At 39.1% G+C, this 144179-nt stretch overlaps 1 protein-coding gene across 1 annotated transcript; it reads left to right on the top strand.

The window, feature by feature from the left end:
- Nucleotides 1-62215: 62215 nt before the first annotated feature.
- On the top strand, nt 62216-134484 carry Acvr1c (activin A receptor type 1C). Its single transcript, XM_034495390.2, has 9 exons — nt 62216-62492; nt 93883-94113; nt 113107-113346; nt 117936-118166; nt 120850-121017; nt 122317-122473; nt 124122-124246; nt 125607-125737; nt 130519-134484. Exons 1-9 carry the CDS (start codon nt 62420-62422, stop codon nt 130642-130644), a joined length of 1482 nt encoding a protein of 493 aa, XP_034351281.1. The 5' UTR covers nt 62216-62419; the 3' UTR covers nt 130645-134484.
- The last annotated feature ends 9695 nt before the right edge of the window (nt 134485-144179 follow it).

Here is a 144179-nt window from a genome sequence, read left to right as displayed (position 1 = left end):
GGCCTTCTAGATTGTTTTTCAAGGAAGGACTTGTTACCTGACTAGGTGAAAGTACCCACTAGATGTCAATCTCATCTTGTGGCTATCCAACCAAGACTGTGTTTTCTGGGGATCCTATATTTAATGATAAAGGCACTGACAGGAAGACCTGGCCACTGTGCCCCACATAAGACTCCAATGGTCCCCATTCTTTTCAGCATCCAATGGTCCCCATTCTTTTCAGCATCCAATGGTCCCCATTCTTTTCAGCAAGCCCTTCAGCAATGGCAGTGACACAGTTGGACTGCCTTACCATTCATTTCTCCCTTGTCCAGTCTTACCTTTTCAGCTTTTCTCCCTCCAAGCCTGAGCTCTTGCAGACTTTTCCTCTCCAAACTGACCTGCAAAGGATGGTTCTAATATGCAGAAAGAGTTTGGAAGCCACTGGAAAAAAAAATCTTTGATCTCTCAAGGACTCAGTTTTCATAACAATACAGAGGGAGTGATTATCTTGAACTTGCAATAAGGCAGCAGAGGTTAAGGGAAATTATGATATGCCATAGTAGCTAGTGAATCATAGCATGGGGTGAGACTGTCTCCATTTTGACTTCTTGTCTTCAGGTTTCTTGTATTGTTTCCTTGTTTTACCTTGTTCACAAGTTTCCTCATGCCACAGGTCCCTTTTCCTCTTTGTTTTTTGTTTGTTTGTCTGTCTGTCTGTTTGTTTGTTTGTTTTTTGAGCCAGGGTTTCACTTGTAGTCTTGGTTGGATTCCAGCTCGCTATGTAGATCAGGCTGGCCTTGAACCTACAGAGGTACAGCTGCCTCTGTAAGTGCTAGAATTAAAGGTATGCACCCCCACACCTGACCTTTTTCATCTTTGTTTTTAATTGCTTAAAAACTGCATACATTGTGCTTGACTGAGCAGTGATCTTTGAAATATAACTGCACATGTAGATCTATCACTATTAAGAAACAGATCAGTAATTCCAGCATCCAAGCAAAAGGGCTACAGTAGCTCTCTCTGCCTAGTCCATCCCCGCCCTGCCACCCTAGCAGAGGTAGCCACTGATTTACTTTCTATCACAATGGGTTGGATTTGCTTCAGTAGAATTTTATATGAACACAATCCTGAAGGGTGTGCTTGCTTTCTGCCTGGCTTCTTTCTGTCTCCAGAATGTTGCTGTGATTATCCAGGTTGTTGCTTTCCTCCCATTGCTCTGCAATATTCCATTGTATGAATGTATTGTAATTTGTTTCTCCGTTTACCAGGTGTTAGACATTTGCTTGCTTCCAATTTGGGGCTATCATGAATAAACCCAGTATGAACATTTATGTGTAAGCCCTGTGTGGATACATAGCTTGTTTGTGGTGTGGGGAGGGGGCGGTGGCTAAATGTGTAGGTGTGTCATTACCAAGTCAGATGTTAAGCATATGTTTAACTTTGTAAGAAAATGCTAGTGTGTGCTACATTACACTACAAAGTACCTGTGTTTCTGTCTTTCCAAACCCTTCCCAACATTCCACAGTGTTGGTCTTTCTTGTCTTAACCACTCTACTAGGTATGAAAGTGGAAGTAACTCATTGTGACTTTAATTTACATTTACCTCAAGCATAGTAATGTTGCCATCACTGTACTCTTTTCATTTTTCCCAACATAGCCCAGGCTGACCCCAAACTTGCAAACCTGCTGCCCCAATCTGCCAAGTACGGGGAGTATGGGCATTTGTCATTACATCTGGCCCATTGTTTCAGTTCCCCAATGGGCTTTAGTACATCGTTTGTGAAAGTTTTAAAATAACTTGCCCATTTTAAATGGTGTGACTTTCCTCTTATTGTGTGGTATAAGCTTGATACATATTTCAGGGACTATTCTCAAGCATACATATTGTGAATATTTTCTCCTGATTTGCATCTTGCCTTATTTTTCTTTCTCCAAAAGAAGTTGAATTTTGGTAAGGATGAGTTTGTTACATTTGCTATCCGCCCCATTCTTCGCAACCTATTTCAGAAACCATTGTTTAAAACTGCAAAGAAGAATGTCTTTTAGTTTGACGTTCTACTTTAATGTATATAATCCACTTAAGTTAAACTTCCTCAGGCTGTGACAGAAGTCTCACGTCTCCATAATCATTTTGACTTCCTGTGTTATTGCTGTAAAGTCTTCCCCTCTCTCAAATTACTTTGGCACCTTTCTCAAAGTCAAATCTGACCTTAATTATATATTTGTATTTTTTATATAAAATGTCTATCCTTATGTCCTCAAAAATATTTTATTGCTGTATACAACTTTATAGTCAAATACTCTTTTTTTCAGAATTGTGTTTTCCTTACTATGGATCCATTGCATTTCCATGTGAATTTTCAATTCTTCTTGCTAATTCCTATAAAAATAAAAAATGTGATTTTGATCCAGACTGTGATGAATCTATTTGAGACCTTAAAAATAATTGGGTCTTCTATCCAGGACTATTATATAAATGATGGCTAATCTTGATTGTCTACTTGATTTGATTGGTAAGCGTCTAGAATATTAATAAAACACACTCCTGGGCCCAGACAAAACTATAAGGAAGAAATGATAGAACTAATAATATAAGCATTTTCTCTCTGCTTCCTGGATGTTGTGGTGTGAGAATCTCTAGTCCTGCATGAGCTGCCCATCATGGCGAGCGAAATCACATGGTAAAACAACTCTTTCGAGCTTCACATTGGTTTGTTTTTGAATTCTGTCACAGCAATGCAAAGACCAACAAATACAATTTATCTCTTCTTTAATTAATAATTAAATCAAATTATTAATTTTAAGGTATAATTTAATCTTTAGCATAAGTACATTATGCATTCCTTGATAACATTATTTTTATTGGATATTTTACTTATTTACATTTCAGATGTTATCCCTTTTCCCCTTTTACCTCCCTCATCCCCAGAAACCCCTTTTCCTGTCCCCCCCCCTTTGTTAATTCTATGAGGGTGCATCCCCACCCATTGACCCACTCCCCTTCCCCACTCTCAAATTCTCCCACACTGGGGCATCTAGCCTTCACAGAACTAAGGACCTCCTCTTCCACCAATGCCTGACAAGGCCATCCTCCACTACATATAGAGATGGAGCCATGGATCCCTCCAGGTGTGTTTTCAGGCTGGTGGTTTAGACCCTGAGAGCTCTGGTTGGTTGGTATTGTTACTCTTCCAATGGGGCCACAAATTCCTTCAGCTCCTTCAGTCTTCTCTCTACTTCCTCCATTGGGAACCCAATGACCAGTTTAGTGGTTAGCTGTGAGCATCTGCCTCTGGCAGAGCCTCTCAAGGAGACAGGTATATCAGGCTCAGGTCAGCATACACTTCCTGGCATCCACAACAGTGCCTATGTTAGTGACTGCACATGGGATGGATTCCTCAGGTAGGGCAGTCTCCAGATGGCTCATCCTCCAGTCTTTGCTCCACACTTTGTCTTTGTACTTGCTCCATGAGTATTTTGTTACTCCTTCTAAGAAGGACTGAAGCACCCACACTTTGGTCTTCCTTCTTCTTGAGTTTCATGTGGTCTGTGAGTAGTATCTTAGGTATTGTGAGCTTTTGGGCTAATATCCACTTATCAGTGAGTGCATACCATATGTATTCTTTTGTGACTAGGTTACCTCAGGATGATATTTTCTAGTTCCATCCATTTGCCTAAGAATTTCATAAATTCATTGTTTTTAATAGCTGAGTAGTACTCCATTGTGTAAATGTACTACATTTTCTGTATCCATTTCCCTGTTGAAAAACATCTGAGTTCTTTCCGGAATCTGGCTATTATAAATAAAGCTACTATGAACATAGCGAACCATGTGTCCTTGTTATATGTTGGAACATCTTTTGGATATATGCCCAGGAGTGGTATAGCTGGGTCCTCATGTATTCTATGTCCAATTTTCTGAGGAATCGCCAGAATAAATTCCAGAGTGGTTGTATCAGCTTTCACTCCCACCACGAATGAAGGAGTGTTCCTCTTTCTCTACATCCTCACCAGCATCTGGTGTCAACTGAGTTTTTGGTCTTAGCCATTCCGACTGGTGTGAGGTGGAATCTCAGGGTTGTTTTGATTTGTATTTCCCTGATGACTAAGGATGTTGAACATTTCTTAAGGTGCTTCTCGGCCATTTGAGTTTCCTCAGTTGAGAATTCTTTGTTTAACTCTGTACCCCAATTTTAATAGGGTTATTTGGTTGTCTAGAGATTAATTTCTTGAATTCTTTGTATATATTGGATATTAGCCCTTTATCGGATATGGGATTGGTAAAGATCTTTTCCCAATTTGTTGGTTGCCGTTTTGTCATATTGACAGTGTCCTTTGCCTTACAGAAGCTTTGCAATTTTATGAGGTCCCATTTTTTAATTCTTGATCTTAGAGCATAAGCCATTGGTGTTCTGTTCAGGAACTTTTCCCCTGTGCCCATGTGTTTAAGGCTCATCTCCACTTTCTCTTCTATTAGTTTCAGTGCATCTGGTTTTATTGGATTGGCAAGATTAATATAGTAAAAATGGTCATCTTGGTGAAAGCAATCTACAGATTCAATGCAATCCCCATCAACTCAATTCCCAACTCAATTCTTTGCAGAGTTAGAAAGAGCAATTCTCAAATTCATTTGGAATAACAAAAAAAAACCCAGGATAGCGAAAACTATTCTCAACAATAAAAGATATTCTGTGGGAATCACCATCCCTGACCTCAAGCTGTACTACAGAGCAATAGTGATAAAAACTGCATGGTATTGGTACAGAGACAGGCAGGCAGATCAATGGAATAGAATTGAAGACCCAGAAATGAACCCACATACCTATGGTCACTTGATCTTTGACAAAGGTGCTAAAACCATCCAATGGAAAAAAGACAGCATTTTCAACAAATGGTGCTGGTTCAACTGGAGGTCAGCGTGTAGAAGAATGCAAAATTATCCATTCTTACGTCCTTGGATAACATTATTTTTAAATATTTTATTTCCTATTTTAAAATACTTTTTCTAAATTTTGTGGCCCAATGAATTGTTATAAATATATACAAATGCAGTTGATTTAAAGAAATATTTTCTAAGATCTTGCTAAATTCACTTATAAGATACTTTGAATGTAATATTTTAGTATATATATGTATGCATATACATATATATGACAGTTATATCATGTGAAAAGAAGACATGCTTGTGTCTTTTCTAATATATATTTTAAATTTCTTTTCTTTTTTTTTCTAGTGCAGTGTTTAGAACCTTTAGTATAATTAAAGAGAACTGATAAAAGTGGATATCATTTCTTATTTATCATAATAGGAAAGCATTCATTCTCTTGTTCTTAAATTATCTGTTGTTGTTATTTCTAAATGCCTTTTTATAAGACTAAGGGAATTCTTTTTTATTTCTAATTTGCTGAAGTTATATTTAAAAATCAGCTAAAAAGATTTGTAAATATTTTTCCATATATTGATATGATCATATAAATTACTCTTTATTGATTACTTACATCAATTGATTTTAAGACATTTTTATAATTGATTTGTGTGCGCATGCGCACGTTTTCACTTTGTTTATTTGTGCATCATATGCATGCAATATCCACAGAGGCCAGAAGAGGGCATCTGGATGCCCTGAGACTGGCTTCACAGAAGGTTGGGAGCCTCTGTGAGGGTACAGAAAATGGAACCGGGGTCCTCTGTAGGGCAGTGGGCTGTGAGAAGCAGCTGGGTGCTTGGTCAAGAACGAGAGCTTGGAACCCAGGACCATTATTGGACAGCAGGAGTTCCCTCTGCTCCCAAGCCCTGGTTCTTTTCATTTAGCTTCAGCCCTCCACAAGCACTCCCACAAAGAGGCCAACAGTCATGAGGAACAGGCCTCAGGCCCTAGAGAGATTTACATACTAATGAGGTACCTGAAGGCCAGAGGGTGGAGTCAATTAAGCATTCCTTCCCAGCCCCTCCCCCCTCTTTCCCTCCCTATTTAACTCAGGTCTTCCCTGGGTTTTTTGGGGGGGTGCATCCGGATCCATCCACTATCTGCCATGATAATAAATCCTGTAAAAACTCATGGATTTTCTCCTGTCGTTGGATGAGGAACCGTGGAGCCACAGCAGCTGGGCCTAACTCCTCCCTGGAGGAACCCAGAGCCAACTACACACAGCCTGGCGTGAGAAACCCTGCGTTCCCCAGCCATTTTACCTACAGTCCTCTGAAATAGCAGCCAGTACTGTTAACCATTGAGGCATCTCTTTAGCCCTCCTCAGTTCATATTTTAGTTATTGAAACAATTTCACCATTCTGCAGGAATGCCTTGTCCCCATTCATTGTGTATTATTCCATTTATGTGGTATTGGTTTTGTATTTTATAATATTTTGGTAAGAATTACTTATTTATTTAATTTTGCTAAGACTAAAGCCCATATGTTTGACAACTTTTCTACCACTGAGTTATATGCCCAGCCCACCTCTGTAATTTCTAGGTTTGTTATTATACACTAACCTCTCTTTTTTCAAAAAAACATTTAATTATTTTATGCATATGAGTAGATTGTAGCTGTCTTCAGACACACCAGAAGATGTCATCATATACCATTACAAATGGTTGTGAGTCACCATATGGTTGCTGGGAAATGAACTTAGGGCCTCTGGAAGAGCAGTCAGTGCTCATAACCACTGAGCCATTGCTCTAGCTCCTCCCTCTTGTTTTAAATATTTTATTTTTCCTGTATATGTGTGGTAATCTATTATTGATTCTGAGCATTGTAAAATTGATTTTATTTAAATACTAGATTTTTGTATATTTCTTTAACAAATATCAGTTGAGCTCTGGTCTGGCAGTCATTTAGGTTATTGGTAGAACAATTTGAATTATCTTTTAAGATTATTTAAAAAAATGTTATTTCGGTTGTACCAGGACACAGCTAGGTAAAAGAATAGAGCTAGAAAATTTTATACTGAGTGAGGTAATCCTGAGTTGGAAAAATCCAGAGGGCCTGAACTGGACCTTGTTTGAAAGCCCCAGGAGGACTAACTATAATAGTGGTTATAATGCCTATTAACCACAATGATAACCAGCATGGCACACTATACTTAAGGATGTGATAGTGGGACTTATATATTGGCAGCAATCAAGAGATCTCTAATTTAACTTATGGCTTGCTCAAGAGATGAAAGTTATGCCTGGTGCTGGAAACCTAGCCTACTATCCAGAGCTAACGAGATCATGGATCTTAGAAGTGAACCTACAACCACCACTTTATCAAACTGGTGTAATTCTAACTGCAATCGAATTACTTATTTTATACCTATTGATAAGTGTAGTTCTCATCTCTCACCAAAGAAACTTCTCTTTGCACCTGAAGGAGTCCATTATAGAAGACCATAACCAGTCAAACTGCAGAGAGCAACAAACTCTGGGGATCCCAGTACCAAATCGTATGACTACAACACAGCTCCTGCATCTAAGGCTCAGGGGATGTCACAGAAGAAGAGGCAGAAAGAGTGTAAGAAACCGAGGAAATCTTCTGATAGATTGTGTCTCCTGGAAACAACATAAAAGCTATACTTATGAAACCTCAATAATACGACTTCTTAAATAAGACTTGCAAGACCACAACAGCCTACATATGTTAACAATGGAAGGGGAAGTCTCACATGGTCCTAATCATAGACAAAGAAATACTGGCAACTAAGGAATGCTGAAAGAGGAGAAATAGTCTTCCTAGGGGATGTAGCCCACTGTATCTAGTACCAAGTGGTTAGCTCTGAAGTCATATATATACAAGTAACATTAAACAGACTCAGCTGGTTGTGTTTATTTGTTAATTCATGAATATGAACAATAGCATTTAAAAAAAGAGAGGCCATGAATTCAAGAGGGAGCAAGGGACAGGATACACAGAGCACTCAAAGAGAGGAAATGGTGGGGGGGGGGGTGGAGGAAAAACTTGGTACACATGGTTGTAATACAGACAAAATGTGTACATTCTGTATTCTGTGTCTTTAAAAAATTAGATGCTGATGAAATACAAAGATGAAATTAAATATCAAATACATGGAAGAGCAGACAATATTTATGGATTTATTGTATCGATAATTAAATATTTCAACTTAAAAAAGATCTGTTATTTTTTCAAATTCTGTCTCAGTTTATGGGTAAATACATGTGAATATCTACAGAAGCCAGAGGTATAAGATCTCCTCTGGAACTAGAGTCACAGACAGTTGTGAGTTGCCAGGTATGGGTACTGGGAACTGAACCAAGATCTCCTGTAAGATCTGTATGCTTTCTTAACCATTGAAACAGTCTCTCCAACCTGAAATTACTTCTTCGTTCTAGTCTAATGTGAGATTCCTGCTTGAAGCCTACTTCCTTGTCCTTGGCCAATGTCATATTCTTTTTTTTTTAATTTATTTTTTATTGGATATTTTATTTACATTTCAGATGTCATCCCCTTTCCCCAATTCCCCTCCCTAGAAAACCCCTATCCCATGCCCCCTTTTCCTCTTTGCTTTTATACAATTTTTTTAAAAAATGTTAATCAAAGGCTTTATAAGTTTAGTAATGCTCAATCATAAGTGTAACCCAATACCCAACCTAGATATATCAACTATCTTTGACTGGTGGAGACACTGTCATATTCTTTCCAGGCAGCCCATTTCCTTGTTGTTGGCCCATGTCAGCTTCTTGCCAAGCAGCCCCAAAGGCTCTCCACCTCGCCTCCTTATTTATTTTGTTAACAAGACTGAGCCTGTCTTAGGTCATTCTAACAAGAATGCCTTCCATACCCATCATGGAATATGCATTATCAAAAGCAATGAACTTCTGTCTTAGGTTGATAGGGCTCTGTGCAGAATCTTACCCATCCTTGGCTTGCCAGCCTGTTAATTTAATACCTCTGTCTGAGGGTCCATTTTCAGATTCAAGCCATGTACATTGGATGCCAAGATAATGATGTTGTTAAAGATAAGGTTTAACACAATGGGCAGGAATAAAACTATTCCCAGGACAAAAAGGGCTAGCCTGATCAAGCTATATATGACATTCCTGAGGTTTGACCAAAATGGAAATACTGAGCTCAGGCCATGGATAATTTTATCAGCCTTATCTGCAACATCAAAGGTCAACAGAGTAGCATTCTTTAAATTCATAATCTCACTATTCGAAGTTAACACACCCAGAGAGGTGTTAGGATTATGCCAAATATCCCACAGGTGTCTTTAAACTTTTTTATAATTATAATGACAATCATTGTGAATTTCAAAAGTAACACTACTCCAATGATATTTGTCATGACATTTGGGATGGCTCCTAACTCTTGAATCCTGAACCTCCTTCAGATAATTTGAATGGGTTATAGAGCATCATTTGTTGTTCCAGATACCTATATAAATCCTTTTGTATATAACAAAGAAGTAATCTCAAGCAGGAATCTAAATATTAGGCTAGAACAAAGAAGTAATTTCAGACAGGAATCTAAATTTTAGGCTAGAACAAGGAAGTAGGCTTCAGACATGAAAATGACATTGGGCTAGGTTAGAGAAATAGGCTCAGATACTTTGGTCATCTGGATAAGCCTTTAGAAACAGTGATCACGAGAGGGAGTGTTCATGTAATTGGGTTTAATGCCTTGTTTTTTCTTTGACTATTTGTGTTTATTGTATTGCTTGTTCCTCGACTATTTGCATCTATTGTATTGCTAGACCCTCAACCTAGAACTGACCTTAATACATGCATGTAATTAAAATGCTATAAAAACATAAAGGAAGAGGGAGTATAGGATTGGGGGTTCTAGGGAGGGGAAACGGGATGACATCTGTATTGTAAATAAATAAAATATCCAATAAAAAAAGAACTCTTTTGTCTAGCTAGGCAAAATAGCTTGAGTCAGAGCAGACCACTGGGCAGCACTTCCTGCACCTGTACATGAGTTCATTGTGGTTTTTGCCATATAAACTGGCCCCAAGAAACATTCAGGTTCACAGTCAGCTCCTGAGTCTGGTCTGTGGCCATGATCTTGGGGTGTGCATTCAATAAACCAGCCCTGTTTAACTGAACAACAGCAAAAAAAGAAAGTCTCTTCAGTCCTATTCTAAAAACTATGTCCAGCACAGGCTTCATTTTATGCCTAGGTAGCAATTCTGATGTCAACCCTCATGCTCTCTCTACTAAATTCCTTCACTGACCAGCAAGGAATTTTCACCCTGGTAAGTGTGAACAATGGCGACTCTCAGAAATGGGCATGCTGTATTGGCCATTTTTTTCTTATAGTTCTGGAACAGTTTTAGCCTCAGAAGTTGGTGGTTGAGCAGACTACGTGGAACTTTACCAAGTAAATGTGCAGAGGGATACTTGTCTAAATGCTAAAGAGAAGCCCCTTATTGTAGAAGTTCTTTGTCTTTTGGACACTGTTCTTTGTATAGTCTATGTCTTTCAGCCCCTTGAACTCTGCACCTGAACTGTGTCATGTCAACTCAGGGAGACTGCTGCGATCTCGAATGTTTTTCTTTGGCATGGAGCTTGGAAAGAACCTCTGTGCAGAATTTTCACACTCTTCTAGTGCATGCTGAGTCTGCATTCCACATCTCAGGCCTGGCAGCTCTTTGTTACTTGTTTGGTTTGGAAACTGTAGCTTTGTGATTTATTCACTATTGGAGTTGACTGTGGTCTGCTAGTGAGTTCAAACTTTCTTTCTTCTCAGTGGCCAGAAGCAGAAGTCCTATTTTAATTTCAAGAATTATATATGCATATAATTTAGGGATAGTACCATTAAATTGACACAAAGCCCAAACCAGATGGTACAACCCAATGCCTATCCTTTCTTATTAACCATATTGCTCACATCTAAAGGCAACCACTTTTATTTTGAGAGTTTTATAAGTGAGTACTGTATTTATACCATTTCTATCGTTTCTATTTTTATTTTCTTATTGAAGATGTTTCTAGAGCTTGAAAATCTCGACTTGTTCTAACCTGGTCTTAGTCTCTGTGGTTATCTCTCTTTTCTAGTATGACTGTTACTTTTGCTCATTTTGGGGGAATAGACTTCCCGTACACTGTATTTCATTCTTGTCTTACCATTTCCTTTTCACTGTTTAAAATTCTCTTGTAACTGTCTGAAAAAGAACATGAGAAGCTATTTTGCTCTGTTCTGTTACTTACTTTTTTGTGAAGCTGAATGCTTTTATTTTTGCTTTGGTTCGTAGTTTGTTACCCATCTGACGGAAGATGTTGGGGGTGAGTGGCGATGGCGTTAAATCTCTTTAAGGGTTCTATCTAAACTTCAGAAGGGTTTATGTGTGAGAATTAGGGGCATCCCGTTTCTCAATACTAGTCTTTGGGTATACCGTGCTGGCATGAGGTTGGATTTGTATGAAGCACAAGAAAGCCAAAGCTAGTTACCATTGCTGGGGCTAAAATAACAGATGGACTGATGGAGGAGCTGGGAGGCAGATCTGAGGTGATGTAAGAGACATCTGATATTTGCTTCCATCCAGCTAAGCTTCTGATAAATCCCTTTATTCCAGGAAATGATGCTGGCCCATTTCATAAGACTTATCAACTTCTTTCTGTCTTCTCTTTCAGGAACACCTGTTAGTCAGACTTTAAGATCATTTAGACTCTGAAGTAGTCTTAAGTTTTTCTTCCATATTTTCATATGATGTTATTTTGTTCAACATTAGGGAAGATATTTTTCTTAATTCTATCTTCTGATTCTTCTTATTGTTTAATTTTGACTACCATATAATTTTCCAAAAGGTTTGTTTGTGTGTGAGTGTATGTATTCGTATATGCATATTACTGTTCTTGTCTAGTCATTGTAATAGTCTTTAAATTCTCTTAATATTAATATAGCTTCTATGTTGTTTTATTGGATTTTTTCCATGAAAATACAGTTTTTAGTTTCTTCTATATTTTATCCTTGTCTTGTTATCTTTGAACTTTGTCTTCATCTTAGATTTGTCCTCCAGATGTTTGCTGGTTATTTGTTAGACTGGTATTGAAAGCTCTCTGTGCTTGGGTGAGCCATTTAATTAAAGAGCTTCCAAAGTCATTAGATTGAAAAACTTCTTCTTGGCTTGTTAAATTCCCTGGAGAAAACTCTTCCAGTCTTTGATTTAAAGGGTGCAGACAAGGCTGCCAATGTTAAGGAGTCCATGTAGAGCAAAGGGGAGGTGCATAGCGAATGCATAAATTTTACAGTCTTCTTTAAGGGAGGTTATAAGACATTCCTGTGTCAATTATCTCTGGCGTCTCCCAGCCAGAGACCACTTATTCTGTCATCTCCTGAGAATGAATTCTTATTTCACAAGAGATGCAAGGAATTGTGGAGGTGAAATATTTCTTAAGCTGACTTAAAACCATGCATTCTGATTTTACCCCACCTCCATGCTTCTTGCCAGCAACTCCTAAGGTTCAGGGGTTTCCACCACATAAAGTGAGTCATTGCTTAGCTCTTACCACTGCCAGCTTAGACTCTAGCTTCATGGGTTTGCTAAGTTACCCATCTGTTTTCCAGCTTCCAAAAACTTGTGCCTGAGATTGCTTCTGTTCTTTCTGTGGTATCTTTCTCCAAATCTCTTTTGCATGGAATATAAACAGATACTTGAGGATCTGCCTTTTCTTCCAGCCTACCAAATATAGATATTGACCAAATTAAGGCTCCTGGCATGCCACTATTTTCTGTGCTTTGAAAAACTCAGATCCCCTCAGTGTGTACACAGCATAATAACATTTGTTTCTCTTAATGTGTCAACTTTGGCTTACTGTGGGGTTATGAAATACTCCACAGTTAGTACAGTTTATAAGAGACAATCTCATTCATAATTTTTACTTTATCCCAGTACAGTATAATATGACTGTGAACTCTGTAGCTGATTTGACTTATTATCAACAATGATATCAACATATAATCAAGAGAAACAAGCTCAAAACATTATCAGAAATTTATTTTAAATTTCCAATTTATAGCTTGGCCCTAACTATAGTTAGGTATAACTTTGTGTACTTTCTAAATATAAGTGGCAAGGAGAATTTATGTTCCAAGTGATTAGCTTAAGATATCATGGTAGTTTGAATGAGAATGTTCCCCTACCTGGTATAGACTCATATATGTACATGCTTGTTCCCCAGTAGGTGGAAGTGTTTGGGGAGGATTAGGAGATGTGGTCTTGTTGGAGGAGATACGGCACTAGGTGTGGGCTTTGACTTTCTAAAAGCGCATGCCTTTCCCAGTTAGTTCTTTTTGCCTTATGTTTGTGGATCATGATAGGAGCTCTCAGCTATTGCTCCAGTGCTATCCCTGCTTCCAGGTTTCTTGCCGTGATGGTCAAGGACTCTAATCCTCTGAAATTCTAAGCACCAAATAATTTTTTTCTTCTATAATTTCCTCAGTAATGGTATCATATCATATCATAGCAATAAAAAAGTAACTAAGACAGATACTAGAATAGATTGTCTCGCTCACACATTTCATTAGGGTCTATCTTTACTAAGGCTGAACCAGAGACATTTCTGGGATGTTTAATGAGGTGAGCTTTCAGTTCAGGCATATGTCATATACCAGAATATTCTATATCTGAAGTTATTTCAGCTTTGTGTCACAAACGTAAATTTATGAGAAATCACCTAGATTTGTTAAGGAGGATGTGTGCTGAGTGAAAAGAGCCAAGCCTATAGAGTTCTAGGCTTGAGCCCAATGCTCCAACAGCAACCAATTATTTTCCACCCAAAATCTGTTTTATATTCACTCTGCAGTTGTTGTTTCTGATGAAACTCCAGTATCACAACGAATCCCTGAAGCAATCAACTATAGAAGGATTAATCCTTCACACAACTAAAAAATCGTTGAGAAAAGACTAGTGAGATAGGCAAGTATTCTGTTCTGAGCTCTGGGATGCTCAAACAAGTATGATCCCTTTTCTATAGAACTTAGCCAGAGAGAAAAGGCATTGTCTGCCACTTTTGAGTTTGGAGGAGGATGATACACATTGTGTCACTGGTAGGGATATTAATGGCTTTGAAAGTAATACAGAGGAGGTGAAGGGAGTTTATTTGAGGGGAAAATAGAGTCACCAAAGAGGAGGAGGAACCAAAAAAAGTTGTTCTTGTGCTTGTTCAGCTTGGGCCATAGGAACTTGGAGAACAATTCAGAGAGAGTGAGTTGGAAAACAGGGACAGCTATAGAGTCACAAATAGCTGTAGGCAGTTTAGGTATATGTTATCTAATAACATTTTATTTATAATAATAGTTGTGTGTAAATACATATTATGCAGGTTTCTTTTTGACAGAAATCTATCTTAAGCTACTTTATGCCAACAAACATGTGTTGACTTCTGTGACTGACAACACCATTGATGAGTCAGATATGGATGTATCTAGAAGCTGAGATGATTAGTAGGAACTTTTATGTGTCCCCTGGCTCTGTTTTCTCTTATGTTGGCATTGCTTTGGCAGGCTTTCTTCATGTGGTGGGAATGAGGGTCAGTTTAAGTCTTGTGTGGTCCATACAGCTCTCTATCACAAATTAAGTAACTTCTGTTTTAGTGCTCGTGTGTGAGAACTACCTAAGAGATTTTTATTACCTGCTTTGTGGGGAAGGCATGATGGACAAAGTGTCACTGCTTTTAATGACACTGGTGAATAGATTAACAGTTTTTCATAGCAGAGTGTACTGGTATGGGCACGACAAAAAAAAATGTGCCTACAGTCCCAAAAGAATTCATTTTAGCCCCAAACAAATATATCTGTCCTTTAAGTTTCAGATAGATGCTAAGGACACTGATATCGGTGAAAAGATAGAGGGATGAATTTGGAGGTATTGCTTGTGTTATGAAAATTACTCTATAAGCATTTCCCAACAGCAACCACCCTATTCATGAGATACATTATCATTTGTAGATTCAGTTCCACTTAAGAGAGTGAAGACCACAGAGGTTCAATAGGATGTCAAAGTTCTTCATGTTTGGTTCTTCACTGTTCATCTTTTTTTTTTTTTTCTGAGAAAAGAAAGTTTTGTTAGGATATCTAAAATTTACATATTAATTTGAGGAGATTCAAAAATTTATTTATTTTTATGTATGTGTATGAGTTAAAGAAGACTGATATATTTCAATGCTTTCAGTAATCAGGAGTGGCACTACTTGAGAGGGACTAGGAGGTGTGGCCTTGTTAGAGTAGGTGTGGCTTCATTGGAAGAAATGTGTCAGGAGGGGTAGGCTTTAGGGTTTAAGAAGCCTAAAGTAGCCCAGAGTCTCTCCCTGCTGCCTGGGGATTCATATGTAGACCTCTCAGATACTTCTCCAGCACTATATCTGCCTGTGTGCCCTGATGCTTCCTGCTATGGTGACAATGGAATAAACGTCTGAGACTGTAAGCAATACATGCTTTCCTTTGTCAGAACTGCCATGGTCATGGTATCTCTTCACAGCAATACTACATTGACTAAGACAATGAATTAAAGGGCATTCTGGCACAATCAAGAAAAGGGCATCAGATTCCTTTGAGCTGAAGTTACACACATTTATGAATCACATAACTGGGTGCTGGAAATAGAGCTCAGATCCCCTGCAACAGGAGTAGGTTATCTTAACTTCTGAGTCATCTCTCTAGCTCCTTGAGGAGATTTTTATTTATTAATTTGTTTTATATGTAATGGACATAATGGCTATTTATTTAACTTTTTAAATATAGCCTTCCAAAAAATTTAAATTTCTCTATAAAACTCTAATTTTTATTGATTATCTTTGTTATTTACAACTTCATACAAGTATATAATGTACTGTGATGACTCTCTTCCACTGGCTTCTTATATTCTTCTTTAGCCCTGTCAACCTTACCTTATCATTGCCTGTCTTCAAGGTTCATGACTTAGTGTTGAGCACATATGACCATTGGATAGAGATAGAACCGCCATATGATCTAGCTGTCATACTCCTGGGCATATTATACACAAAGGAGTCTGTACTGCTATAGGGACATGTGTTCATCAATTTTCATTACTGCTTTATTCATAATACCAAAGAGTATACATGAACTTGTCTGTGGCCCCCAGGATTAGTGCAGTTCAGAAAGGGAGATGGAACAGATAAAACAGATGAAGGGGAGAGGGAAGGGTTGACTAAATGAAGTGGTATAATAAAAGCTATATGGAGACTGTTATTACCAAAGTAGAAAATACAATTCATAACAATTAAAAAGGAATTTGATGGGATATACCATACATACATGATTAGAAAAAAGCTGTATCCAAAGCTGCAAAAGAGGAATGAAGATGCTCAGTGTCTAGGCAGAAGGCCAAGGTTAGAGAAAACTTCACGGTTCTTGGACAAAGAACAACCCTGGTCATGAATCAATTGTCCAGACTCAGTTTCTTAAGGTTTAGGTGATGAGACAGAAGGTGGGGGTAGTAGAGAATGATTGTGATCATAAAAGCATGAATTAATTGGGTTGGTTGGGGGTACTGTCAGAGAAACTTAACATCGAAAACACTGCTTGGGAATCTGGTTACTTAGCTGTAATCATCTTGTTCAATGCATTGAAAAGGATTTTGAAGCCACAGAGGTGCCGAAAGCAATTGTTCAGTGGGCAAATTGCTTGACACCTAAGTAAGGACTGGAGTTCAGATCCTCATCAAGGACATCAAAACTCCAGGAAGACATGGTGGCTCTTTGGTAATCCCAGTACTCTCAGTAGATAGAGAGAGGAATTACTGGATCAAGCCAGCTAGGAAGACTAGTTGATTCAGTAAGCTCCTTCAGCAAGAGACAGCAATAAATAAAGTGGGAAGTAGCAGAAGAAGATACTCAAATCAACCTCAGGCCTACAAATGCACATGCATACATGTATATACACACCTATCCATATGTGCACAACAAACAGTTTTGTACCACACACACACACACACACACACACACACACACACACACACACACGAGCATCTGGGAAGTGGTCTGAGGAAGCACCCCATCTCATAGTTGAACATAAATGTTTAGATTGCTGTGTGAGGCAGGAAGTAGGAATTATGAAATGTTTTACCCTGTTAAGTATCACAGGAATTGAAATATGATGCATTATAAAATTGCTTAGAATAACCATTGGGGGGGGGTGAGAGTAGAGTTTAGGGAGATAGAGAAAACAATCCCAGGATTCTGTTAGTGACCTTAGAAATTACCTGGGAGGTTTTTGTTTAGGGAATGTGTTTAGTAACCAAACACGTTCAAGAATCACGAGAGCAGCCTGGAAATTAGCAATCAGCATCCCTAATCTCCATGTGCATTTTGTGTGTTTCAACTGCCACTTTATCATTTTAAGGGTGCTTCTTCATATAGGAGATAACCCAAAGTTTCCAAGCACCTCCAATACTGTTTTCCCCTCTCAGTAATCAACTCTTTATTGAGAATTTACTATGTACCAGGTGCGCTAGGCTGAAGGATACCAGGCTGCTCCTTTCGTTTTTCATTGGAGCGTGGGATCAGGTGGAACAGCCATTCTTACAAAAAAGATGATGTAATAAACTGTACTATAAGCTCAAGCATCGAGAGGAAGGATACCGTCACTTTGCCTCAGGATCTGATGATCTCATAATTCCCTCTGACTCACTTGCGATGTTTACTTGCCATAAATGTACAGCATTTACAAACGGCCAGGCATATAGTCTTTATGTAAAGAAAACCAAAAGGTTTGATCTTTCTTGGTTTTATGAAGATGAAAGCGGGCTTATTGGGAAAGATACAAATGAGTGGAGGAGCATGGGACAAAGTGTAGTGTAAGGCTTGTCAGGACCTTCATTAGCAGCCTGGGGATGCTTGCCACATGACAGCACACCCATGTCTGTCTTGCAAACTTGAATTCTAAAAACACCTCTTTTTGTTGAGATGCTGATGCATCAATGGTAGAAATAGAGTTGTAGAGATAACCATGTCTATTGTGCTGGCTAGTCTTATGTCAACTTGACACACAAACCAAAGGTATCTGAAAGGAGGAAACTTTAATGGAGAAAATGTCTCCATAGCATCTGGGAGTAGGGCATTTCACTAATTAGTTATTGATTGGGGAGGATCCAGCCCATTGTGAGTGGTTCCAACTCTGGGCTGGTGGTTCTGAATTCTATAAGAAAGCAGACTGAACAAGTCATGTGGAGCAAGCCAGTAAGCAGCACTCTTCCATGGCCTCTGCATCAGCTACTCTTCCAGGTTTCTGTCTTGTTTGAGTTCCTGCCCTGACTTCCTTTGATGATCAACAGGAATATGAAAGTATAAGCCAAATATGCCTTTTACTCCCCAACTTGCCTTATAGTTATTGTGTTACATTTGCAGCAATAGAATCATAACTAAGATATCTTTAATATGTTATACCAAGAGTATGTACTACCCAGGGCGACTGTAGGTTGGACTGTGTTTATCTGTGTTGAATTCTACTTTCCCCAATATACAGCAAGCACTTCTCTTTCTCTCCTGACCTCCCCTTGTTCATCTTTCTTTGCTGGGGATGGAACTCAGTACCTCACACATGCTCAGTGGGTCCTCTCCCACTATACTCCCAGTTCAATGTTATTTTTGGAAGAATAAGAAATAAACCCTATTACTATTCTTATGTAGGCTCTGGAGATCTTTGTAACTTTAGGTATCCTGGTACTTACTGTGAACAAAGCAGAGATGGCTTTAAGGCTGCTCAGTGTTTCAATATAGACAGACAATCTATTCAAATACCTTTAAATGCCCGTTGTTCTCTAAAGGTTTTGCTTCCAGTTGTTGGTACTGGGAGATAATGGGATCTTGGTAAGTGGAACCCAGTGAAAGGTTATTAGGAGTATGCCATTGAAAGGGATATGGGCAACCCTGTCTATTTCCCCTCTGCCCTTCTCTCTTGTCATAAGGTAAACAGCTTCCTCCATCCTTACTATCAGTCCAAAGCCATGAGACCAGGTGACTATGAATGGAAACCTTTGAAATCATGAGTAAATTCTTTCTCACTATAAGTTGATTATCTCAGACTTAAAACATTTTCATTTTTATATGCATGCATATTTTTATTGAATTGATATACAGTCATAGCATTCTCACCTCCTTTTCCTCTCTCCAATCCCTCCTTTGTCCTCTTGTATGAGTGCTTTGTCTGCAAGTATGTCTGTATAGCAAATAAGTGCCTAGTGCCTGGGAAGGAAAGAAGAGAGCCTCAGACCTCCTGGAACTAGACCATTGGTTGTGAGATATCATGTGGATCTTGAGAACCAACCTAAGGTCCTCTGTACGAGCAGCCAGTGCTCTTACTGAGTCATCTCTCTACCCTTTATCTTAGATATTTTGTCACAGCAATGGGAAACTTAGTGACAAAATTAGTACTGAGAAGTGGGTTCATTGCTGACTATCCCTGATGATGTGTTTCAAAAGCCTTTGGAGTTTACTGGAAGAGTTTGAAAATGTAGGTAGAAACGAAAATACCCTCCAAGAGCTAGTCTTACCAACCCACTCTTCCTCTTTTTAAAAATAATATTGAGATGATTAAAAAAAGATACATTGCTCTTACATATACAGATTGGTTTTTTTTTTAAATATATGGAAGAAATACTCAGATCAGAACATTTATTCCACCTTAGAAAGTTTCAAGACACTATTTATTTAATTATTACATTATCGACTGCTGGGTCCCAATAAATCTAGAATTGTTTTTTCTTGTCTTTAGCTGAGTGTTCTCCATTATATCTGCCCTTTGAGGCATGCATTTTACAAATTTTACAAAGGGAGGACAAATTCTTCAGCCTTAGCATATTTTTCTGATACATGATGCATACATCAACCCTACTCACTCGAAACCCTGACCTCACTCACTGATGTGACATTGGCACACATCTTAAATTCGAGCTGTAGGGTATAGTGAGAGAACACAAGACTGGGTTCTCCAAGGTGATGGCCCTGGGTCACATAAATTTACATAATGCTGCGTCTTCCATGCTGAGTTTCTCTTGTGCATTAGTATACCCAAAGTACCAGGGAGTCCTGTAGGAAAGAAACCTATCAACCAGATGTTACTCAGAAAAATGCAATCATAGAACAATGTCTTCCTCTGTAAAAACTTCCATTTCCAGTTTAACATTTGAAAAATTGTGCTCATTATTTTGTCCCCAAAATGTTCCTCTCACTATCTTCCCAGCTTAGAAACAGTGCTTTCCTAATTGTCTAAGTTCAACATCTAGAAAGTTTTCTTTCTTCTTTCCTTTCTTTCTTTTTGCCTTTCTTCCTTTCTCTCTTTTTCCCTTCTTTCTCTCTCCTTCCTTCCTTCCTTCCTTCCTTCCTTCCTTCCTTCCTTCCTTCCTTCCCTTTCTCCCTCCCCCCCTCTCTCTTTCCAATGAAAATGCTGCCCCCGCCCAGTCTCTCCTCTCAGAGTTCCTCCCCCATCCATCCTCCCCTTCCCCTCTGAGAGGGCAGCAATCACCCATATCTCCCACCCTGGTGCAACAAGCCTCTGCAGGATTAGGTGCATTCTCTCCCACTGAGGCCAGACATGACAGCCCTTTGCTACATATGTACAGGATGGGTTAGTGTGGAGGTTCGGACCAGCCCATGTATGTTTTTTGGTTGGTGTGTGGCTCAGACTTTGGGAGTTCCCAGGACTCCTGGTTAGTTCACACTGTTGGTCTTCCTGTTGGGTTGCTATCTCCTTGAGGGCCTTCAGTCCATAACTAGGCACTAAGGTTGAGAATTAATAAATAGGACCTCATGAAACTGAACAGCTTCTGTAAGGCAAAGGACATTGTCAATAGGACAAAATGGAAGCCTAGAAATTGGGTAAAGATCTTCATTAAACCTTCATCTGGCAAAGGGCTAATATCTAAAATACAAAAAGAACTAAGAAGTTCTAATTTTGGAGTTTACTCCAAAAAGCCAAATAACCCAATCAAAAAATGGGGTTCAGAACTAAACAGAGAATTCTCAACAGAGGAATCTCGAATGGCCCAAGAAGCACTTAAAGAAATGTTCAACATCCTTAAATCAGTGAAATGCAAATTAAAACGACTCTGAAATTCTACCTTACACCAATCAGAATGACTAAGATAAAAAACTCAAGTGACTGCACAGGCTATAGAGGATGTGACAAAGGGGACACTGTTCCACTCTCAGTGGGATTGCAAGCTTGTAAAACCACTCTCAAAATCAATCTGGTTCTTTCTCAGGAAATTGGAAATAGTTCTACCTAAAGACACAGCATCTAGAAACTTCTATTTCACTCTTCCTGTGGTTCAGAGCTTGACTGTTCCCTAAGGCCTGTGTATTAAAGGTTTGGTCTGTAGATTGGCATCATTAGGAAGTGAGGATGTGGGAAGTCTTTCTATCGGTGGAAATGTGGGACCACAATGTCTTTCTCTCATTCACCTCCTGTTCAAAATGGTGAGTTGTTTTCTTCTGCTAGGCATACCCACCATGATCTGCCACTTTGGTACAAGTTTAAAGCAAGGGGGCTAACTGATCCTGTGCTGGAAGCACTAAAACTATGAAAAAAATAAACTGTCTCTCTTTATAAATTAGTTATCTCAGGCATTCTGTCACAGTGGTGGCAGCTGACTTGAACATTTTTCTACATAAAATTTCTCACAGAAATTCTATTGATTCATCAAAATTCCCCAAAATGTTTTTACATCATCAAGTATTCTATTTTGCACTGAAGCATCTAAAATAACCCCATTTTTGGATCTCTCTTCAACCTTAGAGGGGGTCAAGATAGATATAGAAGCTTGCTTCCATGTGTCTGTTGACATTTTTGCTTATTGTATCAGCTATAAATTCTCAAGTGGGGGGAGGGGTCAAAGAGATTCCTAGGATGCAGTGGATTAAATAAAATTGTTATTTTATTCCTCTTTCCTGTAATCTAATAACTTGATTGATTTTCTCTATGGAATCATTCAGGGATCCATGCTTCTGTCCATTTTATCTCTGCCAGCCTCTGGGACATGGTCCTCATTGGTATGGCTGCAGCAGTTATTGTCACATCAGATTTCCAACCTTGGGAAAAGAAAACAACAACAACAACAACAACAACAACAACAACAACAACAACAACAACAACAGCAACAACAGCAACAACAGCAACAACAGCAGCAGCAGCAGCAGCAGCAAGAACAAACTCATAAAACAAAACAAGAATGCAGTATCATAGAAAATGTTCAGTGTTCAATGACTCAGACTGGGTCAGCACATGCTCCCACCCCGCTATGATCAAGGCCATTAGGCGGTATCTTGGCTAGCTTCTTGGTCAACTGTATAGGAGGAGGAATCAGTGGATCTCAAGATGGTTTGCCATCTTACTTCCATTCAGGCCATGACACACTTTCTCATTTACACACTCAGTCCTACATTTATTACAGTTGGTAAATCAGTACATGTTTTAGCACCTATTCTGCGTTATTCATAATGAACACATCATTACAAAATTGAAAAAATGGTGACCATTTTAAGACCCTAGCAAATCTGAGAGAAATATTTGTGGAATGGAGATGATTTAATATTTCTATCAGTGATTTTTTAAAAAATTGTTTTTGTTTGTTTGGTTTGTTTTTTTGTAAAGAAACTCACCCTTTAGCACATCAAAAGAGAGAGCCCTTTTGTTTTTCTAAAGCTGTTTAGGTGGGCTTGCTGGCTGGGTATATGTAAGTAGAGTCATTTCCTCATATCCATGAGAGACTGGTTCCAGGACCTTTAGGAGTACCAAATCCTTGCTGAGCAAGTCTCTTCTAAAAAAGGGAGCAGTATTCACGTAGTGCCTATGGCATGTATAATTATCTCTAGATCACTTCTAATAACTAATATAAGTAGACAATTCTTATGCTGAATTGTTTAGGGTATTGAGATGAGAAATCATTTTCAGTACAGACATTTTCTTTTCAGATATGTTCTAGCCATATTGGTTAACTCTAGACACTTGGATGCAGGGGATGTTGAGGATGAATCTCTCAGCTATGAAATATGAGTAACTAGCAAAGGAAATTCAGGACCACATTTTAAGCATCAGTGCAGGTGTTGTTCATGTGTTCCTACCTAGCAAATTGCTAATTTAGCTGCCTATAGAGCCGGTCACCTGTTGCCTGTCACCTGTCACCTGTTGCCCATCACCTGTTTCCCAGTCAGTCAAAAATTTCTCAATGGTTGGATGGATTTGTATGAACTATTTGTCAAGACAAACAACAAGAAACTTCCTAGTCATAGCCTTAATACTCTGTCTATCTTTTTTTCCCTCCCTCCCTGCCTCCTTCCCTCCCTCTCCTCTCTCTCTCTCTCTCTCTCTCTCTCTCTCTCTCTCTCTCTCTCTCTGTTTGCATGCTTGTGCAGAGGTTGGCACCAAGTGTCTTCCTCAACTACTTTTCCATTTCATTTTTTGGAAATGGGCTATCATGGGCTCTTGGAGTCAGTTGGGCTGTCTTGCCATTGAGGATCCTCCTGTATTCATCTCCCCAGTGCTCTGAGTCACAGGCATGTGCTGTCATGCCCAGTTTTGTGTTTGTTTTTCTTTAAATAGGCGCTTCATTGACTGAGTTGTCTCCCAGGCCCAATTTTGTTCATTCTTAATGAGAATTTCTTCATGGGCAATGCATACACATCTCAAATTCTCTTGTCTTGTCTAATTCCTCATCCCTAAAGTGGATACTTTTGGTCTTTAACAAATCTATTAACCCCTTAGGACCTACATTTAACATAAGGAACTGCTTATAGTGAGCTTTCTGACATTAGTAATCTATTATAAGCTTGTTTCTCTTTCTCTGCCATTCCTCCTAGTTTCTTTCTTTGTCACAGTTTGGCATTCAGGTCGCATTTCCACAGCACCTAACAACTTCTGGCCATTGCCCCAAGTCAATGAACTTGAGCACTCTTATAATATCTTATATTTTTAAACATTGTCCATACTAATACCTATTTTTAATTAGGTTTCTGGTTTATATTGCAGCCTGGTGTGGTTCAGAGTTGACCAACATCATTATGTCATGAGCTCTGTGTGCAACTCCTCTGGGCCATTCCTGCCATTGCAAATGAGTTTCTCTATTTCAGAATTTTAAAAGCTAATAATTTTAACATTTATCTTAATTATTAATTAAATAACAAGTATAAATTAATATAAGAAACACTAGTAAGTATTTAGTAAATGTTTTATAATAAAATACTGGTGGCACTGAAAGTTAATTCAACCTGCAAAGCTGAAAACAGCGCAGGCACGCCTGCATGTCCTTCCTTCTGAGATCTGATGCAGTGATGTAGCCTTTGGGTTATAAATGTTTCTTTCCCAGTGGCACTTGCTCTTCAGCAGTAGTAAGCGTATCTCTTCTTGCTAGTTCATTTTCTTCTATCCAAACAAAAGATTTCAGAGCAGATCTCCATAGCAGGTACTATGGTCAAAGCAGGTGACTGTTACAGTGGTGGTATTCCAGAGGCCTCTCAGACCTAGACTCGCTTTCAAAATAAATGATGCAATCAATAAAAAACATACTAAGTAGAGCAGCAGAGTGGACAATATCATAAAACACATCCTCTTTTTCCATGGTCTTTATTTATTCAACAAATATTTAAAGAACCTATTACACAAGCAGCCTGTAAGAGCCTCCTGGCCCTGGGTCATAGCAGGGAACACAGTACTGCACTCACCATCAAAGGCCCCCAGTGGGAATGATGGCCAGGAACTAATGACAAAAGTGGAGAGTGCTAAGATGTACGTTTCTGTTGCTTTGGGGACACACAAAGGGCATAGCTAGTCCATACTGTGGAGAGGGAGTAAAGACCCCAGTGTTGGCATAACACCAAAGATCAGCACTTTACCATGATTCTGTCGTAGTAATCATTCTTGATCACTGCATCATGATGGAACGTAATATTAGGCTGTAGCTCAGTTCACTCCTGGGAATCATATACAGCGAGAACACCTGTGGGAGCTATAGATCAGTGGTTCTCACCTTTCCTAATGTTGCCACCCTTTCATAGAGTTCCCCATGTTGCAGTGACCCCAGCCATAAAATTATCTTGTTGGTACTTCATAACTATAATTTTGCTACTGTTACTATCTGATATGCAGGATATCTGATATGCAACTTCTGTGAAAGGTCTATTTAACCTCCAAAGAGGTTGCAACCTAAAGGTTGAAAACCATGGCCAGAGATATAATAAAAAGCCCATCAGGGGCCAGATATCTGGTGTCAAAAATAGAGTTACTAAATAGCAACTATTCGATTGAAGAGTTACCTAAGAATGACTACCTGAGATACAGTAACACACCACAGTTTCCCCACATAAAGGAAGTGAACACCTTCACATGCTGGATGCTGAGCCTACAAGGTACCCATCTGCTCTTGGAGGCTGCGTTCTCTCTACAGTGTACATTCTACACGGGCAATAGTAGTTCAATCACTGTTCAGAAGCTAGTTCCCACTTATCCACATCTTCAGCTTGAGCTTTCCTTGGGTGCTTCAGATCTACATAGACTGCCAATTGCCTATAGGTATTTCCTTTCCACCTGGCTATTCCATAGTCTGGCCAAATTAGCATCTAAAAACCATGTTTTCTATACTTATAGTCTCTACTTTATAATTTATAATTATAAAATATATATAATCTGCCATGTTTACATAAAACCCTGTACTTCTCATCTAATGATGTCACCATTGATCCATTTACTCTGGAAATTGATACTTCACTCTCAGGTGCTGTCTCTTATTGTTCCATTCTTCCACCATCCACCTTAACAACAAAGTAAGCCCAAGTCCCAAGCATCTCTTGGTTCCTTTCACTTCCTTAATTTTTGCTATTAGGACCTTAACTGAGAACCACATTGTCTCCCACTAAGATATGGTTGCCCAATAATCTCCCTGCCTCTGATGTTGTTATAATGCAGCCAGAACAATCATTTTTGAGGCACAATCTGGCCATACTACCCCTCATTCTAAATATTAAACAGATTCTCATGGCCTTTGTGAAAGCCTGTCTCCTACATGCAGTTTGTAAGTAGGCTGACCATATGTCCCAGTTTCTCAGAATACTCTTTGTTGATGCCTGCTGCTTTAATGTAATAGTCCAAGTCCATCCTTTCACTCTACAATGTGTGCTGGTCTTGTCACATTATAAAGATACCCTAATTGCAAAGCCTTCCATTCACACAGTTCTCTTTCTTTAGCATTTGGCATCACCTATTGACACTGTTCCATCTCACTAAATGCCATTATGTTCTCTGACACATACATCTTTTTCTTGCACACGGCTTCTCATGCTTTCTTCTCCTCCCGGGTCACTTTTTATGTTCCTTCAACCCTTGTCAATGGCCAAGTCACAGCCTGGTTCCATTGTATCTCTGTTCTATCATCATCACTTGGTACTTAAATGTGTGTGTATCATTACTGATATTAAATGTCACCCCAATACTACAAACTCTGAGGGAGATATATTTTTATATTTATGACCACATACCATGTGTATACTGGGAGCCCAAGGAGGCCAGAAGGTATCATTGGATCCTCTGAAACTGGTTACAGATGATTGTGAATCATTATGTAGGTGCTGACAACTGAACAATATTGTCTTTTGCAATAACAACAAGTCTCTTAAACACTGAACCATCTTTCTAGCCTCTGGAAACTGTACTTTTTGTTCATATTTTCCCTAGAAACTCCTGTTGGTCCATCAAACAAACATAAAACCAATAGCCCAATTCATGTGCCCCTTATGGTCCCACAGAAAACCTAAGATGGGCATAGCAAAAGTTCTGTATGCAGCTGTGAAGTGGGGTATGTAGCTGGTTCCCTAGCACCTCTGTGATGGGTGCCCTTGCAACCTCTGCCTTTTATGTTTTGTCAGCCTAGGGCATAAGCCTGAACTTCTGTATGCGATTTCAAATTTTTCGCGAAGATAGTCAAATCAAGGTTGCTCCCTAGGTTGGATTCTGAATATTCTATAGTATCCTGAACCAATAGCCCGGGGAATACCCCACCAACCGATAGGGAGGGAACATTTTTTTCCAGTTGAGGTTCCTTCTTTCCAAAAGACTGTAGCTTGTGTCAGGTTGATATAAAATTAGCCAGCACTCACAGATAGTGCTGAGGTTTACATACTAAGACCTGTTCATTGTTGACTTTGTAAATAAAACTTTATGGGAGCACAGTTAGTGTCCATTCATTGACATGCCGTCTATGGATATGTTTTTTTTTTTTTTTCTGAGTGGTTGTAACAAAAAACATGTGACTCACAAAACCTAAACTGTTTATAATTTTACCCTTCACAGTAAAATTTATTTACCATCTGGTCGTCATTACCAATGCAGAAGACATTGGGTAAAACCTAGAAGCTTTGCAGCTCCAAATGTGTTCAGTGGACCACCAGCAGCAGAAGAAGTAGCAGCAGTATTGTCAAGGCATTTAGTATGAATACAGGAATCTTGAGCCTAGCCTAGAGATTCTGATTTAGAATATGCATTTTGATAAGGTCCCTGGGTGACCCGTGTGTATTAACCCAGTGTATTGTTGGCAAAACACTGATCTAGATGTCTGTAGAGGTTGAGAAGTCCCAGTCAAACTCATTGAGGACATGGGGCATTTGGATGTGTGAGTTTCGGGAGCATTAGTTGTGCTAACAAGCCATGTGTTATATGCCAATGAATAAAGTCTTAAATGGTGCATGCAGAGGACACAGCCTAATGAAGATTCATAGGGTTATGGGAATTGATGGGGGTGAGTATTTGGGGGCACAGACTCTAAGTACTGCTAAATCACAATGTTTGGCAGCCATACACTTTGTGAATGCAGCTGACCTTGAGCTTTGTATTTTTTTTTTCTAGTTTTCTGAGCTGGAAAATGGATACAGGAGATTAAGCATCACAACGCAGAAGCAGCGGCTGTTTTCTTACATGCTACTGTGGTCCATTTTATTTCAAGGGCAAAAGTATCTTCTCTTTCTTTCTCTACCTCCTTATTTCCGAGTTCTTATTCCCCAAAGCGGCGGTTGATTGGTGCTATGACTTGGAGAAGCAGGAGATGAGTTCAGTGTTTCAGAAACAGTCATTTGCCATCTCTTGTTTTCTTGGGGGGGGGGGGGCGGCCTCTAAAGTTAAAAAAAGCACCCCAAACAAGGCTGATATTTGCTTTGGAAACATCATACTGAGGATGGCTCCTGGAACCCTGTAAGAATTATACCACACAGGGCATATTATGAGAGTGTTATGCACAGGAAATAAATTGATTGGTGTCAGAGCTTACACACAAATACCACTATGGTCTGTGGAATGCTCTGTAAATAATTTAGGCTGAAAAGTGGAGAAAGTCCCCGATATCACAGGATGTGTTGCCTCAGAACAGCAAATGTATTTATCCTTCCAAAACAATCTACAATAAAGCCTGGAGTCAAGGCCATAAACTGCTTCCTTGTTGTGGCAAATACGCAAACACAGTGTGTCAACCCAGAAAATTTAATAAATCTTACTGGTGGCCTCTTCAACATAACCCGTCACAGCAGAACAGACACAGGAAGCTGATTTACCTCTCTCTTGTGATGCTGTTGCTTTGCTAAGGATATTTATCCACTAACCTTGGTCTCAGAACTATTTCCATAGCTAGCAAATAATAACTTTGATTGGTATAATTTATCTCTTTTTTCCATTTCTCTTGATACTAGCTCAAATGAATCAGCTAAAATAAAAATTAAGAGAAGAGAAGGAGAGAGGGAAGGAAGGCAGGAGGAATGGAAGGAGAGAGATGCAGATAGGTAGATAAATGATAGAGATATTACAGATAGATGATAGATGTTGAAATAGATACATAGATAGATAATAGATAGTTGTTAGATAGAGATATACATTGATACATAGATACATGATAGATATATAGAGAGATAGATATGAATAGGTGATAGATGACTATAGAGATATTTATAGATGATAGATATAAGATAATTAAATATAGACATAGATAGCTACATAGATAGATAATAGAGATAGACACATTGATACATGATAGATGATACATGACAGAGGGATAATAGATGATAGATATATAATTTGATAGATATAGAGAGACATAGATAAATACATATAGATTGATAGATGATAGCAAGATTTAGATGGATAGATAGATAGATAGATCAGTAGATAGATAGATAGATAGATAGATAGATAGATAGGAGGAAGGATATGGAGAAGGATATGGAGAAGTAATACCTCAGCTGGGCAGGATTAGAGATGCATGCCCAGTGCAGTTGTAGTCCCGTGTTCCTATCACATTCTAATAATCTCCAAATGATTCTGTATTTCATAACACAGGAACACAGAGTGAAAGGAGCAATCAAACAGACATTGGATTCTAGGTGCGGGAAGATGTCCTCATCCAATTCTTTGGTACCAGTGATGCATTTGACATGTGTAGAGAATGAAGACTACACATGAAGAAATGCTTCCAGATGGAGGACGAGTTCCCCTTTCCCTTCTGGAGTGGGCTGGTCTGATCTAAATATGCTCCATGAATGGAGAAATGCATGCTCTTTGCTCAGTCTAAAGAATGAGGGATTCTTAGCCAGGAAGAGCTCCAGCACATCTTCTGAAGTCCGTGTGCCACATAGCCACTTGCTTCTATTTCTGCTTGTCATCTACAGGACTGGCATAACTCTACTTCACATACAGATGAGGAAACTTGGTGAGTGACAGGCACATGTTTCATCTCTTCACTGCACCCTGATGCATTGTTTTTATGAGTGAGCTATGAAGATCTCACTTACATATCCATTGTCATCAGGCAACCATTGAGATAATGAATATGGTTATGAAGCACACACTGCATTCCGTGTTGAGGGTACAAAGGTAAGTGAGTCACTGTTTCTGCTCTTGTGGGACTCTGCCAAAGAGGAAGTGACAGATTTTGCTTTTGTTATGAATTTGAATCCCCCCCGACCCCCATTGCCTTCACTTGGCCTTAAGAGTGTACTTGTTATACGGCCTGTGCCAAGTAGGCCCTACACGAAGTTAGCTGAGACAGAGCCTTTGCTCTTTGCGTGTTTACACGTCTTGACAGACATAATAGACCTACGGAGATGACTAATTAACCATATGGGTGATGACAAATGTTCTCATTAACTCCAACAACCCACTAATTCAGGAATCTCAAAATCTGAAGAATATCATCAATCCAATAAGTTTTAAAAAAAAATGAGCCTCTGAAGACTCCAAACAGTGATTGAATAGAAGGAGCAAGGCTCATGTGCTTTCCTGCAGGAAAACCATCTTGGCTCTGTGTCTGAAGCAATGTACTCCTAGCTCACACAGGGTTCTAATGCTGTTGGATATCTGCTTGAAACTTACAGCACATTTGAAAAAAATGGGACCTGTTTGTTCCTTGAGCGTTACCCAAAGAAAGAGACTTAGGTTCCCATAAAACCATATTAATAGAAAAGTATCTGACCTGGGAAGTAAGATAGGGAACATTTGGAAGCACAAAGAATTTTTAAAAAATATTTGATTTGATTTGATCTTGAAGAACATGATTAAGCTTAATAGTCTTTTCTCAAAACTACTATTTGTTTGAACAGAACTTAACTGTGTCCTTTATTCTTTGTTCCCCTCCCTTTTACTCCCATTAGTCTGAGTACTGACCATCTGTAGTGTATTGATAATAGGTCCCATTGACTACCAGCTATAAAATTCTATAACCCAGAGAACAGTTTTTAATCTTCTTGTGGTTCCTCAGTTTTGTGAAGATGTAGACCAGAGGTGGTAATGCCCTAGCTGGAGTCTTCATTTTTCAGCCAGCCCATTCTTCATGGAGGCCTATCTACACTGCTCTCTCCTTAGTCACTGCACTGGGTGTGTTTGAAAGCAGCTAGGCTCACAGGGAAGCAGGCCATGTGAACTGGAAGGGAAACCTGAACATACTCCAAACCCAGGGGTGAAACTGCTGGCCATTGGGGTTGATGTTGGCTTGGAGAACTTCCAGATGACAGACAGTAAGCAGTTCACTGTCCAGAGAATCACCTTTTATTACAGGAAGATGTGGCCAAGTGTTGTTGTTGTTGTTGTTGTTTTTTTTTTTTTAGAGGACCAGTGAAACAGTATCTGATAGCAGCCCTATTCTTGAGCAGTCAGAGGGTGGAGGGTAGGGTAGGTACCAGAAGGATTTCATTTTGACACTTGGACATTGAAAATAATTATGATACATTCATTATTTTAAAAAGTGGATTTTTAAATCTAGAGGTGAGATGTCAACTATATATCTTTCTTTTCTTTGAGTCACATAGGAAAGGGGCAGATGGAAGTCTAGTCACCTTTCAGAGCTTCTTGTTTACAGAGTGAGACTGGACCTCAGTGATAAAATACTTGACTAGCTGTACAAGGAACTTGATTTAATACCAGCACCAAGAAATGAAAGGAGCAGAAGAAAAGTGGAGGAAGAGGAAGAGGAGGAGAAGGGTGAAGGAGGAGGAAGGGAAGAGAAGGAGAATGAAGGGAGGGAGGGAGGGGGAGAGAGAGTGTGTGTTCAGACAAAGAAAGTCAGGAATCTTTGAAGGATAACAGAATCAGACACAATACAGAAGTACAATGTTAATCTCTTCCTCTGCGATGCTGGAATTGGATCTAGACCTTGCTACAAGCTAGCAAGCATCCTAACTACTCAGCTACACGCCAAGCCTAATACAGATCTCTTGAATTGCTTTTCCAGGTTGTACATGCTAGTCCTGTGTTTTTGTAATTCATTTGAATGAGTGGGCAGCTATTCAAAAATTAGCATTTTATGAGCAAATGACCGAGAAACATCCATCTGTAGGTCAAAATGTCACTGAGGATAGTCTTGTGTATATTGCCTTAGGTCTGGTGAGGTCTCAGGGCAGATTTAATTTTGCAAAATGACAGAAGTGAAGTTCATAGAAAAAATAAAAAAGGGGGAACACGCCCCCCCCCCCCGTCTTCCTTTTGGCACTCAGCCAGGTTCTGAAAGCATTCATTCAACTTCCCATTTTGTAACTTCCAGGCCAGTGATCTTCTTAATAGATTATTCCTTGCTTTCTCAGCCACACACTCTTCTCCAGAATGTCTGATGGAGACAGATTTCTTGATTAAAATTCAAATGTAAAATCGTAATATTTTATATTTATTGCAACTCATGAAACTCTGTCAATTGGAGTATTTTATACATGGCATGAGATGGTGGCCCAACATCTTTTAAGTCCTTAGGTTAGCCAATGCTCTCTTGTAGTGGTCTTACATGTATTATCCTGATTTCATTTTGAAATGAGACTTGTTGAACTCCATTGCAAACATAGTGTAGACTCACACTATTTCACAGCAGAGTTGGGCAGTACTCTATTAACTTTGCATAAGATTTGATTTGCCTTCATCCACCCATCCTGAAAGGAACCCATTGACACCCTTGACCTTAGACATATGTGTGATAAATAAATGGCTTTTTTTAATATTTAAAAATGCTTTGTTAGTGAGCACCTGCTAAACACAGATTTTATTTACATACACTTAAGAACACACGGGGCTGGGCAGGGGTGGTGCATGCCTTTAGTCCCAGCACTTGGGAGGCAGAGGCAGGCGGATTTCTGAATTTGAGGCCAGCCTGGTCTACAGAGTGAGTTCCAGGACAGCCAGGGCTACACAGAGAAAACCTGTCTCGAAAAACAAAAACAAAAAGAAGAAAGAAAAAGAAAAAAAAAAAAAAGAACGCATCAATATATGTGTTTAATGAGCTCTTTGCCCATTAAATAAATAGTATTCCAGTAAAGACAGAAGTGAAAAATTCTAGCACTTTAGAGTTCCCAATGATATTCAGTTGTGAAACTGCAGACCACGGTCCTTCCTATAAGCTCTGTTAATTACCAAACAGAATTTAGTTAGAATGAATTAATTTTAATCTCTCTCTGTGGTGAGGAATTTAGATTATGAAGTACCCAAAGGAATTCATTATGAGGCAGTTTCGCTTGTAAGCAAGGCATCAATCTACCTATTTTGCTTTTGAGCAAGATTCAAACTTATGGGTAAAAGATTCCCTTGGGTTAAGGCAGATGTCTTGAGAAGTTTCATTAATAACTATTTACAGTAACTGCTTATGATTCACGAGCTACGCACTCTTATTTTCCTGTGGCTCACTAGACCATCTGTAAACTGGCCTGACACAGGGCTTCAAAAGAATAAATGCATAGAAAAAAAATCCTAAGTTAGAATTCTGTTCTTTTTTAAAGTTGAAATCTGTGCTGCTTTCAGAGTCAATCAAGTGTCTTTTATTTTAAGGGTTTCTTTTCCTGGAGATATAAACATCGATTGTACATTAATTTCAGCATATTGATTTTTAACATATGGCAGACAAATATTTCTGTTATCTCGTATGTACTTTTAGAATATTTGGCTATATTATTTTAAGTCGAAAGCATGCATCTCTGGGAAACAGAGACCAAAAAAAAAAAAAAAAAAAAAAAAAAAAAAAAAAAAAAAAAAAAAAGTAAAATAATGTTATGTAACTCAAAGTTCCTGACTTCTCAGCCTCATGATTTAAAGTGTGGATAGCATGTCTTGAATCCAGAGTGTGGTATGTAATCTTGTAAAATTTAAACAACACAAATGTGAATTTTAAAAGTGATTACACACCCCACCCATTACCCATCATCTATAGTCTAGTCTAGTAGCTCTTGCACAAATCTACCCACCTATGTACATATGTACACAGACATGTACCTTTTATATTGGAAACACTGAGATCAAGTTATGTGTACTGTGTAGGAGCCAGTTTTCTTGATCTTGCCTGTGTATGATCATATAGAAATACTAAATAATATTTGGTAGCCATTCATTATGTCAGGTGTCCACCGAAGAATAATTTCTTTGCTGATTGATGTTGAAGCTGTTCTCAGTATCTTTTCATACAAAATTGTGCTTCCTGGCTCAGTGGTTAGGAATATTTGCTGTGACTTGCGTTCTCAGCAGAGCTGTCAGGCACTCGTAACCACCTGGAACGCCAGAGCCAGAGAATTGTCTATAAAAAAACAATCTCAGAGATTTTTACTATGTATAGTGTATGTTTCCTGTATATAAGTATGCATATGTTTCTTTAATATAATGATCTGTTAGTCAAATTAAGCCTTGTGTTTCTTTTTTCTTGACTATGGGACATTTTCTTTTTCTCTTTTCTTTACTTTTTATTGGATATTTTATTTACATTTCAGATGTAATCCCCCTTCCCCATTCCTCCCCCACCCAGGAACCTCCTATCCCATACCCCTCCTCCTGCTTCTATGAGAATATGCCTCCACCGACCCTTCCACTCCCACTTCCCCACCCATGATTTCCCCCACACTGGGGAGTCCAGCCTTCACTGGACCAAGGACTTCCTCACCCATCTATGCCTGCCAAGGCCATGCTCCCCTCTATATACAGCTGGGGCCATGGGTCCCTCCCTATGTGCTCTCAGGCTAGTGGTTTAGACCCTGGGAATTCTGGTGGTTGGTATTGTTGCTCTCCTCGTGGGGCTGCAAACCCTTTCAGCTCCTTCAGTCTTCTCTCTCACTCTTCCATTAGGAACCTTATGATCAGTTCAATGGTTAGCTGTGAGCATCTGCCTCTGTATATTTTAGGCTCTGGCAGACCTCTAAGGAGACAGCTATATCAGGCTCCTGTCTGCATGCACTTCCTGACATCCACATCAACATCTGCTTTTGGTGATTGCACAAGGGATGGATACCAAGGTGAAGAAGTCTCTGGACGGCCCCTCCTTCAGTTTCTGTCCCACGCTTTGTCTCCATATTTGCTCCCATGAGTATTTTGTTACTCCTTCTAAGAAGGACCAAAGCACCCACACTTTGGTCTTCCTCGTTCATGAGTTTCATGTGGTCTGTGAGTTGTATGTTGGATATTTCGAACTTTTGGGCTAATATCTAATTATCAGTGAGTGCATATCATGTGTGTACTTTTGTGATTGGGTTACCTCCCTCAGGATGATATTTTCTAGTTCCATCCATTTACCTAAGAATTTCTCAAATTCATTGTTTTTAATAGCTGAGTAATATTCCAGTCAACTGAAGAACTCAAATGGCCGAGAAGCACCAAAAGAAATGTTCAACATCCTTAGTCATCAGGGAAATGCAAATCAAAACAACCCTGAGATTCCACCTCACACCAGTCATAATGGCTAAGACCAAAAACTCAGGTGATAGCAGATGCTGGTGAGGATGTAGAGAAAGAGGAACACTCCTCCATTGCTGGTGGGATTGCAAGCTGGTACAACCCCTCTAAAAAATCAGTCTGGCGGTTCCTCAGAAAATTGGACATAGCATTACCTGAGGACCCAGCTATACCACTCCTAGGCATATACCTAGAAGATGCTCCAACATATAACAAGGACACATGGTCTACTATGTCCATAGCAGCCTTATTTATAATAGCCAGAAGCTGGAAAGAACCCAGATGTCCCTCAACAGAGGAATGTATACAGAAAATATGGTACATTTACACAATGGGATATTACTAAGCTACTAAAAACAATAAATTTGAGAAATTCATAGGGACATTTTCTTATATGGGAATAGTTTAGATTTTCTGATGGGGTGTGTTTGGTAGTAAGAGTCAAATCTAGGTGATGTTGGATGAATACTCTACCAGTGAGCTGTATGCTCCCCGCTGCCCCAGCCCATAGTGAGATTTGTTTTATCTATTAACCCTTATAAAGCTCTTGGCTATATATGTATTCATATATCATTTTGTAAGTCATCTAGTTTGTATAGGATCTTTTTTATATCTTTTATTCTTTGGATATTTTATATATGTATACACATATAAAACATATATAGGGGGCCTATCTATCACCTAACACTCCCCCTGGACAACCCCAACATACTGCCCCTTCTTACCTTCATGCCTTTTTGGTTGCTTATATCTCACTGAGTCTAGCTAGTGTTGACCACCAAAGGGGCTGTGAGTTCCTAAGGACAATGTCCTTTAGATATCAAGAAGATAGCATTTTATAGCACTCTCTCTGTCCTCTAGATCTTACATTCTTTCCATCCTTATTTCTGCCATGTTCCCTAGGCCTTGAGGTTGGGGTCCTATAGATGTCCCATTTAGGGATAAGAACTCAACCATTGTTTGTTCTTAGCACTTTGCCCAGCTATGTGTCACTGCATTAGGTGATGACAATGACAGAGAGAAGCTTCTTTGGCTAAAATTGAAAGTGGCAATAATGTATGGGTCTAAATACTGTTTGAGAACATGCCCATTTAGTGAGCCAATAGTAGCGGGTTTCCCCTTAGGGCCTATAACCTCTCAAGTGGTAGATTGGCTATGGACTAGGTTTACAGTGTCAGACATTATTTTGCTTCTGTGTAGCAGGCCTCAGGTCCAACCTGAAAGTGGTTGGTTACTCATATGCCTTAGATGGGCACTATTGTGCCAGTGAGCATATCTTGTCTGGTGGCTGAGTACTGTAACATTTAGTGTAAACTGCTGGGTAATTGATGACTTTTCTCTCCCTGTGGCTTGAATGACCCCTTTGAACATTGTGAGAGCTAGGGAGAAGTTTTCAAGTCACTTCCAGCTTGACTTCTCTAGCTCTTGCAACTGACATAGAGACATGTTATGTCTTTAGCAACAGGGTCTTCCCTACTAGTTATGATGGGCCATCAGGAACAATGGCAATAACCAGGTTTGTTGGGGTAAGGGCTCTGGGGCCTCTGTGACTAATGACTTGTTAGGAGGTAGTCCATGCATGATACTGAGATTTTTATTTTATGAACCTTGTCTTCTGAGGAAACATTATCCGTCATGCAGGATATCTGTGTCTAAACACTTTCTCTTTTTTTTTAAATTTATTTTTTAGTAGTACTGGTGGTATATGCCAGAATTTTATTGATAGACAAGCAATAACATATTTTTAAAACATTAAAAATAAGTCAATGGTGTGTGTGTGTGTGTGTGTGGTTTTGCTTTGAGACAGGATCTCGTGTGGTTCAGGCTGGCTGTGGTGAACTCAATAAATAGCCGAGGCTGACCCTGACCTCCTGGCCCACTTTTCTCTCTTTCTCCTTATATAAATGTAATTAAAGGTTTTATGTGTTTATTTTTTTGCTTTTATTGAAAATGGATTCCTTTCTTATTCAATATATCATGATTACAGTTTGCCCTTCCTCAACTTCTCTCCAGTTTTTTTCTGTTCTTTAGAATATTATTTTTTATATTTATTTAGCTTATTTATTTTATATTTATTAAATGTTAAATTAATATATAATTATAAAAAATAATATATAAATTAAACATATATAATTATATATAAATTAAATGTATAGTTAATTATCTTACAAAGTAGTGAGTTTCCATAGGGTCATTTATACATCCTTAATTTTTGTTAGCGCCCCTCCTACTCTCCTCTTTCTTCTCCTGTTCTTTTCCAACACCCACTTAGACAAATTCCAGTATTCACCTCCTACTCTCATGTCACATGTGTTCCACTCCCATCTTATTCCTTAAGGCCCTTCTCCGCTTTAATGTGGCAGGTCAGGTGTCTTGATCTCTATAGACAATTCAAATTAACCATATATAAAACTTCAACTCAAGGGTCCACATATGAAGGGGAACATGCTGGGTTCATCTTCCTGAACCTGGTGACCTCGCTTAATATAAATCCTCCTAGCACCACCCTGTTCTTGCAAATTTCATTTTTCATTATAGCAGGATTTAATTCCGTTGTGGCCATGTACCACATCTTCATTATCCACTTCTGGGTTGATGGACAGCTGGGCCGATGACATTTCTTGGCTGTTGTGAGTCATCATTCTTAACTGTGGAATTTCTAGATGAAAGACTGTGTTTGGTTTTTTTTTCTTTTTGAAAATGTCAAATTTTAGAGCTTTTGTATATGGTGCCTGGGAACACTATACTCTACTAGAAATTTGTGGAAGATAACTTTCCTTTCAACTGAGTGATATACTCTCAGTGTTTCTCTCTCTCCTTATGGTTGAGCAGGTAGGTGAAAATAGAACTTCATTATGATTTTATTTTCTGTATTTTAAAATTATCAGTGAGGCTGAACAATAATTCATGTGTTTAATAACTGTTTATATTATCCCTCTTATTAATATGCATCTTCCGTTTCTTCCCAATCTGACTCTTGGATTTTGCTTACTGAGTTAAGTGAACTCTTCACATTTAAAGCTATTAATTGTTCATTAGTAATATCAATGACAAACCTACTCCCTAACAATGCTTGTCGCTTGTCACTTGGATTCTGGGTCATTTTGCAGTGAGCTAACTTTATGTAGTACAGTTAATCATGAAATATGGGTGGTTGTCATTTTCTCTTCTGTTTTGTTTTCAAAAATCACTTTATCTTATTAATATTCCCATGCTTTATTTTTCACATTTGAATTGCATATATCTGACAATTGTTTAATTTTTCCATATCACGTTTCAAATCTACGTGTGTGTTTTAACACTCACTTGACAGATTTGAAGATATCAATCACCTCACGAGTCCTTAGTTTCTGTTTGCATGTTTCCAACATTATTTCATGACCCATTTGAGCGTGAGGTAAGTAATTCCCTGATATAATCGTGGCTTCCAGGGTCAGACAGACATGGTGTTTAAGTTGTGGTTCAGCTATTTACCAAATGAGACACCTTCAGAAAGTATTGATGGGTTCTGATGGTCATAATTATGGCAATACTTTCGTATAAGCTGGCGGTGCTGGATATTGCCATTGTTTTCAATGTTATTATTGTTGTCATTTAATCTGGTAGAGTTGTGTTGAGGTGGCTCCTTCTGCTTGAGAGGATCCCGGTGAACTTTGTGGAGTGTTGGCATCTAAGGTGCTGCCTCTATAGAGGCTGCCTCCACATGGGCTGTTTCCAAAGCCTGGGGCTTTAATGCTGCATAAGATAAAATATAGGGCTTCTTATTTCCCCAATGACATCCCTTGATGATGTTTATGCTCTACACACATATTTTTGGGAACCATGACAATTCCACTCATTTAATTATGAAGTTTAAACATGGACCATCAGGCCTGGTGGATAACTGGTATATAAAACAAAGAACGGGGATGAAAACCTTCTTGGTAATTCATAACATTTATAAACTATAAAGGAAAGCATCACCAGATAGTTCATAATTTAGAATTCCTGTAAATATATGTCACAAAGTAAAGCAAAAAAAAAAAAAAAAAAAAAAAAAAAAAAAAAAAAAAAAAACCCACTAGCCACCTGCTCACATACAAAAAAGTTAATAACTGCAACAGCTAAGTAGTTTATAAACATCAAGATGAAAAAGCTAATTCACAGCCAGCAAAAGTATGAGAAAGATTCAAATGCAAATTAAAACATTAAAAATATTTATAATAGCCAAGATCTGGGGAAATAACAAAGTGTTATTCACACTTTGTAGGTAGAATTCAGTGTGAGCGTACCTAAAAATTTAGACTCTCCATACACTTTGGATCAGGAAATGTCGCATAAAGACATTTCTTCTACACAGTAATGCATGTGCAGTAAGCTATCTGATAAGGAAAATAACTACTACATTATGAAGGAGTGGAAACAGTTTGGGCTTTCTCAGGGACAAAAAGCTTGCTACCCAGTGTTATGTAATGATTAAAAATCCCATGGCCAAGTTTGAGATGGAGATTTTCTTAAGACATTATTATAAGAGGAAGCAAGGTCCATACGTGAAGAGGGAGCTTCCAGACAAAAGCACAGATGTATATACAACCATGTTGGAAGAGGTCTGAGAAAATGCATATCAAAATGTAGGCTTGGTGTTTCTGATAAGGAGTGTGGCATCCACAGGGAAGGGAAGTGGAAGCAGGTCGGGAAGAAACCATGGGGGTTTGTTTCCTTTTCATCTCCTGTACTTCTTTGTGGTTCAAAATGTTTATGAATGTATTCATGTGTACTTCTGTAACTGAACTTAAAAAAAAAAACCCACAATAACATAGTTAACATTGCACAGTAATACTTGCTGTGAAGTGTAGTGGAATGGTTACTTCTGAAATCTTGCTCAGGATAATTTACTTCTACAGAATACAACTGGAGAGCCAATTATAAGATCACAGCTTCTGAGATTCATGGTATAGTGTAGGATTCTTCAGAACCACAGCACACAGGACTCACCCTGCATCAGCACATGTTTTAAGATGATGCCTAAATTCTCATTAGATTGGGAGCTGGGGTATAATGAGGTGATTTTGCTGACAAACTGCACCTTGTTCCATCACACTAAATTTTGCACTGCAATGAGCACTGTCATGTTGTGGGATAGATCATCTCTCTCTGCTGGTACCCTACTGAACCTTTACTCTTTAACATATAAGAAAAGCCATGAAAGGATGAAGCCTTCTGCTCTCATTAGTTGTGAAATTGACTTAGAGTTGTTTGGCAAGGCTGTTGAACAAGGACATCGTTAATCTCGCTTGAATTTCCTGAGAAATAGATTGATGCCCTAATACCATTGACTTTTCTGCCTCCAAGACTGGCCTTTTGGGTCTGTCATTTGTTTTCTGCTTCTGACAGAGATCTGAATAAGCAGAACAACACTGAGAATGCAAAGGTTGGCATCAGTGAGCTGCAGCAGAGGCAGCTGGGAGTGCGGAAGACTTGGGACACATACCAGACTGCACACCATCCAAAGAAGGCAGCTGCAGTCGGGTTTTCTTCCACGTTGGAGTGGAGGCCAAGGGTTGTAAATTTTTTAATTTTTAAAGAGAAGCAAGAGGCCCCAATGTTGTATGCTTTTACTGTTAGCTTCCAAATGTTTGGAAACACAAATAGAAAATTAACATATGAAATTCTACCATCACTTATTCAACCCTATATAACTTACCACAACCAAGTTTGGCATTTGCATATTCACCATTTTGCAACATTACATTTATTATTACATTTATGACTTTTTCAGGTGATCTTAAATACTCCATGTCACAGACTCCCAAACTTTGCAGTGTGTTCTTACACGCTCTTTGCTCAAGTTTTCAATAATGCAGGCTATTGGGTTCCACTCACATGCGTTGGAAACTATATATTTTTTATAAACTCTCCCATTGAATACATATAGTTAGTTCAACAAGAGCCCCTGGCTAGCTGCCAATCAGCTATAATTGGAATGGCAGATGGGATCTATCTTAAATGCAAATTCTAATCCATTAATGGTGGTTGTCTGGAACACTGACTTGAGGACTGTCAGACTGTGTGTGGCCAGGTCTGTGGGGAAAGACTTGTGATCTTTTAATGATGTATACTTTGGGTACAGGCTAGTGGAGAGAGATGGTACCGGTATAATTCTTTTTTCTGACCATGGCTCATAGGGCAAGATTTTTGCCTTAAAAATACTTTAAATCTCTTTGCAATGTTGCCCTATTTTCTTCTGTAAGTTTATGTGATGGGAAAGGGAAGGAGAGACAGAGAAAGAAATGGATAAAGCATAAGGGGAGAAAGAAAGAGAGAGGGAGGGGAAGTGTAGAAGAAAGAAGGGGAAGGAAAGAGGAAGAGGGAGAGGGAAGAGGAGACCAAGTTACTGTTTTTTTAGTCAAAACACAGACCCCCTAGGTTTCTAAACTCAGATTTCTATAAAGATTACGGAAATTGATGAATTTCAATCTTCATTTACTAGACATTAGTCTAATTAGGCCTGATAAGCATAGCATATTTCCTTTGGGTTGCAATTCTATTCCTAAGATGTCCCATTTCTTCTGACCAGTTATCACAACATCTTCTTTTGGCTCTTTTGTTGGTCATAATTTTGAGGAGAATTGAGATGTCTGTGTTTATAGTTGAAGTCTATTATTATTTGAAAAAGTTTAGCAGTTTTAATTAAAAGGAAGCAATTAACACTATATAACCATGTGTTAGTGGTATCAGTAAACTTCAAGTGAGTGTTCTCATGTTGGGCCAATAGCAGAACATTGTCACCAGGAACCAAAGTTTTCTCTTCCTTTTGTTCTACCTCATAAATCAGAGGCTGATTTGTTTTCGAACAAACATGGATTGTCCTTATAGCTTTCGACTAGCTTCTGGGTTCAAACATTCCTTCCATAAGAGGGAAAAGAGCAAAACAAAGGGGAACTTTCTCTTTGCAAACAGCTCTCATGTTGGGAAGAAAAGACTCTGAAGTCCCAGGTACTCGCTCTCCTTTTATATCACCAGTCAGAACAGTGTTTTAAATCCTTTACTAGACCAATCATTGGCAAAGGTAAATTAGTCAAACCAATGGCAATTCACTCCATGGGCTGGACATGCTACAAGCAGAAACAAGCAGACAGAGAAGGTAAGGAGCGGCAGGGAGTAATGAACACTGTGCTGAGTTGAGATGAGTTTAGACAACAGTCCAGAAAGCTTGTTCTAGTGCTGGGATGATGAGAACCATCTCCTAGTATGAAACAGGTTTCTGAGGATCTGAGATTCCGGTTCAGTAGCTACTTGTAGGATAGAAAGCGTGTCAAAATGATGACTTCAATTTAGGTGTAAAGATAAAATATATTTGCTACAAACACTAATGAATCCTATTTCCAGTATTTTAGACCAATAATGGACAACTGCTGACACAGGTATTTTCATTAATAGAGCAGATTAAGCATTATGCCAACATATCCAACAAATTCCAGCTTTTCTCTGACTAACTGTGAATCTGAATCATGGAGCTTTAGAAATTCTAAAGAGGCTTTGGGATAGATGAATAGCACTAACGTGAACAAGGGGATGACCCATGGTATTTGTAGAAAGCTCAGAGACATTTTACAACCTATAGAGCTTAGATTTACAACATGCAAAACCAATATGCCTGCTCTGAGCACAAAGATGCTCTTAGGCTGTGAGCGAGAGGTAGTCAGATGTGAGGAGGAAACTCAAGTTTGAAAGAAAATAGAGCAAGCTAACTTTTGTTTGCCTCTATCCAGTGATTTTTAACCTTCTGGGTTTAAGGGCCTCATTGAGAATCTGAACAAAGTTGTGGAATGCTTCCCAGAGAGGTGCATTTGCATAGCTGCACAATGATTTGAATATTAATAACCTCTACTCTAGTGTTCTTGGCCCTATTAGAAGAACTAAAGCAGCGTAACTAATAACTAACGATAGACATCATTAATTGAGTCCTTTCCAGTCTCCTAGGCGCCACCAAAATCTACTCACTGTGAGCATCAGGGGCTCAAAAACACATAGTTTTATAAAGTCCTTTTATTGTTTTTGATGAAATTAATTAGATCCTTCCTGACTTATGAGTGAAGCAAGGGGTTTATGTTTTAAAAAAAAAAAAAAAAACCAAAATTTTGTGCTCACTGAGCATCTGCAAACTGCTTCAGCCTTCTGAGTCTTACTTTATGTCACCTGTAATCTGAGGAGAGTAACTGTCCCCAAGACAAAGTAAAAAACAAAGGAAACTGTACACAACAACCACGGCAGAGCACGTCCCTGCATACAGCTTGCACTATAAATATTTAACTTCACTGTAGGCATGTATAAGAGGCTGATTTATTTGCAGGAAGAATCTTGTTCAAATAGGGAATGATTACTTGGACTAAGAAATTCATGGCCATAATATTTACGTTGCATGTTAAAAACAGAAAACAGCAAGGGCACCAGCAAGCTGGAGACTATTTGAGCCACACAGGACTCAAACGCATTAGCCAAACAAAGCTCTTTAATCCTCTGGTCTCATCCTCTCCAGTGACCCTGATTTTGGGAGGCCTTTGGAGGTTGCCAATTCCTAAAGCTTTAACACTTCCCTGCCAATAAAATAGGTTCTTGGGAGTGTGGAAAGAGATTTTTTTCTAGTGACTGATTGTTCTGAAGAGGGAAGAGAGTAGAAAGCAACAAGGACACTTGCTTTTCTAGTGACGTCAAAACAACGACAGTAACAACAATAACAACAACAGCAGCAACAACAACAACAACATTAAAACCCCATCATTTGAAGATAATATAATGTATAATCCAGACTAGACAACTGGAGATTTACTCTGTTGGGCCTACAAAAAGATACCCTATCATACATTGCAGCTTCTTCTTCCAGTATTAGTGTTTATTGGTGCCCACTCTCAACCTATACCCAAGCCCATGCTGGTTGCTCTCCCAGCATGCCCTCAGGAACCTCTCAGCTGCTCTGTGAGGTAGGCTCTTCCTCTTGTACCATCTAGCTTGAGGCCTCTATGACTTGTCCCTAGCTCAACCTGTGAGTGAAAGGCAAGATGTAGTTGGATGCAACCCAACACTTGCCTCCAACTATAACTCAATACTTTTGCCCAACTCCAGCTTTTGAGGACAAATTCGGGATGTAACAGTTGAACCAAAGAAAGATAGCAAAAGACTGGATAAAAATCACGCTGGAATTAGAGAAGAAATGTAGTCAGAGCAGGAGAAGCAGTCACACTGGTGAGATTTTCTGCCATTTCTAATATCAACATGTCTCTGATTCAGCCAATGATCCAACAACCCAAAGACCTCCAGTGTGTGTGAGGATACTTCATCTGAAATGTGGGTCCAGATGAAGTATCAGGCCAAGAAAATCTCAGTGAGATGTAACCATCTTTAAGCCATGATTGTTTCTTACAGAAGCAACACACAAAATAAACATGAGTGCTGAGCCCAAGAATGTTCTATGAAAATTGAACACAGTGTTTTGTGGATTCGCTTTTAAGTGGCAGTATGAGGAAACACATGCACTGTAGCACAGATGATGAGAACAGGAGATTTAAAAACTGCTCAGGCCGTTGAGGACAGGAACCTTGAGAGCACCAATTCCCTTTTGTCCTATGCCAGTAGACAGATATCCTAGACACAGGCCAGAAATACAAGAGATGTTTTGGGATCCTAGTGTCTGGTCTTGTTTCTTGTTATTTTTTTTTTTAACACAACATGGAAACTATACAACCATCCATTGGGGCAATAGCTTTAGAACAGGAGGTCTAAATGGTAAAAACGTGTTGTTTTTCACCGTAATTTTGGTAATGATGCCGTTGATGTTTGGATCTTGTGCACTGACCTATGTTTTAAACTATTCTCATCTTTATAGTTGATCTACATTCAAAATGGTCCTCCTATGATCCATCTATTTCGGTGCCGTTGATCATTTTCCAAAGCCTGAACATCAGCAAGAGTAGAGACCCTAACCATAATTATGCCTCAATTACAGCCCATCTCCTAAATTATTTTATGGTCTCAGCTCTTGAGGGAGGAGTGTCGTAAGAACCAGCAGGCTGTGCATCCACTGAGGATGGATACCTCCCTCATGACTCACTTTGGACCCTCCCTCCCCTTATTTGGTGATGCTGGAAGAGAACCATCACATTTTCCCTTTTTTGGGATTTAAAATACACATGAGCAAGTAGTGATCTTTAGGTTTGGTTGAGGCTGGTTAAGGGAAAGCTGCTTCCCCCTCATCCAAAATCATGAAATCTCAGTCTATCTCTAGAACTGGTGGTGACATTGTAACACCCTATACTCTTGCTTCTTTCTTTAAGAGTAATCCAGCTGGGCCTGTCAAGAAGGCCACTCCTTAGTAAAGCAGATTCACCTGAGTATGTGCTAAGAAGATGGGAGGAATAATTATCCCCTTAAGGAGATAAGGTACTTTTGTTCCCAGAAGCCCCTTCCCAAAGATAGCTGCTTACAGACTGCCAGCCACATAGTACTGCAGAGTGTGTCCACTTTTCTGAATTCTAACTCAAAAAAGTATAACTTTTCCTTTTCTTTTTCTGTCTTTTTTCTTTTTTTCCCCAGAGACTGGCCAAAAGCCTAAATATGCTTTCCCTGATAACTCTGGACTCTCGCTTTCCCCTTCTGCTTTGCAGCTATTTGCCAACTTGCACTAATGAGCATGCCAGCTTTCTTAGACCCTGAGTGAAGAAGGCATGCCTTTCTCTCTTCCTTTCTTCATCAACCTCCGTCTTGGAGCTGCCAACATTTACAGCTTGCCTGTTCCGTTGTTTATATCTCAAACTCTAATTAAATTGTCTCTGAGATTTCTTTGGAGTCTGTTTTCAAATTCTTTTGTTAACAAGGTTGAGAATCCAAAAGGGAATCCCAATTTCCTTTGTAAAAGGAATACTTTAATTAATTATAAATTAATTAAGCTAATAACTATTGGCTACTACTATTCATTAAATCCTTAGTAGGTTACAGACATGCCCTTCCCTTGAATTACCGTATTTAGTTATCATCCCTACCCTACGAGGTAAACAATGTTATTGGTCCCATTTTCATAGATGTGAAATTGGAGCTTAGTGGACTTAAATAGCTTATTCACAGTTTTGTAGTTAGCAAATGAGAATAGTCAGAAATAAAACTGAGGTTTCTTTGATGACAGAACATACACTCTGAGGGACTCAATTACAGTATCTTTAGTTCTTTGTAGATATTCAAGATCTTTTATTCCAACTTGGACTAAAAAGAATTTGTGCGCCATCAGAATTTATTTTTGATGCTCTGTGTGTGTGTGTGTTTTTTTTTTTTTTTTTTTTTTTGGAGGGGCGAGATTCTTAGTAGCTTCCATCTGATCCAGCAGACACCAATCAATCACCTATTTCATGGCTTAGCTCTGGATTAAGTTCCGCTGTCCTGAGCCACATCCTGGTCATGCTAACCACTTCCCTCCTCTTCTCCCACATCAAAGAGTTGCTGCTATCAAGTTGTTTTCAGAATTAACTTTAAATCTTGAGTTAAGGTGCAGCACTAGAAATGCTACAGAATCTATGGCAGTACTTACTTTCGGGAGGTTTTCAGTATATTTTCAGTGTCTTCTAAATAAGATTTGAAGCAATCAATTGCTTTTGAATAAAGTAAGACACTTTCCAGTGATGTTTCCTTTTACTTAAAAGTCAGAGTTTCAGATGCCAACCTGGACTCCAACTTCAGTCTCCACGAGAGAACACTGACTTGTACTTATGCTTGCCCCTCAGTCATAGACACCCTCTCCAATTTTCATTTTCCTTTGGTCTGAATATGTAACCACATATTACACCAAAATGTATTCTTGTAAGAGATCTCAGATTCTTTGTAATTTAACCAGTTCTCTCTTTTTGCTTTCCCAACCCACGCTACAAAAAGACATAGCTTTGAAAACAAAAAAATTGGTTCTTTGGTATCTTAAATTTCAAGGATACAAAAAAATGACCTCCAGTTAGGGAGATGTAACAGTAAAAAAGCTCAAAGCCTTTGATGGCCAACACCAATTCCTCCTCCTCCTCCTCTTCCTTCTTCTTAATAAGGAAGGCTACTATGCTGTTTCCATCCCCCAGAAAGACTTATCTCAGGCAGAATCATTTCGTTCATTCACAGTGTATTCTCTACTTTATTGTGATGGCTTTGAGTAGAATGGGACTAGTATTTAAACCCAGTTTTTGTTGTTGTTGTTATTGTTTAGTTGCTGATTTTTATTTTGTATTTTTTGAAACTAGATCTCACTATGTAGCTTTGGCTGGCCTGGAACTAGTTATGTAGACCAGGCAAGCTTCAAACTTGAAGATTACCCCCTCTGCCTCCATCAATATTTAAATCTTAGTTTTGAAAGAACAAAGTTCTTTTTAAACTAAATATAGTTAAGTATGTGAATTTGAAATCTACTCTAGCCAAAAGGTCAACAGAGCAGCCTAGGCTCAGCCAGCCGAGTGCTGTCTACACTGTCACTATTGTTTCCTGGGAAGAATGTTGGGTTTTTCTGAAGCACTTATACTAGTGAGATAACAGTCTTAATCTTGGTGCTAGATAGCATGGACCTTGAAAATGTTTTAAGTAAGGTACAATCAATCGAGAGAACATTGCTGAGAGATTATTTAAAAAAAAAAATTAGGGAGTTCCCCAAAGCAGCTTCTTTGAATGCCTCATTTGAACATATATATCAGAAATCTGTTTAGGCAAAAATACAGCTCTTACTCAAAGGGAATGAAAGATAGTTTATTCCAAATTTGAGTGAGCATGGAAACATAGTTATAGATTACCCCAAATTTCGTGTTCCAACGCAGGAGAAGTTTCATGAAGTTCTTATAGAAACAGAACCACAAAAAGTCATAAATCAAGGCATCTTTCAAATACAGTGGTGCAACCATTAAATAGGAGATTACAACACTGCAGAGAAATCTCAGCTGTCAGCCTCAATGCTTTATGATAGTGTTACCGGCCCTTTCCATGGTGAAGAATAGTTAATTCTGCACAAAGTATTTATCAGGATGTTCAGTTCAGCTTTGTCTGCTAGTTACAGGATCTTAGGAAGAAGGACAAGGAATGGCTCTTTAGGCTCTAGATTTGCAACATTCCAACTGCTTATTTATTAATTTACTGATTTACATATATGCACATGAGTGTACAATGTATGCCAGGTAACCATTGTGTTTTTCTGGAGCTATGTACCGTCTGTCTGTCTGTCTGTCTGTCTGTCTGTCTGTCTGTCTCTGTCTATCTATCTATCTATCTATCTATCTATCTATCTATCTATCTATTTATCTATCTATCTATCAATCATGTATGTATGTATGTATGTATGTATGTATGTATGTATGTATTTATCTATCTATTTCTGAGGCTCTCTCATTGTCTTAGAACTTGCCAAATAGGCTTGAATAGCTGAACCAACCTGCCTTGGGAATTCACCCATCTCTGCCTTCTCAGTGTTAGGATTATAAGCACTCACTACCAAACCTGTGTTCTTTTTGTGTTTAACCAGGTTTGGATTTGAACTCAGGTCCCAGTGTTTGCAAGCTAGTATCTTACTTGCTAAACTTTGTCTTCACTTATCTATGTATTTATGTATCTATCTATGTATCTATGTATGTATACATCTATGCATGTATGCATCTATGTATGTATGTATGTATATATGTAAGTATGTATGTATGTATGCATCTATCTATCTATCTATCTATCTATCTATCTATCTAGCTATCTATCTATCATCTATCTACCTATCTATCTTGTTATCTATCTGTGGCTGTGCTAGAGAGAGATTGGATCCACTGCTTTCTACTTTTAAGGTTGTGCTCTATCACTGAACTATAACCCCAACCTAACCCGCCTGAACTCCCTGTTTCTTTGGATTCATCTCTAGTGCTTTCCATATCCTGCCACCCTAATGTCATTCTAGTTTCTCTAAACTCAACTGTGTCTGTCTCTGAGTTCTACACACACACACACACACACACACACACACACACACACACACTGTTAATTAATTTCTGTTTGGAGATCTCAATACTCACCACATTAAAAAAAGAAACCTTCTTTGTCAATGTTAAAATATTAACTCCATTATGAGTTTATATATATATATATATATGTGTGTGTGTGTGTGTGTGTGTGTGTGTGTGTGTGTGTGCGTGTGTGTGTGTGTATCTGAACATCCTGAACTGAACATCCTGATAAATACTTTGTGAAGAATTAACTATTCTCCACCATGAAAAGGGCTGGTAACACTATCATATGTGTGTGTACGTGTATATAATTTACTCTTTCTAGTATTTATTATGGTTAAACAAAATAATTAAAAAATTAAATTAAAATTAATTGTGTAACCACTTGCTTAAGATCCTTCTCTCTGTTTGACACAAAATTCATAGACAATGATATCATTTTTTCATACTATATATCCAGTGTTTGTCATAGTGCTTTGTACATATAAGTATTGAATTAATAAATGAATTAATAATAAGTGTGGTTAAACTATCTGAATTGGTTAGAAAGTCCTACTCTAAATAGTTATTGAATTTTACCTTGGGGAAATTATTAAAAATAATTTTGCCAACTATTCCCATTTTATGTTGAGAAAATTATTCTTGGCACAAATATTAGCACAGAGTAGGAAAGAAGACCATGGATAAGTGCAAGGCCCTTAAATCCTTCAATTAAAAGTAACTGTAAAGTGCTCCCCACAGTTACTGTGTGAGTATTGATGGGCAGAGAAGAGAGTCAAGGAGCAATTTGACGATAGTGAAGAGTTGTCACATGGTAAAGGTGAAGTGGTAATGATTTGACAGTTTATCTAAACCACTGTTCCTTCTTGCATCAAAGAACTGGAGGCCATGATGAACATGGAGTCATGATTACCCTGTCCCTGTGGGAGGAATTTATCATTATGCAAATTTTGTTAACTAAGGTAAGGAGATGCTGGCTTGGAATAGCTCTGTGATACAATGGGTACCAACTCAGTGCAAGGCCTTAGGGGCAATTTCAAGTACAAAACAAAAGTGACACAGACTTATATGTAAGCCTTTGGGCTTTGTGAACAAGACTTAATCAAACGGAGATAGTAAATAGTGGTAAGTTTCCTGTCTACTTCTATGCCTTGGGTGTTTGAGGGTTTGAAAGGTTTTGAAGAGCCCTCCCTCCTTGCTTTTCCTTTTCTTAAGGGCATAGGACCTGGCCAGAAATCTCTGTGCTACGACAGATTCTAAGACCTTGGCAAAGCAGATGACCATGGATTGTATTATTTCTCTAGCCTTGGCTTTGTTTTTTGGGCTTGGTTTCTTTAAGAGACAGTTACAACAGGATAATGGGATAGCTATCCTCATCAAGGGAAACTCGTTTCTGGTGTTTGTGGCCTTAGACTTGAGTGTCATCCACCAAGAGAACAACGCCATGGACGTGATTGGAGATGGCTGAGTGTGGAGTGTATTCGTGAGCAGCGACCCATGCTTTCTCTGGGCTGTTTTCTTCTTGCCTCCTGACAGGGCTCTTCTGAGAAAGGTTAGAGGCATAGCTGTGTGGCTGTATACAGATTGAGGGGTCTCACCAGAAGATTAACTGTTCCCAGAGACAACCAAAAGTGTAAGAGGATGATTAGAGGGAAACAGTGACTATTTAGAATGTGGATCTGGGGAAGACAAGAGGGAGCGCTTGTTGCTCTCAGATAGCAGCTTTTCCCTCTGACTAAAGTGGTCTCTGCCACAGGGTCCACCGGAAAAGGAGCTTGGGGTTCGGGAGCCTGTAAGTGCTTCTAGAGGAACACAGGATAAAGCACGAGTAAATCATATTTTATGAACTGGATTGCCTGAACGCATGTTCCCTTTTCTGTTGAGCCTTTTTATTAACTCTGAGCTTTAACTGACATTGGTTTACATGCCCAAGCATTATGTAGGTACAAGTACTGGGAATTTCTGAACAGTCTTTCCATGCTTGCTCTCTGGAATTGGAGGTGAATATTCTCTTCTACTGCTCTTCCTTGTGTCCCTTCTCTCTGGGCCCACGTGATGCTAGGATACTTGATTACTAAGAGGCATTGCCACCAACCTCTACCCCATTAGATAATATGCTGGATACTGAAACGTCACAAGGCACTCGACTTGATAAAAGCAGATTCTCGTCTTCTTACGGGTGTCAGGAAAGTAAAGAAAGCAGGGAGATTTCATGCCTTTTCCATAGTCTTCAAATTTCCCCTAATGAGATGGGTGTTTTCTGAAACTCTGGGTTTTAAGTAGTATTTTTTAACAGCTGTGGTTGGAGTATGTCCCACAAATTTTATGTGTTCTAAGTTTACCTCCTAAAATCAAATTCAAGGGTATGTAAGAATATTTATTTATTTAAATTGTATGCATATGGGTGTGTGCCCCACTGTTAATGGCATGTGAAAGTATGTATTTGTTTGTGACTTGAACTGGGAAGACTTGCCCAGTATGGATGATGCTATTCCCTAGGCAGGAGATTCTGGAAAGCTTGGAGAAAGTGAACTAAGCAGTAAACAGCATGTCCTATGAATTATTGCTTTTTGCTCCTAACTAAAGGTGTGTTGTGACTAGCTGCATCAAGCTCCTATTGCTTTGACTGCCCCTGTGTTATGAACTATAACCTGGATGTGTGAGCCAAATAAGCCTTTCCTCCTCTGGTTTGCTTGTGTTCAGGGCTTTTATCACAGCAGTGGGAAGCAAGACTAAGCTTCTAACTGTGTTATGAAGTTATAGTCCTAGAAAATGGGCCAAGATACCACCATAGCAGCGAAGGAAAGAAAGATCCAGTGTTTTCATTTGTAACAGCATACCCAAATATTTGCAAAGTTTAATTATGCTTACTAGTCTACCCTTTGTTCACACGGGTTATCAAGAATCTGTTTTGTGTATTTGTTTAATGTGTTCTCTTTTCAGTTTAAAAAGACTTTCCTGTGAGAGAGTGAATATGGGCAAAGTGGTGTGGCACCTGTATATGAAAATGTCCTAATGAACCCATTACTTTGTATGCTGCCAGAAAAATGAATAAAATAAGACTTCCGTAATCTTACCCAATTATCAAAGTTTTTGTGTATGGCAAAATATTATTATCCCCATTTGTGATAATTTTAATAGTAACTAATTATAATTGCTTAATAGTCTGAAAGCATTCCATTAAAAAAAATAGGGTACATTTTTCTCATTTTATCATTGAATGCAAAACATGGCAGAGTTATGGTTAAGTAAGAGTAATTATAAAAGATCTGAACCCTCAGTTTCCGGCTGTGACTTAGAAGGACTCAATAACTTTAAAAATTCTTGACAAGCAAGACTAGACTCCTAGGATTATGGATCCTAGGCTGTTTTTTTGTTTTTTTGTTTTTTTTTTTTTGAATAACCTCTTTGAACATTTATCCTATTTTGAGAAAATTCCCTACCTACTCCCCTCTGGTTATCTCTTTAAAATCCAGATACTTAGTCCCTCAGCTTCCTACGGACTCTAGTGAGGGTGAGTAAAGCCATAGCCAGTTGTCATATGCAGCCACTAAAAAGATCCTAGCACAAATATCCACCCAGGCTTTTGTCCTTGATAGTATAAAATGCATCATTTGGACCGGTGAAAAACCAGGGCAGTAGTTTTCCAAAGACATTAAAAAATTTTTTAAAGATAATTTATTTTATTTTGTGTGAATGTCTGTGTGTATGTATGTATACCATGGGTGCATTTGGTGCTCACAGAGATCAGAAAAGGACATCAGAATCCTTGGAACTGGAGGTACAGGTTATGAGCTGCCATGTGGGGGCTGGATACGGAACCTGTGTACTCTGTAAGAGCAGTGAGTGCGATTAACCACTGAACCACATCTCCAGCCCCCATGGGAAAATTATACGGAAGAATTATGGCATTGTTTTTGCTCATGTATATGACTCTTGGGTCATTCTGGAGATGTGACCTACATCAGATGGTCTAATAAATTGAGTTTCTACATTTAATTGTGAAATTGTGCTTCATTTGCTCACAACTGCCAAGCTTGACTGACATGATCTATGGTTTATTTTGCTAGGATAATGCAGGTGGGAAGCCGAAGGATGCTCTGATGCACACGCTTTGGTTGCTTGGAGGCTTATTCCTTCTCAACCTCACCATCCCCTCAAAGCTTTCCGTACTTCTTTCTATACAAATTGCTGCCTTAGGGTTGGCAATTTGGGTACAATGGGGGATGATCTTTAGCTATGCATCGTTGCTGCTGTTGAATTTACACCTTGGTTCAACACATATGGCAGTGATGTGAGAAGCAGGGAGAAAGACAGACATACAGTAGGAAAAACGCATGTGTGGGGTAATGTGAATGACAAACCTAAATGGCATGTACTCATTCCTCCTACAAATATTTAGTAAGCACCTATTAAGTGCCACTAATTCCATGTGAAGGACTAGGCTGAGAGAAGAAGGAAAAAAAAAAAAGACAAAGGGAGGATACCTGCTTTAGTTGGTAACAAATAGTTGGAGGTCAAAGACTGAGAAGAAAGAACTTATGGGGGGGATGTGTTTATACCTTGTGGTTTGGGTCATATTTGGCCTATTTAGGTAGAGACCTTAATAAGATACACAGATTTGGGATTTGGAGGCAGGATAAGGCCTAGCGGTTGATTTGAAGGCCTGAATACATAATACCTACTGGTTGGAATAAATGAGCTGGCTCAGGGACTGTGGGAGTAGCAGTTCATAACAAATGGCCAAGGTACCCCTGAAAATGCTCCAGAACTTTCCGGTGTCCCCAGGGTAGAAATGAGTTCTGTAAGTAAGTAACACCAACAAGACTTTTGCCTTTCCCCCTTTCACTCAGCCACAAGTGTAGGCTGGTGTTTTTAAGAGGATGCAAAATGTGTGATGGTATTCTTGATCTGAAGGCTAGCACGGTGCTTTCTCCCACACGCCTCTGCTTGAGAAAATTCTCTATTTAAATTTTTAGGATAGTTAACGATAAGAGGTGTGGCCCACCTAAACACAAACTCTTTAGGGCCCATTGAATTTCTGGAGACCATCTAGGGGCCACAATATCAGAAGGTTTGGGAACTGGTATGCTAGAGAGGTTAGTGTTGAGTCTCAGGACAAGGATGGTGACTCAAGACTTCAGTCTTCAAGCAATGGGGATATAATTCTAACCACACAGATAGATAGTTGTTTTGGTTGTAGCCCTGAGGGCGCACTAACATGGGGATAATGTGAAGCGACAGGCATGATTTAATAGCTAATTATGACAACTCAGGTATGAAATTACTCAGAGAACAGACTGTAGAAACAACAGCAGGAAATGACAGTGACAACACAAAAGAAATGTAACTGTGACTTGATTGTTGACCAAATATGTGTCAGCACTGGGAGGGGAAGGAGGAAAAGACAACCGAAGTAGGAACAATGTGCCCAGAGGAAAGCATCTGACTGTTCCCACACATCAGCTATAGGAAAAATGGTTCCTGGTACCCAATAGTGATTCATTAGAGTAACATTTTCCCTTGGAAATAAAGAGACACTCACAAATGAAAGCTAGATTTCTACTTGGCTGCATGAAAATAGATGAAATTAATTTTAATATTTAATTTAACCTAGTATGTAAAATATTATCATTTCAACATGCGATGAATGCAAAATTATTAATTAATTCCTAAGCATTTTTTTTCTGTGTTAGGTCTTTGAAGTCTGGTATGTAGTTAACCTGTACAGTTCATATCAGCCGGAAATCACAGGTCAGGTCCTCAGTAGCTATGGTTGACTGATGGCTGCTCCTTCCTCATGATTGACTCCTTCCTCAGTGAGGCTTTTAACCACTTCTTGACTTGAGTTAAGATAATCAGAATCTTACTTTTTTTTTTTTTTTTTTTTTTGGCCTGGCATTTTAATAACTTTGTTCTTTTTGAGCTCATTTCTCAGAAAGTGGTAGGCTTGCACTGAGTCATCTAACTCTGTTACCTCTTGGTGACCTGGCTTGTGTAGGGTGTCATTACAGATCCACTCTAAGGAAGTGATGTAAGTGGCAGTGGTTTGCTTCTGTAGAACTGAATCTCTAACCTGCCTCTCACGGGTCTGGTACGGAGTGTACCTCCTCAGGGGCTGTTCAAACAGTTTGATTGATTAAATCAGAGGACAGCCAATGTCATAGGTGGGTATGGAAATCAGTGATGGAGTAGGGCCTAGAGAAGGCAGGGTAAACTGAAAATTAAAATCCTGAAGACAGCCTTAAAGCTCTGAGCAGTAGCTGAGCTAAGGGATTGTCCGATATCTCTTTTTATCACCTGCGTTCACAAAAGGTTTAATGTGTATTTTTCTTCCTTAGGAAATCCAAGCTGTCTTGTGTGGTAGGTACACTCATTGAAGGTGGATGCTGAGATCTTTTTATAGAATGTAAATGGATTTAAAAGACGATAGAAACACATCCAAGTCCTCACAGTTCAGAGATTTTCTGAAATTAAAATCTGAGAAAGTGGAGATGAGCACGCCATACTTTCTGTCAGGGTCACAGGGCAGTTAGTGAGGGGAAGTTTCAGCAAAATGAAAGCTTAGGCCATGCTAGTGCCTCGCAGGCTAGCATAGTGTGCCTTCTCCTTGTATGTTCATTTCATGGTAAGATACTGACTCAAAAGGAAATGAGGAGTAGAATATAGACAACCTTGGAGTTTATGGAAAGGATAATAATATAAGAAATGTATATGATAAAAGTTCCTAAACAGCCACTCAAGTAAACGGTCCTCACGATCAGCTACTACACAAGTTTGTCTGCCTGACTCATGTAGAATGATATTCTACAAATATATTGTATTTTTGTGTTTCACTATCCTCATGCTGGCTTCTCTTGCTTGCATAAGATTTACTCAAAGTCTGTTGAGTGAGGGGTTATGAACCCCTTAATTATTTGTTTTCTTTTGGTTATGAGAATCTGGGAGTTATGGTAGCAGGTTGCTATGGCAATGGATATGTACAGCTAGATGATTAAGGGAGGGGTGATGTTAAATCTTGAGAAACATTTGTGTGTAAATGTGTAAATTTCTTTTTCATAAAATTTAAGAGTCTTGCATATGAAATATTCTGTTATGTACAAAAATGTTAAAGACATATTTATCACATGAAATATGAATTTCCATTGTTTATATTAAATTAGTGGAACAGCTCATATGCTATGATGATGATTTTATTATTAATAGTTCATTTCAGCTGGGTGTTGTGGCATATGCTTATGATTTCAGCACCTAGGATTTGAAGGCAAAAAAAAATCAACTCAAGGCTAGCCTTGGCTAAACATTGAGTATCTGTAACAGACTGAAATTCAGACAGACAGACAAGCAAACAAAGCAATTAATTTTAAAAGATTAAGACTGCCGGGCGGTGGTGGCGCACATCTTTAATCCCAGCACTTGTGAGGCAGAGGCAGGCGGATTTCTGAGTTCGAGGCCAGCCTGGTCTACAGAGTGAGTTCCAGGACAGCCAGGACTACACAGAGAAACCCTGTCTCAAAAAACCAAATAAATAAATAAATAAAAATAAAATAAAGGATTAAGACTAAATTTTTCCATAATGGTGTGTGTGTGTGTGTGTGTGTGTGTGTGTGTGTGTGTGTACAGTCCACATATAAATTGGGAAACATCAAAAGCTCTTCTCTTGGTTTCCTGAAGATGCTACTAAGGACCCTAATGTATTAAAAGCATTTTTCATTGCCAAGTCTATAATTTGCCAGCCTTGAGGATTCAATACATTTACAGTGGTTAATTATTTTCTTCAAAGTTTTCATGGTATTGACATTAAATACTCATACAAGATAGGAAATATGGCCTTTAAGAACCTAGTGTAGAATAGTCTTAAAATTAAGAACTTAATTTTTTAAAAATTAATTTTTTTAAATCATGTGGATGTGTGTGTGTGTGTGTGTGTGTGTGTGTGTGTGTGTGTATGGGTATGTCCCATGTGAGTGCAGGTGCCTATGGAGCCAAAAAAAAAAGAGTCAGATTCCTTGGGGCTGGAGTTACAGGTGGTTGTTAGCTGTCATAGTTGCTGGGAACCAAACTTAGGTCCTCTAAAATATCACTATGTATTCTTAACTGATGAGCCATGTCTTCAGGCTAAGAAATTAAATATTTGACACCTTAACCTATAGGTTGTATCACAAACCATCACACACACAATTCTAAAGATCAGGAATATTCGTTTGTTGACTAGAAATATATTTCTTAATCTTTTAGCTTTGGTTTTAAAAACACAGTTCTTAAGACAAGGTAGGCACCTCCACCATGTCATAAGAATTCTTTAACCAGTACTGTCCAAAAGAGGTGGATTGTGAGCCTCAAATGCAATATGCAGTTCTTGTAGGCATACTATACGTCAAGTCACTTTAGGGGCTGGGGAGATTGCAGTGAGTAATGATGCTTGCTTTGCATGAGGACATGAGTTTATGTCTCTAGCACTCAGGTAAACAGCAGGCTATGGCTGCATGAACCTGCAAGTCCAGCACTGAGTGGGGAATAGGCAGGAAGATGGCTGTGGGTTTTTTGTTTTTTTGTTTTTGTTTTTTTTTTTTTTTTTTTTTGATAGCAGCTAGTCCAATTGGGGTGGGGGTGAGGCAGATGGTGGGAAGGTAGGCTCCAAATTCAGGAAGAGACATTGTATTAAAAGAATAAGGTGTAAAGTGATAGGAAATGACATCTAGTGTCCTCCTCTAGCCTCTGAGAAAGCACACACAAGGTACAGGCAACACCCCCCCCACACACACACACACCTACACACAGTCATTTTTCTATTATATACAGCAAAACCTGAGATAATTAAATTCTGAAAAGAAGCCTCATGTGTGGTGTGTGTGTGTGTGTGTGTACATGTTCCTGTGTGTGTTTGTGTCTATGTGTGCAGGCATGGAAGCCAGAGGTCAGAGTGTCTTGAGTCTTCATTTATCATTTATCACTTTTTTTTTTTTGACAGAGTCTCTCATTCAACCCAGAGCTCATCAATTCAGCTTTGTTTGCTAGCCAGTGAGCATCTGCAATCTACGTACGTCCACTTTCAAAGTGCTGGGGTTACAAACATGTGCCTCATGTGGGTGCCTGGGATCTGAGATAGGCCCTAGTGATTACCTGCCAGGCAGTCTTGGGATGGAGCTATCTCCCCAGTCCTGACAGGTTTTATTTTAACTCACATGGTTAGAGGTTTCAGAGTGTTATCTGTTGGCCCCGTTGCTTTGGACCTGTGGTAGCACATTAAGATGGGGGTGGTGGAGTGGCAGAGTCAAACAGCTTACCTCAGAAATGGCAGATAAAAGAGAAAGGAAGATGAAGGCCTTGGGTCTCACCATCTTTCTTGGGGATATGTCCCCACAACCAAAGACCTTTAGACTCTGTTTTTTAGAGCCAGCCCCACATACCAATAGCAACACAGTGAACAGCCAAGCCTCATGAATCTGAAGGGAAATCTTATGTAAAACACAGCACCTATTAAAAAGTAAAAAGGGATAAATGGCATTAATTTTAGTAATATATAGTAACAATAATAGCCTTATGAAGGAATAAGTTCTCAGAAATAGTTCATTTGGCAAATTCTTTGTTATGGAACCATCATAGAGAATGACCTGAACTTAGACAGTGTGGCCTCACACACACCTATAGTATATGGTATAACCTTTGGTCCTCTGCTACAAATCCTCACAGCATTTTCTGAACTGAAGCTCTAGACAACCATGTCAGAGCGCTAGTTGCTTCTGTGTCTAACCATATCTAAACATAGGAGAGCCTTCATGAAATACAGTGTGATTAAGTGCAGGAAGCAATCCCAAAGAGGAAAATTTGCTTGGAGTAAAGGCCTGGGGCTTGCTCCAGGCTACCTGTGAGTAAGCACTGAGCACACAGAAGGCACTAAATCTCACTGTGTAATACCTTATATATAGGGTACACTAAATTTGTAATATGTAATTGTTTTTCCTTCAGTAATAAATTTAGCCCAGTTTGCAATAGCTTTAATAACATTAGTTATTTGAAACTTTTTGACTTGTTTGTAATATTATTTAGCTTAAAACACACATGATACAGTTCTTTATTCCTATCTTTTTTCCATAAGCCTTAATCTACTTAAAATCTTATTTTTCTTAAAAATATTTTATTTCTATCTATCTATCTATCTATCTATCTATCTATCTATCTATCTATCTATCTATCTATCTATCTATCTATCCATCCATCCATGTATCTATCTACTTACCTACCTGCCTACCTACCTACCTACCTACCTACCTACCTACCTACCTTCCTACCTACTTACCTACCTACTTACCTATCCAGGGAGGGAAAAGAAGTGCATGTGGAGATCAGAGGACAAATTTGGGGAGTTGGTTCTCTCCTTCCACCACGTGAGTCTTAGGAATAAAACTCAGGTTGTCGGGCTTGGCAGCAAGCGCCTTTATCTGGAGAACCATCATATTGACTCGATTTTACTTCTTAATCCTTTTTGCTTTTAAAACTAAGATACAGAGCCTACATGAGGCCAAGGTTCTCATTATCGTTGTTAATTACCACCTTTAACTGGTCAGTCCCCAAGGAAAGGTCTTCATGGTCTATGCATGCATGGCACATTGTCATCTTCTACTGTACCACTGCCTTCTTCTGGAACCCTCTTGAAGATCCTACCAGGGGCAGCTAACTTACAGATGGGTATAAATATATGTAAGTGGATTGGGTGCACTTTGAAAATAAAAATATAATATAGTACATAGTACATATGTAAACAAACAATTATTTTATTGTTATCAATTATTGTTGCTGTGCACAATTGTATGTGACTCACGGTAGAGTAGGTTTTATATTTTACACTAGTACCCCCATCAAAAGGAAGAGTCTTGGGGTTGGTGAGATGGCTCAGCATTTACCTTGCAAAGCCTGACAGAGACTTAAATTCCTGAGACATGAATAGTGGAGGGAAAAAACTGACACCTCCAAGGACATGCTCTGGATCTCTCTCTCTCCTTCTCCTTCTCTGTCCCTCTCTCTTCTCTCTCTCTCTCTCTCTCTCTCTCTCTCTCTCTCTCTCTCTCTCTCTCTCACACACACACACACACACACGAGAGAGAGCCCACCCCCAATAAATAAATGCATATAACAAAACATTAAAAGTACATGTTTTGTGCTACACTACAATTTTCTGATGGATATGATGTGTTTTGGAAATAGGACTTTTTTGTTTGTTTCTCTTATAGTCTTATGAGACCCCTGTCACATACATTCTGACTTATTTATTCCGATTGCCAGAATGTTACGATATTGCCCTGTAAAACAAGGTAAATTTTGTTCATTTGTAAGGTATCTTACATTACCACTTTTGCACTGAGTCTTGGAAGCACGACATGGATTTCGTAAGTACAGCCCATATCGATTTGCGATGGACACTTTGTAAGCACTAGATACCCACATGCTGTTTGTAGAGACCATATTGATGGTGCAGCATCAGACTGAGAGAAAACCACTGCGTTTGTCTGGAGTGTTAAAGTTACTGAACATCTGACTTCTTGGCCTAAAAACCTTGCTTTCTTAAAAAAAAACAAGAGCGCCCCAACTTTCAGAGGACACAGTTTACTGTATTAAAGACACGTATTTAGAAGTAAACATCTGGTGTCGGCTGAGTGCATGTGATGCACCTGCGCTGTCACACTGTCTTTTTTGATCTGGTCAGCACTAAAGTAGAACCAAGCTGTGCGTCAGGGCAATAAAGTAGAACCAAGCTGTGCGTCAGGGCAAAGCTACAACATACTGTGCCCAGGGATTTTCTTGCTTATTTTTTTTTTTTTAAAGTGTCTAGTTGTGGGTGTCTGGAAGGGCTCAGATGTGTACCACATCTCCATTTTTGTTGTTGTTGTTGCTTGTTTGGATCCAGGATGAAATGAGGACAAAGTCTTTTTATACTCTGGGATGTTTTGATTCATCCTTTGTGGTGGTACAAAAGTTCCCCAGAACTGCTACTCTCGTGCTTCAAAGTCCATCACGCATCCCGCCTCCAACAGCGCCATCATCCTTTGACAGCGAAGGCATCTTGACAGAGTTTTCTTAGGCTTCAGAAAGAACGTTTGCTGTTTAGTGCTAAGATAGGTGAAGACGTATCTCTTACTCTAAAGCAATTAACTGATATGACTCAAGCACTTTCGAGGAGCCTTCTACCACCAGTGATAGCACCGGCTTTGTAGTCCTGGTTTTGTGTGTCATTCAAATGAAAACAATCCCATTCACTTTTACGTTCAGGCTGCATGAGTAAATGGAGTTTATATTTGTTTTCTATTTAATTGGTGATGGCTACTCTTATATTTTGGGTCCCCGATCTGGATGGAAAGCAGCCATTTGTTGGTAATCTTTAGCAGGAAGATATGCATTTGGTGGTGGTGGTGGTGGGGTGGTGGTGGTGGTGGTGGTAAGCAATACTCAAATGACTTTCTATGATTTGTGCAATTCTTTTTTTCCTGTTCTTCAACCACCTCCCTCCCCCCAGTTGCTAACTCTGTTAACTGCAGAGATACCTTGTACAGGTGTCTGTAGACCGCTCTGCCACCCGGCACAGCTGTCTCAGCTGTGTGCCATCGTTTTTTTTAGAGCACATGAAGTCTTGATGATATGAATGGAGTTTGGTAAAGCAGAGCTGTGTGTTCTGAAGGCAATGGTGCCTTGGGTCATTTTCAGGCATCCACAGAGAGGAAGCGCTTTCATAGACCTAAGAACTGGGGAATTGTGGTGGGGCAAGCCTGGGGAAACAGCCTGTGGTGTTCTCATGGCTCAGGCTAGTCACATTTAGGGGACGAATAAACGAATGTGGAGGGATCTAGAAAGGTGGATCTTCTGTAGGAGACTGTAGAGAAAGCAGCTGATGCCATCCTACGTGTCTTTAAAGTCTCAGCTGGGCTTTGCTCTCCTAGTCCCCCCTCCCCCCCCCCCCCCGCAACTCCCACCCCCACAAAGAAAAGCTAATCTCAGGGACCTGGCGCGGCCCGCTTCTCTTCGCCCACAAGAGGTGTCACCTCCCCGCCACCCCTCCGCCCTCGGTCTCCTGCCCCGCCCTCAGGAGGGTGGCTGGCAGCCGTGCCCGTGGAGGCGCGGCAGGGGCGGGCCCTGTCCCTCGAGGCAGCCCGCGGGGCCAGTGGCAGGAGCGGCGCGCCGCCAGCCGCGGGGGGCGTGGGATGGGGGAGGTGGCGGAGGGGAGCGCCCGCAGCCACTAGAGCCAACCGCGCACTTCCGAAGGGTGTCGCGGCTGCGCTCCCCTCCCGCGCCCCGGGAACTTCAAAGCGGCCCGTGCTGCGGGCTGCTCTCTGGGACCCCGAAGCTTTGCACCGCCACCGGGTGGCCATGAACCCGGCGCTCGGCTCAGCACTGAGTCTGGCCCTCCTGCTGGTGGCCCTGGTCGCCGACCTTGCGGCAGGTATCGTGGGTGTCTTTTTCCCGAGCCAGTGGGGGTGGCAGTGGGGGCGGTCTGAGGGTGATCAGAGGTGATAGAAGGTACTCTTCTGGGCCAGGTGGCCGTCCTGGAAGCCTAGTGGGGAAACCACAGTGGGCTAAAAGCGCGTAGGGCAGGGCGCAGCGTGGGCACCTGATGTCTGGCAGCCGGAGGGGTAGGGAGGTGTACAGGTGTTTGGGGGACGAAATCATCAAAGGAGGAAAGGCGACGGCGACGGGGACGTGGGGCTTGGAGAGTGGGACTGAGGTGGATGATTAATTTGAGGACACTGTGCAGCAGAGGGAGTAGGGGAGCATTTGTAGGTGCGTGCTGGGCTGGGAGCTGGGCGCCACTACTTCACACTGCAGGGACTTGGAGGAGTGCAGGTGCGCTCTGGGGGTGGCTACTTGTGCAGCCCCAGGGAGACGCACAAGGGTGGGCGCGTGGTGGGGGAGGAGGTGGCAACTTGGGCTGAGTTTTCCGAGGTGAAGTATATTCCAAAGGCCATTGGTGCCAATCTTGGGAGGCAGGAAAGGGGGCTCCAGTCTGCGTAGCTCGCAATGCACGTTGCTTTCGAGGTAGGATTTTTTTTTTTTTTTTTTTTTTTTTAAACTCAGTTTCCGGAAGTGGGGTATGGCAAGCGTCCCAGCGTTTATAACAGGTCTGTGTTGCGATAGGCTAAATAGAGTCCTCGACCCGAGCTAGAATCCAAACGTTTCTTTTACGATGTTTACTAGAAACTGGGGCAAATGCATCTTTGCTTTAAAAAAAAAAAAAGTCTGCTCTGGAGCTACATTGCCCTGGATTTGTTGAGAGAACAGGGACACGTCCCACCCTAACTCATTCTTTAAAAATTTCAATCAGACATTGAAGATATTTGTACATGTAAAAAATAAAAAACTGGTGTTTTTCCATAGAGCAGTACTTTGTCCGAAGCTGATTTTGATGCATTTTTTTTATTTATTTTTGCAGATGACAATCTGTTTGACATTAATAGCTATACTCAGGGTGGGTAGTTTCCTCGTGGTGACATGTGCAAGAGATTGTTTTGAGTAGTATGATTGCTGTCATGTACAGATTTCAGATGGCCTGAGAGAATTACCAAGTCCAATATTCTAGCTAAAAAGCGATAATTGGAAAGAATTAAGTGATAAAATTGGAGAATGAAAACATTTTAGCCATCTTTAGGAAAGCAATTACTGTACTGCAGCCAGGAAGATGATGAGGGGAAAGTCAGAGTTTAGAAAATCCATCGTTGGGAACAAACAAAGTCGACTGTGTCAAAGTCCTCCTAGAACATGGGCGAGCACTTTGCTAACTTGAGTTGCTGAATGCATGTTGTTGACAATTGAATAGAATTTACCACCCAAAACTACAACCCCCCCCCAAGGCAGCTTCCAAGTTTCACAGTTTTGATTGGTACCCGTGAACCTGTCCGTCTAGGTTAACCAAGGTACCTTTTTAAAAAATGGGAGAATAGAAAGAAAAAAAAGAATTATATTTTTTAATGTATGCTGGAAAGATGCGCTTTGTTTTAGAATAGAAACCGAGGCACAGCAACATAATAAAGTATGTCCTGTATGTTTTTGACAGGGCATGGAAGATTTTGACACTAAGATGCAAAATATATATGTATATATTATGATATATATTTTACTTAAATTTGATTGTTTTCTTAAAAACTGAGATAATAGAGAAATGCATAATATGGAAGGAATGTGTCAAGATAGTGGCAAACTTATTAAAATTGAACTTTTGTGGCCAACTTTTCTTTCCAATACAATTATTTTCAGATTTTTTAAAGAAACTTGTAGCCTATTTGTGTCCCACATAAGCAACATGTGTTGACATTTACATTATTTGTTCCAGGTTTTATATAATTCCTTGATGACCTCTTTAGATTTATTTACTTTTATTTTATGTATATGAACATATGCCTCTGTGTGTGTGTGTGTGTTGTGTGTGTGTGTGTGTGTGCACGCACGTGCAGTTGTGTGCCATGTGCTTGCTTGGTGCCTGAGGAGGGCAGAAGAGGGTGTTGGATCCCTGAAATTTGAGTTACAGGTGGTTGTTAGCTACCATGTAGGTGCTGGGAATGAACCTGAGTCCACTCTAAAAGGAACCTGTATTTTCGCCGCTGAACCATGGCTTCAGGCCCTCTTTGGTGTTTTGATAATAGAATTCTAGGTAGTTTCCTCCCCAACACTTAACTTGTATTTTTCAAATGGTTTCAAGCCTCTTTTTATAAACTGTGTCATTAACCCTAGTGAGTATTTACAAATGTGCACTTGACATGGTTGGCACGTTATATGGGAAGTTGTTCTAGACAGGAAAACATAGTGAGACTGTGTTAGGGAAAGCACCAGCTTCCAAACTGACCCTGAATATCCAAAAGCATGGTAAAGTGTTGGCCATTTCTGCTTTGGCTGATTCTCTCTAGCATCTCTGTTACCTTTGAAGTGGTACAGAGTCACAGAAGAGTTGATTGTTCCTCTATGAATTCCAGAGTCATAACAGCTGGCAGAATCTTAGAAACACTAATCACTGATCTACACAGATTATTCAAAAGGGCTCTTCTTGTTATGTGGCTCTTAGACACTCTGACATTTGATAGGATGAAATCTCAGCGTTTACAACACTCCTTGTTCATACCAAACAAAGAAAAGACCGGGCAGGAATGTCCTGGGATCGTGCATGGTTACATCTTGTGCATTCTCTTCTGATGTCACTCCTCTCCTTTGTCCTTTGGTCAGTAGAGAGCCATCTCTTTAGAAGTACAGAGCTAAGTGTTTCCTTTAATAACTGCTACGGGGTTGAGGGTACCAGGTGGCGAGATGTTTCCCCTCAAGCAAGAGTTAGCAGTTCACAGAGGTCTCAGCAGTGCTTCTGGAAGGGAAAGTGGAAACCTGGGCGGAGCTTACAAATGCAGAAGCTGTTGCACCTTTGCCCTTCTTTAGACACAGTCATTTATTGGTCGATGGGTACAAATGTGGCAAGAGCCTCTCTGGTTCCAAGGAAGAGATATCTCTGGCAGAGGAGAACTGTGTGGGCACCCTTGGGGCTTATTTCTTCATCATCTGAACTGCCCAAGGCTTTTGCCTAGTCTCATACAGGGATGCAAAATCAGGAGCTCCCCTAATTCATGTAAGCTAGATAGATAGATAGATAGATAGATAGATAGATAGATAGATAGATAAAGTTATTTGAAGTGGCAGCGCACTGTAACTAAGGAGGACATTCTTTAACTCAGACAATGGACCTGTCAGGGGGCTGGAGAAATTACAGGGGGATCCAGTCTGGGAGAGGAGGGGGCAGCTGCAGATAGCAGGAGCTAAGCTGTGGATTAATGGAGGTGATTATTCAGTTGAGTTTTAAATGCCCATTAGACATTAAAGTGGACATCTTAAGAAAGAAATTGATTTTAAGGGTCTGGAGTTTAGAGGGCATGTCTAGGCTGATGGTAAAAAAAACTGAGCCAAAGCCGCCTGCAGATAATTTTGGAAGATATGTTAGGCTCTCAAATTTAGTCAACAAAGCACAGACCCAGTTAAACTGAATTTCAGGTAAATAATGAATAAATTTTTAGTCTTCATGTATCACTGATACAGCACCAAACATACATATATTAAAAATTGGTTTCTATAATGGCCAGTGGTGGTGCATACCTTTAATCCCAGCACTTGGGAGGCAGAGGAAGGCAGATCTATGAGTTCAAGGCCAGCCTGGTCTACAGAATGAGTTCCAGAACAGCCAGGGCTACATAGAGAAACCCTGTCTTGAAAATAAACAAACAAAAAATAATTTTTGTGTGTAAATTTCAGTTAATTGGTAACTCTCTGACTTTAGCTTCCAACCCACAAGAAAAAAAATACTGTGATAAAATGAATTCTTGCTGCACATATTCCTGGCTTTTTTTTTATTGAAAGAACAGAGCAGACCTATTTTCTGTGTCAGGTCTCTTAGAACTTCTGTCCCAGGTTGTGTCTCAGGATAGGTCACAGTGAGCTTTTTGAACAGGAAGTTCCCCTGCTTCTGTGTGGCCAGAAGCATTTCTAGCCATTTCCATGTGATTTGGACTATGTTAACATAAGAACGTATGCAGAGGAGATAAACATAATTCTCTGGGGGCCCTGGAAGTGACTGTTGAATCAAAACAGTTGTTTTCACCCAAATCTGCAGCCTTTTGAAAGTGATTGTTATTTATTGATGCTACCATTTGAGGGCATTTTTCTTTTGAATATTCTGTGTTTTCTCTTTTAGGAGAAATCCTTCCAGGCACCCAACTGACTTACTTTTCTCAATAGTAACTTACTGCAAATCAATTGCTTGTTGCAAATCAGAAAGTTAGGGGCTGGGGAACCAGACAAGGTCATGGTTAGGGAGTCTGTTAAGCCCCGTAGGACCTGCCTTGTCTAACACAATTTGTGGCTTGGGGCCACAATTTAAAAGAATTATTGCGAGTCTTTTGGGAAAGAAGCCAGAATATAAAAATAGCAGCCAGCGGCGATTTTGCTTTTGCTCCAGCTTAGTCTCCACCTACGACTGTTGTTACCAGCTGGATGGTCCCACCTTCATGAATGCATATTTGTACTCATGGGTTCTCAGGCTCTAGATATACTCTCACATACAGAAATATTTTAACAAATGATAGAATGAATTTTCAAGTATCTATGACAACCAAAAGTAACAAAGCAAACTTTCTAAGAACAAAGGGCATGAAGTGCCGCACCTTATTGGTCATCTTCGAGGTTTCTTCTGCATCTTGTGGTGCTTTGGCTTGCTCTATATTAAGATTGATGTTCTGCCAGTTATCAAAACTTCAGGATTTATTTTTATTTTCAGATAATGTGGTATGTTCATAAGTAAAATAAAAGTGACACTTTTATATTATATAGTATATAAAATAGTACACTATATATAATATAGCACATATATTATATATTATATTAGGAAAACCTAAATATCATCGTGGCTCAAATGCCTTTCATTGATTTAGTGGGAAGACCTAGAAAAGAGGGCTGGCTATGGCAGAGCTAAGGAAAATAAGCTCTTGTAACCTGTTGCTTTAGATCCTAACTGCATGGTGTAACTCCAATTTATGCTACCTTTCTAAATGCTTAATAATTCAACAGTCAATGAATCAGTGAAAGAGTCATGTAGGGACATGGATAAACCAGAATCCTAGATCTGGACACTATCTTTTCAAGGTCATCAAATGTTTGACTATGGAAGAGCCAGATCAAGGCCTCTAGCACCCCCACCTCAACACGCACATTAGTGCAGCTCTCAGGGAAACCCGTGAGGGACACAGGTAACAATGATGTGAAGTAAGGCATAGGCACTGGATCTGTGGGAAAAGATGCTGAGTATCTTCTCTATGCTGAGGCAGCACTTGCGTTTCCTGTATTCATTTCAGAAGGAGATAGAAGACAAAACTATGACTCTGACTTCTGTATCTTTCTTGGTTTTGAGAGTTGGATCTCAATATGTAAGGGCTACCCAGTCCCTAGAACATGAACAATACAAACGTCTACTTTCCCTTAGGAATTCAGTAAGAAGGAAAAGGGAGAGGGAGATGGTGAGAATGTGAAACATGTCCAGAAGACTGGTCCCACCCAAGCCCACGTGGCTGGCTACCTCCCCTCTTGCTCATCCCTGCTCTGATTGGCTAGCAAGGTTCTACTTGTTCTGATTCTTCACTACCCGCTCCCCCAAATCACTTACCTTTTCTGTTATTCTCTTCTGTCTTTCTGAGAGTAGGCATGATTGTCTCTTTGGAGCTGTTTTAAATTAATCCTCTCAAGAATTCATGGCTGAATCATTCAGTATGACTCAAGAGCTTGCTTATTATTTTTTAAAACAATTTAAATTTTGCAATGACTTATACGTCCCAAATTAGAGCAATCTAGTTTTTCATTAAACTTTTCACATAGAAATATCATCAGAATGCTCAAAATTTGAAGGTGAGCCGCACATCCCCACCCTCCCCTCCCACCCCCCCCCACCTCAAGTCCGTTTTTGTCATCTTAATCTCGTGTCAAGACACAAGGACAGTGATAGGTGCCACATCTCTGTGTGCTGATTAAAAGTTTTGAACAACTTCATGATTGATTTAAAGGAAGATTGTGTGTGTGTGTGTGTGTGTGTGTGTGTGTGTGTGTGGTCAAAAATAGGACAAGACAAATGTAGTCATCAGGACCCTGGGAAATGGTAATTTTACTGCAAATGTTTCATACATGTATGCTTATCCAAGAGATGGTAATTGAGAGAGTGGTAATCCAGATTAGAATGTTTTTTTTTTTTAATTAAAAAAAAAACAGGCTGTTTTAAAACAGAGCCAGAATATATTAAAAAGTATTAGCTCCTCACATCTCACAGTTCTGTCTGATGACACTTTCCTGGCCTGCTCTCCTAGACGTGTATTTTCTTCTTCTTTACCACCACCCCCATTAACACTCTTCAAGAGTAAAAATTCGGCTCTGAACATTTGCCTGCTCTTAGAGTTATAGTAAGACTGTGTTCTCACTTAAACTCCACTTACAGTCTGCAATATGTATTTCCAGGAAATAGACAATGTACTGAACCTGGGAATAATAGTTCTAGAATTAGAAGATTCCTTGTAGGATAATAAATGTGTACTTGAATGGAATTATTTAAGAAAACCTCTTTCCTAGGGCCGGTCTCCAGCTATATTTTTACTAAAAGGAATTGCTTTTTGCACAGGGCAGAACATTGCCCTCAGTGGAACATTTGGACCTTTTTCAAAGAGTTGGGGGTTAGTGACTCAAGCTCAAGACAGTTTGGGTTTTGTCACCAGCATAGAGGAATTTGCAATAGCTCATCACATGTCACACATTGTCAGGGTGCTCCCTTTTGTATTTCTGACATTGGTAATTTGAACTCCATCTCTTTTTACCTTGGTGAATCTATGACTAGAGGTTTATCGATTTTGTTGATTTATTTCAAATATATAGCTGTTGATTTCATTGGTTCATTGTTTCACTCTCTCCTCCCATGATCAGTTTCATTATTTTGTTTTTGCTACTTACTTCAGGTTTGATTAATTTAGTTTGGTTTAGTTTCTTGAAATGGTACCTTAGATCATGTGTTGGCAGCTTTTCCCTATGGGATCTAGTAGCACATCCATTCCGGCATTGGGATCGGTGTCCTAACTCTTTAATTCTTCCTTTTCAGTAATGGAAGCACCCAGAGACAGTGCACAAATGGATAGGCATTGCTGCATTTCAATAAAACTTTATTTATAAATGTCCCAGGTTAGAGTTTGCTGATACGTTCTTCAGTCATTCACCCATGACCTTTGTTTTTTTTTTTCTAACATACATAGTTAAAGCTGCAAGCATCTGGCTCTGCAGCTGCTCCAGTCCATCCACACAGTGTCATCTGGGTTGTGCTTCTACTTTGATTAGATTTAAAATATTTTCTCATTGTCTTGTTAAGTTTGTGAGGCCAATATAGAATATAGATACCTGCTGTTTGATTTACAAGTGTTTTAGGAACTTTTTTAAATTAAATTTTAACTTAACTCCATTGTTGGCTTAATGAAAATCCACAACCTTTATGGTTTCAATTATTCCACTTTGTGTGTGTTTTATAGGTCACCATGTGTCTGACCTAGTGGGTATGCAGGAGAGAATTCTGCTTGGCACGGGCTGCGTGTTCTGAAAAACCTGCCGGTTTAGGCTATTTGACAGTGCTATTTAAATCTTGTATCTCTTACTGAATTTTTTGTCTCATGCTCTCTCAATTACTAAAGGAAAGGAGTGTTGAATTTTTAAAATTTACCTGTGTATTTGTCTATGTCTATTTCTAGCTTTCCCAGAGTTTGCTATTTGGATTTCAAATTTTATTATTGGATCTACTCACATATAGGATTATTACATCTTCTTTGTGAAGTGTATTTTATAGTTCTATGTATATGAGTATTTTGCCACCATTTGTGTTGGTATACCACATGTGTGCTAGGTGCCCAGGGAGGACAGAAGAGGACACTAGGTCCCTTAGCACCAGAGTTATGAGTGGTTGTGAACCACTGTCTGAGTGTTGGCGGTTGAACTTAGAATGTCTTGAAGAGCAGTCAATTCTCTTCAGCACTGAGCTGTCTCAACAGCCAATATTATGTCTTTTTGATACATCTTGGGAAATCTGTTTTATCTATGAAGCTATTTATTAAAATGACACACTGCTCTTCATAGTTGGTAATAGTACTGTTTGCTTTGAAGTCAATCCTGTGTATGTAGTCTTACTATTCTTAGAGTTAATATTTTTAGCTCTATTTAGAAAAACTATTAGGATAGTTATTATAACTTTCTGGGGCCAAGGCAAGGCCTGCATTTTGCAGATTTTTCCATTTGCCTGTTATCTTACATATGGTTTGTACTTATAGTTGGATTTTTTTTTTCTTTTGTAGCAAGCATATAGGTGAGTTGTTATCACTGACTCTTACCCGTTTGCCTTTTAACTGGGGTATTTATCAGTATGGCTGGGTTTAAAGGTGTCACTTTTTAAAAACTTGTTCATTGCCTTTCTTTCCTTGCCTTCAACTTATATATTGGATCAAGGACAGGTATTATATATTGTTTCCACTATTAATTTATAGGCCACATCTTTTTGTTTTGGCTATTACTTCAAAAATTCTTGCTTCCATCTTTAAATGACCATAGATTAAGAACTTCATCATGTGCTTCAGTTCTCTTTGTCTTTGTGCTGTAATGCCATCCATCCATTATACTTCTTTTTTATTGGTTATTTTATTTATTTACATTTCAAATGTCCCCCTTCCTATTTCCCCCCCTCGCACCCCCTATTCCATCCTCCCTCCCTGTGCCTCTATGAGGGTGCTCTCCCAACCACCCACCCAGTCCCTCCTCATCACCCTAGCATCCTCTACACTGGGGCATTGGGCCGCCACAGGACCCAGGGCCTCCCCTCCCAGTGATACCGGATAAGGCGGCCATCCTCTGTTATATACACAGCTGAAGCCATGGGTCTCTCCATATGTATTCTTTGGTTGGTGGTTTAGTCCCTGGGAGCTCTTGGGGGTCTGGTTGGTTGATACTGTTCTTCCTATGGGGTTGTAAACTCTTCTTCTCCTTCAGTCCTTCCCCTAACTCCTCCGCTGGGATCCCTGTGCTCAGACTGATTGGCTGCTACCATTATACTTCTAAATGTCTTTTAGACCATCAAATACATTTTCTTATTGTATCTTAAACATTTAATTATGTTTAAATAAATTAATGAAATGAGCATCAGTTTCCATTTACCTGCATATTTATCATTGCCAGTTTTCTTTTCTTTTCTTTCTTTCTTTCTTTCTTTCTTTCTTTCTTTCTTTCTTTCTTTCTTTCTTTCTTTCTTTCCAATCAACTGGATTCTTTTTTGCTTTAGTGTGAACAATTTTCTACCCCAGTGTTTGGTAGTATAATCTCTTGGCCATGAATTCTAGTTTGCTTTTACTCTTACAAAGTTTTATTTTACTTTTCCTTCACTCTCCAGCTTATTACCTAATTTATCAATCTTAAAATATCAAAATTTAAATAGCTTTACTGTTACTGCTCTTCTACTTTCTAACCTAATTTTTATAACTGGTTTCTTTTTTATTTTTGTCAAATGCTGACCCATTTGCTCACCCCTTTTCTATTGATACATATCATTTTTATGTGTTCCTAAGTAACTTATAGTCAGTAGCATGTTTCCTACTAAATTCTTCAGCATGCATATAATACAGAGTTCAGTGTTTGTTCACATTTTCTCCTGTGATTAAATATTTATATATGATATTTTTGTGTATTAATTTTGAGAAATACACCCAGTTACTCTTTAAAAGATATTAATGATTAACTTCCCAGTGGTGGACTGTCTCATGTCCCTCTCCAGTCATTCCTTGATGCCAGACTCTCAAAGACACCTTGTGTTTTGTTTTTTTTTTTCCTGTAAATACTTTTTGGTTATTTAAATTCTGATTTGTAAGTGCCAATTAGGTTAAGTTTGTTAGTAGTATTGTTCAAATTGTGTATATTTTTACTGAGAAAACTGTGTTAAAAAACTTTCCCATTATGTTGAGTATTTATCTAGTTTTTCATTTAGTTCTTTCATAAACATTATTATTATTGCTTACTATTATTGTTAATTTGTGTGCATTTGTGTGTCTTGTGTGTGTTTCTCTGTGTGTGTTCATGTCTCTGATGTAGGTGCTCATATGCCATGAACTGTGTGCAGAGTTCAGAGGACACCTTGCAGGATTTGGTTCTCTCCTTCTATTATATGGGTCATTATAGAACTCAGGTTGTCAGACTTGACAGCAGACACCTCTACTCAGCCATTTTTCCTTTTCAGCTTTAGGTTTGTCAAATTTCATTTCATGTATTTTGAAATTCTTTTAATTGTACAAATATGCATGTAATATTGATGCCTTCTTGATGGCCCAACTATTTTTTTTTTTACTATAACTCTCTTTATATAGCTCAGTGGTAGAGTCTCCCAGTAATATTATCTTGATGCAGTCATGATAGTGTCATGATGTTTAATGCTTGTGTATGCTATTTTTTGCTACCATTTTACTAACAGCTTAACTGTGTTTTTATCACCGTGAGCTCTACAGGCTACGATAGAAGCACATCCTTCAGCACATGCTAGGTTCTTGATTTTCAACCCTTTGGCAAATGCCATTATCTGACTTTAATTAGAGTCATTGTCTCACTCATACTTAGCATACTAATTGATACAGTTATTAACCATTTTTTCTTTTTGTCTTTGTTCCTTTTTTCTTTTCTGTGGAGCTGGTACTATTTTTTAGTGTTTCATTTTTATTTACATTTCTGATTTCTTAATTCTATTTTTTAGTTAATGTTTTTATGTTGATGTAAATCTATTCTTTCTTAATTCAGTGTTCAGTCAACACGGTGATATTTTATTCATACTTTTGGTGTTCATACTTCTATCTTCTTACTTTACACATCATCCCTCTTTACCCCCAACATACCCAACTTCAAACGCAAAGACCATATGATAGCATGGCTAAGTTTATAAAGGGTATACTTACATCAACTAAAATGATGTGTGAAGCAGATTTAGACACGATGCTGATGTTAGAAACAGCATATAGATATGTGAGATGACTGCAGTGAAATTCCATGATAACAAATGCATGAACTGATGTGATTCTTCAGATGAAAGACCTTCAAGACATGCAGAACAGGGGCTAATATTTTTGATGGCTCTTCAGCAAATTGGACGCATTTAGAGAAAGTATCATAAATTTGAAGATAGGAATTACCTTAAAAATACAATTATACTGTTCTTAAAGTAATTATACTAAAACTGATTGTATCAGGGTATAGAAGAGAAAAGGAACCAAGAAGTAAAACACGACACCCAAGGTTCCAGGCAGTACTTTGTATCGTACATGTGTAAATAGGGTTGAAGGAGTATCAGTTAATAATTTTTGGATGCAATAAAAGACTTAAAATTACTAATCACAGAAACTCAAAAGACAAAGAGAATGACATGTAAAAGAATTATCATGCACCATAACCAGAAACTATGAAAAGCTGAAAACAACTCACATATAATTATAGCAAGTAGAAAAACTTTCAATCTGTTGTGGTTTAGATCTGAAGTGCAGCCCCACAACACTGTCCCTAGCTGCTTTTAGAAGGTGATTGGATGGTGAAGATATTGACATAATGAATGGACAAAAGCCTTGAGAGGTTCATCATTGAATGGATTGTCGGAATGTGTTGAAACTGTGAAAGGAGATTATGAGTGGATGAAGTATAACACTGGGAGTGTGCTGTTGCTGTTGAAAGGCTTATGTTGTTCCTTGCTTTGTTCACTTTCTCTTCCTGCTTGCCAGGAAGGTCCTTGTCCTCTGCCATGTTTCCATCTTGTAACAGACCTAAACAATGAATCGAGATGACCATGAATGAAAACCTCTGAGATGATGAGATAAAGTAAATTATTTCCTGTTTACATGGGTTATATTATTAGCAGTCAATACACATGTCAGAAATTGAGATGGTACATGGTCAAATTCCACATAATGAATGCTGACACTCAGCAAGAAGACATGGCAATCTTAAGTGTATATGTGCTCAACTGTGGAGCTTCAAACCTGTGAAATACTGATACCACTGAAAAAGGAAACACAAAACCTAGGATGCTCAGAGTCAGCATGACTACAACCCCCATAAAGTAAGACCAGCATTTAGAACATGGGATGTTATCTTCTAAAGCAGAGAGAAGATTTAAAAAATTAAAGAAATAGAACTGAATTTGTCGTCCATGGACCTGCTTTTTAAACACATTTTTATAAGTTTTTAAAAGACAAAATATATATTCCTCAGACAGAATATTGGAGATGCATCAACAAACAAAGATCTACAGGAACGATAAAATATAATACAAAATACATTTTTCTTAAGTATAAACATTCAAAAGGTCATTGAGTCTTTAATGAAAAAAAGTAACAAATCTGTGTGAATGTATACCATGTCCACAGGTAAGTGTACAACCACAGCCTTAGGTCAGATAGGAAGGGGAACAGGAATTTCCAAATTTAACTTCCCCAAACCACATGTAAAATGTTGTACCATTATTTGAACATATGCTAAGTATAGCGCACTGTGAGTTAAGATGTATTCTGTTTACAGAGAGCAACTTAAAATATTTTAAAGGAAATATAAATAAGAAACCAACCAGTAATGCAAATAAATAAAACCCCAAATACTGAATGAATCAAATGGTTGAGGTCAAACTAAACATACTGGGACAAACTACTGATTGAGAATACATTCTGGCCCATAAGTCTGTGATATAATCATTATACTTCATTCTGATTTTAGGTTTTTTTTTTTTTTTTTTTTTTTTTGGGTCAGGTAATCAACTTATAACCATCAGACCAAAACTTTAAATGTCTGTAAACTTTTCATACTTTTGTACTGATTATTAGCTGATAATAAAGTTATGTGATCAGAAATAAAGAGAAGACACCAAAACCAGATATAAACAACAAATGCAATTAGCAAGATGTTAATGCTTAATTCAGTCATATCAACAACCACCAACCATAATTAGCTTAAATAAAACAAAGAGTGAAAGCATCAGAGTGTATGAAAATGCAACACTCAGCTGTTTATTGTCTATTAAAAAATCCCTCTCTGAATATAAGAAATATACTTTAAATATAAAAACACATAGGCTAAAAGTGTGGGAAACACTTGTTTCATGTAAATACTAATCATAAGAAAGCTAAAGTAGCTATATTAGTAACACATACTGTACACTTTGTTATTGGATGTTACCAGGGCCAATTGGGAATATCTTTGTCATGAGGACACAGTAAGCTTAAATGTTTGTGGATCCAGCTATGGAACTCCAGAAGCAAGTAAAACATTGGTGGGATTAAAAGGGGATGCACACAAGCCCATGGTGCTCAACTCTTTCTATCAAAGAAGACTCTAGGCCCTTGAAGTTTAGGAAGATTTTACACACACACACACACACACACATGCTTCCAGTGTTCACACACATACACACACACACACACATGCTTCCAGTGTTGAAGTGTTGAAAGTGCCTTTCTGCTCATAGAAGCAACATTACTCGGAAGCCAAAACAAAAGAAAATGCCAAATATTTCTCACGAAGATGCAAGATCTTAAAAAATTGTTATCAAGGTTAATGACAACCTAATAATAGGGCAATAAGATATAATCAAATGAGGTTTAGCCTGGAAATTAAATGTCTAATGTGACATTAAAAACACCTACTATTGTGGATCACCATTTCAGCAGACTATAGAAGAAACAGGAGATCAATATAACAGCTAAAACCCAGATGATAATGCTACACTGCCCAACAGTGTTGAGAGAATTTAAAGCGATAAATAAATGAAGTTCTATGCTGTATTCACACAATGGGAGGCTTATGCAAGATTTTGATTCATTTTTGTTTTGCTGAGAGAGGTTCTTTGTCTGTCGTCAAACTAGCCATCCTCCATTTCACCCTTCCACGTGCTGAGACTATAGGTGTGAGCCATTGTGCCTGGTTGTCCACACTGTTAATATGTCAGTTAACATTAGATTGTTGCATAGATTTCACATAATCCCGGTCATATTCTAAACAAAAGCCTAGCAGAAATTTTTACAGAATTTTCCAGATTGATTTTCTAAAAATTTATGTGACAGATAAAGGAGATCCATTGCAGTTACTTTTTCTATTGCTTTGATAAGACACCACCACCAGGGCAACATACAGAATAGAGAGCTTCATGGCTATCGTCAGTGAGCAAGGCAGCACACATGCTGGCCTGACACTGGAGTAGTGCTGTTGTTAAAGGGTGGTCCTGTGACAAGACAGCAAGACCTGTGACTTGGTAAAGGGCTCAGAGATAAACCACTCTGGAGAGGGTTTCAGGGGACAGCATCGTCTTTATTGCATGTGAACAATCATTTATACAGTGGAAGCTTCATATTGGATAGTGAGTCATCAAACCATCAGGATCTCTATCAGAATAAGCACATTAAAGGAGGTGTGGAGAGTACAGACTCCTCTGAAAGCCAGTTACCAGCTACTCATGCTACTTCAGAATTCAGTGTTCTGACTTCAGGGGCATGGCATGGCATGCCATGCTTCTTCTTAGACATGTAGTGTGCCAGGTAGGCTAGCTGCCAGATCATGCCTGTATTTTCATCTACAAAGCAGTAGCTGAGAGCTTACATCTGATCCACAAGCATGGGTCAGAGAACTGGAAATTTTATGGGCTTTTGAAGCTTCAAAGCCTACATGCTCCTCCAACATGGCCACATCTCCCAATCCTTCTCAAACAATTCTACCTTCTGGGAACCAAGCATGCAAATATACGGGATTATTGGATCCATTTTTATTTAAAGCACGACAAGTGTGGATATCTAAATTTTAAGGAAAGAACAAAGCTGGGCCATTTTTGGTACCCAATTTCAAGGCTTCAAAGCTGACAATAATGACTGAGTGAGGAAGCTGCTTGGTAGTAGGTTACCTGTCTATGTGTGGCCCTGGGTGTGGCCCCAACACTTCAAGAACAAACAACAGCAATGTACAGTATTTAAGAATGTGTAATTCAGGCTAGAGACATGGCTCAGTGGTTAAGAGCACTGGCTACTTGTCTAGAGGTCCTGAGTTCAATTCCCAGAAACCACACGGTGGCTCACAATGATCTACAATGAGATCTGATGCTCTCTTCTGTCATGTAAGTACACGTAAGCAGAGCACTCATATGCAGAAGTAAATAAAATTTAAAAAGAAATGTGTAATTGACTAGAGGAGATGTAGATCCTCATGTATGATTCAACTGCTTTATGTTAAGAGATGACATATAATTTCATGGACGGCCAGCTTTGGTACCTCCATGGATAGAAGCATCTAAGCCTATCTGATCTGATTTGATTCCTGGGACTTACATGGTCCAAGGAGAGAGCAGACTCTGGCAAGTTGTCGTCTGACTTTACACACACAGACACACACACACACACAGACACACACACACACACACACACACACACACACACACAGAGAGAGAGAGAGAGAGAGAGAGAGAGAGAGAGAGAGAGAGAGAGAGAGAGAGAGAGGTACACACTGAGTACTTGAATGTAAATAAAATGTTTCTAAAGAATATAAGAATTTTGTTTTAAACAAATGATTCTGGACTATCTGGTCATCAGTAAACCAAACCAAACCAAACCTAATCAAACCAAATCCTCAAAGCATAACTCCATGTCTGAAACTATCAGAATACATCAAGGATCTAACAATAAAATCTAAACTAGAGACAAACGCTAAAAGCTAACACTGAAGTCTTCTGAACTTAGCAACTTAGCATAGGCAGCACTTCTTCGAGTTCTCATAGTACCATCCACTAACAAATTATAGCTTAGAAATCATCCAAACTAAAGTGTAGTTACTTGGTAAAGCACTTGGATTCAGTGTATATAAAGGATGCTTGCAATTTAATAGTTCACGGTCCAATAACTTTTCAAAGATAAAATATCTGGAATATGCATATATTGTTGATTAGAATGTAAAGTGTTGCAACTGTTTTGGGAAACATTTTGGATATTTATATAAGCATTTACTTCCTATACAACACAGCAATTCCACTGTCTTATATTTGGCGGAGAGAAACAAAACTTGTATCACATGAAGATCTCTATGTTCATGCTTGTTGTAAAAATAATGTTTAATCCATAAAAAACAGAAAAAAAATTCAGACAACCTTTAATTATTGAGTGAATATACAGACTTGAATATCTATTCACAAGAAACCCAAGGCCTTCAAGATGTGAAACGCCTTAGGCAATGTGAAACAAAACAAAACAAAACAAAACAAAACAAAACAAAACAAAACAAAACAAAACAAAACAAAACGGTCTTAGAAGGCTGCATTTACTTGACATTGTGGAGAAGGTAGACTCAGGCCCAAAACACATCACTGCTTGCCAGAAGCTGGATAGGAAAAGGCATGCGTTATATTAAAGGAAGGAGGAGACCTGGAGGAGGGAATCAAGGTACCACTATCCAACTGTGCACACTAGAAGGAATGAGTGATCCAAATGTAAATTCCATCTCAGTATACCCAGCTCTCCTTCCCAAATGAGGGGTGCATAGAAACTTAGAATGTATACAAATCAGAGGCTTTGGACTATGTTTCAAACTTCATAATCAGAAACAATAGTATGTTCTCAATATTTGAGTGCATATCTGAAAGAGAAGCAACCAATTGGTCCAAACGATGCCTCTGGGAAGGAGACCAGGGAGATGTAATTTTCATTTTAATTCTTTCTATATTATTATTTTTGCCATATGCATTTGTGATATTAATTAAACAAATAAAATATTTTAAAATCATAAATAATTGATTTAACTTTGCCATAGAAGTTTCTTTGTAAGTGAAAACTTTCTGCACGTATTACTTTTTGTATGTATCATTTTCACTTTGTAAAGTGATACAAAGTAGAAAAAAAAAACAAAATCAATTTTGGATCTATTACAGTACATTTAATTAGTTAGCATATAGTAGCATGCACCCTTAGCATAGGAGACTGCAATGCAGGAGCCCTACCCATATATAGTCGAAGCTCTTTGTCACTGTAGTGATGTTCATGTGTCCCTTTAAAAATGAAAGCATTTGGTTTAACAGGAGAGGGAACACGTAGGAGCTCATGGGTTCCCTTGCCCCATTAACTCTAACATAAGGCTTACTTATGGAGATTTTTGCTTGTATCTGCAGTCTCAGGAATGCATTTAACAAGCCTCATTTTGCTGAGCCAGGTTACTGGTCCTGTCCTTCACTATATTATCATGCATACAGTAGGCAGTTAGCATTTTCTTGATTATCTTCTGTAGTCAGGAAAGTGACCAGGTCTGTCCTAACCCTCTCCAAGACAATTGGAACGACAGGAGGATGGCCTCTCAGGCTATGCTGGCATTTGGTTTGTGCCTACATTATTAGAGAAGTTTGCATGGAGAAAGAGAGAAATAGGGAATGATTATCTATCTGATTAGTTCATGGATAGCCCTGCACTCAATATGCTAGTTTAATTTTAGAGTACCAATTTCAGTTCTGGGACTGCGCGGGGTGGTACAGGGCCTGAGGGTGTTCACCCAGACTGCTACTGAGGCTTTTATAAAGACGTTCAACACAGCCAAAGAAACCCATCCCTGTGACATCTTCAGCTACTCCATGTGAGCAAAAGAACTTTGGCCAATCAAGGGATGACTTTAACAAAATCATATCCGTTTCTGACTACAGTATTGATATGTGTCCAGCATGGAGAGTTAGAGGAATGTGTTGAAGGTCCCCTTCAGCTTCTTACCACAGGGAACACTATGCTTTCGAGGTATTTCCTCATAGTCTCTGTTTCAACGCGTATGTTTGATGATTCTGCTTTTTAAACATTTATAGTTGGCAAGTTCCATGATAATTACATACTACTAAAAAGTAAGATCTATTATAATATTTACATCCCAAAATCTTTTCAAGTATTTTGACTTGGGAATATTTCACCTGTTTCCATGTTTTAGTCTTATAATTAAGAAATTCCAAATAAACTTAGTGATTGTTCTATCTCAAAGAAGAGCTCTATGTACAATCTCAAAACTAACAAATATTTTAGGACTCTGCAGTTTTCCTAATTGAACTTGATGTGAAGATTTATATCAAGTGCCTCCCCTAATTTAAATATATGTATTTTATTTTTTTAAGGTTATAATATAATAGCACTATCCTTCCCCTTCTCTCTCCAGCTCCTTCTATGTACTGCCTACCTTGGTCTCTTTCAAATTCATGGCCTGAGTTTTTAGTTGTTGTTTATACATATACATACACGTATATGTTCACGTACACATACATGCACACATACACATACATATATACACATTTATATCTATTTCTTTATGTATATCACCTATCTCTATCATTATTTTTATCTCAATATCATCTATCTGTATCTACAACATCTTTCTCTATTATCTATCTATCTATCTATCTATCTATCTATCTATCATCTATCTATATTTTTATCTCCCCAAACATATAAATATAACTTTCTGTATCTGTAAAATGTTACTTGTATGTGTGTTTTCAGAGCTGACCATTTGGTATTGGATAAATAATGGGCATGCTCTTCACTGGGGAAGGCTATTTCTCCTGCTCTCGGCATCATTCCTTTTTTTTTTTTTGTAGTTCTTTGCCTAGGGTGGAGTCCTCCTGAGACTTCCCTGCTCCACGTTTGCTTGTTTATTGGTCTTGTCATTGTTCAGGCTTTGCTTTGGCAGCTGTGTTGCTGAGACTTTATGGGTGTAGCTCCTTTGGCATTTCTAGGAAGACACACTCTTAGAGCAAATTTCCTGTTCCTTTGTCTTCTGCAATCTTTTTGCCTCCCCCCTCTGCAATGATCTCTGAGTCTTAAGTTCCCACCAATTTATAGTTATTATAATTTATAAAATCATTTCTAGTTTGACATTAAGATTAGATCTTTGAATTTGCTTTTTTCCTTGAATATTAATGGGATTAGTTTTCCATATTATTGGCAGGGGTTTTTTTTTTTTTTTTTGTTCATATACTTTGTTCCTTATTCTGTGGAAATGTTTGTAAAATATATATAAAAAAAGAAACCAATTAATTGAGAAGGAGAAATTTAAGTATTGTACTGAGTATGAGGGATGAGAGTTAGTTTTCCAGATATTTCTACCCTCTGATCATACTCAGGTGTTATTGTTTCTCAATGTTTCTGTTGTTTTTGAACCACTGGTTTTATTTCATTTATGGTAGTATGGCTCTAAAAGCAAGAGTTAATCAAAACTCAAAAGATTTGCCAGAACTCTGAAAGTTGTATTTTAAAGAGTGAGGCTTGGGTCTCGACTAAAGGGCTGGGAATCCATTATCTGTAATGGTGGGAGCTAGAGTTGTAGTTTTTATTGTCTGAGACACACATGAAATGTATCATTTACATCATTTACTCTTCAAACCAACCCTGTGGGATGAATTCCCTCCTTATCAGCAGTGTGGAAGACCTATTTAGAGAGGAGCAGTACCTATTCAGGCCACAGGGCTGCTCTATGAGGGGCTCAAGATTTCAATCATGGGTAGAGTTTTTCAAGGCACACTGTCTTTAGTCACAAACCTGGTGAAATTCTGACCAAGTTGAACTCAACACAGACAGGAAGAGAGGGGTTTTTGTTTATTAGGTTTTTTTCCTGATTACTTTTGTTTCACATTAATTTATACGGAAGAGGCAGAACAATGTAGGACAAGCTGTTCCATTTTCTCTGGCTGGGACAAAGCCTGAACATTCACAGAGTTCCATTTTCTCTCTGTTCTCTTGCCTGTGCATCTCTAGTCAAGGGCAGTTATTATGTTGAGTGATACGTTGATAGACAGAGAATCCAGGAGAAGCCATGTAACTTCATCTTCTAAAATGACTGTGATCATCCCTAGAAGTCTGAGAATTATATTTTTAGAAGTATTTTTTTTTTTAAATTACGGATTTAAGAAGTTCACCTCCCACTCATCAGCTCCCACTCCTACCCATCTTCTTTGCAGATAGGGCCAGGAACTGCTGCCCTTTCTTTTTACATTATACAAATTCTTGTGAGTATCCAGGCTAGATCCATGAGTTTTGGGGTCAATATTTGAGAGGGACACGAGATCAGTACACACACACACACACACACACACACACATACACACACACACACACTTTTCTCTAATCACTTGCCCTACTTTTCCTATTTCAACTCCTCCAGTGGTGGTTTGAATATGCTTGGCCCAGGGAGTGGCACTATTTGGAGGTGTGGACTTGTCGGAGTAGGTGTGGTCTTGTTGGAGGAAGTGTTTCACTGTAGGTGTGGGCTTTCAGACCCTCCTTCAAGCTGCCTGGAAGTCAGTCTTCTCTTATTGGCCTTCAGATGAAGATGTAGAACTCCTAACTCCTCCAGCCCCATGTCTACCCGGAGCTGCCATGCTCCCACCTTGATAATGGACTGAACCTCTGAACCTGTAAGGCAGCCCCAGTTAAGTGTTGTCCTTTATACTAGCTGCCTTGGTCATGGTGTCTGTTCACAGCAGTAAAACCCCAACTAAGACACCTCCCTTGTCAGTCTTTTTAGCTAGATCCACTTCTTCCTTCAGAGAGCTCCTGTTATTTCTCGATTCATCTATTCTCGACCATATCTGACCTACCATTGTAGGGGGTGTACATGTGGATTGTGCTATCTCCATCACATTCCTAGGGTGAACATTTCAATAAGTGAGCCCCGGAGAACTCTTGAGGATTACTTCCACCAGCCCTGGAATTTAATGATCAATTACCAATTGATCATTTGTTTCACAATTTTAGTTTCTTCTTTGAAGCAAGACAGACATTCATTGGTTTGCTTACTGTCTTTATTATTAACTTAGGATTGGGTGTCAGCTTTCTCTCCTCTTCTCATTGCATCCACACTCTTAAGATCCTCTCCCATTTGGTTCTTGGGTTCTCTACACTTCATTGGAAAGAAAAAGCATCAGGTGGTGACCTCCATGCCTTCAGAGACCTCCAAAGGATGAATTCTGGTGATTGGCTTCAGCCTGATCAGGGTAAACTCTCTGGAAGATGATTCTTCCTAACCTGTGGTTCCAACATGGAAAGTTCTTGATTCTCTGAGTGTATTCTCACACACACTGCTCTCATGGTATGATGACACTATTGTATGGAGTAGTCATCCCTTAGAGTTGCAGAATCTTAGACCTTGTCTTAGTTAGGGTTTCCATTGCTGTGAAGAGACACTTTGAGTATGGCAACTTTATAGAAGAAAACATTTCATTGGAGCTGGGTTACACTTTGAGAGGTTTAGTTAATTATCATCATTGCATTCCTGCCATGGCTGTGTGCGGGCAGATGTGGTGCTCGAGGACCCAGCAGTTCTACATCTGGATCCGCAGGCAGCAGAAGGAGACTGTCCCACTGGGCAGACCTAAGCATGCATGAAACCTCACAGCCCACTTCCATAATGACACATTTTCTCCAACAAAGCCACACCTCTGAACAGTGCCACTTTTTGTGGGCCAAACTTTCAAATATGCGAGTCTATGGGAGTCAAACCTATTCAAACCACCATAGACCTGAAAGGAACATTCATGATCATCTAAGAATACTTTCTCAGAGAGACTGGTTCTTCAAAGACAATGTGACTAAAGCTAGGCTTAGAACCTTAAATCCGGTTTGGTTTTTACCTGTCCTGGCTGGTGCCCGACTCCTAAAATGCTGCTTTGTTTACACAGGTTCACTCTCCAATACAATATTACATGCTAGTGCTCAAAATTGCATTCTGCCAAAGTGGACATTACTTGCTGGTTATTTTCCATGGAAACAATATTAAAATTGTATACTGGTATACTTGTAATCAACAATTTATTATCAATTAAAGCATATATGATTAAATTATTTCTGCTCTGTAAATATATATATTTTAATATATAAATGTAAATATATATAATACATATACATATTTAAATATATATTTGTAAATATATATATATATAAATTCCTCCAAGTAAAGTAACATAAAGGTATAGGCTGACCAAAAAAAAATCAGGATTTGTACCCTACTTCTGACAGAGCCTTTACTGGAAATTTTTTTTTATCAGCTTGTATTAGAAAATAGAAAATTGAAATAAATTTAACATTCTAAAGGATAATTAATTTTAGCATTTGAAAATTTCCAGAGATAATCCCTTGATCTTTGACTTAGACCATCCTTGCTTTTGAGAGGCATGTCCCACCTCACCTGGTTGGAGACAGAAGAGAAGAGAAGAGGGGTGTTATACTGCAGTGGTGGGATTCTAACGTTTCAACCAAGGGAAATCTGATATGTGAGATTTTATTGTCCATGATATTAGTAGAGGTTACTATGTAAAAAGTGGACCGGTGGCCTGCATACTGCCTCTGCAGCCACTAGGTGGTACCCAGATGCCCCCCAAACCATTCCATCCCTGGAGTAAATCCCCCTTGGCTGGGCTCTGAGGTAGGAGACAAAGCAAGCCTGGGGTTTGCGAGGTGGGGACAAAGAGGTGTTCAGCAGTGCCCTACCTGGCACTGAGAGACATCCCGGGTACAGGAGGCTCAGAGCCCCTCTTTGCAGGCCAGGGGAAAGAACTGAACATTCCCCGTGGCACACAGGCCCTAGGGCCCCCCGCGGAGGCTGGTGACTGGGACACCGGAGGTGGCGATGGAATGGGCGGTAAGCTGGGAGTCTCTTCCAGCTGGAGAGTGGGAGTGACAGAAGCCGCTGACAGGGAGGGGGCAGGCGAGACACTCCATGCCCGTCTGGTGGGCGAGGGCTGCCGCGGTTTCCCCGGCTGCTGTGGTTTTTCCTGGCTGTCTGACAATAACAGAGCTGGCTGCAAAGAAGCTTTTCCGGGTCCCCCGCCCAATTGCCTTGAGTTTCTTGTCCCCAGCCCTAGTTGGGTGAAGCAATGCCCCACCTCGGTGTTCCAAGCATGCTTGTTGTAACACAATCAACCCTTATACCTAGTGGGCAAAGGTTCTTTAAGGCACACTGTTAACCTCCCACCTCCCCCACTTTCTTAACCCAGGGCTTGGCCTATGGCAAACAATAATTCTAAAAACATTTTAACGCTTAAAGATTAAAAAAAAGGTATCACTTCAAATGCGCTAAAGAGAAATGTGTATTAGCAACATGTTCAATGAACATCAAAATTCCATATGCATGTAAAAATTAGCTGTCCTTGACTATTAGTAAATTGAAAGTAAAGACTGAATATTTACAACATATCTAGAGAGAAGATTTGCCAAGGTTTAAGACAAGGAAGACATTTCAAGTAAAACATGAGTTTACACGTATCTAAGTATGAACTCTATATAAAGAGATTTGGAGAAGCCAGTAACAGTAGTCATTTTGGGAATATGAGGATTATGGGTAATTTACTGTCATTTCAATAGCATGCATATTGCTGGATTTTTTTTTTTTTGACAAGGAGAAAATGATAAAACCAAAAAAAACAACTACTCATGCATTTGCTAGAATTCTTGGGCTTCCACCCTCAGTACAGCAAGAGAGAGCCAACCAAACAAAAAAAAAATGAAGACAGGGTTAAGAGAAAGCAGCACTATGAAATAGGGAAATGATAAGGGCGTCCACCGTTACAAAAACTCTTACAAATTATTAAAAAAAAAAAAGATTCACAGGAGATGAACATAACCAAAATCTTACTCAACAGGAAACCAAGTAAATATCTGAAAAAACAAAAAAAGTGTTAACTCCTTTAGCTGGGAAATGCAGGTTACTATAAGCTACGACTGTCACATGTCACCTTATTTAGATTGCAGGGAACCAAACGCTGACGCTTGTCCTGTGGTGCTTTCATACAATAGCAGTGGAAAACTTAAATGGAGCAGCTCTGGAAAGTTCTTTCACAATAGCTATCAAGAATGTTGAATGTTGTAATTCCAGTCTGGGACTCCTGCCTAAGAGAGGCTCATCGCGGTGTTGTTTGTTTGCAAAAACTGAGAACAATCAAAATGTCTAAAATAAGAAAATGCTCTCTGCTGTCCACGTTCACTGATGACAGTGCTGTGCATCCGTTAAATGATCATGACAAAGAAAATGTGTGATCATGACGTCATCTGGAAGGAATGAGTGTAATAGCAGCATCTAAGTTGTATTAATGGATTCAGGTATGAACAACTCACGTGTAAGACTTGAAGAAAACACAATGACAAAAATGGCTATAGGCTGTAAGACTTTTAGCTCTGAATTCGTCTATAGTTTTCAATTTTGTATAAATTGTAGTACAGCCCACCCCTATAGTTCAGCCCACCTCTACAGTTCAGCCCACCCTGATAGTTCAGCCCACCCCTATAGTCCAGCCCAACTCTATAGTCCCGCCCACCCCTATAGTCCAGCCCACCCCTATAGTCCAGCCCACCCCTATAGTCCAGCCCATCCCTATAGTTCAGCCCACCCCTATAGTCCAACTCTATAGTCCCGGCCACCTTTATAGTCCAGTCTACTCCTATAGTCCAGCCCACCTCTATCTCACCTATCACACAGTGAGACCCTGCTGTAGGTGTTGGGAATGTGCTTGGATGGAAATGGTGAAGGTCTCGCTTTGTAACATTTTCATTGTACTGGCACATATACAATAAATGAGCTGATTATAGATGTGTGGAAAGAACCAAGAGGAGCAAGGAATAGATTCTTGATCAGGAGGATTCTGGAGATTTTACCCAGGTGGAGACATCTGAGCTGAGGTCTGAAGAATTAGAAGGAAGAGGGGAGGTGCCTTGGGCCAAGGGAACAGAAACAAAGGCAAGAGGGGGAGGATTCATTTTATGAGTCAGGCAAAGGAGACCAGTGACCTCAACTTAACATTAAAAAGGTGGGAAGAGCTCAGACTTTTAGCCTGTGGGTCTCTAGCATTGTTGACTTACTTTACTCTAGACATGACTGGAGTCCACTAAGCATTGCTAGTCTCCTGAGCAGCGGACAGTACATTTTAAAGGGTGAAGGGACGGAAAGCTACCCAAGGATGAAGAGAGAGAAAGCTACCTAGGAGTGTGTCAGAGGAACAGTGTCCTGATATGAGGATGCTATTGCTTTCTGATGACGTACTCCAGATTGGGTATTTCCTGTTACACAAGACTACAAAATGGAGACTTCATCAAGAGACTCAAAACAGTCTGCACCCTCTCTAAGGGGAAAAGAATTTAGGTTATTCTGCACTGTGCAGTCACCACACAAATTCAGCCTTGGCTACCCAGCCTGTTGCCCATTGGTGCCTAACTTCCAATGATCTGAAGGAGTGGACTGCCGTCTTCCCATCTAACATTTCTTCTATCTTTTTATTCATTTATTTTAAGGGATATTTTAATAGAATCTACACAAAAAGTTTTGTCACATATCAGCTAAGTAGGCAATACCCCCTAATTGCTGATTTCTGTATGTGGCATGTTGTAGGATCTCTGATGCTAATACTGTAATCTTTTTGAGACAGATCCGTGAAAAGCAATCTACGCTGATAAGCAAAAGCATGCAAATGATAACTTTCTGGTTTTTAAATTGCACTATGGCCTAATGTCACCATAATTATCTTTTCTGTGCTTTGTGACAACTTTGAGGCTATAAGTAAATAACACACTTTGGCCTTATTTACACATTATTTTTTGAAACATTATTCAGAAACATTTTTCTTTCGGCATGAAAGATTATAGAGTCCTCAGCTTACTGGCCATGGAACTCATGAGTCGTGCTTGGTCTTGAGTGTGTGTTCCATGACAGTGGGCATACTATGTATGATTAAAGAATTAAGCCACTGTCCCTGAATATCTGATACCATTCACAGAGCCTGCAATACCTTCAGGTTTCCATCCTCCCCCCTTTATTCCCTTAAAACTTGCAGATAATGGAAAGACCAGTATCTTCTCACTTGATACTCCTCTTTTACTGGGTAGATGGTCTTTAACATTGACTAGAGAAGTTCAGATGGATGGTGAAGCAGTAGGACTCTCACACTACTCAAAATATTAGTGTGATCTGAAAGTATCAACCTTGCCTTCTAGGGGTGCACATCTGTTTCAACTCCAGTGCTCTCTTCCTATCCTTTACAGATAAGAATTGCTAAGACACTTATACCGAGATAAGGATGCAAAGTCAGAGCAACAGAAACCAAGACAACTGCCGGGGGCTAGGAGAGAATAAGAAATTTGTCTAAGGCCTGGGGCCTGGCAGTTAACCACTTTTTATTAAATACCGTGTTTCTATTGAGGAATGGTCTAAATGGTCAGTGCGTTGTGCTCTTCCTGAGTCTCCTGGCTGGAAGTTAAACCAGGCTTCCTGGATGGGCTCCCTCTTGGCAGGTATTGCACTGCTTCTGAGCAAGCAGGCATGTCTCCCTGAGTTAGAGGCGTAACTGGCACACTGCACAGCAGTTTCTCAGAGACAGCCCAACAAATAGAGATTCTATGCGACAAGTCTGTATCAGAAGCTTGTTAGGCCAAAGCGTTGCATTTATGTTGCCCACATTTCTCTAGCACTGTTTTCGTCTTCAGTCCTGTTTTCTCTTTACCAATAAGAAAGGCAAAGCCAGATGTGGCTGTATGTGCCTATAGTCCAAGCCCTTGGGAGGCTGAGGCAGGAGGATTCCCTAAATGCAGTACCAGTCTGGGCAGTGTAGTAACATAGTAAGATCAGTGTAAAAGGGAGGCAAGAAAGAGGAACAGGGAAAATCTGTTCAGACTCTCTACTGCCATCTGCCTCGTGTCTTTCCCGTGTACTTTCAGCTCTTTGATGAGCCTGGATTATCTCCTCTGGTATTTCAGAAGCCTACAAATGATGAAAACATGCAGCAGGTCACATCTCAAACACAATCTAAGTGAAAAAAGAAAATCGGGCTTGATAGCCTGGGCTAAAAGTAGAGCTAGCGGACAAAGTAAACTAAGTATTGGGGAAAGAGGTCTGAGTATGTATGAAGTCAGACGTTCGATGTGTTCACTACATAGTTCAGCACTTGGTCTTAAGATGTAGAAAACAGGTAAGATAAAGCCAGCATACTGAAAGAACTATCTCAAATAGAACTATCTCAAATTATTTCCCACAAATTTTGTCTTTTTAGTGACATAGGATGTAAAGACACACACACACACACACACACACACACACACACACACACACACACAGGAGCCTAATAATTTTTACACTTTGGCCAACAGGGTGTTCTAGTCATCATGTGTAAGACATGGATGAAAATTTACTTTCTGTTTGATTAGGAATGTGCACATCCTTTGGTAGATGTGGGGAACAGATGTCTTTTGGGTAGCAGATGTCTTAGCTTTTATAGACTAATTGGCAAAGAGGGAGAAAAAGGGAGATAATTAAAGGGGTGGGAAGAGACACCAGAAAAGTGCAGTCCTCGTGTTGGGGAAAGGTCTAATAGACCTCCTTATTACAGATAATTGCCTCTTTCTTCAACTTCATTTGCTGTCTTACACCATATGACTTAAGTACATTGTAAGGGAAAGTACAAGATAAAGAATCACAAGGAGGGGCTGCTATCTGCTAACGACCAGATTTCCCCTGCCATGGAATACTCTAGAAGAACCGACTCAATTAGCATCAGGTTTAAAAAAGCAAAATAGAAAAGCATGAATCAAATCAATAACGGCAACTTCCATTTTAATTGGCAGCTTAGGGTTCAGTGTTGAGCCTGGTTGACGTAAATATTCTCTAATTATACAAAGACAACTACAGAGAGGATTGGTGAGAAGTCAGAGAGGAGACAGAGAATCTGGCATGGACTACTCTTACATCCTAGGTCTCACTTAGTTTACTCTGTGTTCCCCGTCAGTGCAGTGGTCTGCCAATTGACCTGGAGTAAGTGGGGACATTGAACAGATGTTTGAAACCATTACCATTAACAGTCCTCAATTTTGTCAGCGTTTTCTCTTCTGCAAGGTTTAAAGTGGAGTGTTGTTTTCTGTGTCTTCTCTAGGGCCTATATTATCCTGCTTTGTAACTTTTACTTTAAACTGAAAGAAACTCCATAGCGTCTTAAGAAATGAGTGGAAAATGCAGACCATTCCTTCTTTAGAAATACGATATAATAATTTTAATTAAGATCCAGACAGTGTTTTGAAAAGAAATATAGGGGATGTGATCCACAGAGGCTTACTTAATGCAGAATTTAGATAAGAAATTTAGAACAAAAAATTTAGATATTTGTTCTAACTGCAAGGCACATGCTACTGATTTTTACTTGACTATCTGTCCTGTCAGTAAACTGGTAGTTAGAAAAATATCTACCTGGTCTTAAATTTCATTGAAATAACACAGATCAAAATTTTAGATATCAGTAGTAATGATTAATTCATTTCTCTTATATTAATGTTGATTTCTCTTATATTAATGTTGTATTTTATTTAGCGCCTAGAAACTAGTGGGGGTGACGAGACTGGTTCTTGCCACCATGGCAACTTTGGTGGGACAGAAACAAGATTGCTTGTGTAGGTTAAAGGTTGTTACATTCAGTCAATTACTTGATTTTTTTGTGCCTCATTTCATATCTGTAAAGTGCAGATACTGTCAACCAAGTTGCCCTGAGAATTGTACACCAGGATAAATGTACCTGAAGTCAGCTTAAGTGTTGAGTTCTTGATGGCTGTTTTAAGTCAGTGGGTCCCTTCATCCCTTAGTTCGTTGTCTGGACTTCCTAGCTTAGCTCCTCTTGGAAACGAAATTTCAATTTTTAAAAAATATGTCTTTATATTATTTTACATGTATGGCTCTTTCTCTTACATGTATGTCTGGGTACCATGTGCATGTGGTGCCCGGGAAGGCCAGAAAAGGGGAATGGATGCATTGGAACTGGAGTCACAGCTAATCACGAGCATCTATTTGGTTGGTAAGAAGCAAATCCAGGTCCTGGACAGGAGAACCAAGCTCTTTTAACTGCTGAGACAGCTCTCGAGTCCAGACAATTTAAGATTCTGATAACCATAGTGACAAGGGCTTTGAGATAGTATGTCAAAAGGCTAGTTTACTGACTTCCAGCCCCTTACGTATGAGGGTACAGACCAGACACAGAATGGATAGTGCTTTTCATGCTTTATAATATCAGATTTTTACAAATTATAAATTTAGAGTCACCATATCTGTCAAGTGCAGATAGTTCATCCTCCACTGGGGATTTCAAGATTTCTGGACCTAGTACACTTACTTTGGTTCATTTGCAAAGGACACTGTTGTTCCCCAAAGTCAACCAGCAAGTGAGGAACAAAGCCAGGGCAGATTCCTTTTTTTTGTTTGTACTCAAGGTGGTAAAATTTAAGAAATGCATTAAAGTTTATCAAAACAATACAGACCAACCTGAGTTGTAATTTCTCCTCTGCTGTCTTTGTTTGTTACATTAGATTTATATCTTATTACCAGATGCCAAAAACTAGCGGGATCAGAGGAAACCCTTGCAAAGCTTGAGGCCACTCAGTCCCACTGGTAGAGCAGAGAGAGACACATTTCTTTGTTAGGCATTTTAAGTGGCTGCTGTGTCCTGCTTCCTGCAGGTACTCCTGCGTGGAAAATGGAGGTCTGCTGATGGTTCCCGTAAGAAAACTAGTTTGACTTTCTTGAGTGTTGGGAGAGGCTGTTACTAATGCCTGTGTCATATTTCCTATGTGTCAGAAGTGGGTGCAAAGGGTTTATATGATTAATTTACTCTCCATAGCAATGGGATGAGAAAGTATGTTGTCATTGTAGTTAACACCTTTCAGATGAGACCCAGCGGGACCAAATAATGTCCGAGATCGCAAAGCTTGTACAGTCAGGTGTTGAAGACACTTGCCAAGTTGGGAAATGCTATGATTCCACAATTAGAGACATCTGGGTTAAAGGCTGCTCTTCATGGGGTTACTCTTATATGGGAAACTGATTTAACGTGCTTCTGTTGTTGTTGCTTTGGACAGGGTCTTACTATGTATCCCTGCTGGGCTGGAACTTGCAGAGATCCATCTGCCTCTGCCTCATGAGTGCTGAAATTAAAAGTATGCTCTATCTTAAAACGTGTTTGAGTTTCTTTGGTTGTGAGCCTCAGCCTTTAATGGCTCCACCATCTCTCCAGCCTCCTTAACATGTTTCTTAATCACTAGGTTTTATACACCTGGCTCTGTGAAATCTCAGCCAACCTAAAATATCTGATTCTACTACAGCTCTTTACTATTGATAAAAAGGGTATTTATTCATGATTAGTCATTTATGAATTGAATATTTTATTAGTATAAAATTAAGTCTAGCTTTAGTAATTAGAAATTTAAAGAGTAATATTATTAACAGTGTTTATACGACACAACTTTGGATATTAAAATAATTTGGGGGGGCAGTTATGATTTAACAAAATATTCATTCAAGTCATGACAGAAATACTACAAATTGCAGTATTTAGAAATGATCTTTTGAAATGAAAATCTGAATAAATTATAACCTCTGTACTCTATACTGACAACATTTCATATCAAGACAGAAATATCAATCCACTTGAACGTATATTTGTGAGAGTATGAGTGTGTATGCTAAGAAGAATGTTAAAAGATGATATGTTAATAATGAGATTAATTTAACAATGTCAGTGTTTTGAACGTTTTATTGTCAACATTATATTAAACTCTATTATCAGTGTTTATTCTTCTGTGGAATAGAGGTACACATTAAAAAATTGAAGGTTAAAGTCTGCATTTGGATGGCTGTCATTCTACAATACATTCCTTAGTGGAGTGGGGGCAAGTAGAATGGTCCATCAATGCCTTAAATGTACCTACAACAACCATAACAGCTTTGAGATGCAAAGAATAGAAGCATCACCACTGGTTTTAGACCTACGCGTTTCTAGAATTTGTTTTGTGCTCAGCACATTCATTTAAAAGTTTAGAGAAGTGTAAGTGAACAGGGTGTGCTGGTTTGTTAGGCTGCAGTTGCCCTCGCCTCTGTCATTGTTCTGGAAGCTGTGCCAGCAGGCTTCTCTTGTTGCTGAGATACTGTTTCCTAGTATTTCATAGGAGCTATCGATTTGGGAGTAAACTGATTGAGCTTAAGAAGGATTTAGAGCATGGACCAGGAAAACAGTAACTGTAGGGACAACTGTATAAATTGTAATAACTATACAAAGGATGATTGACTGAGTAGCCTGTTCGATGAAGCACAGGATCAAGAGGGCATCTTTCTCACATTTTAAAACCTGTCTTCACGTTTTGTTACGTTTGGATTTCTATTCTCAAGCACCACAAAGTAACTCTCCACCTTCTTCTGCCTTTTAAAACTTCTTGCCTTGCTCTTTTCAGGACTGAAGTGTGTGTGTCTTTTGTGTGATTCTTCAAACTTTACCTGCCAAACTGAAGGAGCATGTTGGGCCTCTGTCATGCTAACCAACGGGAAAGAGCGGGTGATCAAATCGTGCGTGTCCCTCCCGGAATTAAATGCTCAGGTCTTCTGTCACAGTTCCAACAACGTGACCAAAACTGAATGCTGTTTCACAGACTTCTGCAACAACATCACGCTGCACCTTCCCACAGGTAAGAGGGTTGCTTAGCCACACTCTTCTCTAACTACATTTTATTTCAGTTTCGGAAGATGATAGCATGGCAGAAAACAAACCTTCTAATGTTTCCTAAGATAGAAATGCGTGTTTTGCATCTCTTCTTATATTCAGCTGGTGAATTCTCTAGAGTCTAGCTAAGGTTGATTTTTTTTAAAAAATTTTTTCAATTTCACATCACTGTCAAAACGGTGACACAGTCTTGGGGAGATGTGACCACATGAGTTATGGTTTCTTGACATAATTAATGGACCTAAACTAAAATGTAAATTTCCGTGAATTATTTTTATCAAAGCAAGGAATAAAAAGAAACTATCTAATCTACAGTGATAGAAGACCATTGGCCTACCCCAGTAGAAGGGAAGGGACCAAGAGAGCATTTAAAGTGACAGAAGTGTCATGGCGTTTACATGGTCATACACCCATTAAGCTTCTTCAAACTGTACTTCCAAAGCATGCGTGCTTTATTATGTTAAAATCACCCCTCACAAACACTAATCTTTAAAAAAGGAAAGACTGGTTCCTGACTGAGGTACTATCAGTGTACACTCTACCCAAGCAAGACCCTTTCATTGCCCAGCTGCATAGCAGAGTCTTGTCCTGGAAGAGATGTTTTTAGACATCTGTCCTGTACTGACTGACCCACCGTAGCCTTAGAAAAGGCCACTGCTATAGCCAATGGACTTCCCTCTTCAACCCCTGCACCTTTTGGATCTTGTCACTGATAAGACCATCACTAAATATAAAGTCTTACTTTAGGATGCCTCTGGGTCTCAGGTAAACTAAGAAAGGACATGTCCATGACAGTTCAGGTCATCACTGAGTCCAGGAAAGCTATGTATAAGATGGGGGAGAGGAAGTACCATTACACCCAGGCCTCCAAGGGGTGGGACTTAATGGAGCCCTCCAAGCTTGACTCTCTCATGTTTAATGTTTGCCTGTGGGTATCTGTATTGCTCCTGACAGCTGCTGTAGACACCCTCTCTGATGATGACTGAAGTACACACAAATCTAAGAATACATCAGAACATCATTAGGAATGGTTTCACTGATTTTTTTTTAAATGTCAGTCATAGTTGGTTCTACTCTAGGTCTCTGGGTTATCCTGCCTTCAGTTCCCGATCACTGAGGCAGTGTAGGACGTGGGCTCTCAGCGGTGGGGGCCTCAAATTAGACCAGTCATTGGTTGGCATGAGTGGCATTTTAATATCTCAGTTTATAAATGTTAATTTCTCCTATGTGAAAAGGTTAATTTTGTTAATTGATCTTGCATCAAGATTGTAAAGATCATGTGTTAGTTCTAATGTTCTGTAGTCATTTTTAAATTCTACATTCTGATTTGCGTTCATTTAAATTTCTCTTTCTTGTGTTTTTACACAACTGGGAACTTCTAGTGTTTTGGTTAATGGAAGCTGTGGAAGAAAAGACCTGCTGTCTCCAAGAAATGTGCTTTGAGACTGAGCTTGTTTGCTTCTCACTATGTAGCTCAAACTGCTCTCAAATTCATGGTTATCTCTGTGTCTCCAGATTTCTAAATGCTGACATTTACAGAATTGTGTCCACCATCCCTGCCAGTCTTTTAACCAACAGTATTAATTGAAAGATTTCTCTTTTATTTTTTATTTAGGTGAAATATTTTTTAATCTTAAATATATATATATATATATATATATATATAAATAAAAGTATATATATATATATACATATATATATATATATGTATATATATATATATATTGGAGGCAGGGTTTCTCTGTGTAGCCCTGGCTGTCCTGGAACTCACTCTGTAGACCAGGCTATCCTCGAACCCAGAAATCCACCTGCCTTTGCCTCCCAAGTGCTGGGATTAAAAGTGTGTGCCACCACTGTCCGGCCTATGTCTATTCATTTTTATTCTACCATTTTCATGACTTTATGAAGATTAATCTATGATAGTGGGTTGCAGTAACTGAGATCTAAATGTATCCATACAAGAGAAAATATGTGTTTTGTAGCCATTAGCTAATATATCTACAAGAAATGCTGTGTATATCACTGAATTCAAACATGTTTATTGAAACTAAGAATTTGTGTTAGTGGCAGTCTATGGTAAATGGGGATTAAATTGAATAGGTCTACGTGTAGGCCATGTTGTCTTCTTTGTATGGAGCTGCTTTGGCTGGAGTGGGGGTAAAGGGGAAAGGGAGGAGCTGTAAATGGCTATTAGGGTTGCACGGACCAATAGCTGTATGGAGAAGGGCTGAAAATAGAAGCTAAGCAGCTGCACAGCCTGTGCCAACAATTACACCATTTTCATGTCATCAGAGAGTGTGATCGGTGGCCCTGCTCTGCCTATTATGGAGATGTCAATTTCAAATGTGATCATGTACATATCGAAAAGCAGGGGATGTCTCTGCAGTACTTGACAGTGAGCTTCACGCCGTGGCCAACACTGTAGAAGGAGTCAGGAGCTGACCAGAAGCTGTTGTGAAGATGTGGAACTCCCCTTTAGGATTGTGAAAGGATCTTTGCCCCCATGCTCCCTACTTTTCATCCATCACCCTACAGACCATTTGTGGGTGTGTGATTTGATGAAGAACCAAGTCTTGGTTTGCTTCAGGTGGCCCTTTTGTGTTCTTAGATCTTGTTTGTAGTAGCTGGCCTCTTGGTTTGTTTCTTTGTGACAAAATTTCTAGGTTGAATAAAACTTGTGCCTCCTCTACCCCATTTGCTCACTGCTGTGGTCCTAGTAACGCACAGCTGGAAACCCCTGGCACTTGCTTTCTTCCTTCTTCAAAATGCTTTTAAATGTTTGATGCTAATTCCTAACAGTAGCAGCTTTCATGTGGACTTCTATTGTGACACAGAAAGACACTCATTTTGTATAATTTGTTTCACCTCACATGGGCATAGAACAAGAATTTTACAAAACAAATCTTTAAAATGTATAAGGTACTTCAATCATTGCTATTTCCTTAAAAAAAAGAAAAAATAAAAAGAGCTGGTTGGATCCCACTGATAGGCTTTTTCTCAGCTTAAGAAACACCACTTTAACTGGTATTTAAAGGGTAGAATTTGTAAATGGAGCAAGGGCATTTATTATTTTAATTCACGAGTATAAAAAAACTATTCAAAATGTTAGTTACTATTTTAACTTCACACATTTTTTCTTTTAAATGGCCTAAAATTGATTAGATTTAAGACAAATTAATTCACATCACTGAGACTGAAATTTAATTTAGATCATATTTAAATTGAATCATTTGCTCTTAAAAAACGTACCTTCTGGTTTAATTTTACACATGGGTATAATTTTCAGGAGTTAGCAGTTTTATTTGATCGAAGTAAGCTTATATTTTGGTAGATATATAATACTAGGAATTTTTCTCCCTTCCTTGAAGTTTATTAAAACAGTTATTGTTGTGATGTAGCCGAAGAAATAAATAATTTTCCAAGTTCAATGTGAGCACAAATATAGGTATGTTGTTTCTCTTTGAAATTTGGAAAGCAACAACCATTTCAAAAACTAACCTTTTTTTCAGACTAGTGCTTAAGTTCGTGGCTTTACAAACAACAAACCTGTCAGACCCACAAAACAAATGTGGTATCATATGTTTAAAATTTTAGTATAGATTATGCAGATTAATTAAACAAGAAAAATTCATGTTTTCTAGAGCTTTCTCTGTCTAATCTCTTTTTCATGTTTATTAGAGCAGAAGGAAAAAAAAAAAAAAAAACCTTCTATTAATCACTGCCTTTTCCTGGAGGTGTGTTTCTCATTTTCACCCTGTGCCCTTCGGCCTAGTCCTCCCTACAGTCATGACATTTACAGGTTGTTCATGCTCAGTTCCTATGAGATTAAGAGAGATGATATTTTGGCTAGAACGTTTTATTTTCAGAAGTAAAAGAAGTAATCCTAGCCCTTCCAGAATAGTTCTAGTTCAAAAGGAATATATTGATTTGCATATGTTAGTATGCACGGAGGAGAACATATGTGTAGAGCAAACAAATACTAAGGAACCATTTTCTGTATCTAGGATATATTTGTCCTAACAGTGAATCCTTTGAGTTCCACAGTCCCATTCTACTTACTTTTTCCTCACACTACTTTACAAACGTTACCAGGAAAGCACAACTCTCACCTCAAAGGGCATCACTGGTTCTTTGATTGATGAGGAGTACTATCTATAGCTCTTTATCTGTTCATTTAAGCTTTATTTGCTAGTTTCCTGATGCTAGGTCTGCCACAGAGGAAAGCAAAGATTGGCTCTAAAGATATTCCAAAATGAATTGGCTTTAGACTCTGGACCCGTGACTTGCAAACTTCTTTGTGTCATTGATATTCTAACCAGCCAGTCAGCTTGTGAAGACACAGCTCCTTTCCAGGAATTCTTCTCCACTTTTACTTGGTATAAACTGGACTTTATAAACTCCTCCCTCCTTCCATTTTTTCCCCCTAATTTTTGACATTTAACCATTTCAACGTCTACAGCTTCTGTGGGCTGAATTCTGCTGTTTTTGGTTCTGTTGACTCATGCTTCCTGGCTTAATTCCTTGTTTATGATTTTTGAATGTGCGTTTGTTTTGGGATCCTTATTTGGAGAAATGGTAGAAATCTACCTTAAATTTATTTCCTCAGAAAAGATTGAGATTAATTTTTGCCAAATGTCTCAGCGTGCAGTCTACCCAAATCCATTCCATATTTTAATTAACTATTCTGGGTAATTATAGAGAGTGAGTTCTAAGCCTGCCTTTCCGTCCCTCCTCTTCTCTTTTTCCTTCCCTTCTTTCTCCCCCTAGTCTTTTTCTTCCCCTCCTCTTCCCTTCCCCTTCTTTCCCTCCCCTTTCCACTTTCCCCTCTCTTTCCCTTTCCCTGCCCATTCTTTTTCTCTCCGTTTTACCGAAAGCAATGGTTAAGAAAGAAGACTTTCTCTGTCTCCCTCTGTTGAATATTTTTGTTTCTTATGTTTTCAAGGCAGTGTCATGTGTAGTTGCCTGTTGTACCTCTGTATCTCTGGCCTGACTTTTCATTGTTTCAGGATCCTGTTTTATCTTCTGTGTTTGCACACTAAGCACTTGGTCATCATGGCTGGGCCAACGGTTTCAGGGTACACTGGCAGATCCTGCAGTACTCCAGCACGGTCTGGATTTTCACTGTAATTTTGGCTGCTGAGCAATTCATCCCCCCAAACCCCCACCACCCTAACCATCAAACAGAAGAAAATTGTTTCTATTTTATTTAGCATTTCAATGTATTCAGTACCAGGAAGGGTGACTGTGGCCATCTAAAGTGGAGCTTGGCAAAAAATGGAAACTCTAGAATGGCTTATTTTTTTTTTAAAGGATACTGGCATAAATATCTATCCATCTGGAAGAAAACAGGGTTGTATCAAGTGTCACATCATATACAAAAATAAATTACAGCTTGATTAAATATCTAATTGTGACATATAGAACAATTTAAATGTCAGAGGCAAATTTAGAAGAAAATATGACTTTATAGTATGGAAACTGTTCCTAAATAAGACAGGAAACTTAGATCTATAAAAGGAAAAGACAAATATAATTGAGTACATGAAAACTAAAATAAAATGAATGAGAAAAGAACATAAATAAAACTAGAAGATAAATTAAATATTGGGTAGAACTATTTGTAGTATATATGACTAAGAAAAAAGTGACATAGACATATTTAGAAGATGTGTGTGTGTGTGTGTGTGTGTGTGTGTGTGTGTGCATGTGCGCTTGCATGAGTGACTAGAGGAAGGGAGGAAAAGAGAAGGATGCTAAATGAAAAACCCAGAAAAGAGCAGGGGATACAACTAGAAAATTTACAGTAGAGGCCAAGAAATTCCAAAGCAATCAAGTACTGAAATGGTGTTCAACCTCACTAATAGCTAAAGAGATACACATTAATGTGGCCACATACAATTTTCCAACCCATTAGATCAGTCAAGATGTTTTCAACTAAGAGTCATCAGAAAATTAGATAATAACACCTTAGGTGATAAAAAAAAGAGGCCCATTGACAATGATAATAAGAAATTGGGATGTAATAGTCTGTGGTTTCTTAAGTAAGAGACCTGAATGATGTGATTGTCCTGTGAGTACCTTGACCAGTGAGGACATTCTTACTAAACTTTCTGATCTTTCTATCTGCTATTTTTTGACTCGCGTGGATCTCCCCTTGTTAATGAAGCAAATGCATTTTGTTATTAGGGTGTTCAAGTTTCAAGAGCGATAAATGTCAAGAAGCACAGTTTGCCAAATTAGGTAATCCAATAGAAGCGGACTATGTGCAAAGGAAAGTTTCTTTCCTTGATGTAAGTTTAAACCAACCATATAATCACAACTCCTTCTTACCCTATGCAAGACCTTTAATTTAGTCCTACATAGAGCAGAAAACAGAAATACTAACATTCCCGACAGACTGAGAGCAGAGGCTGGCTATCTTGTAGATTTTGGGATCTTGTTAGTATGCTGGAGTGATACAGGACCCTCCAGATACAAAAAAAAAAAAAAAAAAAAAAAAGCTTTCTTAGGTTTCAGAAGACTTCAACCATGCCAACTGCCTCCTGGCAGGGAATATACATGTGCTAGGGATGAAGGCACTTCAACTTCAGGCCTGCAGGAGACAGAGAAGCACACGATCAATACAGAATGCAGAATAGCCAATACAAGGGAATATAAGAAAGCAAAAAGATGAACCAGGGTCTGGAGAGATGGCTCAGCAATTAAGAGACCTTCTGTTCTTGCAGGGAACTGGGGTTCAGTTTTTTAGCATCCTTATGGTGGCCCCATAACTGTTTATAACTCCAATTCTGTGTGATCTTATTCCCTCTTCTGGCCCTCATGAATACCAGGAATGTAGGTATGCAATATCTACTTGTGGGTAAGTACTCATATGCATTAAAAGTTAAATAAATCTTAAAAGCATAAGGACCAGTATAGAAGAACATGTGCACAGGGAACTAGCAGAATGATTATAGACTCAGTGCCCTCCTTAGTTTAAGGAAACAAAGGCAAATTTGAAAATATGTATAGAGAATGAAAACCCATAAAATAGTGATCTAGTAGTTGTGAACAGTAACAGAAGAAAACATTAATAAAAATACAATTGACATTAAAAGCTGAGAAATAAGCTTAACAACTGATGAGATATTATAAATCTAAGATTTGGGCCAAATGAAATTGATTTCTGTGTATTGTGGAGACAATAAATAATGGGAAAAGTGAAGAGAGGTGACAAAGTGACAAAAAGACAAGTATAGAAAGGATTAGCATCAGGTAGGCCTTATGTAATGGTACAAAAGAGCAGAGAGAAAACCAAACCAAACCAGACCAAATCAAACCAGACCAGACCAGATTAGACCAGACCAGACCAGACAAGACCAGACCAAACGAAACCAAACCATATCAAACTAAACCAAACCAAACCACCTTGAGAAAAAGAGCTGTCTACACAGCTAATAGATCAAAACTGATGAAGGACATGAGTCCATAAATTTCAGACATTCAAAAAGTATCACCAGAACAAGTGAGAAGAAAGCCCTGACACATTGTACAACTAACTGTTGGATACCAACACAAAGGGAAAGGCTTACATTTCTCAGAGGAAAAAAAGTAAACTAAACTCAGAAGAGACATAGTGAAGATGGAAGTTGTCCTCTCAATAATGAAGAGTATTGTTGCAGGAAATATTAAGAAGGCGGCACTGTGCTGTGCTATACCCAGCTACTGTCTACTCAGTGGTCTTGCTGACTCTTGGCTAGCCCCAGGCTTCTCTGGTTCACCTGTCTCAAAGCCGCTTGTACCTTGTCAGCCATCCACGCCCTGTGGTCAGCAGTCACAAATGCCCTTAACCCAGTAAATCAAAACTCTAGAAACTATTATAAGTTGCTTATTATATATATTAATAATTATATATCAGTCAGATTTATATATCAATAATTATATAATTATATATAATATATATATAATATATATAACATATATAACATATATATAATATATATATATTATATATAATATATTATATAATTAACTATATAATCAGTCAGATTTATATATCAATAAATCCTTAATTCACAGGATGCCCACATAATCATTTCAGAGCCAATAAATAAGAATATAAATTGATAAGACAAATTAAGTTATTTGTTAATTTGTTATTTGACAAATTTGTTATTTGTCTTAATTAATAGGTTAAGTAATTGTCCTGTAATTATCCATTCCTTATATCATATTCATAGCTACTTGTGCCTACTTAAAGCCCCTCAGAATCTGGATGTCCTGCTCTTCCTCCATCTTCTTTCCTTCCCCCCTCTTTCTCCTCTTCTTTCTCCCCCAAACTTTTCAGCTCCACCTTCCCTTCCACTGCCCAATCACCGACTCTAGCCTTTATTTTACAAGTTAAGGCGGGGAGAAGGTTCACAAGGAATCACCTGTGTACGTGATTCACTCCTTGTCCACAGACCCTCGAAGGACAGCGGAATTAGCATCAAAATACAATTAATACCAGGGCTATCCACAACAGAGTAAAGTGGCAGACTTGGTTATGGAAACATTATAAAATAATTCTCATAGAGAAGTATAACATATACATTAAGCAAAGATGATAATTTACTTTTGCTAAGTAAAATAGCAAATTTAGCTGACAGAATAAACATTAATGCAGAAGAGTTGCTAGAGTTAAAAATGGTCTGTTCAAATACCGTAGCTCTGTGGGCTTGCACTTCACATGCACACACACACACACACACACACACACACACGAGAAAAAGAATCAAGTTGTTCACAATCGAGAACATCATCTTTTTCTTGTGTCTGCAAGTGCCTTATCAAGCATAAGGAAATATCAGACATGTCTACAATCTCAGAGGGAGATTTTAAAAAATAAAACACAATATAATCAATCAATTAATATTATTTTACTTAATAATTAATTAATATACCCTGGCAATGAGCAAATATTTTTCTATAAAATTACAGTTTACCAATGAGCATAGTCCTGTGGCATTAAAGAACTTGAGTAAATGATTTAAAGACATTCCTTTAGAGAAAGTTCCACTGCCCTAGGGGAGGCACCATAAACTCTGCCAAGCTTCTAAGGACAGGTGGTTCCGACCTAGACTCTTCAAAGCACAGATACAGAGGAAATAGCCCATAACTCATTTTATGGTTGTTTCAAGAGTCTAATCTGAAAGGTGATGGTATTGGGATATGGGGCCTTTGAGGATGTAATTAGGTCAGGAGGGTGGAGTCTTTAGGAGTGGGATCACTGTCCTTATAAAGGATGTTTAAGGTAGCTCCTTTGAAACATATGAAACACTTGAAAACAGACAAAGGTACCTGCATGAGCCAGAACACTGATGGCACTTTGGCTTTGAATTTCCTAGCCTCCAGAATTAACTATGAGACATAATTTATGATGTTTATAAGCCACACCTAATTCCCCAGATTAACAGGTTAGTGTAATATATGTCTTATTTTAATATATCGAATTGTTCAGGTTATTACAATTTTATATCTTACTTTCCTCCTTAATATCTAAGAAAATCTTTTCCTATGTGAACAAACATACTTTGTCCTTTTGTAGCTAGCCTGCATGTCAGTGTTTTCTGGTGACTCTCGGTGATGATATCAAGAACACCTAAAGACGTAGGTATGCTATCAAGGAATATCAAAAGCACTCTACAATCCATGACAATTCATGTAGCACAGAGTGAGGATGCTTGGGCTAGAGGAGTCAGTAATTTATAGGGTAAATTGTGGAGGAATTGCTATTTGGTGCATACTTACACTAATTACAGCTCTTCATATGGAAATAGACTATTCACCAACAACCATCAAGCTACACAATCTTTATTTGTATTTTGCTACCAAAAAACAGTGCCAGATAAGGGCAATGGAACTGTAATGTCTCATTTTCCCCTTCTACATTATAACATACTACTTTAAAACAACTACCTTATTTTTCACTAATTTAAATAGTCATTTTAAATGAAAAAAAAACTAGGTACAACATTAAAAGGTGTGTACTTTGCTAACTTTTGACCTATGCTTATTTCCTGTTCTGTTCTTAATTGTGTAAAGAAAAGAAAAGATACATTTATTTATATCAGTTGTGTGAGGTGTGCGACAGCTACCCGTAACGGACATGTCTAAATAAGACTTTCAGTGAAATGAAAGGTTTTCATCTGAAGAAAGAGAAACTGCCCAAAGGATCAATTTTATTAAATATCAATAGTTTGAAAATATACTATGATTTGTGAAAGATTAAGACTTCACTAGAAAATGTATTGAATCTGTCATTGTCTTTTGACTTTGGCTTTCTGTTTGAGACACAAATTCATTCCTATAATCAGAATGAGGTGGCGTGTGCATGACAACAAACGTCCCTGGCCCCTCGTGGGATTGCTCCTCTATCTCAGGAGTAAATCCTTTCACAGCTTTCCTGAAGGACGTGGTGCACATCTGACAGCTGTGCCAGACAGGATTCCCCCACCGCATCCCAGAAAGTGAAAGGTGCTATATTTTAATTTTTTCTAAGTTCAATTAACTCTAACATTCCAAGAAATCAAACTTGTGTTTTGAAAATTGAATAGAAGATACATTTCTAGCCTCCAGAAACAAGTGCGGTGATTTAAATTAGAAATGTTTCTTCATAAGGATGCAATGGGAGATTGAACATAAAATTTATAACCAATTTTAAATTGAGTATTCTATACTAGGCAAGGCTCTATGCATGTAAATACCTTTATGCCTCACTCAAATCTGTTTTGGTGACTATGATGGGACCTTGAACGAGGTCAAAATGTGCTTATTAATCTTTTCCAAGCGAGCAAGTTGCTTTGTGGAATACATTAGAGCTTATCCCACTGAAGACATTGGCACAAAGACATGTAGCTTTTTCTTTGTCATCAACTTGTTAAGAACCTTTCCCTGAGCAAGGCTGTCTGCTGTGAGCTAGGAAGACTTTCATTTTTCTAACAGAAAAGACTCTTTTTGGTGGAAGATATCATAGACTGTATTTTAAATAACTGACATCTAATGTCCTCATAAACACCCACCACTGACTGACATGTGTCTTGGTCACAGAGATGAAAGACTATTGTCCTTTGCTGCCCTGAAATGAAGGAAAATGAATTGTGAAACCTACTTGGGTTTTCTTCCAATATTTTATGTTCTTAAGGATCGAAGGTTTTTGTATACTTACGTGTAGCAGGATGGTTTCCTGCTGCGGCAACCTTATTTGCTATAAGCACGGTGACTGGGGAGGAGCCAATGTGGGAGGAGCTAGTAGAGGAAGAGGAGAAGGAAGAGGAGGAGTTAGGAGGAGGGAGGAGAGATTTAGCAGCTATGAAGAACAACGGATGCATCAAGAACAATCCTGGGTAACAAATTTTATCTAAGGTTAGGAATTGGGTAACAATTCTAATTGTGTGGGCCTCTTGTTAATTGAGCATTTCCAAACATATAAATATTGAGTAATATTTAAACAATAAGAGTCTTCATTCTACAGAGTACCGAGGGCAGGCATGGAGGGTATTCCAGGGTTCAGCCGAGCTTTGTGGAGACAGCATGGGAAATTGGCAGAGTCAGGGCAGGTACTTCGGGCCAGTCTCAGCGGTGGTCAAAGCCGAGCAGTGTTGAAAGCATGCTACGGCTCTTGGCCTCAGGCCTTGTCTAGTTGTGAACATGGCAGCTCCGTAAGAACAAGCCAGATTGGGTGCTGCCGTTTTAAATATCATCAACACTTATATGCATATTTTTGTGAGTGTACATCATATGCAAGTGGGTACCCATCGAGATCAGAAGAGGGCATTGGATCCCCTGGATCTGGAGTGATAGGTGTTGTGAGCTCTACCCACTCCCCATCATGAATGCTGGCTTTCTGGAACAGGATGGAGTACTTTCAAGCACTGAGCATTTCTCTCTCCCTCTTCCAACAGTCTATGAGTCTCACCTCTCCTTGAGTGAAAGTTTGTAATTATTATTATTATTATTATTATTATTATTATTATTATTGTTGTTGTTCTCTTATGTCAATAATAATATTTTTCAGCCCATTGCTCTTACTTCCGTAAAACACAAAAGCCTTTGTGAAAAGTTTGCAGTTCTGTACATACTCCTTCCAAAACCAGAAGCACCATGTAAAGCTGCCCAGAAAATATTTTTATGTGTGATGCCACCTGCCGGCAAAAGAAATTATGAGATGTGTCCAGATGATAATAGTGTATATAAAAAGACTTTTTCTAGAGAGAGTGCCAGAGCAATAGAACTTGTTTAAATAGGTCACGGTTTCAATTCAAAGGTAGAAATACTTAGGCTTGTTCCCGCAGAGGCTTAGGAGAATATTTTAGACTCATGGTTCAGCACAGGAAGTGCCTGTTGATAACAGCGCTTTGAAAACCTGACTAGCAGTAGTATACGCATAAGGAAGAGTGTTTGCTGCTGTGCACAGAGCATTATGGAGGAATCTGGCCAAATGAACGTGAATGAGTCTGGCTTCTTCTTCCTGAATCTTATCATGGTCACTGATGAGAAGAAGTAGTGGACTAAGACAAGCAGGAGGCAGAGAGTGGGGAGGCAGGTATCTGCCTACAGCCAAGTCCATGATCCCTGTGAGGTCAGACAGAAGTCCAGGGTTGTGACTAGTCCTCTTGTTCCTTCCACGGTACATTCCGGCTTCGATGCTACTGTACATAATGAAAGGAGCCTTTAATAAGGGGTGATTAACCTGGGTCTCTTTAGGGGTATTCTGGGCTCTTTTAATTTTTTGTAGCCATTTGTTACCATAATGTTTGGCAAAGAAGCACAAACCTTGAGAAATTTTGTAGAAAACACTGTTTGCAGGAAGCCGTCTGGTTTACTCTTGTCTGCCTGAATCACCTTTAAGCTATCCATCTAGCTAGTGCATACCTCTTTAATCGCTGTGGTCTCCAGGCATTTCTCTATTTTTCCTCACTGTACACATTCATTTTAGTCATATTAATACCATTTTGAAGTGGGAGAGAAATGCGTTTGCAATAAATTGGATGTAGACGTAGACTAAGATTTTCATGGCAGTAGGTATTTGGATGTTTTAAAAATACTTGATCAAATGCATTTAACCACACTTACTTAACCATAATTCTCCTCAGTCCTAACCAGTCTCTTATAGTATAGCTCACCAAGCAATCTCAGTACATACCAAGGGAAGGTAAAATTGGTAAGCTGGGGCCCTATAGATCTAATGAACACCAATAACTTTTTGTCCCTTTGATAAAAGATACAAGGTCAGAGGCGGTTGAGAGAACATGAGAATCACGTCCATGTTGTGTCCTCTATTTCTTTGCAACTTGTTGAGTTTGCTTCCAAAGCAAGAAATGGGAACTGGTGGGAAGAAGCTGATGTGAGCAGCAGTCCAGAGAGAGGATGACAGAACTGAACTCTGTCTGCTACAGGTCATGGTGACTTCACCATCAGCTCAACTGGGCACCGAAGGAAAGATGCAAATTCACCAATTAAGTCCCTTCCTTCCTTCCTTCCTTCCTTCCTTCCTTCCTTCCTTCCTTCCTCCCTCCCTCCCTCCCTCCCTCCCTCCCTCCCTTCTTTCCTTCCTTCCTTCCTTCTTTCCTTCCTTCCTTTCTTCCCTCCTTCCTTTCCTTCTTTCTTCCTCTATCCCCTCCTCCTTCCCTCCCTTCCTCCCCTTCTTTCCTTCCCTCCCTTCCTCCCCTTCTTTCCTTCCTTTCTTCCTCTCTCCCTTCTTCATGACCTCTCTTCCTCCCTTCTCTGTTTACCCTTCCTTTTTTCCCCTTTCTCTGCCTTGTTAATCCATCTCGACCTCCATATCTATGAGTTCTGCCTCCACAGATTCAGTCAACTTCACACTGAAAGTATTTAGGGGGAAAATGTGTTTAAACACATCTCCACAGACTTTTTTTCTTTAATATTATTCTTTACACAATGTGACCGTGACATAGCATTTACATTGTATTAGTTTTTAGAAGTAATCTGGAGACAAATTGAAGTGCGTGGAGGAGTGGTGTGTGGGTTATGTGAAAGTCTTATTCCATTTTATATAAGGGACTTGAGTGTGAATTTTAAATTACTCCCCATAAATACCACAAGAGACTTGTATTTCTTTTCCCAGTTCAATGGATTTCAGAGTCCTGGAGAGATGCTTATGAGCTGGTTTTTCACACACCTGGGCTAGTACTTTTGCACTTCCATTTTCTTTCATTTAATTGGCTCAGGAAGAAAGTGCTTCGACTTAAGTGATGCCGTCTTCCCCAGATGTCACTTGTGCCCTCATGTTGAGTGTACTTCCACTGTCACCAAAGAATCATCTTCACTAGCAATTGTCAAATAATAAGTTCTCCTGTGAACTCATTATTGTTACAAAAGTAGTGTTTGTGTCAAAGCTATCTCCTACCATTGTCTTCTATCCTAACTCATTGGCTGGAGGTATACACTTGTTTTGTTTTTTTTTTTTTTTTTTCTTTCCCATTAGGGAACATTTAGTTTAAGGCAAGCGTTTACAAATGTTTGCTTTTAGAATTGCCCAGTGTTTAAGGAGTCCTTTCTGGTTGGTGTTGCTAGTCTGTTTCTAGCTGAGTAATCTTTTTCTGTCCCTTACTAACTTGTATCAGTAGATCTGTTCACAAAGGGAGAAACACTGGCCATCTACAGTAAACATCTCTGAGAACAGTTGCTGGCGCCATGGCAGGTGACACTGATTTCACGTTTGCTGACCTTTTGTCTCTATTAGTTGCCATAGCGATGAGCTGAGCTCTGCTTAATAGAGCTTTACCAAAATGGAGACAATCAATAGCTTTTAAAGGCTAATGTTTATGTTGGTGGCTCCTAATAGGAGATAGCAAAATTAAATGTAGTTATATGAAAGCCTCTGATGACAGAGCTGAAGGTAAAAGATGGTATCATGTGGAAACGGGTATTTAAAAAAAAACCACCTTAATTCAGAAGATGAATGCACTCGGCTTTTTTGAACACCTATGATCCTCCGTGAGGATACAGAAAAATAGAATGACAATTGTAGAATAGGCAGTTATGTTCTTTTGCAATAGCAAGCTTCAAAAGCCACAAGGACTTGGTTAAGGGTTTCTGAAGCCTAGTTGTCAGAGAACACTTTTTAGCACCCCTTGAAGAATACTCCAGGCCAAGCTCTCTCTCTCCATCCTCCTGCTCAGCAGCTAATGATCCCAGAGGAGTCCTGAGATACACGGATATGTAGCGGGCAGTTTCCAGGTACTGTGGATGCACAAGAGTCTGGACTGAGCCTCAGAGCCCTTTACCCACTCACAGCTGATGGACAGCTGCTGGGTCTGTGGTGACACACTTAGGAGAACACCAGGGAGGAAGTTGATGTCTTTTCTGGCAAACCTAATTGTTTTCAAATGTTTCACATATATTTTTGCCATATCTGGAAAGAAATGCAAGTATCAGTAATGCACTTATTATCCAGTTTTGACAGCACAAGGGTAGCGTGATTCGTGAAGCTCATTGTCAGTCACTTATTTGAATACAGGTGCTGTGCCCTAAGTGAGCTGTAGCTATAGCCTGGCTGGAGTGAGTCTTGTAGGTGGAGGGTGTGGTTATCCTAAGGTTCAGGATGCGAAGGAGGTAACCTACAACCAAGCAGGACTTTCCTTTCTCCAGAAGTTTGGGGTGTTTGAGAACTCAAATCTCCTAAATTCTGTTGTAACAGTTCGACAAACACATCTCAAGGCATTTTAAAAACAGAAACCATGGGATGGAGAGATGGCTCCATCAGTCCCTAAGAGTGTGTAATGCTTTTGCAAAGGACCTGCATCCAGTTCACAACTGTCTGTACCTCCAGCTCCAGGAGTTCCTACATCCTTTTCTGGCCTCCACAGGCACCTGCTTGCATATGATACAAATACAGACAAACAGGGATAAACAGACATACATATAGAAAAACATAAATAAAAGTTAAAAACAAAACCAAAATAGCAGAAATCAGAACCGCTGGAGATAAGACATGACTATAAGATTAAACTGGTGCAGAGGCAACTTCAGTGAGCCAAAAGGAGGCAAGCAGCACACCAACTTCAAGGAGAAAATTAACTTAAAAACAGAAAGTGTCTGTCATCATGAACTTTTCATGTATCACTGTTTCTGTAAATTTAAAAAAAAAATCTGAAATGCAAGATTAATGTTCCATTAAATAGATGGCTCTGAATATAATTATATCTTTTTTCCTTATGTGTATGTGTGCATGGTGTATATATGTAGATATATGTTTGTTCAAGTGTGTGTGTGTATGTATGTGTATGTGTGTGTATGTGTGTGTGTGTGTATGTATTTATGAAGACAGAGGTTGGTATCATGTGTCCTCTCTCATTGACCTCCATTTTACACATCGAGTCAGTGTGTCTGGCTGAACTCGGACCTTGGTTATTTGGCTTGTCTAGTTAGGCAGCCTGCTTAGAGGATCCCGTCTCTGTCTCTCGATGCCGGGATTACAGACAGGCCTCCATGCCCTCTTGGCTTCTACTTGGGTTCTGGAGATCTGAACTCTGGTCCTTACACATGTGCAGTGAATGCTTGACCCACTGAGCCAGTGGTTTTCAACATTCCTAATGCTGAGACCATTAGTACAGTTGTGCTGAACCCCAACTATAAAATAAAATTATTTTGTTTGCTACTTTGTAACTGTCATTTTGCCGCGGTGACGAATCGTAATGTAAATATCTCTGCTCTAAGATGGTCTTGAATGACTCCTAGAAAAGGGTCATTTGACCCCGAAATGAGTTGCGACACACAGGTTGAGAACCATTGCACTAAGCCATCTTCCTTTCTCCTAATTATGTCTTACTATTATTTGGTTTCAATGATCACACCGACATTTCTAAAGGAGAGATCTCTTACATAAGTCGATTTTTCAGTGACCCAACGGTTAAGAGCTCTTTACTGGTGACCTGCTGTGAGTCAGGCACTGTTCACTGAAACACTGAAACTCTGGGGATTCAGCTAGCAATACCACAGGCAAGTTTCCTCTCCTTACGAAGCTCATGGTCCTCAAAGAAAGTCAGATAATACATGAACCAGCAAATGACTACCATGTGGTGATCTTAGCCAGGAATTGAAGCATATCCAGTTTCCAGGAAGTGAGTGGAGACTGGGAAGAAATTCTTTTAAAATATCTACAAATTTTATTTATTTATTTATTTATTTATTTATTTATTTATTTATTTTGGTTTTTCGAAACAGGGTTTTTCGAGACAGGGTTTCTCTGTGTAGTCCTGGCTGTCCTGGAACTCACTCTGTAGACCAGGCTGGCCTTGAACTCAGAAATCCACCTGTCTCTGCCTCCTAAGTGCTGGGATTAAAGGCATGCGCCACCACCGCCCAGCCTATTTATTTTTTTTAATTTGAGAGAATTATGTAGTCAAGGCTGGCCTTGAGTTTTCAATCCTACTCTCTCTGGGACTGTAGGTGTGTTACTCTGTGTCCAGCTTCCTGAAAGTACTTTTTGGTGGGGTTGTTAGCTGAGACCATCACTTTCTACCAGGCTTATTGACCTGGGTTTCTGCCCTTTCTCCATTTTCATTCTTCCTGCTCCAGTGTCTGTTGACACAGTGGCGACTCAGAATAAAACTCCAAATTTATCCCCAATCCTCACATCGCTTCCATGTGAAAAGAAACTCATATTCCTTCCCTTAGCCTGCAACACACCACGCAACATTTCCCTTCAATTTTCTGATCCCATTCCACCCCCCCCCCATTTCCTGCTCTGTAGGACATGTTTCCAAACTGACCAAATAGTTCCTAATGTGTATAATACCTGTGGGTTGTGACCCCCTTGGGGGTTGAATAATCTTTTCACAGGGGCTGCCTAAGACTGTTGGAAAGCACAGATATTTACATTATGATTCATAACAGTAGCCAAGTTATATTTGTGAAGTAGCAATGGAAATAAATGGGTCCCTTACACTGGCTTCCCCTACCCCATGCTGGCACCAAGCATCTCTGCCTGCCATTCCTTCTTTCTTTGTGTCATTGTCTCCAAGGACACTTCCCCAGAGGGCCTTTCTAGATTCACTCAACCTAAAGTGACATTTTGCTCTCATGATGTCATTCTTCCTGCTGGTTCATCCTCAGAGCACTCGTCCCATCTTCTGTTCGTGTTACCACGCAGCCGTCTGCTTAGCGGTCTGTGTTTAGGAGAGTACGCATGCTCAGAGAGTAAGGACGGCCTCTTCACCAATTGATTTCCAGCACCCAGACTAATGGCGCCATATTTCTAGAGCCCAAGGATTATTTGTGAAATGAATGAATGGATGGACAGGATTTCTGTAAGGATGGGACTGTTGAATAACAAGGAGAAAACGATAAAAATAAAAGTATCAAATATTCTGGAGGACGTTTCAAATTTTCCTAGCCATTGCTTCCGTGATCTTACCTCTGTATCCCACGGCCGTTGTTACAGCAGTAGCCAGCTCATCTGGTGTTCTTACCTTTGCTTGCATTGTAGTCTTTGCCAATGAATTTAAATCCATACTTTGGCAGCTGCATTGTCTACCATAGTCACCAATACCATATTAATGACAATACTTGGATTTTCGAAACATTTTTAATGTTAGTACTTTTAAACCATTTTTTTCAACTTTCATATAAAGTAATAAATGGGTTTTATTGTGAAATTTTCATATGCATATATCATTACGCCTTGTGGCACATGCCTTTAATCCCACTGCTGGTGAGGTGGAAACGGGAAGATTAAGAGTTCAAGGCCATCTTTGTCTACATAGTTTCTTGTTAACCTGGGCTACATGAGACCCAGTCTCAAAAATAAAATAAAATAATCCTTGGTTTAGAATTACTACAAAACTCTCCAATAATCACTGTAAACAAATTCTAACAATATATAGACAGAAAAAATATCTTTTTAAAAAGGAACATGTCAAAAATATTTTTCATGAGTTGATTAATGGTTTCTTTCATCTTTGTTTTTAAACTGCAGCATCTCCAAATGCCCCCAGACTTGGCCCCACAGAGCTGACGGTTGTCATCACTGTGCCGGTGTGTCTCCTGTCCATAGCAGCCATGCTAACGATATGGGCCTGCCAGGACCGCCAATGCACATACAGGAAGACCAAGAGACACAACGTGGAAGAACCGCTGGCAGAGTACAGCCTTGTAAATGCTGGAAAGACACTCAAAGATCTGATATATGATGCCACTGCCTCGGGCTCAGGCTCTGGTACGTGTATATTTTCAGTAAGCAAACTCTTGTTTAAAAATAAGTGAATAATGGTTTTGATAAAGTGTCCAGTGTAAACTCATCAACTAAGGTGCTCAGTGAGGGATAGAATAAACAAAGTCATGGATAGACATCACTTGAGGGGCAGGGATCTGACATTAGGCTAGAACCAAGAAATAATTTCAGGCAGGAACCTAAATATTAAGCTAGAACCAAGAAGTAATTTCAGATAGGAATCTAAATTTTAGGCTAGAACAAGGAAGTAGGCTTCACACATGAAAATGACCTTGGACAGGGAAGTAGGCTCAGATACTTTGGTCATCCTGATAAGCCCTTAGAAACAGTGATCATGGGAGTGTTCACGGAATTGGGTTTAATACCTTGGTTTTTGAACTATTTGTGTTTATTGTCTTGCTTGTTTTTTGACTATTTGTATCTATTGTATTGCTAGACCCTTAACCTAGAACTGACCTTAATATATGCATGTAATTAAAATGGTATAAAAACATAAAGGAAGAGGGGGATGGGATAGGGACTAATAGGGAGGGGAAATGGGGAAAGGGGATGACATTGTATTGTAAATAAATAAAATATCCAATAAAGAAAGATGGAAAAAAAAAGAAAGAAATCACTTGAAGGATTACAGTAGTAGGTTTCTGTATGCTCTTTCAAAAGGTCTTTAGGATTAGTTGTCACTCCACAAATTTCCCATCACCCTGCTCCTTCCCAAGTTTAACCTTATTTTATTTTCTTCTTTATCTCCTTACTACATTCCATTTTACCTTCTTCTTTTCTTTTGTGTGTAAGAGAGAGGGAGAAAGAGGCACACACCACACACATACACACATCACAGGCATAGAGAGATAGAGATGGGGGAGAAGAGGGGAAGGACCTTGGAGTTGAGTGTGGGAGGGAGCCTTTGTTAATCTGACAAAACACCAGGAAGTATAGGAACAGGGCAGGTTCCTCTCTTCTCGTCTAAATTTCTAGAAATCCTTAGTCCTTGGCTTTGCAGAAATGTGACCAAGAGTACATTCAGAAGAGACACTTCATAACCCTTACTTTAGAAGGATCATTAGTGTCTTTATTCCAGCCAAGAACAGTGGTAGTTGTCTGTAATATAAGTACTTGGGGAGGCTGAGTTAGAGACCAGCCTGGGCTCCATGGCAAATCCTTGCCTTGAAAAAAAATGAAAGGAAACGAAACGAAACCAAATAAACCAGACCAGACCAGACCAGACCAGACCAGACCAGACCAGACCAGACCAGACCAGACCAGACCAAACCAAACCAAACCACACACACAGCTTCAAGGGCCTCTCTCACTGGTAGGTGTGAGCAGCAGCCAGGCAGACACACTTATAGAGGCAAGAGGGAAACCACATCACTTTCATTCAGGCTCCCATACTTAACAGGAAGTGCTCTGGAGCTTCAGAAAGGAACAACATTTTGCTGACCTAAAGAGTAATAATGGTCCAGGTCATAAGTATATCGTCAAGTGAGATGTTTTAAAGAGAAAGCCAAGTCCTTCAATTACAAAACATATGAAGCTGGAATCCAAATTATGTCATCACATAGCAGGCTTACCTTTTTATCTTCAAAGCAATATTCCTCAATATTCAAACTCTGCTTCTTTAGACATTACACACTGAGACCTACTCTACCCCAAGGTTTTTGAGCACTGGCAACATTCAGGCACGAAGAAGTCTGATTTTTGCTTAATTATTACTAGAAAAATATTTTTATCCTTTTTTTAAAGACTCAGTTTCTCTGTATAGCCCTGGCTTCCTGGAACTAATTCAGTGGATAAGTGGATAAGGATGGTCTTGAACCTTACCTGCTTCTGCTTCTGAGTGCTAGGTTTAAAGGAGTGTGCCACCACCACGGGGCAAACACATTTCTTTATAACATTCAAAGGATTGAGCAATATTCTACTTAATTACCACAAAATCCTCTTAGATCACTTGATGATGTTAGGTGGTGCCCTGGTTAGTTATTATTGTCAACTCAACACAACCTAGGGACATCTGAAAGGAGAAGCCTCAGTTGAAAAGTTCCCTGAGTTAGGTTGGCATCACCAGACTGTGCTTATGGATAACTTCCCTCAAAGACAAATTTGAATAAGCTTTAGGCATATTGTATAGCCACAGTTGTTTGGCAGTGACCCCTAGCTAAAAGCATATGCCTTTTATCATCATAGAACAGGTTTGCTGTCAGCAACGCTTCTGCCACAATAGCTTTCCTGTGGGGAGGAGACTGGACCAACCTGCTTCTTCTCTGCCTTTCTCAATTGGTTGGTGACCTTGGATCTGAGGCAGCTTTGTCAGATATTGAAAAACCCTGATTATGAAGCTTATCCATGACCAGGTCAGGGACAAATTTCAAAGAGACTAAGAGCCTACAAAGTGAAAATAAACGATGTTTTATTGGACTCTGTTCGAGAGTGAGCTTTGTCTCAGGCAGCTTTTAAGGAAGTGGGAAGCCTGCTTCTTTGTTTTACTCTATAGCATTCTGACAGACGGTGACACAAGCCAGACATCAGCTTTCTATAATCCCTGGTGAAAAGATTAAAATGAACTCGTAGCAAGAGACAAAGTTTCTGTTCAAATGCAGCCTGGAGGTGTATAGCACAAAACCGACTGAGATTCATTTTGTGATTTGCTTTGGAAGCTGGTGAAGAAGCTCTCATTCTCCTGCCTCACCCTGCTCACCCCACTGACCCCTTACACATTCTCCTTTGTCCACCAATTGGGTGTTGCATCAACTTCAGTGTGAAAAATTTACTGGTTCCTTTCTTTCTTTGTCAGTGATGATGCAGAGAGGGGGTGACTCCGAGATTGGGCTTAATTGTTAGTATCACATTGTGCCAAACACACTGAGCGAAGCCTACAAAGATAACGTATCGTTGGATGTCTCTCTTCCCACGGTGAGGCGCACAGGTCTGTCTCATCTAGGGGACAAAGCATTCTGGGCCAGGCTCTGGCAGCAGCAGGCTCTCTTTAGGTCTGATTACTGTCAGGCTCCAATTTTCTCATCGATAGATGATGAGGCTGAACCAGATGGTCCCCAAAGAACTTTTGGACTGTGGGGCTTGGTGACTAATTGTTGAGGCTCATACCAGTGAATTTATAGTCTGTGCCTCTTCACCATCGTGGGTGGTTCTACTGGAGATGCGAACATCTGTGTAAACACTGTCTCATTCTTGGAGCAGGGGACAATGGCCTGAGGAGCCACACAAGCATTGCTTTCTCCAGCCACCTGAGGACAATGACAATTGCCTAGCTGATTTTTTACAATACACTTATGCTGTAGCCTTTTTAACTATTTGCAATAGCAGTACAATTATAGGCATGATGAAACCTCGGGGACTTTATATTGAAAATAGTCTGATTCCATCGTGTGCTTTAGTTTCTTTTCTATCCATAGTTTGAAAAGCGACAAACTCACAGAGATAAAATTTACCACCCTGTTTTCAATCGACAGTGTAGCAAAGTAGCTTCTGGTGTCATTGGAATTCCTTTACTAGCAGCACGGCCAGTGTTAATCTTATATGGTCCATTCTGAGCTTGCTGTAGTATTAAGAGGGTAGCCATGATTGATCATGCAATCTTCCGGGTACAGTGTTAGCTGCTCAATCTCCATCTTAACTCCTTATATTGTCTCATTTCCTGGAGAATAGTGCTGAAGCTCACAGAAGTTAAGTAAGCAGCTTGTAGTGACTAGATGACGTATCTGTGCTTGCACATCTGCACCATATTTCACATTTCAAAGGTTTCCTTTCTCTTTAATATAAACAACAATGTTTTCTGTAATTTGGCATAGATTCTTTACATTTTGTGTTAATTCTATGGGACAGTACTTTAGAAGTAGAGTTATTGTTTTAAAAATACAACCAGTCTGGACATGGTGTAATGTACCATTAGTTCTAGCACTTGCAAGGCAGAAGCAGGCAGGTCTATGCGAGTTTGAAGCCAGTTTGCTCTGCATTGTGACTTCCAGGTCAGCCAGGGATACACAGTAAGACCCTGTCTTATCTCAAAACAAGCACAACAAAAATTGATGAGCATTGTACATACACAAAGAACATGTTTTATTTGTAATTATTCCTCAGAAACATTCTTAGGGTAGCATTTTTGTCTTACTCTGACATTGAAGTTGATTTCTTACATGCACATTTTAAGGTTTTTTTTTTTTGTTTTGTTTTGTTTTTTTGTTTATTTTTTAAAATATCATGAAGAATGTTTTTCCCTTTGCAGTAGTACCAGGAGCCATGTATTTCAAGTGTTAGCCATGCATGGTTTCCTTTGAGTCAGACTGGCTTTGTGAAAAATTTAGCAGGATTTGCCACAGTTCTTAGAAATGAGATATTTGTAGCATCAGGCTATGTTTAAAAAGTTTTGTTTGTGAATAAGAGAAGAGAAATTAATAATTTAGGACATTTTATAGATCATGCCTTGGTGTTACAGTTTTTTTGTAATGATGCCCGTTTCTTCAAATTTAATAAACTTGTGTCAGCGTTTGCTTTTCACGTAACAGTGGCCATCATTGTGACTTTTGTTTGAATGATCAGTCTGCCCTTCCTTTGACTAGGTCTGCCTCTTTTGGTTCAAAGAACAATCGCAAGGACCATTGTACTTCAGGAAATCGTAGGAAAAGGTCGGTTTGGGGAAGTGTGGCACGGAAGATGGTGTGGAGAAGATGTAGCTGTGAAAATATTCTCCTCCAGAGATGAGAGATCTTGGTTCCGTGAGGCAGAAATTTATCAGACCGTGATGCTGAGACACGAGAACATCCTCGGTTTCATCGCGGCTGACAACAAAGGTGAGGTCCTGCTCACCAGGGCTGGTGAGCAGCAATGTTGGGTCACTTGCCAGGGGTCGTCACCACCAGTGTCTCAGGAAAACACATACAGCTCTATCTTCTTTATTAAGAAACTCCTCTTTTCTTTCCCACATGCAAATGCACATAACTAATCAGTAAAGTGCAGCGGCAAATGATTGGTGTGGAGTCATAATGCCGCACCGAGGCTGATATTTGAAATATTAGAAATCTTGTATTGGGCAGGAACCAGCCTTCCGCCCTGGAACCAGTCTTAGGAGAATCTACTAGTCTAGTTGTCCTGTCTTTAGTCACCTTGGGTCCTGGAAAGATCTAGAGCATTTTGGAATGGCATTTGGGTGCGATGGCCAGTGGGACTCTACTGGAGTTCGAAGGGCTGTTGTTTATCAGCTGGGCTTATCCTCTATGTGACAGGCTTTCCTTGCAGGTGTCCAGATCTCAGCACAGGTCCCCCTAGACAGTGTGAGAATGAGTTAAGAGATTGTTAGTAGGGTGTGCTCTCATTGCTAGTTTGACCATGCCTCAGAATTTAAAGTTTAATACTGATAGATAACAATTGATAGTTGTTTTAGTGTCCCAGAGCAAAACAGATCATCGCCTATCTGGTATTTAAAGCCAGTACTCTCAAAATATTGTACATACGCTGGGGTGGTGAGGGAGGGAGGTAGTTGGTGAATCACATCTGTGGCTTTCCGCTTCCTACAAAGCTTTGCCTCATCTTACTGTACAAAAAGGGGAAATGCAGTCAGAAGTGAGGAAACTCAACCCGGCGAGGTTTCAAACTGGAACTTTAATGTTAACAATTCTCATCGAAACGCAAAAGTGTTTAAATTGTGTGCGAATCTTACACATTTACTATTTCCTGGAAAATTCAAACAACTTCACTTTTGTCTAATAGAAACAAGATAATATTTTATACTCATTAGTAATATTAATAGTAATATTAATAATATCAATAATATAGCAGAAGTATATTATAAATCATGTTATGTTTTATATTATATAATATGTGATTACATATATAATATATAATTACATATTGTATTATATATAAAAATATATGATATATTATAATATTACTGTTAATATTAAGAATGGAAATATTAGTAATTTTAATATTTATCATTAATTAAATGGAAAAAGAGATCTTTAGCAGTTTTGCACATTTTGATCATAATTATGCTTCCTAGTTGGGATTTGTTGGGAGAACAAAGGAGAGCTGAGCTGAGACAGAAGGTTCTTAATGAGCTCTATTACTACGACTACTATTATTATTATTGTCATTATTATTATTGTCATTATTTTATTTCATGTGTTTGGGTAGGTTGTCTGCACCTAGTGCCCAGTGAGGCCAGAAGAGGACACTGAATCCCCTGGAACTGGAGTTACAATTTATTGTGAGCCACTATGTGGGTACTGGGAATTGAACCTGAGTCCTTTGGAAGAGCAGCCCGTGCTCTTAACTGCCTAGCCATCTCTCCAGTATACTTTAACACTATATTCCAGCATTTTGAAAACCAGACATCTTGTTCCACAGCTAAGGACTCACATTCCCAAACCCTGCTAATGTTGAGCTGAGTTATTTCCCGGTCAAGTGGCCCAGCGGTGACACCAGTGCAGCAGTAACCAGGTCCACAGCTCATCTTGGTGAACTAGTTTAATGCCAGTGCCCTAAGAGGCCGTTCTTGTTTTCCTCTTTGGAACTAGATTCTCTTGCGCATATTCTTACTTGTCAGTCTTTCTGTACCGATCTCATATGGTCTCAAATGGTCTCTTTCATCTTTGCAAATTATTTATTTCATGTAACAGTCACAATTTCAAATTATAGCCCAGTGTAGGACAAAACCCTTGTGTGTGTGAGAGAGAGAGCATGCCTAGGAACAGGTGTCAGCAGGGAGTTGGAGTGTGGGTTTAATTGTGGTAGGTTGTTAGTGAGCGTTAGAGTATATTGGCTTTTGTAAGTCAAAGATTTCTCACTGCCTGGTTGTGGAAGTGAGATCTTTGGATAACTTCCAGCTCCTGATCCTGTAGCACCTGGCAGGGCAGCATCTAGGCAAAGCTCTCACTGGAGAGTCCATTTGAGTCTCAGGACTTCTCAGGGTTGCCCATACCGTCACACACACTGTTTAGAAAGCTCCATTTAACTGTTGGAACCCTCGACTAACTTCTAGTCTGCTAAACAGTCTTTTTTAAAATGGCGAGTTAGCTTTTGTTATTTTAAATGAGTGTGTTATCTGAGAATATCTAGCAATATCTTGGCTCTTTATAAAACTGTTTGGAGTACATAACTTCCTATTTTAAGAGGCAAATTTCATGGATATTGTTAGAATGTCAGCAGTCTTATGGTAGTAATTATAGAGTGTAAATTTGTTGGATTTATTGCTTTCATCTTTCTTAAGAGCTTTGTAGTAATGGGCAAGGCCGTACGGAGGCTAAAGGTCCCTCTCAGAAATTTCTCCTGCAGTGCCACTCTCAGAAGGTTGCCATGTACTACACCAGTAACTATTGATGAAAGCAAATAGGGGAAGAATCACTCACTTGTCGGAACCGCCTTTCACAACTTCCTGTTTCGATGGAAGCTTCCACCATACCCACATCTGAAGTAGTTAAAAGTGCTCTTTTTCTTTCTCAACTTTTACAACAACAAATACTGTTCTCTCGATAGATAATGGAACTTGGACTCAACTTTGGCTTGTGTCAGAGTATCACGAACAGGGCTCCTTATATGACTATCTGAATAGAAACATAGTGACCGTGCCTGGAATGGTCAAGCTGGCACTTTCAATAGCGAGTGGCCTCGCTCACCTGCACATGGAGATCGTGGGTACTCAAGGTGTGTATGGCCTTGCAGAAAGCTGGTCTTTGTATTGACTTTATTTTAGTTCATTGCCGTCACCAAATACAGAGGAACAGTGGAAGTCCTTCATGAACATGAGGTTCTTGTCAGGATGCAAGCAACTTTTTTATAGTCTCATACATGATATTCCTGACGTGTTTTCATCCTCGGTGGCTCCATCCTTGCCATTAGACTGCAGACCTGGAGGTCTTGTTTTGATGGCTAAGACAATAATATCGTCATATATTGCAGCTGATATAAATGCTTGCTTTTGATGATTAAAATGTAACTGGTAAAGATAATGTGACCATGAGTGGAAGCTGGGTGTGGAAAGGTGGGACAGAAGGATTGCCCATGAGTTTGAGGTCATCCGGGGTTACATGGTGAGTTCCATACTAAGCTGGAACTGTCTCAAAAATATAGAAAAGGGTGAATATATGAATATCATACATGAAGGCCAAATGATGTGCAGTGCCTTGTCGATTCACTGAGGCTACAGGAAACTGTATTATTAGTTTAAACAGGTCACTAGGTTCATGACCCCTTCATATTCTTATGAATTATTGAAATCCCCAAAGTTTTAGTAAATGTAGGTTATATTTATTAATAATTTCCACATCAAAAACTTTTTATTGAGAAATTTAAAATTGTTTACTTCAAGGGACTGTAATTAGCCAATTAAGTATTAATGTGTGCAACAGCTTTCAAATGTTTTCTAACATTTTAATGCAATGTGGCAAAAATAGCATTTTTGTTTTACATTTTGGAAAATGCATTAAGTATCTAGCTTACTGTCTGAAATTCCACACATGCCTCTCTTTATGCTATTTGTCTCCATATGCGGTTTTGGTTGAAGTAAGTGAACAAATAGTGGCCTGACCCTGATAGATCATGTATAGTGGTTTTAAGGAACCCCATGGCTTTTTCTGTTCTCACTTGGGAATTTCTACTCTAGAGCAGTAAAAGTTTGAGTAAATGTTTTGTTAGAAAACATTTGCCTTAGTGTAATCACACAAAATAGTAACTGCAAGTCATTTATTGAATAATCTGGTCATTAATCTTCCCAACTGTCACCTGCTGCTCCTCACATTGGAACTACTTGATCATGAAGCCAAGAGTCTGTCCTCACTTAGCCTGGAATTTGAAGAGGAGACTGCTTGTCCCTTCAAAAGTCTGCTGGACTTGGGTGTGCAGTCAGAGGCGATGTGTCTGAGGAGGTGACATCTGAGCTAAGTCTTCTGAGTTATTTGCTTTAGTAAGAAAAAAACGTTAATACACCTTTCTTATGCTTTATAGGTAAGCCTGCTATTGCTCACCGAGATATAAAGTCAAAGAATATCTTAGTGAAAAAATGTGACACTTGTGCTATAGCTGACTTAGGGCTGGCTGTGAAACATGATTCTATCATGAATACTATAGACATACCCCAGAATCCTAAAGTGGGAACAAAGAGGTAAGATGTCTTTTATTGGTGGCTTACTAAAGCTTAAGTGATGGATCAAACACCCTGAGCACTTGTGATGTGTGTCCAAATGTGAAAAAAAGTTAGGCCGAAAAAAAGCAAGAAGTCTTTCTGGAGATATGGAGACACCAGTGACCACAAGGTGGGATCACAAAGACAGAGGGTTGACTTTTTGCTCCAGTGAAGTAGCCATTTTGGGGCAGAGTCTAGCACAGAGCAGTGGCAAAGAGACAGTTGGCATACCATGGCAATGTGACACATTTTCTGATGTCTTTCCTAGAAAAAAAAAAAAAAGAAACCAAGCACCCTTGTGTATCATCAGTGGACTGAAATTCAGGGCTTGCTGTACAGGCTCAAGTTTTAAAGAGCACATGCAAAACCAGTGCATTGGAATAGATAGGTTAGGGAGGATGTATATAATAAAGCTGTTTATGTGGTAGTCCACGTTCTTAACACACAACGATATTGTGTATCAGTTTGTATCTTACTGATAGCTGGCTGTGCCCTTAGTCTTACAGAACAATGTATTTTGCAGTAATATGCATTTGAATACAATTTCCACCTTCAAGGAACAGAATATGATAACACTAGGGGGAAGCCTGAAGTAAAAGGAGCACACACAGCTGTGGCTGTGACAGGCTCATCAGTCACTACGTGTCTGGTGTGTTTCTTTGTTTGACCAGCAGGTGGCTCCTCAGCTAGTCTACTTCCATGTCCTTTACTTGGGGTTCCAGGCTTCATGGTACTTTTTCATAATTCCAGAGCTCTTGACCTTGAAATTACAATAGTTAAAATTATTTTCCTGGACATACTAAAGCACTTGAGAATAGAGAATCTCTAAGGAGGTAGAGCTGGCTACTGAGCCAATTGAGATTTCAGGTCAGTGAGTGCAAGCCATCTGCTGTCTGCTGTCTACTTAAAAAATAGGCAGAGTCATTCCCAGGAAGCATGTTCAGATCAGAATGAGCAGCCCTAACAGACATCTCTTCTTGTTTTAATAAGGACGTCCATCTTACTCTTCCCGCATCAGGGACACTCAGGCAAGGCTTGGGTGCTGCTTTCCTTTGGAGGAGCCTAATACTTTGAAAAGAACCCAAAGATTATATAATCTGGAAAAATGCTCAACTCTGTAGGGGCCAGTTAGACTCAGTCAGGTTCTGTGAGTCCAAGTCATCTTCCATTGAACTTCTTTTGAACAAGGATACACTTTTCTTGGCCGTAGTATGTAATAAAAGTCTTCATTCTGATAAGACATTAGCCTTCCGTTGGCAGTTGAGCCCCCTGTGGTGATGAAAATCCCCTGCTTGTCATCAGGGAACTTTTCATGATGACAAAGTCTTCAGTCACTTCCGGTCACTGAGTGATTTGCTCATTGACCTTCCCAATTTATTCCTTCCAAGTACTAAGTTGCTACTGATCCTGCCAAAATGTGAAATTGTGGAACCTTAAACTTTGTTTAAAATGTTTTTTAAAAAATGATGGTTGTGTCAATGACTGTGTTTTTTTTTTTTATTTCACTCTATTATGGTATATGAGATGTTCCGTTGAAACTGATGCGCTACCTTAATTTATGTTTCGTATCGAAATGTATTAAAATTGTGTTTCACTGGACCGAACCTCAATGTGCACATTTTTGAAGGTATATGGCTCCTGAAATGCTTGACGATACAATGAACATGAGCATCTTTGAGTCCTTCAAGCGAGCTGACATCTATTCGGTGGGGCTGGTTTACTGGGAAATAGCTCGAAGGTGTTCGGTCGGAGGTAAGCGTTTGCAAATACCCTTTGTTCCCCTTCTACCGAGTACAAGATGTGATTTTCTTTATTTTCTCTTCAGTATATTGAATTGTTTCTGAACAGTTAAAGAGAATTCCATTCAGTGATTTCTCTACAGAGGCAAAAGAGGAGCCTCCTGTGGAGAGTGTGTGGAGGTTATCTTTTGAATTCTGCTTAGACGAGGGTGGCAGTTCTGATCATTCTGATGCCCATATGATTACTTTGTGTCACTTGAAAATTATCTGATTGGAGTCTGGAGGCAGCTGGTATCCTTACTCTTATCCCAGAGAAGCGGAATGTCTTGCCAAGGCAGCAGGTCTGTGAGCCTTCTGTTTCCCAGGCTTTCTATCTTCTTTCTCCTGTGATGTAAACAGCAATGTCAGATTAAATAGAGCTGGGAAGTGAGTGGTAGCTCACCTCTTGCCCTCTACTGCTTCACTGAGCTTAGAGATTAGTAAGAGGACCCCTGCTAATGCAGTAATGAAATAGTTGCATCGATGGAGAAAAGTTAAATGCCTTTATAAAGCTCTTTACAGATATTCCTTTGTAAGCAAGACACGCTTAGGATGCAGCTTGGTTTAGGACTTTGTATGTGTGTGTGTGTGTATGTGTGTGCATGCGTGCGCGCGAGGGCACATGTGTACATGTGTACATGCATGTCTGTGTGTGTATGTGCATGTCCGTATGCCGCATGTGTGTCTGTCTGTCTCTCCCTCCCCCGCCCTTGTGTATATGTGTGTGTCCACATGCCATGGCACTGATCTCAGAGACATTTTGTGAGATTTCATTTTTTTCCTTCTACCTTGTGAAATGAAACTGAAGACTGGACCATTTTGACAGGTTTGACAGTAGTAACTTCCGTTGGTTTTGGACATTCCAAAACCCAAACAGCTGTTTTGGTAGGTAAATATACTGTATTTACAGAGCACTGATCTTGTGCTATAGATACTGCAGTTAGAGTAATTGGGATTACTTTTTTACTGTATAAGGACAATTTATGAAATTAAAATGTCACAATGCTTTTATTGGAGGCAATATTCGTTATATTTTCTATTGTTATAAAATTGTGTATATTATTTATGCAGTGGTTTATGTATTATATAGAATACCTTTATTAATTTTACATCTTATAAAATTTATATTATAAATATTACACCTATATATAAGTATTTAACTGAGTGATTTGAAGGGAATTCTGTTTAATAGAGATGTATTATTTTAACAAAACTGAGGTTCTGTTTTTCCAGGCTATCATGTGTATCTGGCAAATGAGTCGGCGGCATTAGCTTGAAATCTGCATCATTCCTGATTATATATGTGGGGAAATGTATTTTCACATTTCTTATAGGGCTTGTTGAGGAGTACCAGTTGCCTTACTATGACATGGTGCCTTCAGATCCTTCGATAGAAGAAATGAGGAAGGTTGTTTGTGATCAGAAACTCCGACCAAATCTCCCAAACCAGTGGCAAAGCTGTGAAGTAAGTCTACCATGTTCTCTTCCTTCCTCTTCCTCCCACTGTCACATTCCTCCCGCCGCCGTCAGTTCCTCCCCAGTCATTCTCCCTTGCCCTCCACCCCTCCTCTTCTCATTCCCTTCTTCATCTCCTGGAGACCAACATAAACTATGTTCTTATCTATTTCTATTTCATTGTTCATATTTACATGTGAGCATTTTCAGAGAATATGTAGTTCTTAACTCTGTTGCTTGATTCATTCCATGTATGAATGGTGCCTTTGTTTATGTCTTTAGAGGAATTATGTTGTCTTTGGTAGTATGTATCTATGACACAAACCCTGAAGCCCAGGCCATTTCAGTCAATAGGCCATTGAGTACTCCTTCTCTGAAGTCCTCTCTGGCTTGGGTGATTGTTCAGGACATATGTCCTCACCAAGGTGGCTCAATCCTCATCCTCACGGCTCCCTAACACTGCCATCCCCGTGTAGTTTCCTGGTCTCTAGATCTGGCAAAGAGAGGAAATAGAGGTGTAACATGGCTCTTCAGGGTTCAGTACAAGGAACACACAATTTCCTCTCTTGCCTCCTAGCAGAACCAGTGGCATGGCCCCATCACAGGGCAAAGAGCTGGGAATTGAAGGACATGGGCAAAATCAGTAGGTAATTGTACTGTAACTGGTCATTTATGCTTGATCTCAGACTATCTGAAGCTTAATGTCTCTCATCAGATAAGCCCCCTCACCTTAGATCCAGCTGTTATCTGTCTTGTCTTCACAAGCAATACAGGACTCTTACCAAGCATTGCAGGCACACACAGTGCTCATTGTACCATCCATAAGCTCCGTTAGTGAGAGAAACAGCAGCGATCTCCAACTCTGCCTCCACCTCTCTGTCCTGTTCACTGTTCTTTATTTTCTGCCATAGTTGAACATGATAACTAAGGCATTTAGGTGACATGTTACTTTTTATTTTCCTATAGGATTGTTTTACCTAGTTGTTTTTACCTCATCTGTTTCCCTCTTCCAGGATTTTAACTCTTTCATTTAAGGCAAGTGCCTTAGTTAGGGTTTTACTGCTGTGAACAGCCACATGACCAAGGCAACTCTTATAAAGATAACATTTAATTGGGGATGGCTTACAGGTTCAAAAATTCAGTCCATTATCATCAAGGCGGGAGCATGGCAGCATCCAAGCAGGCATGGTGCAAGAGGGGCCGAGAGTTTTACATTTTCATCTGAAGGCTACCAGCAGAAAACTGGCTTCCAGGCAGCTAGGATGAGGGTCTTAAAGCCCACACTCACAGTGACACACCTACTCCAACAAGGCCACATCTCCAAATATTGCCACTCCCTGGGCCAAGCATATACAAACCATACTAAGTGTTAGGATTTTGTCTTTTGTCTACTTATCTCAGCTCTATGTTTACTTGAGAAGCAGACTTAGAGACTTGTATAGCATACTGAAAGAATTAATTTTCTAATATTATTGGTTGTACTCACATGGGGATATAAAGGATAATAATTAAAAGAAAACTTGTGAATACACAGTTTGAAAAGCAAAATATTTTCAGAAATCTTTGAGGAATTTTCTGCCTTGCTGAGTGATTAATGTTGGTATTAATGATTTTATTATTCCATGATTTCATTTAGATTCTGCCACACATACATGTATATCCCCAAATATTTGCATTTATGTGTTTATGAAAATTATGAGCAAAACCTGTTACATGTGTTCTTCTTATTTTTTAATACACACAGACATAAAATTTTATACATTTTCATTTCTATGTAGCATTCTTCTTTGTGAATATAATAGAATTTCTTTGTCTATTCTATAAATCATATGTGATTTATAGTTGTCATTGTTAGAAAGGATGTCACTAAATGTATTAGTGAATTTTATGGTTGCTGAGACAGAATATCTGATGACAAGAACTTAAGGAAGGAAGAGTTAAAATGTCTCTAAGCTTGAAGGCAACATTATGGTGGAAAAGACATGGCAGCAGGAACACAAGTCAGCTGGTCACACCGTGTCTTAGTTATTTTTCTATTGCTGTGAAGAGACACCATGACCAAGGCAACTTAAAAAGAAAGCATTCAGTTGGTGTCTCATGGTCCCAGAGGGTCAGAGTACGTGGCCATCATGGTTCGGTGCATGGCATCAGGCAGCAGTCACTCAGCCCAGGACATCTGCCCGTGGGATAGCGTCAGTCAGGTAGATAGATCCTTTACTTTCTCTTAATCCTTTTTGGAAATAACCTCATGGACACACCTAAATAATGTGTTACCAAGGTGATTCTAAATTCTGCCAAATTGACAAATAATATTATCCATTTTGCAGGGCTTGAGGGATGGCTCAGTGGTTACAACCACTTGCTGCATTCGCATAGGACCAGAATTTGGTTGTCAGCAATCACATAGTGGCTCAAAACTGTCTATCCAACTCAAGGAGATGTGACACTTTTCACACACACACACACACACACACACACACACACAAATTGTAAAAGGAGAGGGATAGTATATAAATATATATGCCCAACAAGTTTTGATGCTATTGATCCTTCTGAGTCCACTTAGATGAGATTTCTGCTCATTCTTTCTTCCTGTGCTTTTGGGATCTCAGATTTATTACTTGAACGTGGTGTCAAGTAACCTTTTGCTTCTTAAAAACATTTTTTTTTACTGCTACGTATTTTTTTCTTTTAGATTAAATAAAAATAGATTTTGATTTTAATTCAAGTTTGCCTTAATGTCTTTTCTACTTGCTTTAAAGGAGTGTTATTCATTATGTGAAAGAATATTTTGCCTGCACGTATATGTGTATACCATGTGTGTGCCTGGTTCCCGGGGAGGCCAGAAAAGCGCTTTGGATTCCTTGGAACTGGAATCATGGATGGCTTTGAGTTACCATGTGAATGCTTGGAATTGAACCCAGATCCTCTGCAAGAGAATGGAGTTCTCTTAACGACTGGACATCTATCTCTCAGCCCTCTACTTGCTTTTAAGAATTTTCCGTTCTTAGCTTTCTGCAGTTTCTCTATGTCTCATGACCAGTCTTTCAAGTTTTTCAGTACTTCCATTTTGTTTTGTCTTGTCTTGTCTTGTTTTGTTTTGTTTTGAGAGAAGCTCTTTCTATGTAGCCCACACTGGTAGGAATCCTCCTGCTGTAGCCTCTGAGTGTTGATGTCACAATGTGCACCATTGAACCCAGCTTTGCTGCTAAACTTGTTTGAACAAAGACTGCTCTCACCTTAAGAACTCGTGGCATTCCTCTGTTCTAGAAAATTCTGTGAGAATATGTCTTCAGATAATTCTTCTCTCATTGTCTCCATTTCTATTTTTGGAAAACTCAGTGGCTGCTATTAAACCTTTCAGATTGTACTCCATGTCACCTGCATTTCCTACCTTGGCACCTGTATACTCATTCTTGTGGATTTATTTTCCACTTCTTTGCTTCTGCCTCAGATATATCTCGTTTGCTATTTAACATACCCATGAGATTCTTTATTTTCTTTTTTATTTTTATTTATTTATTTTTTTTGAGATTCTTTATTTTCATACCAAGAACTTTTACTGGTTCTGAAAGTACTGTTTCTCCCCTCCCCTACAGATGGAGTTTTATTTTTTAAATATGTTTTTTATCATTGACTCTTAATATATGTTCCTTTATGGATCTGACTCTACCGGTTATTGTTTTGATTGGTTTTTTGCTTATTGGCAACCCTTCCTCTCTCTGAATGCAGATTTCATTGTGAGTTTAGGTTTACTGCAAAAATTTGAACAGATTTATTTTTTTCTTTACCAAAAGTTAAAGTAAATGAATTTTCTTAGAGACTTCTATTTGGGGAAAGATTCATATGCACACATTTATTTTTCTTAAGTTTATTTTCTTACATGTATGTGGAAATGCATGTATATGCCAGAGCATAGTGGCAACGGCCAAAGGACAACCTGCAGGAGTCAGTTTTCTCATTGTACATGTGGGTCCCGAGATTAAATTCAGATTTCCAGGCTCAGTGGCAAAGTGCCTTTTCCTGCTGAGCCATCTCACTAGCTCAAGCTTCATGTTTAAATCTAAGGCTTTTTTTTCCCATCTGCAACCTCTTCTTCTCTTTGCTTTTTGTTGACTTTCATGTCTTTCACATGTGGTCTCTCATCTCTGAGGTTCCACATCAGAAGATGAGCATATGCCACTGAAGTCCCCATCTTCAGTGACTTCCTGGGCCTCGCATGTTGACTTCTCCTCTAAGTATGTCTTCTTTTCTTTGACAGTTCATTTATACTGAGTCTTTCTATTTACCCGCAGATCATCATTTGCAACATGCAATTAACTAAAATGGTAAAAGTGTAAACCTTAGTTGTCAATCTGATGACTTTTCTTTTCATGGGGGTGCACATCTGATTAAAGGTAACTGGGAATTCACATCATTTCCACAGTCCTCCACAGCTCCTGAGGTTTTTTAGCTGTTTGATTTGAGACAGAGTTTCATGGAACTGGCCTGGCCTTGAATTTCTGCTGCTTTTGTCTCCACCTCCTCAGTACTGGGACTGTGAGCTTGTTTCACAGCACACAGCTATCACCACCCGTCTTAGTGAAGTTCAAAAATAGCCATCAGCGCATCCCAGAAATCAATGATTTCATTTCAGGTAGTCTTTGCAAGGTTAACGTTTGTGCCTTTAAAAAAGGATTTTTTCCCCAGAAGTATGGCCCAGTTTCCTCGATCGCCCCCGCATCTGTGACTTCGCTTCTTTAATCCTCTGTTCTGCGCACCTTAAGCCTTTTCTGTCTTTATCTCCTGAAGGCGCTCCGGGTCATGGGAAGAATAATGCGTGAGTGCTGGTACGTCAACGGGGCAGCACGCCTGACAGCCCTGCGCGTGAAGAAGACCATCTCTCAGCTGTGTGTCAAGGAAGACTGTAAAGCCTAACGCCGAGTACAAGCAAAGGAAAACCGCTCACGGCTCTCTTTCATGTCTCCTGCTTTGTGTGAATGGTTTTGCTTCTTTTCTGCTGGGTTTTATTTTAGTTCTACCTCAAGGATGATCCACTGCAGTGTTGAAGTGTCCCAAAGGCAGCATGAAAAGATAACTGTCAAGTTAAGCATGAGCAGGTCTTGACTTTCCCAGTTTCCATGTTGTCCTTAGTTTTAGTTTTAAAGGGGACATGACTCATTTTTTTTCTTTTTATTTAAGAAGAGAGATGTTATGAGTATAAGATAAGCTACATACAATGGTTAAAAAAATTAAATTTTTATTATACTTGAACCAAGAGCATCCACAAATGAGATGAAGACATATTTAAAATGTGAACTAGGGTATGTTATAGTGAAATGGAACTGTAAACATTAACTGGACCCCTGAGAAGTAAAATTTGCTCCAAATTTTAACATCTAAAGACTAGAGAGTTAGAGTATCAAAGTGAGACCATGTCTTCAGGACTTGCATTCTACACCTGTGTGTCACTCTTCATCACTCTGACAGCTGTCCCTAAGTTGTTTGAAAGCCACCCAAGCTATTACTCCTGATACATAACAGAGGTCCGGATGTCTTGAACACTGTGAAATGGTCCAGAGTCACAGAGCTCTTGCCAGAGATGGTCACAAAACCCTGTGACAATTAGCACTGTGAAGTTTGCTGGCCACTATATTCCCTTGAATTCTCATAGTGCATTTCTTCCCCAGTGGGAGCATTTTCAGTTGTAATATTTTAAATTTCATCACATAGGAAGTGAGTACATTGTGTATTTTGTAAGACCATAATAGATTTTCTAGAATTTCAGAACCAAACCCTTAGAATTTCATCATAGAAATGACATAGCTATCCCATTCAATAATAAAAAAAAAAATGTTTTCTGAACCCTGCCGAATATTGACCAATTATAAGCGTACATTTTCTAAAGATGTATGTCTTAAGATGTCATTGCTTTTGAGGTACATACTTGGAAAGAAAATGACATAAGGGTAAACAAGAGTTTGAAAAAAAATTAAGAGAACTCTTCCAAATGAGTTTAACCACTTCTGTACCAGAGGATCACATTGGTTGTTACACTACATTCCTGGCCTTTTAAGAGGGATCATGTGTGGCGGGCGGGATTTGGAGAGTACATCTCCTTTTTTGATGTACAAAATATTTAACAGGGCACCAGATGTTTCCTTCAAATGTACTTTAGTGAAGGTGATTTAACTCAATGTCTTTCAGTGTTCTGAAACACTGTTTCCCAAACCCTATTCCTTAGAGCTTTCTTCTGCCTAGAAGTTCTTAGAACAGAAGTACTCTCTTACAAGGTCTTGAAGAGTGACAGGTTAACGTATTCTGTTCTTTGATGGTTCTGGCAGTAAAGACACTTTCCAAGGACATTTTCAAGGCTAAATATTTGATTACTTCTAGTGCAGCCTTTCCATTATAAATAGGGCTAAGTTTTACTATCCAGCATTTAGGTGTGCTCTAAAGTCCAACATGGGAAATAACGTTCTGAAGGGTGCAGCTGTGTGTTCCATAGGAAGGCAACTTGATGTCTGAGTTTCATTGTGGAGATGTGTTACTGGATCATCTCATTTGACTAAGTGGAGATAAGAGAGACAAAGGGCTCTGACAGCTGTGGGGTTTGCATGCATATACTTTCATTCCCAGTCATGCCCTCATCCATTTATAAGCATGGGACACCCCATAACTTGCTTGCCACAATATTGGGTACAAGAGGGAATAATAAGATAGATAGGTCCTGCCCTCAGGGATTTTAAAGTCTAATTTGGGAGTGGGAAAAGGCATGTGAGTATGAGGAAAGAGAGTAAATTGACAGATAAAATATGCAGTGGGATGCCTTTGAGTTCTGTGTGACAATGGTTTCTAGAATAGGTCTGAAAATCACTTCCAATTTGCAACACATTTAGAAGGGATCTTTATTTAGATATTACAGCCTAATTATATCATCAGTATCAAAAGGTGTGCCTACGTGAATGGATGTTAAGAAGAACCGTGTGAGGGGAGATCTGGCTTGTGTTTATTATTTCAAAGTTTCTACATGATGGGAATGAAATTATTTACTTCGATGATTGTATTCAAATATCCAATGAAAACAAATGCACTCTATCTGGTTCCATTCACCAATGTTAGGGGAATGTATTTACTAGATTTATAAAAGAGAGGGTGTTGTAACATCTTTATTTTGGTCATTATGTTTTATAATTTATTTCAGAATATATGCAAACATAACATATTTTTTCTTGGTTCAGATTTCACGGTTGGTGAAATCTGTACACTGGTACATTTTTTGAGGCGTTTTGCTCTTTGTTCTGTTGCTGAAGTGTAAATCCTAAGAGAATAACCTTAAAGAACAGAGCCACAGAAGTAGACGGGGAACAATAGAAGTTGTAGTTTCTGCTTAACTCTCAACATAGTTCTACATAGAGAATGCTCACTTATAAGAAATAGAGTAATATTTAGAACTTAAGGCAGATTTACTGTACATATCTATGCAGTTCAATTTTATATTATGTGTTTTTGATGGAATCTCATGTAACACTTGATTCTTTTAAGTTTTGTTATGAGCAAAAATATCTTCAAAAACACCATTGCTTTGCTTTTTATGGATATTTTCTTAGGTTAGGTGCAGAGTGACACCATTGCTTTGCTTTTTTATGGATATTTTGGCTCTGGGGTATAACATAGAGCTTAGGAATGCTATTATGAATTTTTAGTCCTGTATGCAGAAATGATGGGGTTTCTATACAGCATCACTTCTTGAGATACGGAACACATTACTTGTTGTCAACATTTGAGCATGAATTTGTTGCCTTATACGTCGTGCGTTTAAGTTTGTAATCAGTACCGACTCTGTTGTATGCATCCTTCCACGTCTAAAATATTTGGCATGTCACATCTAGAATTCTTAATTTATGTTCTGCCACGAGAGTTAAGTGAAACATGACTGTCATGCTCTATTTTAAGCACAGCACTTGCTTTTCATCTTTATACTTTTCAATTAACTTTGCATTTTAAATTTCCATAATTGTATGAGAATAGTAACCTGATCGCAATGTCTGAAGAGTTTCAAATCAGCTTTCATTTGAAAGTGAAAAATCTACACAATACATTGATTAGATTGGAAGTTCTACAATATTGGAAGTTCTTATTGTTTTGAGTGCTTCTATTATTGCAGAATGATTGTACAAAAGAAAAGTCTACCATCCTGGAATTTTGCCACCATGGGACTTATTGAGACAGAGCAAACTCAGGGCAATCTTGGAGTGAAAGCAAAAGTCCCAAAGAAGGACTTAGCGCATTGCCTCAAGGCAGGGAGCAGGCATCTGCCATCATACAAGGATCAAGAGAACAACTTGAAATTACTTGGCAGGCAGTGATTTTTGACTGATTCTTGAAAGTAAATGTGAAAATTTACATGGCTAAATTAATTCATTTAAAATGTGGAAATTGTGATTTCTATCAAGCAGTTAGGGAACAATAACAAATGTATCCAAGTTGGTAGCTGAATTTTTCAATGTTCATTTTCTTCATATAACTTGAAAAACCAATATTATCAGCCACTTAGATATGTTTATGCTTTATGTCCTAAAATGATGTCACTGTAGTTTTTGAAGCTATTCTCTCCCTCTCTTTTTTTTTAATTTGTGAAATGTATTATCTCCATGACTAACAATACTGTGTTCTAATTCTATATCCTGATACACCTATTTTATTCACTATCTTAGTGAAGACAGTCATTGTTTTAAGGGCTTTTAATTTTTTTGCAGAATTCTTTAAAACTAAACCAAAAAAGAAAGAGAGAAAGAAAGAAAGAAAGAAAGAAAGAAAGAAAGAAATCTAGAAGGCAAAACATTCATTAAAAATCTAGTATTAAGCAGAATTTCTATAGTGTTCACATTTTTCACAGGATGCTGATGCAAACTTCCTGGTGCTTGACTTTCTCTTTACTCTCCACCTTTGCTTTGTTTCATTATCTTTCATCTACTACTAAACTGAGCTTTCTTTTACTATCTTCCAAAATTATAGTTACTTCCTAATTATTTTTAAGCATAGCTATTATTTAACTTAATCATTATAGAATTGTACATTTCTAATGGAGAAGAAACCCCTTAGTGTTCTATATTTTTTCATATGTATCATAGTGCAAAATGAAAATGAGTATTTAAAAGTTAAAGGGACTCTGAGCCTCATACCTTGGTTTTAATATTTTGTAGATGAAGAAGCTGAAGACCAGACATTGGATGGCTGCTAATGGTTGTAGAAATCCGGTGGTGACATTGACTTCTGCAGCCTCATCCACTTTTACAAATTGACAGGTCAATCAGCATGGATCTAACACTGCCTCGTGCGCATAGCAACATCACATGCCATTCAGTGCTGATGGTCAAACCCTACTTGTTGGTGCATTTCTATTAAAATAAATTATTTAGGCCAAGGTCACTGGGAAAAAAAATGAAAACAGACAAAGCAAAAATCAAAAAGTAGTCATCAAGGTAGGTAGAAAAGCCACTGATAAATTTGGAATTGGGATTGAAGGATGCTAGTGTGTGGAGGGTTTTGGTGCTGTCTGGAGATTTAGAGCAGAGGCAGCGGGGGCTTGCCTAACTTAGCAAGCGAAAAGATCTGGCTTCAGTCCTCAGCACTGGCAAAAGGAAGATAGGAAAGAGGCAAGGAGGGAAGGAGAAAATGATGGAAGGAAGAAAGGAAGGAAGGAAAGAAGGAAGGGAGGGAGGAAGGAAGGAAGGAAGGAAGGAAGGAAGGAAGGAAGGAAGGAAAAAAAAGAAAGAAAAAGAAAGTATTCTTAGTATAAATAGTGGTTAGAGAAGCTTCCAGACTTTCCATACTCCTTTCCTGCATGTATAGTTCCTTTCCCTTGCATGTTGTAGGGACGAAAGGTGATTTGATGCACAAACTGGAGACTTTAAGTGTAGTGTCGTTTATAGTCTCTCTTTCTCATTTGTTTTGTTGTTGGCATCATTTTTCCCCAGTGGCAGATTTCCTGAGCCCTCACCTCACCTCACAGCTCTGTCCTTTCATGTATTTGAGCCCTGTCCAGACTGTTACACACGGAACCTCTTAACAAGGTTTTAATTTCCCCACCTTGTATAAGGGGTCTCGCCTCATCAGTTCATTTGTGATTGTTCTCTTGACACTGGGAAGAGAGCTTTGTTAATGGCAGATGTGACTTTCTCCTCAACTTTAGTCAGACTGTATGGTTCTATTGTAGTTTTTGGCTAGTGCACAAAGAATGCCGACTTCTCCTTTAATGCTGAATTCTGCTTAAACAGTGACTTGAACAAAGACTGTGAAATATGTGTCCCATAATGTGATTGCTCATTGTATGTCTGTAATAATTGCGCCATTGGATTGTTTTACTTCTGCCATCCTTTGAAATATTTTTATTTATTTAATTTTATGTGTTATGGGAATTTTGATTGAATGTGGGTCTGTGTACCATATACATACCCGGTGCTTGCATAGGCTGGAAGAAAGTCTCTGATCCCCTGGAACTAGAATTACAGGTCGTTGTGAGCTGCCACGTGGGTGCTGGAAACCAAATCTTGGTCCTCTGGAAGAGCATCAGCCAGTGCTTGTAACTGCTTAGCTATGTCTCTTCTTCTTCTGCCATGTTTTTAGTCTTAGCCATGTGCCATGCTGTTTGGAATGCAGATTAAGCTGAAATTAGGTAACAATCTTCACTTTAAAATTTGTTATTGATAACTGCCAGGATTCTTCTCCAGTTAGTCCTAGAAGAACACAACATTTGGGAGAATGTGAGTTCCAGCTCATCCTCATTTTAATACTGCCAGAAATGTATTTTCTCATTGTTGGTTTATGTTATACTACAAGAAGTTTTCTTCCTGGACCCAACACTATTCATTGGAATATGCAATTTTTCCCTGGGTTTTAGGAATCTGACTGTTCATACAGCCTGAATGTGGTAGAAAATTCACCTTTCCAGCACCCCACCTAAGAACTCTCCACAGGGAACTCAACGGCTTGGGGCAGCTGAGGACTGAGGTGAGCAGTGGAACTAGCTCTTCTCTCACTCTAGAACTTATATAGAAAAAGACACTATGTGTTTCTATATCAACGTAAAATGCTTGGGCTTATCCATCATTATGAAACAGAAGCTAAATATAGAAATTGTTCTTGACATATGGAAACAACTCAGAATTTGGAAGAATAAATACTCTGACTTTTCATACCTGTATTCCCAAGAGTAATGAGATAGACCATTTATCCTGGTAATGGATGCATCTTTTTCCCAACTCAAGTCATCTGCAGCAAGGCACAGTAACCTAAATTTCTAGACATCCACAAAGTTTTCATTCCATGGATGAACCTGCTTGTTTGCTTCATCTATAAAAGGAGACTTGTATGTCAGGTTCTAAGAAGGTCAACCATAGAAAGAGATTTATCAATATATTTGGTTCTTAATTGGCAAAATAGCAGTAGCTAGGCAATTTTAAAGGTCTACCAGTTTTCTGTTCTCTTTACCAAATGAGAGTATCTGAGTACAATATGACTCTAGTTCATTTCTAGAATGGTTTATAGCAAGCTCCTGTACTCTCCTGCCCCTGAACTGGATAGGATTAGTCACACTTGATTGGTGTTTCAGGTTTTAAAAGGGCCTAAAAAGAGAAAATTACATTCAGATCATTAAAAAAAAAAAAGGATTTTGGATTAATTTTCAAAGCACTAATACTAATTATACTTTTTCTTGGGGGTAGTGACTCTCTTCTTATACCTAAGAACATATTACGAATGTCAAAACCATTGCATTTTGACATTGCAAAAACATGCCTTGAACTCTTGAACTACTGTGAATAGAATCACTGTTGTAAAGACCTTTTTGTGGGGGGTAAGCTTGCTGGTATTCTTAAGTATGTGAAAAGATGTCGGCTTCCACAGGCTCAAATGAATGTACATAAGGACTGTAAAAAAATGGGTTTGAAAATAAGAACTGGGCGATAAACTGTAACTAAAATGTGCAGATGGGGATTGTAGCTTGTGGCTGTGTTTTCATTGTTGAAGGTTGAACAGGGTTCCACAGAGTCATGGATGACATTCAGATGTTTCATGAATTTTGGATCTGTAAACATATGCATTTTGTAGTCCTACATACTTATATTGTTAAGGAATAATCATATTTTAGAATTTAGTAAGAACTCAGTGATAGCCTTCATACCAAAATGTTTAACTTTGCCGACAGCGAGTCATTAAAAAAAAAAGTATTTATTTTAAAGCTTTTTAATACAATTGCATAACTTCCTGCCGCCTCCAGGTGTACATACTTCTCTGCCTAAATGTTATATTTTTATGTATGCATTTTCAGAAAGCATATTGTTTTGGAAAGTAGTAAAGACAATGAATTAAGCACTCGCTGCACTTGTTTCTGTAAAGCATAAAGAGCTCTATTTTAAATAAAAGAAAGCGTGTCATATGTTGGTGTCCATGTGCTCATTCTCCTTCACAACTGTGTTTATATTTGTATGCAGAGTACAGGCAGGGGACTGGAGATTGAGAACTGGTTCTGGTAGTGCTGGAATCTCCCCCCTTTCCTCCCTCCCTCCCTCCTTCCTCTCTTGCCTTCTTCCCCACCAAGTTATATAGAATTCTACAATTTCAAAGCCAGGAGACATACTTATTTAAAGCTGTTTTTCTTTTCTTTTTTTTCCCCCCTGAATGACACGTAGGACAATATGTTCTTAAGGGGTTTATCTTTTCAATATTTTGCATTAATTGTTTTCCATTTTTAAATTTTATGTGCGTGCTTTGCTTACATGTGTCTATATGCACAAAGCACATGCTGTGTTCAAGAGACCAGAAAACGGCATTGCATCCTCTGGAACTGGAGCTACAGATGGTTGTGGGTCACCATGTAGGTCCTAGGAATTGAACTCAGCTCCTCTGGAAGAAGAGCTATTGCTATTATCTACCGAATCATCTCTCCATCTCCCCACCCCATTTTGAATTTTAAATATAATTTATTGAGGAATTACCAGTTTGACCTACTTCTATCTTATTTAAAAATCACAACCACTCAAGTCCCTGACAGGCCTTCCCACGATGGAGCAAACTGTCTTCACTTTTGGAGTCCCCATCTTCATCTCCAGATTCTGCCTTCCTGCTGTTTCTTGGATTTTCCAAGAATAAGCCTGTCCCAGGAGCTAAGGTAGGAGGAGTAAGAAGAGGAAGAGGAAAAGGAAGAGGAGGAGCTAGAGAGAGAGAGAGAGATGAAGGAGGATGAAGAGCCACACAGGTATGGAGAGTGGTCCTGGGTAACAACTTATATTTAGGTTGGCTAATTGGCATATACGTATATTTGTATGGGCATATTGTTATTGGGCATTACCAAACATATAAAGCCTTTGATTAATATTTAAGCATTAGATTCTCAGTTTCTTACCAGGCCTGTGTGGATGATGGGATGATCTGGGTAATGCCTAGCTTTGTAGAGACAGTGTGGAAGATTGGCAGAGTCATCTCCCATGCTGGTGTCTCGTGGGTGGCAGGGCTGGTGTTCTGTCTGGCAGTTTCTAGCTGCAGTGCACATGTAGCCTCCGGCCTCAGAACATGGTGGCTGAGCTAGGCAGAGTCGATGCAGCTTAGATAGTTGGCTTGAACAGCGGACGTTTTTAAATAATTACTTCAACAATATCTGTTCCCTAGATGTGAATGCACTGTGGATGCCAGGGAGGGTGCCACCTTTCCTGTCTTCCCTCTTTATCCACTGTGATCTGCACCTTCCTGGTTTGCTTTATTGCACTTAGTACTACTTGGCGTTATTTCCCAACCTATACCTAGTGGATATAGACTCCCAGGGTCTAACTCCCTGAGTGGTGGCTCACAGAATTTGAAGATACAGTTTTGAAACCTTAAAAGTAGCATATTACTTTGCCCAGTGAGAAAACTCTGTGGACTTTATTGTCCCCCAACTGTCTATAATAACCTAGAGAATTTTTGACCCTAACTAATGATGGTTATTTCGGAAGAATATCACAATTTTGATGCTTTGAGCACTTGGCAAAACAGGCAGAATACTATGTTGGTTTTACTCTTGGTAAAAGCCCTGAAAATTTTTTGGTACTTTTAAATTTTACTTTTAGGGAACATATTTTTTTAAATAAGCACCCCAATGATCTCGTATTAAATAAGTACTAGTACTAAGCAGATTTGTAAGCAATTATCATTTACAAAACCTTTTATTTTTATCTACATATATATTTAAAAGAACTTGCAAATTTAAAAAAAAAAAAAAAGAAAAATACAGAGGTGGATGCTCACAGCCAATCATTGGTCTGAGCACCGGGGTCCCCAATGGAAGAGTTAGAGAAAGGACTGAAGGAGCTGAAGGGATTTGCAACCCTACAGGAAGAACATTAACCAACCAGATACCTCAGAGCTCCCAGGGACTAAACCACCAACCAAAGAATACACATGGAGGGACCCATGGCTCCAGCCACATATGTAACAGAGAATGGCTTTCTTGGGCATCAATGGGAGAAGAGGCATTTGGTCCTGTGAAGGCTTGATGCCCCAGTGTAGGGGAATGCCAGGTCGGGGAGGCAGGAGTGGGTAGGTGGCTGGTGGAACAGTCTCATAGAAGCGGGGGGGGGGATTTCTGGGGGAGACCAGGACAGGGGATAACCTTTGAAATGTAAACAAAGAAAATATCCAATAAAAAATAAAAATAAATGAGAAAAATCACCAAAATTAACCAGTCCCAAAGTCTATATAGCTCAATGAACTGTATCATTAAAGCTGTGAAGTTTCATGTTAGATTTACACTTTCACTGATCTGGTCCAGTAGGTGGTTCTTCTGCAGCATGTTCCTGAGAGAAAGGATCAGGAGATTAAAAATAAGATGAAAGTAGGGAAGCTGTGTTCAGGAGGTCTTGCTTACTAAACTTCAATTGGATAACTTTCTTAAAGTTCATTTAATCACAACAGGTTTCTGAGAGGGTGTCACCCACCCCCATGGTTCGTTGTTTCTACTATATCTAACAATATTATAATTATAATTTGTAATTATATAGCTCTGTAATTAAAATATTTTAATATTATTTTTCTTTCATCTATTAGTCAATAAATCTTTATCAGATACTGTTGCTAAATACACAGCCATATAAGAGTCTTTGTCAGAAGATTTCAAATCCGACTGATGAATTAAGTACGTCGTATGATTTAGAAAGCCAGTCCAGGAAAATATATATTAGTTTTTTTTGTATTATCTAATCTGAAAATGATATAACACCCACAAGATACACAAAACAAACATTTATTTAAGGAGGATGGTTTCCAAGAACATTCAGAGTAAATCAAATAACTCCTAAAGTATTGATTGTAATAAATATTTAACATCAAGAAAACAAGGCGGGGCATTTAAGAAGTGGAAAAGTCAGGAACATAAGATGCTGTCTGACTTTAGAGGATACAAATAGGGCTGCTCTAAACAAAATCATAATCATGCTTGGTGTGGGGACAACTATTAAATGTCAGAGAAGACATAGGACCTGGGTGTCAATTCACATGAAAGATCAGGGAACTTGACAGCTGACGCTTCCAGGGAGAAAAAGTTTACATGAGTTCAATATGAGAAGAGAAAACAAACAAACAAAAACAGAAAACCAAACAACAATATAAAAAAAAAACCTTCCAGATAGGAAACTCCCTCAAACAGATGCAGGGATGTCGTGTGTCACTTAGTGTGGAGGCAGGTGTGTATGAGGATCAGATCTTTGTGTTGGATGCTGCTGTCAAGGGAGCTTCTGAAGGTTTTAAAGAGAACGAATTGCATGGCTTGCATTTAATAAATGCAGATGAAAACGTTGCCTTGAAGATCTTCTAAAAGTAATGTGAAGACTCCTCAGTATCCTATCTCTCAATGGTAAATATTTAGAGATGTTGTTACATTGGTGCAGAATTTCAAGATGACCTGCTTTGTCTCTGAAGAAATACAATGTATCACAAGAAGGAGAAAAAGAGATCAAATATTTCATCTTAAATAATTTATCGATAAATATGACCCAGGTAATTTTTAAAACACACACACACACACACACACACACACACACACACACCATTGAAAAAGGACCGCCTTGTCATTTTCTCTCTGCATGAAGAAATTTCCAGGTGCCACTGAACTGTGTGCATTAAATTTCAAATACAGTCAAATTGGATTTAGAGCTACTAATGGCTATTCCATAGAAGAACCCTTGCTTCAGCAACTTAGGAAATTACACTTGATTTTCTTTTGAGTGTAACTCAATTGTGCTTGAAATTGTTCATTTGAACCCTTCTAAACAAGAAGCAGGTGGTTAAATGCGGGACCCTATTTAACATTTACACAAAACGTTCCCAGCAAAACGCATTGTTGCCCTTTGAATGTCAGCTGCCTTTCCCTTGGCTCTCACAGTATGTCCTCCTCTGGTCATTTAATTTGACCTTGCTACATCCCTGAAAAGAGAATTGGCTTCAATGTAGTTACCTGCTAGGGAATATTACACTATTTTTTATAGTCTTCCGGCTAAAGCTTCCAATATGGCAAGTGCTGGTTATTGAAGCAGTCTAAGAAAAAGGAATTGCTGAGTTTGCCTTATTTTAAATGGAGAAACACAGAGTGACATAATCATATAAGAGAGTGAACCAGAACAGGGAAATACAGCCCAGGTTCACTGCCCAGCAAAAGCAAGGCTTTGCAAAAACTCATTTCAACCTTGTGCAATAGCCTAGATAGATCTTTACTTTCAGGAAATCCATCAGCTAGTTCGTAATTTCCATACTTCATTTCCATAGTTTAGCTTCTCCTTTATCAGAATATATGGGTGATGCCATAGCATCCTACTGAGAAGCCCACTGCCCCAAGGCACTTATATAGGGAAAGTTTACAGCCAGGTAGGGAGTTAATGTTTGGAAATGTACACATGGTATTCTTTCTTTTTATAGTATGCTTTTGTGGGTGGAGGATGCATTATCTCTCCTGCTTATCTTGCCTCTCTGCCCCACCCCTCCCATTGTAGAAACTCTTGTTCCCTCATCTGAACACTTTCTTTTCTCTGTGCTCACCAAGGACTTTCTCGGTGTCTCTAAAGTCTAATGTTTTCCCAGGACCTAGGCTTGAAACTCTTCTCAAATATTCCTTCTTGGTGACTTTCTTTAATTGTTGCCTTTACCACAGCTGGGGACTCCCGAATTTGTTTCAGAATTCCCTCCTAAGATCCAGAACTGTTGATGGAAACACAGTGCTCACCTCAAAGTGAATAGAGGAGAGTGTATTCAAACATGGGTGACTGTGGTTCAGAAACATGTGATCCTGTTGCCGCAAATGATATGTTTCAATGTAATAACAGTTTCATGAAGTTTTTATAGTTATAGACAAAACAAAGCATACGTCAAAGTATTTAAAATGTACTGAAGGAAGAAGCATCAGGTGGACTGATTACAGGAAATCTCTGTTATGGGTTTCTGGTGCTACTTGATGACTTTTTTAAAAAATTTACTCTAGCAGAAGCTATAAGTCTACAAATAGATGGCAGATGGTTTCATGTGGTAGCTACAAGGATGCTAGATAAGACATCAATAAATGTTTATCGAGGGGGGTAAACAAAGCCTATGAAAATTTGGCTCTGAGTCAGCCACATTTTGACTCTCCATAAACATGAAGTTCTAACCAATCAGCCTTGAAGAATCACTAACCTAGGTGCATGTGTCTGCCACACCTCCTAGGGAAATCCAGTTCATAGGTTTGATGTCTAATAGCTTCCTGATGCATTGGCTTGAATATGACACCAGCACTTCAGAGGAAAAGGTGCCTTTTGCTTTCACCTTCCTTTGCTTAGTGTATTCATTTTGAGATCCCACCAGCCTGTTGGCCAGTTTAGTACCTCGTTCTTTGACATCGCTGGGATATCCTGCTCTACGAGCACCTTTTACTTGGTGTTCCTCTTCATCTGATGAATAATTAGACTGCTTGCAGTTCAAAGCTGCTATGAATATATCTACTACAAACATTCTCGTGCTAAATTCTGGAAGCTCTGCCTTTTGTTTCTCTTGGGTAAATTCCCTTGGGTAAATAATGATTGGTGTAGATATATAATTCAGAGGGAATTGTAATTGGGTTAGTCCCCATGTTATTTTGCTTGCCATGCATGAGGGGAACAGCTTCCCAGGCTACCGGTTTATCCTCTCTGCTGAGACTGTAGTAGTACCTCACTGTCATTTTAAGTTATCCCTTGACAATCATTAACTCTACCTGGCTTCTTTTCCTGTAGATGCTTCCTTCATCTAGACTTTGGGTCATTAAATTATCTTGTTCACATTTTTGGTTGATTGGTTTTTTCCTGTTGATTTTCAAGTAAACATTATATTCAAAATAGGATCAGTTTTTTTTTTTTTTCAAACTGGAACTCAGTTACTTTAATGACAGACCTGCCTCTGGTCCCTCTTCTTCCACACTCAGTAACCACGTTGTCTTG

Source organism: Arvicanthis niloticus, chromosome 2 (assembly GCF_011762505.2).
Source record: "Arvicanthis niloticus isolate mArvNil1 chromosome 2, mArvNil1.pat.X, whole genome shotgun sequence".
NCBI classification, from domain to species: domain Eukaryota; kingdom Metazoa; phylum Chordata; class Mammalia; order Rodentia; family Muridae; genus Arvicanthis; species Arvicanthis niloticus.
Note: the sequence above shows the minus strand (reverse complement) of the source record. Positions and strands in the feature narration are given on the sequence as shown.

Excerpts from the sequence above, each read along its gene's own strand:
- Acvr1c (XM_034495390.2), top strand. The coding sequence starts at position 62,420 with ATGAACCCGGCGCTCGGCTCAGCACTGAGTCTGGCCCTCCTGCTGGTG. Across the intron at positions 124,247-125,606 it reads TCGAAGGTGTTCGGTCGGAG|GGCTTGTTGAGGAGTACCAG; the intron begins GTAAGCGTTTGC and ends CATTTCTTATAG. Across the intron at positions 125,738-130,518 it reads ACCAGTGGCAAAGCTGTGAA|GCGCTCCGGGTCATGGGAAG; the intron begins GTAAGTCTACCA and ends TATCTCCTGAAG.